We start from the raw sequence: 142735 nt of genomic DNA on the forward strand, positions 1-142735 counted from the left end.
CAGAGAAGGGATTTCAAAAGGGAGATCACTAACAGAGATAAATAACCTGCAAACAAAGACAAAACCCCACCCTGGAATCTGTAAAGTTTCTTAGGCAGAGTAAAAGCTGATTCATTTAAAAGCTGTTTGACCAAGTATAATTTCTTTCAGCATAGATGTTATTTGAAAAAATGTCAGGGTTTTTGAGAAATTCAGGGCAACTGAGGGGTGAAGAGGGAAAACAACCATGAAATCAACTGAGTTTGAACTGTAGGAAATGCAGTCCTCCATTTGTTTCTCCCCATTGGATGATAAAATAGAGATACAAAAGGCAGGATTGGTTTCCAGTTGGATTCATCACCTTTATAAAGAAGCTACAGGGAAACCAGCTGATCTTTAGGTTTCAAGCTATTACTACACAAGATCCTAAATGTAGGGGCTGTGCACTAACACACATTAGGAGGCATTAACACACAATATAAAGATACTTGAGGAATTTCCAGCTCTGCACCATCCCACATAACCTGGCAGGTCAAATGAAAGCTGCACATCTGCTTTGTACTGTACATACAAAATATTTAATGTGGCAAGGAAGACAATAGTGACATTTAAGCCTCCCTGCTTCAGATTCTCTGTCACTTGAGCATTTGGGGAGAGCATTGGGTTTGGGGTTTCCCCTAAAATGTAATGCCATGGAAGGTAAAACATGTATTCTTTCGTCCAGGTACAAAAGAGCGTTTTACTGCAGGCTTCCTGCACTTAGTCCTCAGGGAATGAGCTGTTTGTTTGCTCTGCCATCACCTGGAAATCTGAACAACTTCTCTGAACTCATGGTTTTGGGCAGAGTGTCCTCTAGCGGCCACCAACCCAACCCAGGCCAACCCTGCTCACAAAAACAGGTTGTAAAAACCCAAATTTTCATCTCCAGCCTTCACACAACAACTGGCAGCTGGAATCAGACTGCTCTGGTGAATAGGACAGATTTTAATTCCACAGGGGCATGACGTGCCTGAGCAGCACGTCCTCTGTGCATCGGGCAATGGATGTTACATGAAAATCTTCCTGACTGAAGCCCTGTGTCCTCCCAGCCTCAGTGCTCCCCTCAGCTTCTTCCAAAGCACATTGGGCTCTGCTAGCACAGGGTAGCACAGCTGGTAGGAGCTGTTCTGCAAAGCTGGGAGTACAAACAAAAACGCTCTCTCCAGACCTTGTGTCAGTTATTCTGGAGCCATCATTTCCCCTGGCACATCTGGACACTTGGCAAACACGAGGCTTTTGCTTTCTGCCTCTGTTCTGAGTTCTAAACCAACCCTCTGCAACAACAACACAATCCCTTTTTATTTGTATTGCAAAGAGGGGAGCTGGGCCAGGGCTCAGCCCCATCTCTGTGGGACGAGTTCTGTCTGTGGAATTGCATTTCAGTCTGGCTGTGCTGTGGGGGAGCAGCTCTGGGATGGAGTGAGGGTTTTACCCACTGCTTTGTAGGAATGGCATCTTCATTTAACAGAGCACAGGGAATCATTTCAGTGCAAGGCAAGCTCTGCAACCCACACATTTTCTGAGAAGCAGATCTTCACCACATCTCTCCTGCCTTGCTCATCTGCCCTTGTGATAAACGGGATATTGGTGAGGGTTAAGGAACACCAGCAATCCCAGGCCCCTTACACTCACATTAATTTGTCTTCTTTTCCATCAACATGACAAATTCTTTGAGTATCTCTGAGCAAGAACCAAAACTTATCTCCTGAACACCAGGAATGATGTCAACCCTTGTGTCCCATGCTCCAGCATTTCCAACCTCTGCTGCACAGGCTTTTCACACCTGTAGAAAGGAAGAAAGTTGGGGGGGGGTTCTCTCAGGTGGGTTTTTTATCCCCCTTCACCCTATGGGGTTTTTTTATTTTTAACTGTCCTTTCTGCCCCTTTTTCTTCAGCAGAAAGATTTCCCTCAGGGGACCTGCCCCCTCTCTACCCCAGGGAACTGTGATGTTCTATGTTTTACAATGAAGTGAACATAAACATCATCTGACAAATTTAATTTCCTCAATACCATTTGTATGACACATCCACGGGTTTCCAAAGCAGAACAGGATTTTCTTTCAGCACGCGTCACGCGAAGGAAAACATTAACGTTGAACTAATCTCCTGTTAGAGCTGGGAAAAGGACATTTATCATACACACAGATGACAGGAAGAAACACACAGACAGGCAATTATCCTATGGAATAAAGGTTAACAGATTCATTTAATTAGCAGCAGCTGTATTTGCTATTATGATCAGATTCCTAGCACAGCTGAAACCAAAATATTGTTCTCAACACCAGAGAAATGAAAGCCTTGAACACTTGCTCTTAAAACTCCAGTTAAAGGCTCAGCCAGAGCCCAGGGGACAAGAGGGGAGCTGCAGTTCAGAATGCACAGCACCAACTCCTGACACATTGGGTTTAGGCAACTCCTTGAAGCACAGGAATGGATGAAAACACCCTTTGATATCTGTTGTTTACAGGTCAAACAGCCAGGGAACTGAGCTCACTCTTTAGCCACTCTGACACATTAAATCTGGATCAGTCCTGTGTGTGCTGATCCCTAAATTCATCCTGCACATCTGCATTACTCCAAGGTTTGGAGCTCATCATCTGGGCAGGTCTGAGAGATCCCATTCTGAGGAGTTCATCTAAAACCATGCACCTGCACCATACTGTTAGGTACTTTTTATACTGGTTTTGTGTCTTGACTTCCAATTGTGGAAGTAAGTGCTCACCTACAAAGTATTCTAATCACAACATGATGCAAAGCCAATTAAAGAAGGCTAAAAAGTCTTTACCAAATTTATTGATACAGAAACACATATTAATAAAGTTTAAATTGCATAACACTTCTGCATGCCTTAGGCCAACTGAACTCTAGTTTCTATACATTTTTCAGCTTACACACTCATGACTAAAGCAGCTTCAAGTTCAGTTCTTTTTGCAAATTTGCTGCAGGAAACTTAAAAAGAGTCACAATACAAAAAAAAGTGGCAGCTATGAGAACACAAAAGGAAACAAAGCAGGTACAATTCCTGGACAGCTCACAGATCCACACAAATGCAGCTCTGCCTCAATCCCTGTCCTAGAAATGCCTAAAAAACTACAGTGCAAGTGCTTGTGCACAGGGAAAATGTATTTACAATTCCCCTTTATTTACAGGCTATAAGCAATACTATTTCACAGTTATAGTATACATAATATTTCTCCTATCTGTTTAGATCTGTGGGGGGTTTTTTTTGGACAAGGGGACAATTTGACAACCTGGAACATAAATCTCCTATATATATATATTTATTTATTTATTCAACCTTAGGCAGGAAAAAATAGCAGTATTTATGCATCTTATAGAAAGCTACAAAAATCTAGCAAATGTAATAAAAAAAGGCAAATCTGGTGAAAAATCTGATAAAATACCTCTTATAACTGGAGCTGGGATGGGGATAAAAACCAAACAAGGGATAAATGCAAGATAATCCTCCCTCAACTGGTCAGCTTTAGCACAGCCTCTGCAAGGCTTACTAACAGGGACTTGAAGTTTAATGTCATTTTTAAGGGAACTTCTGTAAAAGTGCTGTGATTAAACTGAAGGATGACCTGGTAGCCAAAAGCAGGAGGCACCCTGGACTACGGAGGGGTGTGGAAATTGTGCCACATTCCAGAAAGGCACATACCTAGCATGACACCCATTAAGCAGAATTTTCCAGTAGTAGGGCACAGGCTATAGGGAAGCACTGAGAATAATTACACACAGATTCTATTAACCCTCTATTTCCCATCACATTCAGGACTTGCATTTGTAGAAAGAAATTCACGGGAGTTGCCAGAATCCAGTGATGGGGATGTGCACCTTTACAGGAAACCATCAGCTCAGTGGCCACAGAACTGCCCCACTGCAAACAAAGAAATCAAAATCCAAGGGAGTAAGATAACTTGGGGTACCACTGAGACCAGAAGTGGAGACAGAAAACCAGAGCCTATGACTGTGTTACCTGCTGGCAGCCACATTATACAGGATTATCAAACAATATTCCCATAGAGACACAAAAATCCTGTCAAGCAAGGAAAAGTTCTCCACTTCAGGCTTAGACATACAAGTTATTCATTTATTTTCAAAGCCACACAGAACTTTGAAACTATTTTTCATGAAGCAAGTTGTGCAACTCAGGACCATTTGGCAATACAGTCTTCACTCATTCCTCCTCAGAAAATGAGGAGACAGCACACATTAAAAAAAACAAAAGATATCAAAGTGATACCAACTTAAGTGCTTCTGATGGGGCAATGCCTTAACACAGCTTCATCACCTGCTGAGAGAGAGCTTTTCATGCTCCCCAGCTTCAGGGCCATTTCACATCAACACAAACTCCAGGGTTTTTTCCAGCCTTTCCCAGTTTAAGTACATTTTCCAAACAGGCTGAACCTAAACCTCTTCTAAACACATTATTTTATCGTCCACACACATTGTGGACTCCCCATTCCTGGCTCAAGGCCAGGCTGGATGGGGCTGGGAGGAACCTGGCCTAGGGGAAGGTGCCCCTGTACAAGGCAGGGGGTTAGAACAAGGTGATCTTTAAGGCCCCTTCCAACCCAAACCATTCTGTGACCCTATAATTCCATGGCATCTCCTTCCATCAGCATGACAGAGAGATTTGGGAACAAAAATTACAGCTCAATCCACAGAACTGCAGAGTGACAAGTCCTTCCATTAGAACCTGTCAGAATTTCTACTTCATTGCTGCAGGAATAAAATCACCTACCAAGCTGAGCAGCTTCACTCCACTGTGGAGCACTTGTGAACAAGTTGTGTTCTGGCCACCTTGACACAGCAGGGGCACACACACAGGAACACCTGAGCACTGCATCAACTTGGCTCTCTAGACTGCTCTCAGGCTCTGCAGACCCTCCACAAAATTCTGTTTGGCTGATTTACTGCTCAGGCTGGTGCTCTGCACCTCACTCTGCTCAGCCCAGAAGATCTGAGTTACCTCACATGACAGCAAACCCATGGATACTGCTTTCAGCTTGCACAAACTCACTGCTCTGCAGCTCTTCTCTACTCTCTTCCCCACCCAGAATTACTCTGTAAACATTTCCAGAGACAACAGTCCCAACCCTGACTACCCTTGCATCCTGTCAAACAGCTTTGCAATTCCTCACTTGCCTCCATTGCTTCAAAAGAACCACAAAAAACAAACAACTCGTTCTCTAGGACTGATGTTTTCCATTAAAAAAACCCAGTATTTGGTAAAACACATTTTACTGAAAAATTATATATAATTTACAGACCAATAAAGGGGAGCTGATGCTTTCCTTCTCACTCAAAACCTGGATGCCACAAGGGTAGTGCCAAAAATTCTTTCCTTTCTGTAAAAGTTGTGCTTTCAGATTACTGGAAGAGACATGATTTGCCAGGTCAGGTTTTAACTAATAATCTTCATCCTCCATTAAACACACACCATGGCAAATACATAGCAGGTTTAGTGGGAGAGAGCACAGACAGGAAAGCTCTTTGGGGAACTGCTTAGGAGTTTTTCCCAACTGATATTCAGTAGAGCAGCCATGAGATTTTTAGGAGTATCTCTGCAGTTAGTTCCAAGGGAATTAAACCCTCCTTTCCATAAGCAGCTGAGCACTTCACCAACTTGCTTCCTAAGGAATCCCTGCTGTAGGATAAAACTATAGCACACAACTGAGAAGAAAGAAGGAACTCAAAAAAGCTATAATGTCAAAGTTTACAGCAGCCACATTCCCCAGCCAGCCTACTGCCTCGGGTGTCACATTCGCAGGCAAGCAAGTGGGACACATGTGTCAAGCCCTAAGGAATACTTTATTCTCTGCCTACTTCCCACTTCCTAGGAGAAGGAAAACTACTTTTCCCTGTAATAAAGCAAGTAATACTTCAAGGGATCGGGCAGCGGCAGGCTCAAGACCTTTTCTCTCAAAAAGTTTACAGGAGGGTCTGGCTTTAGTTCAGAGGCTTTGGTTTCCTCCTCGTCCGGCCTCTCCTCGTCCATGTCCTCGCTGTTGTTGTTGTCGTCCGAGGGGCTGGAGATGCGGCTGGCGAACACCTCCTTGTCCAGGAACACGATGGTTTCCATGCGCCGGCGCCGCACGCGCCGCCGCTTGAACCTGGCCGGGTTCTTCAGCCCGTTGCCCGCCTTGCTCAGGGCCTCCTGGTGGATGATTTTCTTGATGGTGCCTCGGATGGCGATGCGAGCCAGGTCCTGCAGGCTGCGGACGGCCACGGGGGCTGCAACCAAAGAAACCCGTGAGCAGAGATGGAGAAACCGCCCCACGAGTACTCCCAGGAAAAGTTCTGTTTGCTCAGACTGAACCAGGCCACTGCAATTCCCTGCTGGGATTACACAAACAGCTCTATTCAGCTCCTGTCAACTCGGATAAACCGGGTTGCAACTTTCCAAACAAAATTTAATTGTGGGTTTCTCTCATTAAAAGATCTCCTGCCTTGATTTCAAGTTCTCAGTTGTTCTAAGATGCACATCTTGAAGATGGTATGAATGCAGACTTAGTGATGGGAGCCGTGACTGTTTAATGGCTTAAAATAAGGTATTTTCCTGGGGTAGATAACTAGACCTGAAGTCTGTTTCATTCTTCCATAAAATGATTTTTCTATTGTACAGCTCCTTCAGCTTTGCCAAGATCTGCACTTATAAAACACAAGTACTATTTATGCTCTTCAAAAACTGCTTCAGACTTAGTGGGTGAAGACAGGCTGGAAACCATTTTGTGGAAGTAATTATAGAAACATTACAGTATTAAAATGCCTCCTACATTAAGGCTTGGAAGACTATTCTGTCTTCTGCACTTATTTGCTGCCAGCCTAGAAATGCAGCAAAAATTTAAAAAAATTTATAGATGCACATATATCCATGAACTAAAATGAATTACAACTGACACAAAAACTCTCTGTCCTCTGCCAACAAGTGAGAACAATGAAAGAAGCAGAAAATAATACATGTAATTTATGTGCATCATTTTTGTGCATCTCACTACAAAGTGAAAACATGCTGAAATATGCACTTATTGGAGCTTCCAGCATGCTGTGGACTGTTTCCTGAGCTCTTCTTTGCCATGCAGACACCTTTCCAGGTTAAGAGCAAAGCCTGTCTAATCTCTTTATGAAAGTACCTCTGTCTTCATGTGTTCTTAAAAGGCCTCTTGACATTGAAGTCTTAATCTAAAGATTGGGGCCACTGAGACAAGCTGCATTTTAAACAGCTAACCAAGAACTGCACAACTTGTACCCCTCAAGCATTCCAGGTTCAGGATCATTCTGGATTGCTGGGGTGAGAGTCTTTGAGTAGATACAACATTTGTTCACAGGTACTGCTTGTGTGTTTTCCTCTCCTTGTGGCACAGTGCCTGAGAACCACGAGAGGATTCAATCATTCAGGACTGGAACAGAATGTGCAAAAACAAGGATAAAACACCCTGCAAAGTTCAGGTACAACTTCACAAGAAATGCTTTGTGTTTACAATGATGGCCCAGTGGAAGGTGTCCCTGTCCACAGCAGGAATATTGGAATTAGATGATGTTTAAGGTCCCTTCCAACCCAGGCCATTCTGTGAGTCTGATTTAGAACCTATTTCATTCAACTCTGATGCTTGCACAAGACAGACAACTGTTCAGAAAAAGGAATTTTCCTTGAAATGATTCCCAGGGATGTTACAGCTCACAGGCAAGGAACAGGAATGTGCTCAGGAATGTCTGTACTCACGCAAGTGAACGAGCCTTGATTTTCCTGAATCTGAGTGGTTTGGCTGAATCAAAGGGGCAAAAGAAACAGCAAGAATCTTCTTCGTCTCCCAGGCAGAAGGACCAACCCGAGTTATCTTAGTCAACTGAAGCAAAACAAGGAGATTATTGTCCATTGTGGGTGCTACAGTGGGATTTTTGAACAAGAAAATGAACAAATGACTTTTCTGCCTGGATAAGTTGAAGTACTGGGAGCTACAGCAGTAAGAGGTGATAAGGAGAAACATAGTTGGTTTTCTGAAAATTGTGTACTCCTTACAGGATAGCCTCAGGTAAATTAATCTATTGGAACAGAGCATGGGCACTGGTAATTTGGGTCACTGTGCTTGCCAGGCTGGACCAGAGCAGCTGTCTGACCTCTGGGAAAACTCCTGAGTCACCACACTCCTGTAAAGGTCTGCAGATCAAATCTCCTACCCCAGCCCACTGCACAGCCTCTTACTGGGAAGAAACCCTGCACCCTGCTCCTCTCACGTTTCCTGACAGAGGTAAAAGGTCAGGCACTTAACCCACTTTTTATAAAAAGAATCCACTGACACTAATAAGTAGAGACATCTTGCATGCTCTTCAAGAGCCAGTGAGGGTGCAAAAAGTTGTGTTTGCCATTAAGCACAACACTAATTTATAGAATTAAACAAGGCTTTGTTCACATTTTCTGCAGTGTGGAAGTAAAATTGCAATTAACACCAGATTGGAATACATGGAAGACTGCAGAACTACAAATTTCTTAAATATCAGGAATGTGCAATTCAGTTTTCAGTCATAGCCTGCTGCAAGGGCAAGATAAAGGAACAGCTACTGACTAAACCAAGATTAGAATTAAGTATAACTTAAATGTAAGTAAAAAGGCACTCAACCTTCTCTTCTAGAGGCATGACAAGAATTCCCCCAACTTTCAACAGGCTCTTCATGTAGTCCTCGTGCTCCTTCTGGACTCCTGCACCACAGTAGACACGGTCATACTGAGTGCAGTCTGGAGAAATCTCTAAACAATTGCCAGTGACAAAGGATGGCTCACAGAATTCAAACCTGAAAATGAAAAAGACTTGTATTAGACAAGAATACGTGGACAAGAATACAACAATTTATCAAAATTAATTATTTTCACAATTCTGGAAAAATTGAACCATGAAAAACACTTGAAAAAAACCCCAGTTTTACAGGATTTCTCCTCCAAAGCCCATCTATTCCAGACTTTATTGTAACAGACCACAGCTAGAAGTCTCAAAACCCCAGAATAATGAGGTCAGAATTCATGGATTAAAATCTCCAAAGGATAAGTATGCATAATTTCATATTTGAGCTGCAGATAACTTCAGAAGCTATTTTTAGTCACCTGATGCTGACTCAGTTGTGATACACAAATATAAATATTAGACCTGCGCTTCCAAATGTCAAGGTCTTTTAAGGACTGCATCTGGGTTTATTTTTGCATTTTCCAAAGCTTTTAACAGGTTTTCAGATGTGGGGAATTACCACCTGATGACACAAAAGCAAATGGAAGTTTTGCCATCAGTTTCAAAAGAATTGTGATTTCACCCTTCATAAAAAGACTCTGCCTACAGCATTTCTGACTTGCTTTAAAAGAAAAATTAGTGATTCTCTGATGCCTCTGGTTTTCTTAAAAGCTCCAAAACTCCCTAAATTTTAAGGCTGATTTTGGTAGCAGTTGCTCAACACATCCATTCTTTTACTGGTATCTTGAGTGGCAGCTCAGCACAGCACCTATTTATTCCTAAATGCTTCCTGGAGCTTTCTGGGTTTGCAAAGAGTGCTGGGCATTCAGAGCAGCCAGAGAACAGTTCCTGCACACACTGTTCCAGCAGCACAACCCAGCAGACATCACTCAGCAATGCCAATTTTCCAGGCATGTTGATTTCTGAATTCAGCTCACTTTTGCTCCATAGCTATATTTGTCTAGACAGAGAAGAAAGTCTTCCTTAAAACATCTCCTCAAACAATAGCAACGTGACTGAGAAAAACCCTGCTGAGCACCACCCATGCCAGAAACTTTCAGTCTTCTGCAGAAAATACAACCCCCTCCTTAGCAACTTCCCAGGGCAGCAGGAACAGCAAAAGGCTGAGTAGCCTAAAATTCTGCATGTCATGATTTTAATTTTCTTCCTCCCAGGAGAGGAGGATATCAGGCATTCACAGATGCTTTGCTTTCCCATTTGAACAAACTGTGAAACGGATCCAAAAATGTGACAGCCACAACTTTTATTGCTGAGGTTACTATTGGCAATGGTTATCAAGCTGGGAAGTTATTACTTGTGACAGCAGCAGAATGGAGGGTCTAAGGAAGAACATAAATCAAATCCCAGGCAGTTTTAGTACCAACTTAATCATCATAAAACTACCTTCATATTTTAAAATGCCATTTTTCCTTCTTCTCAGATAAAACATATTAGGCCAGCACAAAAAAAACAGTTCATAATCTCATCACCATGCAGATCACAAGCACAACCAAGTATTGTTATTTGCAAGTTTTAAGCTGTTCTGCAAGTGCATTGAAAAATAAACAAACTTCCTCAGCTCCCTCTAAGCCCTGCAACATCAGCACTGCTATTAAAAACACTGCAAACATTTCTGAAATTCCCCCGTGACACACACAAGCTTCGAAGGTCACACACTGCAGCTCAGCAAGCCTAAGGAGCCTGAATCCTCAGATTACCCTGAATCCAGAGGGGCCACATGGGAGAGAGAACTGCCCTGAGTAAAGCCAAAAGCACAAAATTAATCCCAACAGGCATTTTGCATTCTTACCTGTCAAAGCTGTCGCTTGTTTTAATGAAAAAGTCCAATTTCTGCTTCGCGTACTCGATCACGTCAGAGTGAAGCTCCACACCGTGGTTAACCCCAAAAGGACCTGCAAGTGCAGAACACCAGGGAATGGCAACAGCAGCAACACAAATCCAGCAGGATTAGTCCCCTTTGGGTTCCCTCCTCCAGCAGATTGTTCCATGAGTGTCAGAGGCGGTGTTTGTGTAGGGTCAGCTCTCTCACTGCTACAATGGGATTTGCAACTCTATACCTGCAGTTTCTGGCAGCAAATGAGCCTCTTGTGCACAATTGATTCTGAATCATTTGCTTTTAACTATGCAGGAAACTTCTCTATAGGAGGGAAACACTGATGCTATTGCTGTGAAAGTGGCCCTCTGGAAAATATCCCAATGGCCTGCATGTTATTAGCACATCCATGTTATTTTTATATCCCCTCGCTGATATACTAAAAATCTCAACAGTTAATCAGGAACAGCCATCCTACACTACCTCAATTAACAGCAAAAACAAACTGGAAAATACAGAAGTTGCTCAGAATTCATGCTTTTTATTCAGAACTGACAGGGTTAACTTTTGCAATAAGAATGTAAAAGGCCTGGAGTTACGTATTGGTATTCTAAGTAATGTCAACAAACCTAGGAGAAAATCACAAATGGGAAATGAGGTTTCACCCTGAGAATAAACATCCCAGCAGTTAAAATATTGCACATTACCCCAAAATTTAAGGAAGTAGCCTATAGCCACTTGCTATCCATCCTGGCAGCACAACTCTGACTGAAACACTGCAGGGGGAATTTTAATTGTCCAATTACATTTGTATGATTTGCTTTGTGCCACTGTACATGTGGTCCCAAATCAGTTCTGCTGCACTGAAGTGTTTTCCAGAGAATACTTCCATTTGTGTGTTGGGGAGTTAAGAGTCAAAAGGAGCTCTCAAACATGTCTCACTCCAGCCAGGACTGTGAACACAAACCAGGCACAGAGCAGGTATAGTCACAGCCCCAGTTTCAACCCTGCACTCCTGATTCTGATCTGGGGTCTTGCTTAAGAGCAAACAAACCCAGGTTTGTGCCCAGACCTGCAGGAATCCATCACAGCCATCTCTGGAACTACATTGCTGCCTGTTCTGATCTGCCACAGAAATCTGGATCCCATCCAGCTCCAGAGAGAAGGTTGTGATAAATTGCCAAGCTGGATTAATGCATTCTTTACTTTCCCAGCTCCATTTTTAGCTCCATTAGTGGAGGAATGCCTCATCCCCAATTTCAAAACCTGTTTTTAAAGCTCTAACAAAACAGTTAACGTGACTGAAGAGGTATTTACCCAGGATGAGCCCAACCATGGAACTCAGATAACCAGTGCCACTGCCAAGGTTCAGAAACGACAGCCCTGGTTGCAGGTCCAAAGCTTCCATCACCTCTGAGTAAATGCACGGTGCTGAGAGATGAATGTTTCCATGCTTCCATGCCAAGTCCTTGTAGGCATTGTCTTTGAACTCTTCCAGGTAGTAATCTGCTCGATCAATGGCTCGGAATGCCTGTTCCACCAGCTCTGTCCTGATGTACTGGGCCTCCTTCAGGTTATCAATTAATTCATCGTTATCTTCTCCCGCGCTCACCGCGCCTCCCATCTTCAGCAGCCTCCTATAAACACTGAAAGTGAAATAACAACAAAGCAAGGTGAGCTACAGAACGTGCACTCCAACACTAAATTATGCTGCTGTACATGGAGTACTTTGAGAGAGGCACTCCAAGGGCCACAAGCTCCAGAAAAACCTCACCCCAGACAATGGAAAACAAAATGCTGCAGATCTGGCGTCCAGTACCTGACACCAGTGGAGAAAAAAAATCACAATAAGCAATTTCAGTGTGCAAGGCCTGTCTTCAAAGCCTCCCACCGTTTTACCAGCACATCAGCTTTTCCACTGAACCCTTTTATATAAAGGATTATTCCAGCTCCTGTGCTTAGGGGTCGTTTTTCACTGCAAGCCCAAACAACAGGGCAAATTTGGGCTGTCTGTCAGAGCTCCTGCCACACACAAACTCACCTCTAACAGCATCAATGCCAACTGAAGAGACTACAACACAGGCAGAAAATCCAGAAAAATCTCAAACTGCATTTCCTCTGAATGTGCATCAGGATGTTGATGGCACAGAGGTTCAAAACACCCAACAAAACTCTGACCTGTTAACCTTGCTTACTTTGGCAAATGCACTTTAGCAAATGCACTTTCACACAGCTCATCTCCAGAGCCCCAGCCACACCATTAGTAAAGCACTTAATGACACAGACAGCAGCTCCAGAGAGAATTCCCACTGCAGCCTCCAGGTTTTAAAGGAAAACATACAGGGGAACAAAAACACTCCAGATTAACCTGATTTCTTCTCCCTTTCTCATATCTTGAGGGGAAAAAAAATCCTTTCCAGAAAGCACAAAAAAAGTGTTTATTTACAATGTCTTTCCCTGCTCACAGTAATAACCATGAAGCAGCAGTTTTGGAGTTCGTTCCTAGGATCAGAAGATCTGCCTACAGCGAAATTGTTGGGGTTTATTTGTTACATTCAGCCTGAGCAAATTACACACTTTCATTTTCTGAGGAAACAAAGCAAAGCTACAGGACTCCAAGGAGATTTCACAGTTGTTCAAATAACACACCGTTCTGATTACCTGTAGAGGCACACAAAACAGGATATACTTAGGCAGGGAACTCGAGCCAGTTCTTAATCCATTCACGTCTCAAAGACATCAATCCACTTCAACACCATTAATAACACTTGAAATAAATCGTCACCCTCCTCTTTCCACAGTTACTCCTTCATTTTCTCTAAAAAAAATTACTCTGTTTAATTACTTCACACTGGAAACGCATCAGGTTGAAGGCTCAGGTGGGTTAATCTACCAATTATTTTTCCCCCCTCCTCTTACATACAAAAACCTCATTGCATTTGCAACACAGAGCTGCCTGTACCTTTGGTCTTTTATTTAACATTCCACATTAAAATATTCTTTGATTCCCTTGACTTTCTTTTATATATTTTTGTTCTTAGGCTTGTTCTTTCACCCTTTTTGCTATTTAATATTTTTTTTAAACCTACATTTTTAGATTTAAAGCATGAATAGGAAATTGTGCCTTTAACAGTGCTCCACTTTGGATCCCCAACAAATTCCTGCTGATGTACGCAAGCCCCACTGGGACAACTGGTCTGACCTGGTTTTAGCTCAGCTCCATGGCCAACAAGTGACCTCCCATGCTCTACACCATGGAAAACAACAACAACCACAGCTGGTGAGACATTCTCATAGTGGGATCAAGGAATATCTGCAGTGTGACAGCTGTCAGTCACTGCTGAGACCATCACCTTCGCTGGGTATTCACTGCCAGTAAAATGCGTGTTTTACAGGCAGAGCTTAAAGCTCTGACATTCAAACTCCTCTCTTCATGTGAGTCCACACCTTCGCTTAACTTGGGAACCAAGCAGGGCTTATTTTTATTAAACTTTTCAAAACAAAACTCTCCCTTCGCAGCAAACCCCGGGTGCATTTCCCTCACTCCTAAGGCAAAACTGAGATTTCCCCAAACCCGAGCAGGCACAAAGTCCACACCCTGCCCAGAGCGGACACATCAGAGGCGGCTCTGCGTGTTGAAACATCTCCTCGTGGCCATGTTCCCCTCTGAGACAAACAAACCCGGGCACAAACTGGGCACAAACTGGGCACAAACTGGGCACAAACCCGGGCACAAACCCGGCACAAACCCGGGCACAGACCCGGCACAAACCCGGGCACAGACCCGGCACAAACCCGGGCACAGACCCGGCACAAACCCGGGCACAGACCCGTGCACAAACCCGGGCACAAACCCGGCACAAACCCGGGCACAAACCCGGGCACAGACCCGGCACAAACCCGGGCACAAACCCGGGCACAGACCCGGGCACAGACCCGGGCACAGACCCGGGCACAGACCCGGGCACAGACCCGGTACAAACCCGGGCACAAACCCGGGCACAAACCCGGGCACAAACCTGGTACAAACCCCGCACAAACCCGGGCACAAACCCGGGCACAAACCCGGCACAGACCCGGCACAGACCCGGGCACAAACCCGGGCACAACCCCGGCACAAACCCCGGCACAAACCCCGGCACAAACCCCGGCACAAACCCCGGCACAAACCCCGGCACAAACCCGGGCACAAACCCGGGCACAAACCCGGGCACAGACCCGGCACAAACCCGGGTACAAACCCGGCACAAACCCGGGCACAAATCCGGTACAAACCCCGGGGCTGGAGCGGCTCCTGCCCCTCACAGCCCGAGGCTCGGGGCAGGCTCAGGACTGTGCACAGGGCACAGAAAGGCGGCTGCTCACCCTCAGAGGATCTCCGGGGCGATGCCTGCCCGGGCACAGCGCTGAAGGGGAGCTTATTGCGGGGTTTAGGACAAAAGCGGTACCTCAACGGATGGCTCGGCTCCGTTCGGCTGGGCTCCGTTACGGTCGGCTCGGCTCCGTTAAGCTCGGCCCGTTTCGGTTCGTCTCGTCTCAGTTCGGTTAGGCTTAGTTCGGCTCGGCTCAGCCCAGGCCGGCGCGCTCGGGCTGTAAACACTGCCCAGCTGAGCGCCGATCGCGGCACTGCGCATGCGCGGAGCGTACCACCGCTGCGGGCGGGGGGGGAAGGGAGCGCCCCACTGCTGCCCGGCTGGGCCGTACCACGCAGAGCCGGCGCGGGGGGCAGGACTGTACCACGGCTGGTTCCGGGAGGGGAGTCCCTGGGATGGAGCCGGCTGGAATTGGCTCCATCAGATCCGGGGAAAACTTCCAGAAACCATCCCGCTACCAAAACCCTGCCATGCACACTCAGCAGGGCCAGACTCGGGCTGTGACTCTCGTTTGTCCCATCACACAGCTCCTGGGCACATGTCCCCATCCCAGAGTGGATGCCTTTTTCCTCTGCAAGCATAAATGCCAGATGTGAATTTACTGAGGAATAAACGAGATGCAAATTCATATGATTCTAGGGGCTGGGGCTTGAAGGAAACATGGAATATTGTGAAACTTCACAATATCTGACTTGCCATTCTTGTCATGAAGGATCCCTGTCCCATAAATGAGTGTTAAGCCACGAATTTTAATTTTACACTCCCGTGTGGGCTCCTTCAGTGACCTGGGGAAAAGGTGTCTCCTGTCACCTGTCCAAGACTGAGAGAAATTATCCTCTGAGAGTTCATGTTTGTTTTTGTGTGTAAGTGACCCACCCAGCATCAGCTAATGCTGCAGATGAAATAAAATTGTCTGGCCCGGCCTTGGATCTACGACTTCATATGGCTGAAAAATGAGAAGGAATAACTGCAACAAGACAAGAGGCCTCTTAATTCAAGTTCTCTGGAGATGAATTGTGGAAAAAAAGCTGTCTTGGCAGACACAACAAGCCTGCAGCGGAAAAAAAATAAGAATTACCCTGGTAAATGAGACTCAAATAGGAGAAAGTGAATCAGCATCCGAGATTTATTTATGCTTTAAGGTGATTATCTCAGCTCCCTTCATTAACGTGATAACAGCAGACTCTGCAAACAGGCGCAGGGTAATACTGTAGATGTCTGCACTTTCATTCTGCAGAAGACAGCTGCCTGGGAGAATGGGATTATTTGTGGAGAGCCAGCTCTGAAACTCCTCCTTGCTGATTGAACCGAAACAGGCCGTGGTGATTGCATCCCCGCATCTTTCACACGCAGAATGCTCGGGGATAATGGCAACGCACTGCAAACTGCAAACGCAGGACACACAAACTCCTTGCACGTGTGATTCCATTCAGCATCTGCTCCCTTTGCTGCTGGAGTCACTCAAAAACAGCAGTTGGGTTTGGTTTTTTTGGTGGTTTTTTTTTTTTTTTTTTTTTTGGGCGGGGGAGGTTTGCGCAAAAATTGTTAAAATACAAGCTGGGTTAAAAAAAAAAAAAATATTTCAGTTGTTGCTGAAGCAGCTGTGCTGCCAGCAGAGAGCTCTCAGGGCAGAGGAGAGCACTGCTTCTGCCTCTTTTTGGCAGCAATGAGTGCTCAGGAAGCCCAGTGAGAACCTGAGGAGTGCTTTAGGGATTCCCAAACACTCTGCCCCTCCTGGGTGTATTCATGACTCCTAGCAGCCTTTAGCTGCCAAGATCAGTGCAGCTTGCAGCTTCTGTTTCCAGCCAGAGGATTACAGGGATTAGCCAGGAGAAACACACAGGGAGGAGGATATTTCCCCACTGCCTGCACCCCAAACCTGTCAGGAGCACAGCTGAAAGGACACCTCAGCCCCAAGGGACAGGTTAAATCCCTGGTGCCACGCTGTGCCCACACAGCCACACTGTCACTGCTCCATGGGCTCATCTCCAGCTGCCCACTGCTTCTCCTCCCCTGGCAGCCTTTTCCCATCTCTTTTCTTTGAGAATGTGGCTGGAAACACCTCCATGGGTGTCAGAGCACGGGGATACCAAAAATTGCCTGATAATATTGCAAAAAATCCCCACGTTTAGAAAAAAATAAAAGAACAGTTGGGTGTTTCATCATTCTGCAGGGCTCCAGCTGCTGATTCTCTGTGTTTCTTCTTTCCCTGCTCTTTTCAAAGTCCTTCCTTCCCCCTGACAGCTGCCTGGGGCTCTGTGAGCCAGGAGTTCGGTCAGCAATAGCTCAGTGATGCTCTCCTGGCTGCAGACACTGTGGGCAGCTGCCCCTGGCTCGGAGAGCCCCAGCACGCCCTGGGAGTGGAGAAAGCAGAGCAGGATTAGGAGAGCAGGGCCTGGTGGCACTTGAATCACAGCGTTTGTGTCCCAGCCGTGCACCACAAGGTGTCCCCAGCAGTCCAGGCATTGCTGCAGGGTTCAGAGGTGGCACCTCAGCATCTTCTCCCAGGCTGGGTCCCGCACAGGCACAAATCCCTGCTCTCAGCATCCACTGTCTTACCGGGGAGAATCAGTCTCCATCCTTCATTAGCTGAGATAATTGCTGAGAGCGAGCAATTTTCACAAGGCTAAGCTGAAGCCAAGATTTTCCTCCCTTTTACTTCTCCGGATTTTACAGTTTCCACCTTCATTTTTTAAAAACCAATTTATTTAATAAATATTTTCAAAACAACAGTCAGCATGAATTAACTTCTGAAATACTAGTGATGATGAGTTAAAATGAGATGATTTCATTTATTTGGAAGACCAAACAGTAGAAATGCATTTTAGCCCCCAAACCAGGGCCCAGCAGACTGAGCTGACCTGCAGCCTGGTGATACAGATGGTTGGTTAAGTCAACAGGGTAATTAGTGAGTGACAGGAGGACTCACACAAATTAAGAGCTGAGGGAGCATTAAATCATAGGGGCATATTTTCACCATTTTTTTTGATTTTGTAAAATATGCTGTGTTGCCTTTTCTGTGGTCAGTTTGGCTCTATACCACTTTCAAATGCAAATGTTCTATATATGCATATGCACACACATGAATATATGCAAATACATGCAGAGATATCCATTTACATGGAATTAATATTACCACACTGACAGCAAATCGCTTGAGATCCTCCTGCCCATGCAAAGGATTTATATATACATATGTGTGTGTGTGTGTGTTCTCTTGCTTCACTTCATCTCAGGGCTCTGTGAGAAATTGCTGAAGCAAGAGGAAGAACATATGTCTTGATTTCCACTGGATTGCACCGCACATAACCAGTGCCACGTGGAAAAAGGACTCCTAAAGCCCTGGATTCATCTCACTTAAGTGTGTCATGGAAGGAAGGCAGCCAGGAGATGCTGCAGCCTGGCTGAGAGTGGGAGAAGGTGTCACCAGACATCCCTGACAGTGGGGACACGCAGTAGAGAGGTGTTTAATCTCTTCTTGGTACTGCCAGGAGCAGCAGTGCGCCCAGCTCTCTGTCCTGTCCCTCTGCTGCCTTGTTGTGGCCCATTGCCATCATTTAGGAGGCAGCTCCCAAACAAAAATCTCTGAAATCAAGCTTTTCATATGGATGGAGGAATAAAACCATTCTCAGATCATTCAAATTATCCATGGATTGAATAAAATTAATGGGTTTTATGGATTTATAAATAATAAAAATGCCATCAGATGGCAGCCATATCACAATTCCCTCCTTTGCCTTTGGCAGTCCTACATGTCCCACCTGCAGACTCACTGCTTGGCTAAGCCAGCCACATTTGTTCCCTCAAAGACCATGGGGGCTCATCCATCCTGCTTAGAAAGCCCTTCCTCCTCCAGCAACAGGAAAACATCTTCAGATTTCCAGTGGCAATTTATTCCTGGCCAAGATGTGCTTTATTTGATCTCCCACCCGCATTATCCTCTAACATAAATCATTCCCCTTCCTCCCACCCTGAATGTATTTATGAAAAGTAATCATATCCCCTCTTAACCTTTGTTTTTCTAGGCTAAACAAGCCAAGCTCTTTTAATCTCCTCTCCTAAGATAGGATCTCAGTTCTGCTAATCACTCTGCCAGTCCTTCTCCACACCTGTTCAAGGATAAATTAATCTTTTCTTTTTCCAAAGAGAGACCCCAGAACTACACACAACATCCCACACGAGGTCGTACCAATGCTGACATTTCTCTGAGTCTGCCAAATAAATGGTTTGTTGCATGAGACTTTCTGCAGAACAAATGGGAAATAGATGCAAATCCATAAATTAATAACCATAACACAACCTTAAACATAGCAGAACCTTACTCAAGGAGATCACTGTGTTACTTGCACTTGCATTCTGCTCCTTTGCATTTGTGGGTGCAAGTCCTTAACAGCCCTTAATCAGTGGGTTCCCAAATTTCATTTCCCCTGGATGAGCACCAGGACCTTGTATTAAAGGAGGCACTGAGGAAAGTCTTGTCTGTGTTTCCCTCAGCCTTTGCTGTGGCAAAACACCCTTTGAAATCACTGCTGAGGGTTTGAACTGCAGAGATGCAGAGTCAAATGATGAAAAACATTTTGCATTCGTCTCTTCTCTTTTCAAAATGATTTTCCAGTTTTACTCGGGGTTTAATTAAATTTCTGTGACCCAGGGAGGGAGTTCAGCCTTTCTTGATTAATACTCTTTTAGGTGGCTCTGCTGACAAGAATTTAGCATCAACAATTGAGCTAACAAGCCCCAGTGAAACAGTTTATAGCAGGAGACTAATTCTATTAACACTTTGCAATGTCAGGACTCCACTTTGAGCTCAGAGCTGAGAGGAGAGATGGGGGAGAGGGAGCAAATGTAAAATTTGGCAACTAAATCACCAAGATTCAGCTTCTTCGTGGGCAGAGCTCATCTAGAAACTATTTTAGCTGACAAAATCAGAATTTCACCTGTTCTTTTTTTTTTTTTCTCCTTCCTGACAGATGTTCTGCACTTTTTTGGCTCGTTGTGATAAGGGCTGGGAATAAGAAGTGGAACTGAATGGCAGCATTGATAAGAGAAATGGAAGGGTAATGTGATGACATGATACTGGAGTGGGGCCTCTGCAGTTAGCCCTGCCTGTGCTGGATGTGTGCTGCAGTACAGGATGGTCAGGACAAAGATGCTTTGCTGATGGTTTCAAATTAGTCTGCTGGGAGAGAAAAATTGAGGTGAATGCTCTGCAGAAACCTTTCTGTTACTTTTTGGGCGACAGTAGAAATATCATGTGATGTGTTGTGATTCACAAGAATTTTTTTTCTTTCTCTCTTTCCTTCTCTTCCCTCCCCTGCTAAAAGTACCCCTAAAACCTCAGTCTGTTTGTGTACAAAGTCTTGGCCAAGATATTGCAGTCAATCCATATGTCCGTCCATCCATCCATCCATCCATCCATCCATCCATCCATCCATCCATCCATCCATCCACCCATCCATCCATCCATCCATCCAGAGCTTCTCCTCTCTGGTACCTGGACACCCAGGTTTGGACTTGTCTGTTTTGAGGTGCCCACAAACCTCATGCAAGGATCTCCTTTGTGGGAGCCTCAGAAAGCAGAGCATTATTTTACAGCTGTTTTCCATTCTTGCCTGGGTAGCACAAATGCCTTTCTCTATCCATCCCATCTCTCCTGTTGACCTTTCTTACTTCCTCAAGGCACCACTTAGGATTCCCACTCATCCCTGCTCTGCCTGGGATCAGTCCTGTGGCTCTGGAGGAGGATCAGGGATGCCCATGGACAGTGGGAATCCTGGCTGAGCTCTGTCACAACAAGCCCCCAGCACCCTGAGCTGGTTCCCTGCCCCTCTCAGGAGCAGGGGTGGACACTGAGTGCTGCTGGAGTTGATCCCTGCCAAGGAGTCAGCAATTCAGCACTCACAGACCAGGCAGGGCTGGGCAGCTGCACCCCTGTGTTCATCCATGCTGGTGGGTTTTAGTTTATTTATTTTATGAAACAGGCTAATGATTCAGTTCACTTATTCAGGGGATTTGATTACCTTTGCTGTGGGTGCAGTCAGCAGGGAGGACTGGCAGTGTTCCAGCCCCTCATCAGCAGTGAAGTCCCACATCACACACTGCTCTGCTCAAACCCCACTCCCTGAGCTGGCACCTCTTTGCTGTCCCTGCATGAAACCAATGACAAAACATGCCAAGGGAGCACAGCCCTCCCTCCCTCTCCCCCCAGGACTTTTGCTGCAGCACCACTGCACACTGTAGCTGTCAGCAGGGGAGCAGGCTCATCGTGGGACTCCAGCCATAATCACTGCAAAGATTGCATGTGGATCTAAGTCCTGGATGCTCCCCAATATCAAATCACAGCAGGGACCCAACTAATACCCTTGTTCCCTCTCCTGAAAACGTGAAGGACCACTGAGAAATCCTTGATGAGGGAGGCTCAGACAGCACTCCCCACCTCTCAGGACAAGAGGCAGCCAAAGCTCTGGTCCCCAGAGGCACCTGCACTGCTGCTGCTGCCAGGGCTGTGCTCACCATGTCGTGGTCAAAGATCCCCCTGCCTTCATCTCTACAGCTGTTGGAAGTGGTCTGGTGCACAAAGGGCAGTGTCCTCATTAAATCCTGCGGAGGGTTGCCATGTGGCCAGCAGAAATTTTGTTTTGTTTTATTTTGGGAAGCAGCACAGTAATGTATTCACCACCTCCAAACGTAATGGGGTGACAGATGGGAGCTGAGCCCTGGCTTTCATGGGAAAGGCTCCACTCAGCAGGGAAGCAGTAAGTTTCCCACCTAATATTCTGCAACCTTCAGACTCCTAACAACTGTAAGAAGCAAAGCAATGGGTAGTTATTAAATTAATGACTTCATCCCCAAGCTGGTAATAAATATTTTATAGTTTTATCTCTCCACCCGGTAGACTGCTCTAGACAGACCAGACTGTTTATTAATCTGGATTTATGTTATTTAATTGCTAAACAGCCTCAGCATGGTTGGGCTGGATTATTAAATGTTGGAGCCTGAGAAGGAGTCCTCTAACAAATAGCAAAACCTGAGCAGCTTGATCTTGGACTTGGCTTATCAAAACCAACTTGCCTGCAGTGCTAAAGCCAGGTTAGCCCCTGTTTGAGTCCAAACCATTCAACCATTGCCTCACGCTCAGTGTAGGTGGACATTGGGACTTGTTGTTCCAAAAGAAGAGGCACATCCTTGTTTCAGTAAGGATGTGCTGGTGTTAACCTGTGCTGGGCAGGATGCTGAGAGGGCATCTTAGCATGGACAGGTCCTTCTGGGGGAGCTCAGGCAGAGCGTGTGTCCTTGTTCTACCCCTTCATGGCTCATGCTTCTTTGGGTCATCACTGATAGCCCCTGTTGTTTATACAAAAGAGCACTGCAGTCACAGATATGAAGGCAGGCTTGAGAGGTTCTTATACTTCCTTGTTGACAGGACTGAAAATGTCTTTAAAACAGATACTACAATTTTTACAACAGTTGCTGGTTTATTCATCCCACTGAGAGACAGGGTTGAAGGCAGCTGGAATAACAAGAGCTATTTGTCTGAAGAATGCATCATCCTCATGCTTTCCAAAGCCTCAATCCCACGAGCCTTTCTATACAAAGCAGGAGGTCGTTTCAGGATATATCTTCTCATAAAAGTGTAGGAGAAGTGAGTGTGCTAACAAGTGCAGGTCAGAGCCTTTGAATCCACCCAAGCTGGGCTGGAGCAATTTCCAGCTCGGGGCTGCTCTGTTGGCTGCAGTGTCATCTCCAGCCCATCCCATTGCCCCCCAGCCTCAGCATTGTCTTTCTGAGGCACAGGGGGAAGGGATTTGATGCTGAATGGCATCTCTGAAGAGTGAAGTTGCTTTCTCTCCCCAGTAGCCTGGTGGGAACACGGCAACCCCTTCCTGAGCAGCCAGCTGTGTGTTTTTCAGGACCCCTTAGTTGTGGGAGCAGAGTGAGGGGGTTCAAGCCTTCGCTCAGAGGAGCTGTGGGGCAAGGGGAACAAAAATCAGAAAAATGCAGAGGCTGGGAAGGACCCCCCCTTTCTGCTTACAGCTGAAAGCCATGGCTGGAACGCTCTGGGAGAGATTAGGCCAGTGCTGACAAGTGGAAGGTACCACTGCAGGGTCATTAGCAGCTTCTAACAATTAACAGCGGCATCAGTGAGGCCAAATGACTCTCGTTGGTCAATGGTTTATCGATGTGTTAGAGACAACCAAATGCTGAGGGTCTCTTTTCCATGGCACCCGTGAAGCCAAAGGCTCACTCTGCTCTGACACTCTGCTCTCACCCTGTGCCCTGTTGGAGGAGGCTTGAGAGCTCTCCCAAGCACACCTATAAACTGACAGTGTGCCATCTCAAACCGATTCAATTCCCTTCCCTGCGATAAAGGACGCCAGTTGTGAGGAGATAACATCTCCCAGTGATGGCTCCCCGAGCTGTGATTTAGCACAAATCTGAGCGCTCCATTTTCCAGCTCAGCCAATTCGTTAGGGAAGGACAGGTGAGCACGTCCATTAGCTCCATCATCATAATCAAATATTGGCACAAGGAGCTGCTCAGCGCTGCAAAGTCGAGCAAAACCCCCATAAAACAATTATGTGCCCTTCAGGAAAACAGCATGCCAGCCTGTGAGGTGAACATGAGCCTGAGTTTTTCCTCCTGTGAGGAAAGGACAAAATCCCATCAACTCCAAGTTCAGTCCAGCAAAGCCTCGAAGAGACTTTCTTCTTGGGGCTCCTGGGCAAGGTGGGCTCCTTCTCCAGCAGTCCTCGTTGCTGGACAGTTTAATCTCAGGGATCCTAAGCCTATCCTAAGCTTCTGCCAGTTGTCCTGCAGCAGGACACCTTGCAGACAGTAAATGAAGGCAGAAAAATCTTCCAGTGAACACCCATGGCCATGCACATGCTCAAGGAAAGGCTTTAGGAAATCTTCCTTCTACCCAGACTTTTCTCTACATTTTTCTGACTACAGTTCTTACCTTTTTTGGCTGTGTTTTACTCTGTCCCTTCATTTTCATGCCTGTGGATGGGCGACCTCATTCTGCTGTAAGCCAGCAGTGCTCGTGCTCCCGTGCAGGGACAGACAGAGAAGTTCAGTTCAGTTAATCAGACAATTGAATTTCTTGGTGGTGAACCTGTCTGAAATTCCCATTAGATCCAATTCATGCAGCTCCAAATGGCTTTAACATGATTTACCTTATTTCACCTCTGCTACAACAGAGGAAAACTGAATTTTGGCAAAATTCAGAAATTATGCCTCCAACACAGAGACCAGTGAAAAATTCTGCTCATTGCCACAGCTTCAAAACATAAAGTCTTACCAGAGAAAAGGCTCCGTTCTTCCAGGAGGGCAATCTGTGAGCATCAGAGTCAGGTTGATGCAACTGAGGCAATCTTGTTGACAAAAATCACTTTTTGAAGTTTATTTTGGAAATCCAGGAGGGAAAAGTGTCCATCTCTATGTTGCATCCCAGGGCTGGCAACTCCTGTAGCAGTTCTGATGGCATCTCCTCTGCTCACACACCACCTGTGGGAGCACAAAACCACGAGACCATGAAATCCTAGGATGGTTTGGGTTGGAAGGGACCTTAAAGATTATCTCATTCCAATCCCCTGCCATGGGCAGGGACACCTTCCACTTTCCCGGGGTGCTCCAAGCCCGGTCCAAGCTGGCCATGGACACTTCCAGGGATCCAAGGGCAGCCACAGCTTCTGTGGGCACCCTGTGCCAGGGCCTCAGCATCCTCACAGGGAACAATTCCTTCCCAATATCCCATCTAGCCCTGCCCTCTGGCAGTGTGAATCCAATCCCCCTTATCCTGTCCCTCCACAGCCTTGCCCCAGGTCCCTCTCTATCTCAGAAGTTCTTCAAACACTGGAAGAGACTCCTCTCCTCTCCTCTCCTCTCCTCTCCTCTCCTCTCCTCTCCTCTCCTCTCCTCTCCTCTCCTCTCCTCTCCTCTCCTCTCCTCTCCTCTCCTCTCCTCTCCTCTCCTCTCCTCTCCTCTCCTCTCCTCTCCTCTCCTCTCCTCTCCTCTCCTCTCCTCTCCTCTCCTCTCCTCTCCTCTCCTCTCCTCTCCTCTCCTCTCCTCTCCTCTCCTCTCCTCTCCTCTCCTCTCCTCTCCTCTCCTCTCCTCTCCTCTCCTCTCCTCTCCTCTCCTCTCCTCGATGGTGGCAGCTCCTTCTTCCCCAAAGCCTTCAGAGATACCAAACCTAAATTCCCCTGAAATCCCCCAGGTTAAGAGGTGGGAAGAGCCAGGTGGGATGTGCACAGTCCCTGGCTAGAACTTCAGGTCAGCAGGGACACACTGACCACCCCCAAGCCACGGGGCAGGACAAGGACAAAGCCCAGTGGGGACACATTGGCAGCAGCTCGAAGAAAGACCATAGGAACTAAAGTCACAAACAGAACTGGGTTTTATTATGAAATAACCCTGCCAGTACATAAGGAAGTTCTGTCTGCAAAATACATTTCCTGAGGAAAGTAGATCACAGTATTCGTTTTCACAGAATAACATGTAGCCTGCTATAACTTTCAATGTGACTCTTTATTATTTAAATATTAACAGTATTCCTTCACATAAACAAGTACTCAGTCATCACATAACCAACACACAAACGACAAAATAAATATACAACAAGAGCACAGTTCATTTTTTTTCCCGACTTAAATATTAAATAAATAATAAATACAGAATTTTCATTTCCTATTATCAGTGCCTGAAACAATATGAATGAAAAAGAAAAGAAAAACTGAAAAAGTCTCTCTTCCCCCCAGTGCCCCTGCCCCCACAAAAAAACAAACCAAAAAATTATCAAAATGTCTCAGTTATAAAATATCTTTAAAAAAATTCCCATCATTAAAAGAATAAATAACAAAATATATAAAAAATAACTTGGTTGCATCAAAATTACAAGTAGGAGTTGTAGATAGGGGTTTTTTCTTTTTTTTTCTATTTTTTTTGGAATATCATTTTTTTATGGTCAAAAGTTTTAATTTTTAACTTTTTTTTGCTTCTTTTATCTTCATTTCTATGGTGCAGTGTCCAGTTTAAAATAAGTATAAAATTAATAAATAAAAAAGTTAAATAAATAGCAAAAAGTTAACATAAGGTGTTGTAAATATAAATTACATACATCTTGCCAAAATTAAATAATTTACAGGATAATTAAACTAACTACTTTTTTTTTTTTCTTCTCTTTCTTCCAGTAAGTGCAATTTCTCTACTTTTAAATACTAACTGAATTGCAGTCACAATCAATTTGGACTCTATTTACATGTTAAGAACATTGTGTTTTTAACACCTCAAATTTTATACTTTCTTTTTCCCTTTTTTTTTCATATTTTTGCACTTGGAATGGGTTCTAAAATAAGTGAACTCGTGGAGTCTGATCCTGCAAACACTTAAGTATGGGAGCAAACCCACCCAGGCCAACTGCCCCATGGAACTTAACACAGGGAACAACTCCAATCAAGTTTCATTTATGGGCTTCCAGGCCAGATCCAGTGGCCATGGTAGTCACTGGGACTTTCCACTGTCTTCTCCAAATTGGGAATTTTACCCTAAATATCTGCAGGATTGGCTCCAAATGACACCACACTTTTTGTTGGGGTCAACAAGATCCTCCCCAGCTCTGCCTGCCCCACGCCCAGGAGTGGTGCAGGATGTGGGATGTGGGATGCCCCCACGTTGGGGCCTCTCAGGGGGTTTTGCCCCACTGAAGTGTTTGGAGAAGGAAGCGAGTTCTGGATGGGAGCAAACCCGGGGAGCAGTCCTGTGGGGTGACAGTCAGCCCTGGCCATGGAGCGGTGCTTCAGAGCAGCACTTAGACAAACAGACATTCATAGAAATGCTCTCTAAGTGCACAGAGGGCTGCATGTACCCAGCTGCTTACAACTGCTTCTTTGGAAAAATTCCCAGTACCTGAATCCTCTCTTTTTTTTTCCCTTTTTTCCTTTTTTTTTTTGTTGCAGAATGGCGCTCGCGCTGTGGTTTCGCGCAAATCCTAGAACGCCAAACCGTCCTCATTGCCCTGTGGATACGTGTAAGAAATCAACTCCTGGTTCACAGTATGTAAGCACTTTTCTGGCCATCAATTAACATCTCTCCTTTTGTTGGTTTTTGCTTCTTTTTTATTTGATTTGATTTGATTTGTTTTGTTCATCGCAATCTCAACCGTTCTCTGGCATTGATGTATGATCTCTGGACTGGCAGTACTGCGCCACTGTAGGGATGATCACAATAATGAAAAGAACCAGAACTGTCATCAAACAGATTTCCAAAAAATCATATACACCGGACCATGACACATTAAAGAAATTCTTCTGTTTGAAATATCTGGAATTGGCCTATTCATAATAGCTACTCTCATATTTAAGACAGACAAAGGAATACTGTAGTTGCAAACTCCAAAAGCTTCCCTGAGAACCTTTTTTCCATTGCGCTTTCCACTGGAGATCCAGAACTGCTCTTCAGATTTCTTTCAGAAAATAAAAATAAGCTACTTTATAATACTTCAGAGTTCCCATGCCCAGTGGATATCTGAACACTTCGGGGTTGGGAGGCCCAGCACAGGTTCAGATTTACAGGTAGCTTGCAGCTCCAGCACTTGTAGCAACACAGAACATAACTCATGTGTGAGTAGGTGATCTGGACATACGACCATAGACAACATGAGGGTTTAAGCCAGTCATACACTAGTCTTGGATCAGACAAGACCCTGTTCTTGTAACGTTTTAACCCTTGGATCAATTCTGCAAGAGCATGCAACTCATGGAAGATGCCTGCTCTTCACCTGCTACCAAGCCCCACAGCCTACTGGAGAATTTAACCTTCCATCCTGATCTACCTCGTGGTCCAGGTAGAAAAAAAATCCCACTTTTCTCAAGAAGGTCCAAAGTTAAGTAAACGAGAACATTGAGTTTGATCAGTTCCATGTCTCAGAAATGGCCTCTTGGTTACATTTTGGTCCTTTTTTTTTTTTCTTTTTTTTCATTCATTAAACTAGTTTTCTAACTTGTAAACCTGAATACTTGGAGGGGAAGTTCCATCTTACAGTCTGTTTGCTTGCTGCTCTCCATCCCACAGCACTACACCTGGATGCCCTTGACGGCTTGCTTGATGCTCTCCAGCAGGTCCTTGTTCTCTGGGTTCTGGTAGCACTCCTGGTTGGTGTACATGTCTGTCAGCGTGTTCACATAGGCATCAAAGTTCTGCTCACTAATTGGCTCCTGCAGACAAAAAAAAAAAATACAAATAAAAGCGTTAGTAGGAGAGCAGAAAGGGGATGAGAGTCTTTGCAATACATCATCTGCATATTTTAGTGCCCAGAGAAGTTATGGATTCCTGAAAGTGCTCAAGACCAGGCTTGGTCTAGTGGAAGATGTCCTTACCCATGGCACAGGGCTGGAACAATGTGAGTTTAAAGGTCCCTCTGACCCAAACCATTCCTTGATTCTCTGCATGCACAGACAGCCAAAGGTCCCCACATCAAAGCCTTTTTGTGTGCAGTGCTGCATCCACAGGACTCTCACCATCCCATCATCCCCTAATCCTGCCAGGGATTACCAGGTCCTTAATTTTATGCACTGGCCTTGTGAAGCTATTAACAGCATCAGGTTAAGTGTGTGCAGGCAGCCTGGCAGGCTGGAGGCTGAATTAAGGCAGGGAAATGAAGGGCTGGAGGACGACAGGACTGCTGAAACATCACGGAGGGAACCAAAGGCAAAGTTGGGTCACCTTGGGCTCACAGCTACCCAGCCCAGCTCTCTGCTGCAGCACAGCTTCTGCTTTTGAGGGGCATTGCAAGTATCTAACTTGGGCTTAATGGGGGAGAAAAGAGAGGGAGAAGGAAGAAAAAGAACGGGAATAAAATGAGCATAAAAGTCTCATGGGCATCATTTAATTAGAGTTGCTTGAAACCTTGAAAAAATATTTGCTGAACAGTTTATTTGACCTTTATGTATCAAATACTTTACAAAAAAGCTCTCAGCAAGTGGTTTTCTGCCAGTTAGGCAGCTGGGTGAATACTATCCAAAACTGCTCTGCTGGAGGATGGCTTCTCTCCAACCAGCCTGAATTTAAATACAAACCCCAATGAAAAGGATTCCCAAAAAAAAAATTAAAAAAGGAAAAAAAAAAAAGGATGGAAGAAAAAAAATAAATCAAAAGCTCATTCCTCTGATCATTGCAATGGTCTTTATGAGTTGTAAGAGGACAGTCCCTCAACAACACAAGCCCCACCTCCACACACCTGGTTTTGACAACAGTAATTACATTCCTGGGAATAGAGAGGAGGTAATTAATAGCCTTTTGTGGTTTTACTATTTTAATGCAGTCTTTTCATTTCTCAGTAACTCTATGGTAACATGCTGTGGGCTGTTAGACCTTGTTAAATTAAACAAAATACACTCTCTTTAAGAATGCTATTCTTTAGCTGCCAGCTATTCAAAACTGAATTGAAACTACCTGCATTATAATAGGAGCTCTAAGATCTTTCTGACGTTGAAATCCAATCCCTCCTGATCTCTGCTTGTGCTGTCTTAGCCTAAAAGGCACTGGGTGCCCTTGATAAAGTTTCCTATTTTGTGATAGTGCTCCCAGATGTAATGAGACAGAACAATAGATAAAAAGGGAGATCAGCAGAAAATGACAACAAAAGGGAGATATAATGCAAGCTTCAGAGATAAGGGAAAAGAACTGATCTTATAAAGGACACATAGGTGTATGGAAAGAAATTCTCCCCTCTCTAATTGTGAAAAATCCTCATCATGAATTGGGTTTGCACAGCTCCCTCGATGATGCCAGCTTGGGCTGAGCACTGGCGAAGGTTCTTACCATGTGCGGAAGGCGGATATTGGCAAGACTTTGGATGAGAGCCTGGCTCAACCCTGAGAGCTCCAGGAACAGGGCTTCGTTTTGCTCCTCGATGATTTTGTTTTCCTCCTCAATGTTCTTCAGGTTCTTCTCCATGGTGGAGATCTGTGGGGCAAGGAGCACGGCAGGGTTACCAACCCTCTCCGGTGCCTCCCACCAACACCCTGCACCCCTGGGCTTGAATGCACGGCCAAGGACACAAACCTGGGACTGGAGTTTCACCATGGCTGCTTCCATCTCCGAGTTGGACTCGTTCAGCTCACTGATCTCCTTGTTCAGCTGCTTGATCTCCTCATCGTTCTCCAGAACTGCAGGAGAGAAGGTCACAGGCAGTCAACAAACGCTCTTGGGGAAATAAAAAGTGTTGAGTTTTCTGCTGAGTCCATCCTGCTGCACCGTCCTTACCTTGGCTTTTACAGGACGTACCTCTCACCTGCCTTTTTCTTTCTATTTTGTTTATGATTAATATTTTTATCATCACGGTTCAATGATACTTGAACAGGTCAGTATGTAAATGCAAAAGCAAAGGACAGCAGAGCAGTTGGAGTCCAACACATCCCCACACACAAGGTTGATTGTCCTGGACAATCAGGTCACTCTCTCCAATCCTGAGTTTGGAAAGATGCCATTTAAAAAACTAATGCATGTCTTGATGAGGAATTACAAGGTCCATAAAATACAGTAGTATTTCTGGAAGAGTGCAGGTATTTATAGGTTCCAAACTATCTAAGTATTCAAGTTCAATGCTTGAACCTTGTCAAATACCACAGAAAGCTCAGTAATGGCACTAGAAATGCAAAGTGCCATCACTAACAAAATTCCAGATCCAGAAATATCTCAGTATTAAAAGCCCTGAATAGGTGAAAATTGCTGAAAGACTGCAAGGGATTTGTAAAAATGCCAGTGAATATATGGGGGGAAAAAAATCTGAAAATCAGCATTACTTCTTTTGCCTTCTTTATTTTTGCTCCCTTAAAGTGTGTCACTCAAGGAGTGGGATCGGTACCGTGCCACCAAAAACACCCAAAAACCCCAAGGAATGGGAATTCAAAGTACACAATGCCCTTGAAATGTGTGCCCAGATTTCAGCTAAAACTTCCCAGTCTGAAAAGTAAAAAATCCATGAGTTCAATACCCTGACACACCTGCAAGGCAAAGGAGCGACAAAACTTACCATCGCTGGTCTTGAACTTTGTGTTGAGAATTTCATCCCCTGAGAGTTTTCCTTTCTTCCCAGCAAAAGTAGCTCTTGGACACCCTGACAAACTGAAAAACAAGTAAAAATGGGTTTCATACACTCTCAGTATTTATAGGTGCTTATGTTCCCAACATAAGAGCATGTGCCATTTGGTGGAATTCAAGCTGCGAGACAGTTCTTCTAAAAGCTTTTTATGGCACAGAGGAAATTGCTTTATGAATAATGCCACAAAATGCCCCATTTATAAAGTGAGAGCAATTTTCTTTAAGCAAAGATTAAGAACACATTGCTTCCTAAAAGAGGAGGTGTGCCAGGTGAGGAGAGTGACATGCGTCTGGTTGTCTTGGCTGCTGCAGCATGCAAATAGAGATTTAGATTAGAGGTTGGGAAAAAATTCTTCCCTGTGAGGGTCATGAGGGCAGAGTTGCCCAGAGAAGATGTGGTTGGCCCATTTCTAGAAGTGTCCAAGGCCAGGTTGGATGGTTTTTGGAGCAACCTGGTCTAGTGGAAGGTGTCCCTGCCTGTGGCAGGGGGTTGGAATGAGATGAGCTTCAAGGTCCCTTCCAACCCAAACCATTCTGTGATTCTGTGAATATTAAAACAACCACGCATTTTCTCCATCCTACAAACTTCAACCTGGACTCAGCACCAAAAGCACAAGTTCTAGAGACCGAATGAGGAGCTGAAATGCTGCTCAAGCAGCATCTTGGGGCAGGCAGGTTTGTCCACAGTGAAACCAGACGGATTTACCTTCTGTGAGTGAGGAAGCTCCCGTTGGCATGGCCAGAACCATCACAGCCTGGGGTGGGGCAGGTGGGGCCTTCGTTCTTCAAGGACTTCCAGGAAAAGGAGGATCCGTTGAGCGACCCTTCCTTCTGCCTGCGGGCGGCCAGGGGGCAGCCGGAGGCGCTCCGGTGGGACGCGTACTTGCCGCTGATGTGTCCCAGCCCGACGCAGCCCGGAACAGGACACCTGGGCACGGGGAAGCACCCACAGTTACATCAGGCAGTCAACAGCAAGGGACAGAAGGAAGGAATAAAGGTGTAAGGGAATTGTTGATGAGCAGGAGTGAGGAAGCCTGGGAAGAGAGCATTTGCATTTGGGTCTCGTCTGGAGTTTACAGGGGAGGTACTTGGTTGATGGAAGTAGCAGATGGGAAATTAAGAGCTACGGCTGCTCCTTCAAAAGAGCCAAAGAGAATCAAGGAGAATTCTGCAGGAGGGAAGCCTGTGGAGGTCACATCACATGCACCAGAAGTAGGTCCCAGTGGTGTCAGAAACCAGGTATTTGGTGCCTCAACTGGGGACAAAAATGGCAGGGCTGCCTGACGTGGGGTCCTGGTGTACCCCAAGGTTGGCACTCCCACTGAACCATCACACACGTACTGCTGGCTCTGCTGATGGACCCAGGCTCATCTCTTATCACCCTGCACCAGCACAGCCAACACAGCACAGGAGCACTGTCTGTACCCTTGGGGGCACAGCTTGAGCCAGGACCAGTCCCTGGGCCAGGGGCTGTTCAGGCTGTGCTGCACCCCATCAGCCAGGAAAATCACTGAGCCATCACCCACCCTGCAGCCACAGCATGGCCTCACTTGCCTCCTCCTCCTCACATCCTGCCTCTCTGGGGGGATCAACCCACGCTCTCAAGGGGATAAAGTGGGAATTATCATCAAGGCAGCACATGAGCCCTGCCCTTAGCAGACTTCTGCCTTTTTATGGCCAGTTGAAACACCCAGGAGCTGTGAGGAGCCTTGAGGAAGCACCAATACAGCTTGTGCTGCTGCCAAGCACAAGAGTGGCTCTCTAAAAGGCACCTCTTCCCTCCCTCCTCACCTAATGGCACTCTCCCTAAATCCAGCCATCCTACAAGCCCAGTGTATCTATCAAGGTTTCTGCTGTGGTTTGCATTTGTTTTAAAAATGCTTGTCAATTATAAACACAGTTAAAAGTTTATTACTCAAGGGAGGTTATGCAAAAATAGAGGAGGTGGAAGGAGGTAAGAAATGACAGAAATAACCCTCATGTCCTCAGTTTGGAAGCAATTAGGGACTTTGAGGCTCTCCAGCAAAAGCATTCGTGGAGCTGCTCCTGAAAATCACAAGCTGCGTTTCACCGCAGAAATTATTGCCCTGATTGTTTACATTCCACACAAAAGGGAGATGACAGCAAAAGGGGGGGCCCTACACCCAGCCTTTTCCCAAGATAATTTGAAAAATGCTGATCTCGATTTTAATCAGCTGCAAATGCAGCACAATTCACTTATAATATCCCTGCCAGCAGGATCCTCAGTAAATTCATAACATCATTGCTTTTATATGATCACGAGCAAATTACTGAATCCTCAGGAGGAAAAGGAGAAGGGGGAGAGGGGGGAAGAGCAAGAGAGAAAGAGACAAACCCCAGCATTTTGTATGCAGCCATTACAGCCCAACCATTACATATTTTACACCGTTAATTTAACTTTTATTACATTTTCATTGTTAAAAAATAAACCAGAGCCTTATTGTGCAAAACAGCTGCCTCAGACATATTTTAAAGTATTTTTTATATTATTATTATTTAATGGGAGCACCAGTAGTGTTTGATCAATTAGACACCTGTGGATGCTCCCACTCTGTGGGCTGGGCTGAAGGTTGAGGTGATCTGTTCAATCATGTCTGCAGCAAATTACTTGAGGGATGAGCAGCACAAACAACAGGGACTAAATGACTTTCTCCTCGGTGACGACGTGCAAATCTCGGCCGGGTTCCAAGCTTAGCTCGGGGCAGACAGAGGAAGGATTTAGAGCCAAAGCTCCTTAGCATAAACCCACACCAGGCACACCTTGCTGTGGGTGGTGGGACAAACACTTCCATGGGGAAGGCACCAGGAACACGTTGTTCTGCAGCTTCTGCTCCTCCTGGCTGTACTGGAAGAGGGGGGGTGGCTGTCTGGGCCGTGGGATGTTAGGGAATGCATTCACCTCCTTCTGCAGAGACCCTCACAGCCCACCCCACATTTCCTGTACCCGTGTCCATGGTTCTACCATGTCTGGGGGTGGATGGCTCCAGATTTCTAGGAGTCAGAAAATGCAGCTCTGGTGATGCTCCAACCCTATTTAGAGACCTAGAGAATCTATGGATGCCCCACCCCTGGAAGTGTCCAAGGCCAGACTGGGTGGGTTTTTGAGAAATCTGATCTAGTGGAAGGTGTCTCACCCCATGGCAGAGGATGGAATTAGGTGAGATTTAAGATCCCTTCCAACCCAAATAATTATATTATTTCTTGCAACTTTATCTTCCCAGTGTTTGCACCTTTAGGGTGGAATAGGTGAAGTCCAGCCCCTGGGATGCTGGTGGGGACCCTCACTCTGCTGTGGGTGTCCTGCCTGCCCACCCCATGCTCCCCATAACAAAACAGCCACAGAAAAACTCCTTTCTCCTTGCACTGGGAAGTGATTTCTGTGCAGAGAAACCACACTGTGGAACTGCTTGCACATTCCCTGTCCTGCCCTGAATGGGGAAGGCACAAATGAGCAAAACCACAGCTTTCCCTGGGGAAGCCATGGAGAGGGGTCAGCTCCCAAATGGGGGCTCCAACCATGAGTAAAGCTGCAACAGCCAGCAGCTGCACATCACCAGTTTGCTGCCAGCCTTTCCTTCCCTGTTTCACTGGTTAATGGCACAGCATTACAACACCACCAGCAATTCAGTGTATTTGAGCCAAAAGAGGCTTTTTTCCTGCAGATTCTTGAGTAGGTTGCTTAATTTTTAATAAACTCTGCAAACTCCTGCTAATTATCACACGGCTCATTTAACTGGGAGGCTTTCCTTCCTGTAGACTGAGGAGGAAGAACGGAGCAGATGGCTCAAATATCATCTTTTTCTGAACGGTCCTTCCCCCCCAGCAGGCACATCCCAGCTTGCACAGCCCCTGCAGGGCTCTTCCACCCCCACTGGGTCCTGTTTTGGCTCAGCCTCTGCTCCAGCCCAAAACCTGGGCACGTGGAGAGATCCACCTCTGCTCCTCTGGGAGGGCAAGACCTGCCCTGGGAGTGAAATATTTTAAAAAGATCCATTTGGAGACAGTCTGCTGAGCCAAAGGGCTTTGGACAGATATGCCAGTATTCATGGGCACCCAGAAACTCTTGGAAGTGGTTGATAAATTTTCCATGTTTCCTTTTATCCCCTTCTACCTGCACTTGCTGGCTGAGTGTACAGACTTCAGAAAGGCTGGAGATGCTCTGAGGTAGAAAAAAAAAAAAAAAAAAAAAAAAAAAAGGGCCCTGTTGTCAGTGCTGCCTTTCATGTCCTGTAAGCTGTGTAAGGAGATACAGATCCCAGACCCCACATGCTGAGCCTGTGATGCTCAAACTTGCTAAAAGTCAGGACAAATGGATTTCACAGCTCGTGAAAACTCCTGAGGTGGACAAAGCAATTTCAAATCTCTATTCCCCACAGGGATAAACCCCCTGGGATGTGTTGGAAACTTCAGCCTGAGGCAGAAGAGAGAGGTTTTTGCAGTGCACTTTGAATATTCTGTCCTGGAAAGGACTCTACAAAATACAGTTTATTCAGGGTTCCCAGATCCTGACCCAACTCAGGGCTGGGTAGTTTCTACTTCTGCTCTACTCCTGGCAGTTAAGCCAGTCCATCAGCCCTTGCCTGCCCTCTGCTTCCCAAAAATCTGCAATGTTTGGCTTGACTGTGGGGTTTTACCCTCATTTACAGCACTGGTGTGGTTTTCCTGGAATTATATAAAATACAGGTAGCAGAGAAACTGTTTGTGCTCTACCAGCCTACCTTTCACATCTGCAAGAAAACAACACCATTACCTCCCCACCACCCAGTTTTTCCATCAAATGTCAAAACTGCAACACCAAAACACACAAAGAGCTCTGGCAGAGGATGCTCAAAGCAGAGAGAGGGGGGATGAGGGGTGGGTGCTGATCCCCCACGTAAATCTGTGTGAGGCCCAGTGGATGGAGTGACAAGCTGTGTTCAGGAGTTATTTCCAGACTTACTTCATCAGCTCTGGGTCTTCTTTATCATCCTTTGTCGGGGTGATCTTGATCCCACTTTTCTTGGCACGAGGGCAGCCTGACAGACTGTGGTTAAAAAGAGAAGAAAGGCCTGTCTCACTGGCAGAATCTCTGCATTTGCTATTCCCCCGCTTCAGTCATCTTTCCCTTGAATTTGGCACAGTGTTTTTGATCTCTCTCGTTTTGCAGCTTCACATCACGAGGAGAAGTCAGAAGGAAAAAAAATAGTAAAAAATTGAGGGAGATGGACAGTAATTAATGGTGTCTAGATAAGAAGATCTCTGCTAACAGCCTGCAATGTTTAATGGAATTGTTGAAACAGAAGGCTCAGATCTCTGCTATTAATGTTCTAAAGTGATAATAGAAGTCATAAATAGGTAGCAATATTAACAGGAACATTGCATCAGCTAAAATCTGACCCTTTGTCTTTTATTCTGTTGAAAGGAGCTTCTAATCAGATGCTGGAAACATCAGAAAAAAAAAAAGAAGTCAGATTAAAGAGATGAAAATAGGCTTCAGTTGTCAGTAACATTAATGTTTTATTCAGAACTTTACAACTCTGCCCACTGCAGGGGAAAAAAAAAAAAAAAAGAAAAAAAAAAAGAAAGCAACACAGAAAGAGGCTGGAGAGAAAATAATTTAAGGGAGATCTTACCTTCTATGTGATGCATAATTTCCTGTTATGTGACCAGAGCCATCACAACCAGGAGTAGGGCACCTGCGGAGGCAAGGGAGGCTGGGATTAGCCGGGGGATGTGAGCAGGGGATCAACACTCTGTGACAGCTCTTCTCAAAGAGAAATCTGGGCACTGTCAACACAGGAGCAGGTTATTCATTCCTGCCCCTTCCCCCTCTGCAAGGACAAGATTTGGCCTGGGATATCCGTGGTACTGAGGTCAATGCATCCCTGCAGGATGTGACACTGAGAGGAGCATCTGAGGGGTGTTGGGAGCACAGTGAGGAGCTGCTCTCCCTTGAGGGACACAGGTCCCACCCTCGTGGAGGGGACAGCTCAGGAGCTGATAACGAGCTAAAATACCCCTTTGGGACAGTGTTTGTCATCTGGAGGAAGGCATGAGGAGACAGCAGGGACCATCCAGGGCCAGCAGGGCCGACCCAAGCAGAGACAAGAAAACAGAAAGCAGCTCTGGACAGCAGGGCCACCATGGCCACCACGGCCACCATCAAGAGAAGTTTTGGCTTGGGTCTGGGTGACTTGTTGAGCATGATCTCAGTGAGGGAAAATGGGCAGCCCATGGCTGGAGGGTCTGCAGAGTGCAAAACTGGCCAATGCTTCTGATGGAAAAGGATGGAGAAACAGAAGGAAACAGCCAGGTTAGCCCTGGGTCCCCTCCAACAGCACGGGCAGGGCGTGGGGACAGCAGGGGGACAGCCTGTGAGGGGCTGGGGACACGGGTGTGACCCGCCACTGGGTCACCTCTGCATTGCAGTGAGCTGTGCAGGGGCAGCCCCAGCGCCCAGGGGACATCTCCAGCCAAGGCTGGGATCGCTGCTGTCACCCACAGAGGTGAGGGGGCTGCGAGCCCACCCGAGACAATGGCCCGAGTTAAACACATCATTAAGGGCTGGGAGCGAGGGGATGCAAAGCACAAAGATCTGCTCCCGGTGCTGCAGGTGACGCCAGGGACATAAAAGTTGTCATGGGGACAGGGAAGAGAGGCGAGGAGTGTTTGCAGGGGATGTGCACGCCAGCCTGCCAATTAGCCAGGGCTTTTTGAGTCGAGTGATGAGGGCTGGGCAGGGGGTGTGGGGAGGAAACCCACGGACCAGGGAGATGCTCAGGGCACATCCCGGGGCTTGCAGCCCGTTCTCCTCGGGGAAGGGTTTTTGGTGTCCCCGGGGAAGGGTTTTTGGTGTCCCCACTTTCTCCATCCCTGTTTCGAAAGCCTGATTTGGGTGAGGGGCTGGTGCCTGCAGCAGGGCAGGGGTTGGTGTCTCCAGGCTGTGCCATGAAATGATGGGGACGTGGTGATGCCTGAGAAAGGAAAGGTGCTTAGCCCGTAGGACAGGCGAGATGCTTTCCCTGAAGCTGGACAGGGCTCTGAGTAGCCTGATGGAGCTGAACATGTCCCTGAAGATGTCCCTTCTCACTGCAGGGGTTTGGCCTTTAAGGTCCCTTCCAGCCCAAACTATTCTGTGATTCTACACTGGTGCTGTGCCTCCGGAGTGGAGCAATGGTTCCCATGGGTGACTTTAGTTGGCAGCTTGGGAAACAGCCTTTTTAAAAATCTTCTCCTTTTTTTGTTCAGAAAATATAAAAATTTTCCTCTTTGCAGCAGCTCTGAGGAAGACTTTGGCATTTGCAGGTCACTGAATAATCTCAATTGGCACCTCACCTCGGGTAGGAGAGCAGGGACATGTCCTGGTCCTAGAGGGGAGGCTCAGAGCCAGGAAAACATAAGTGCACATAGGTCTGGTGCAGTAAGAACAGGACACATCCACTAGGACCTCAATGAGGGTGCAAATTCTTCAATTCATTTAGAAATTACAGGTTTGGCAGGTGACTGTGAAATCTCCCAGCTCTACTGTTACAGTAGAAAGCGAAACTATTTCTCTGCTGTTCTTGCTTCAGGGTGGGAGTAAATTATGAAAACCCTAACACCAAACTCTTTCTTGCTTTCAGGATTTTTAAGGAGGAGGGAGAAGTAATTTGATTTTTATTTTTAATTATCTGGAGACAAATCATACCAACAGAGACCTTTTATTGCATGTTCCAGCCTGGAGCTATTTTTTTATATCAGGGATATTAACCCCTGAAATAGAATTTATAATAGAAACACTGACATGGTCTTATCTGGAGTTCTGAAAAGCTATGTCTGTACAATCTATAATATCTCAAAATCCCTTCCTCCCTCCTCTACTCCCATCCTCACCAGAACATAAGAAAAAGAAGTGGTATTTGAGGAATTAACAAGCTTTTTTGGGGGGGGGCAGAAGTCTCTTTTTTCACACAGCACTTTGATAAAAAGCACTGACATTGGATGCCAGAGGGGAACACAGGATGCTGGACATGATGCTCAGTCTCAGGGATTTGCTTTTTGCCTGGCCCTTTCTAGGAATGGCCACTGCTCCTGAGAGCTTTTAATATCTTTAACACCAATTGTCTGATCACTTGGCGATTCTTTCAAACTGTTGGAGAAACACCAGTTGAGGAAAGCTCTTTGAAGAGCTCCTTTCAAAACGTGGCAGGGCTGTAGTGCGTGATTAAGTGTACTTAGCACTAATCACAGCAGCCCTTGCCATCCACCAGCAAATTCTATTAATATCAGCTAATCCTGCCACTTTGTCACCTCTGTGATAAGGAGCAGGTGGTTAACTAACACTTTTCCTGGCACCAGTCCCACACTGGCTGTGGGGCACAGAGAAGTTCAGGAGCCATCACAGAGGGATTTGGGACTTTTCCAGTGACCTCAGTGACCAGTGGGGCTGCCACTGTGGCTCCAGAAACCCCTGACTGCACACAGGGCAAAGCACTTCTGTTTTTTTCATGACCCTGTGCAGTGTGAAGCCCTTCATGAGGCTTTACTCTCAGTGGAGGCTCCTCAGTTGTAGTTATGAATAACTCAGTGTCTGAATGATCCAAAAACTGGATTCAGCAAAGCTGGGAACTCAGAGGAAACTCAGCCTGCAAGGTTAGGCTGGGCCCATGAAAGAGATGATGAAAAACAATTCACAATGGGCTTTACCCCAGAGACGCAGATGGGGTGGAGAGGGTTGGGGTCTCCCCAGTGTTCCCAACCAGATACAATTTCACCTTTCTTTAAGGAAGGTGACCTAAGGAACGTTTGGGAAACCCACCTGTGAAGAATAAGCTCGTACTGCAAAGGAGGAGTTTAGAGAAGACAGCAGCAAAACTGAATATGGGATTCAGAGGATCATACCTGAATGAAAATGTCAAAACCAGGTTCCTCCTTCCAGAAACAGCAATGGGAATGGGGAAGTTTGGATTTCTGTGAACCCTTGACCACTGGCACAGGATCTGGCCTCACCAACATTTGTTCACTCTCTCTTGCATTCCCTCACAAATCATGGAAATGAAGAGGAACCTCTCTCACTACATCCCAAACAACTCCCTCAAAGCAGTCCAAAAATAGCACCCCAGGTTCTCCAAAAGAGTTGGCTTTGCTGTGTGCTGGTGATGAGTTCCCAGCTGTGTCTCTACCCAAAAATAAATCCAGGCTTTGGATTATTTGAGATGGACAAAAATGCTAAATGAAAAGGGTTATGGCCCACACTGGGCAACAAGAGCTTGGGAAAAGATGCCAAGTGAAAAAGAAAATAGCATGTCTACGGTGCCCAGAGGAAACCTGCCAGGTGTCCAGGTTATTTCCAGTCATTGTCATCAGCCCCCTCCCCAAAATTGTCCTTCCTCCATGCCATGGTCTCTTCAGCGCAGCAGCTGGAAGCTGGACTCCACCAGAGCTCCTTGCAGGCAGGTTTTGATCAGCTCTTTGAAAGGAGAAGGGAGGGGATGGAAAAGCAAAAGCAGAGCAAGAGGCGTGGGGGCAGGAAGGGAGAAAAGAGAAAAAAAGGGTGGAAATAAAGAAAAAAAAGGAGTTCCAAGTTGAGCGCAAACATACTTGAGGTCAGCAGAGTGGGCAGCCATGAGGTTTCTGAGGCTCTTGTCAGCAAGAGGACAACCAGAAAGGCTGAAAGAGAAGAGATGGAATATCTGGATAAGCAAAAAAAAAAAAAAAAAAGAAAAAAAAAAGAAAAAGGAAAAAGAAAAAGGGCTGGGGCATGGGGAGGGAGAGGGGCAACAGAAGGGGGGAGGAAACAGAACCAAACTACCACATGATCACAAACTATACCAAAAGAAAAAAAAGTTGTTTTTCAAGTTCAAGCTATGGAAAAAATCTCAACCCACCTGCGGTGAGAGGCATAGTTCCCCGTTATGTGTCCACTGCCATCACAGCCTGGGGTTGGGCAACTGGGCAACAACAACAACAACAACAAAGAGCATAAGTGTGGGAAAGGAACGGATTCCCCGAGACCCACGGGTGGGCAAAGGCAGCAGAGCCCCCTCAGGGTCTGTCTGGGGCATCTCAGTCCAGCCCTGCTGCCAGACAGACCCCTGACACCAGCCCCATCCATCAGATCCTGGGGTGTGTTTCTGTGTTTGCATGGATATAAACCAGCTGTTTCCCTTTCAGCTCCCCTCCCTCCCTTTTTACTACTAAAACATCATAAGGATCCTAAAAACACAATTATGAAAAAAAAAATGAGAAAAAACTGTGGCAAAGGCAAAAAAAGTGTTTGAAACCCTTAGTTGATGGGAGGGCTTGGTGGCAGGGGGGGACTGGCAGCAGCCTGACAGATGTGGCCACCCCTGGCTGCTGCTGCCAGGTTGGAGGATTCCTGCCAGGTTGGAGGATTCCTGCCAGGTTGGAGGATTCCTGCCACACTGAAGCTCTGGCTGCAGGAATCTTGTTCACATTTCAGATCTGAATAAGGTGCTTCAGCTTTCTGAAATCATTCTTTTTCCTCCCATCCCTCACAGCTGTATAGAAAAGCTTGCAAGCAGTTTGCTGCTGAAAGGGAATGACAGTAACCTCTGGCTGTGCCTGGGGGTGATGGGACGATACAGGTGAGTGGCACCTGCCTGGGAGGAGCACAAGAACTGCACCCAGACACAGAGCATCAGGCACAGCAGGCAAGTCTGCTCCTGAGTTAACTACAGCAAATTCATTACAGCCCTTGGGCCAGAGAGGAAGAAGGATATTAAATGGAGAGGGAAGGCTCAGGGCTGCCCATGACACCATTTATTTATTCCAGGCTGTTTCCATTTAGGAAATTTCTCTACCATCACAATAAAATTAAAGCATAAGAGGACTTCAGGGCTCTAGCTCAGAAATTGCTGTTCACATCACTGGTGGGTTTTTAAAAGCCCTTTAAAAAACCCTAGGGCAGCTGGTCTGAGCTTTGCTCATTTAGGGAAGATGCTGCTGCTGCTGCTGCTCTGCCCCCACAGCTCTCCTCCCTGCCTGGCTGCTCCCTCAGCCTCCTCCTGCAGATAATGAGTGAGTTGGATGAGATCAGCAAAACGGTGCCCACCAACTCCCTGTGTGATGTGTGGGAGGGTCAGATGCCCAGGAAAGAAGCAGGAGCAGCTGGGACGCCTGGGAGGGGAAACCTCCCCATCACAACCTCCAGGCTGATCCCTGTGTGTCGTCAGACCAGAGCCAGTTCCAGGCTGCCACGTTTGATTCAAACTCTTAAACATTAACCATTCATGTGGGAATCAGTGTGGATGGAGCCATACTCCATCCAGTAGGGCAGATCTGGGTCTGGGCTTCCACCCACATGATGGACACAGACTGAGCTGGGTCGAGGTCTCTCTCCAATGCAAAATGCAGCACAAGAGCAAACTTGCTGCAGCCTCAGGTCACATTTTGTGCTCCTGCAGTATGACAATGCTGGGACCTGTTGCTCTAATCCAACAAATCCTGTCTTCTCAATGAGGCATCTTGTGTTCAACACCCCCTTCAAGAAGGTTCTGAGATCTTTTGGGTGCTCTTGGCTCCGCAATATCAGCCAGTGTCCCAAGAACCCAGGGGATTAGGACACTGGGTAGGTGTCATCACCATACCAGAAACACTCTTGCAGAAAATACCAGGCAAAAACTGGCCCTGAAAGGAGTTTCCCACAACCCTGTCTATAAATCCTGAGAGCACAAAGCTCTCAGGTTCCCTTCATCACTGCAGAGTAATGTAGGAACATACCATGCCTCATTGATCAGCAGTTGTAGGAGGATGAGTAAGGTCAATCACAGTAAGAAAGGGAGCTACAGTTTTTATTTTTAAAATGTATTTACTAATTTTGTTTCCAACCATGCTGGCTAAGTACATATTAATAGATTTTGGAGGAAGAGACAAGAAGGCAGGACTTACGTGAGGAGCTCTTTCTTGATGTCCTTGGAGAGGAATTTCAGCTTGAAGTTGGTTAAAGTAACTTCACCTGGATATTTTCTCTCTTCAAAGTTCTCCTCTGACACTTCCTGCTCATCAGCTTCCGAGGAGGCGAAAGAGTGAGCAGCAGGCTCTGACTGCAAGGAAAGGGGAAGAGTTGTGGCGTGGTCATTGCTGCTGAGCTGTACAGGGAAAGAATCCCAAATCCATCACAGCTAAGGGTTAGTGCAGCATTGCCAACACTCCTGAGCCCCTGCAAGCACCTCACAGCACCCAGCCCAGAGATCCAACAGCCTGTCACTTCCTAGGTTTTCAGAAGAAATGTGTAAACCACGTCTGTAAAGGGATCTACACGTGCTTTCCCAGGATCTTGAAGGGATGAAGATCAGTGCAATCCCCTCACACTCTTCCTCAGGAGCAGAGAGGCAGGTGATGCTCTCAGAACCCTCACCCCAGCTGGGGGTCATGGCTGGATTCCCTCCCTGCAGGATTAATGTCTGTGCCATGCAGGGCTGTAGCTGCTAATGGCAGATATAAATCACCCTGAAAAACATCACCAGAAGCAGCACTGCTGCAAGGGAGCTGACAGGATTTACAGTGAGGAAAACACTGCAGACCCAGGACAAGCAAAGTGGTGGGTTCTCCCTTTGCAGGGGCATCCCAGCAGATCCAAGAGCAGTCTCTTCCTGCCTGGTTTTCCCTGGCTGATAGCTGATAGCACTGACAAAGCCAGGAATATTTCTTTGCTTGGCTCTAAGGACAAACTTTGGAGAAAACAGGACAACTGTGCAGGCAATCATGGCATTGAATGTCCCTGAACTGTTATTCAAGCACCAAGAGGCAGCGCTCACCTCCTCCGGCTCCTCTTCCCGCTGGCGGTTTGGTTTGGTGTAGTCAATGGGCCCATCCCACTCATCCTGGCGGGAGGTCTGGCTGGACTGGGGGGAGGTCATGGTGCTGCTCGTGGCACTGGTGCTGTTTTGGCGCTGGGACACATCTGGGGACTTCATGCTGGGACTGCTGCTGCAGCTGCTGCTGCTGGGGAAGGTGCTCTCCCGTTTGCGGTGTTTGTTCATACTCAAGTCCAGAGTCCCATTTTCATCCACCTCAATGTCCATGGACTGAAAGGTTGGAGACACAACCAATGTTAGCAGCTGCCAGGAAGTCCCCATGGGGATCTTGCTCCCGTTTATCTTTTGCAGTGCAGTGGGCAGGTATTCGTGTCCCATCCTCTCCACAGTCAGGTAGCAGGAACTAAATGAAAAGGGTTGCTCTTCCCTAAATATTTCAGGAATGTGTCATGCAAAGGCAGTCCTCTACTACCAGCAGGGTGGTATTTTGACTCATTTGATTGAACACAGGATTCTAATGGTATCCAAAACATTTGCCCATTGCTGGGAGTGCTCCATGGGACTTTGGGAAAACCCATGTTCCTCTGAAAAGCAGCTGGAGATCAGACTGGACAGAATTGGGGAACTTCAAATGGCATCAGATATAGATCAGGGAGCAACTGAAACCAGCTCTAGGAATCATGGAATTGTTTGGGTTGGAAAAGCCCTCTGAGACCATCAAGTCCAAACATTCCCCCAGCACTGCCAAGCTCACCATAAACCACGTCCCCAAGTGCCACATCCACATGCCTTTTAAATCCCTCCAGGGATGGTGACTCCAACACTGCCCTGGACAGCCAGTTCCAGGGCTTGGCCATAAATATAAATTATAAATGTTTCCTAATATCCAGTCTCAGCCCAAGACTTGGCTTGGGATTGATGCTCATCTCACATGGGTAATTTGAACCACGAGGCACCTCCCCATCACTCCAAGAGCCAAGATTCCCTCCTCCATCCCCAAAGGGGGGAGCCAATTTGAATGAGTGTCTGCATTCCCTTTATATTTTAAAAGCCAAAATGAAAGGAAAGGCAAACCAAGGTGCTCCTCCCATCCCAAATTTCAAGTTTGGTTCCTGGCCACATTCACCCACCTTGCTAGGGGCCTCTTGCTGCTTGGTGCTGAGATTCTCGGGCATCTCCCAGCAGCGGGTGGAGAGGTTGAGGATGGCGGTGGCCGCCATGTGCGCAGCCTCCGCGTCGTGGGAGTAGTCGAAGCCTGTGGAGGAAGATGAAGTGCTCTTCACGTAACTGCTGGAGGGGCTGTGGCTGGGGGAAGAGGCTTTTGGAAAAGGTTTGGCTGGAATAAAAAGAGAAGGAACAACACAAGGCTAATGTATAAGTGGCATGAGCAGCAGGGAAAGGTTAAGTCAGTGTGACATGGGTAATGTATGCGCAGTTCCTGGGGTTATTCCCAATCCAGGGGATGGTTTGTTGCCTGGGATGTGCAACAGGAGCAGTGCTGGCTGCAGCTTGTGCTTGGTGTGAAAGGTTAATTCATTAACTGACTCTGCCATCAATACCCAAAACACAAGTGCTTTTCTTCGTTAGAGCTGCTCCTTGGCAAAGCAGTTAAAGGAGGAAGCTTAGAGAAGCTTCCTGGCTCTTTTTTTATTGTTCTCTCTCTCTGTCCATAACTTATCTGCAGGGCAGCCTTACAGGGAGATTTCTAGTAGCATGTTTGAAAACTTGAAATTTATAAAATTCCATTAATAGAAAATACATGGCCATAAAGTATGAGCTTCCAAGGATGACACTGGTGAAATACGGATTTTCTGACAGCTGACATATCATTTAAATATGCCAGAGTAACAGGATTTACTGCACAGCTGCACATAGCCACGCTGCTACTCTGCTCTTGTATGTCTCAGCAGCAGCAAAGCCAGCCTGGTGATGCAATTTCTCTTCAGACCCTGTGAAATTAAAGTATTTCTCAGGGTGGACACACAATAAAACTTTCCCAAATAATGACTAAAAATTCCCTATTAATAAAACTTGAAGCTTATCCCATTTAGGAGCCCTCAGCAGTTCCAGTGGGTGCAAACAGGAAATCATCTGATTTAAAACAGTCACAGGATTGTATTCTGAATCAATTATTAAAATCTTCAAATTCTTAATTCATTCCACCATGCTCCTTCTGGGGGAAACCATCACCCCTTAAAAGGGAGACTCACCCAGGGAAGACTCATAAGCTTTGGCCTGATCATGGAAAAACAAAGCCAACCTCAGATGATGCAGCCACGGAGCAAAGTGATTTCATTACTCCCATTACAAACTCGTAATATAAGACACTATAAAATACTAATCTTCCCCAGCCCTGCTTTCTTCCTTGTTGTGTGCGTATATAATGCATATTGACATTAATGGGAGTTATGCACACGCATGTGGGGGAATATAAATCCCTCTGGATGAAGATCTCTTTAAAATAAGTTCTCAGTGAAAGGAGCAGATTTCCCTGCTATGATTGGCAATCATATTCATCCTGTCGCTTTGATTAACTCATTGGAGGTTTGCCCACATGGTTATTCTTGTGTCTGGCTGCTTGTTTTCCTGTCCAGTTTAATCCATGTCTTCGAGGCGGGGTGCGAGGATCCGCCAACCCAACCTGACAATATCCAGGATCGGGAGATGCCAATTTCAATTTCACACCGTAGGCTCAGCGATGCTTTTCCATTTCATAAGTATTTCTACCGCTAATAGACTCGCAATCAGCAAATTAGTGAAATAAGTGATGAGAAAAAATAGAAAGGATTATCCTAGTGGGTCTGCTGGAATTATTTTTGTCAGTACAATTACCCTGAAAATTCTTTGCTAATATTGCAAATAACACAATCTATTCAGCGAGAGAATCACTTGTACTGGGAAACAAATTACTTTTCCATCAGCCCTAACCCAGGATGACAGTGGCAGTTGTGCTCTCTGGCCTCCATCCAATTTCATTGTCTGATCCTGTACAGATTTAGTACTGTAATAAAGGGCACTCCCATTGTAGTGCAACAACCAGGATGCTTTCAAGTACGAGCACTTTTTTAGAGAGCAGCTGCATCAGGATTAAGCAGGATTGTGGAAGTGGGATTAGCCAGACAGAAAGCCCTCTTGAGGCTGCTGACTTCTACAAACTGGGCTCCTAATTTTTTTTTTTTTCCCCCTCAAGAAAATGTCTTGAGGTGCGCAAAAAAACATTTGCAAGGGTTGTGTCCCCATGCAGTGTCCCTCTTGCCCTTGCAGCCTAGCCCCTCAGGGTTTATTCAGCCATTTCATTTTCACCCAGAGTTATAACCAGTGCAAGGTCCTCAGAGCAGAGCAGAGGTGGGTGGCTATGATAGGAAAGAGCTGGAAGATAGGAGTGGGTGATCGATAGGTAGAGCTGGAGAGCAGAGCACAGCAGGGAAGACAAATGGGGGGAGTGGGTCATATATAAGATGGAAGAGAAGAAAACTGTAATCCATTTAGCTAGATGAGGAAAGCCAGATCAATAGATATGAGCTGCAAAGCAATGGGGACCAACTGAGGACAACTGTGTAACTTATCCCATCTCAAGACATCTCTCAGATTAATGTTCCCACCACAGTTCATCCCACAGCCAAAGAAACTCTCTTACAAAGAAACTTTTCCAGCAACCATGGACTCCTCTCACCATCAAAGGAACCCACCTTGGGAACCACCTCACCCTCCCCATCCCAGGAGGGTCCAGCAGCTCAGCCCCAAGAGTCTCCCATCACCCCAAAGCCACAGCCCCAAGAGCCTCACAACATGCTGAGAAAGGCAGAAAATACAGAAATCGAGTCCATCCCTGCTCCCAACTTACATTTAAAGGCTTTAGGTGAGGTTTCGCTAGTCTGAATCTTTGGGGCAAGCATGCGTTTGCCAAAAACCTGAGCATCAAAACTTGCATAATCGAAGGTGACCTTGGAGTACTTCTCCAGCTCCTTGGCCAAGTTGGCCCGGGGGGTTGCTGGGACCATGTTGGGCCGGTAGCTTCCATACTGAGGGATCTCCAGTTGCTTCACAAAGCACATAGGCCTGCGGATGAAACAATGAACAGCAATTATTTCTCTTTTCCTTGATGAGGCGACTGTTGAGAGGGGACCAGACACAATGAGGGCACAGCTGCACCTTGTTCCTAAAGGCTTACTGGGGATGAGGAGGCAGTGACAGCCTTTTTGCTATCCCTCAGCAAGTCTGTGTCTGATTTGGATCTCTCAGACTCCTGTTTTATTTTTTCTATCCTTTTTTACCTTCTTTTTTCCCCCCTTTTTTTAAGAAAAAACATTGAGGGGTCAACCTCATCCAGCACTATGTTCTTGCAGGCTGTTATGGTGTGGCAGCACTTCCCAGAAGAGAACAAACTTGGGTAGTAACTCCCTCGTGGGACCCTCATGACACAGGGGGCACACAAAGGAGTGAGGACCCCAGTTCAGCTCGGTTCCCTGCTGCAGGTTCATTGCAGAGGCACCAGAGCCTCTCCCCTGCCTCAGCCCCTCCTGGAGACCCGCTGCTACGGGGCTGCCTATCATGAATCAATTTGTCTTGCATATAAATTGTGTATAAATGGCCTATTGTTATTCTCCTTCCCGTGACCTCTTTCCACCAGAGAGTCCTCGGAGCGGGAGCTCCTTGGAGCATGGACCGTCCTCGTGATGCGCTCAGAGCGCTCAGCGCGGGCTCCGTTGCAAATAAATAAGTAATCGCCCTAAATGGCCTTTCCAAAGTAGCAAGAGCTGGAGCACCAGGGTGCTCAGCAGTCCTGGGGAGCAGATAAATAAATGAATCAGAGCTCGATGCCTTTGTGGGAGGGCTGCTCGGGGCTCGCACCGCGGTTTTTATCCCGCTCTCGTTGCAAAATAACCAACCATATTCCAATCCATCTGTAGCCTCGTGAATCACATCAGCTACGGAAGCCAGCATCTATCAGGGACATCCTTAATGGGAGACAGCCCTTTCTCCCAGGAAGAGAGAGACGGGCAAAGTATCAAAATTAATGTGACTGGTTTGGAAACGAGCGGCAGGTTCCTCTCCTCTGAAACATGCAGGCTAAGGAAGAAAAGCAGGTGGACTTTAATGCACAACTGCCATGGAGTGATTTGTGTGTAGCCTAAATCTCCTCCTCCTCCCCCTCCCCAAGCCCACCCTACTTATAATGCTGATATAATAACCAGCCCTCGCTGGCAGTTTGTGCTGCGGAGCAATCGGCACAAGTGCCTTCTGCTGCACTGCTAAAACCCTTTGGCCTGTAGCCTCAGCATTAATTGATGCTACAGAAGCAATTCATTGTCCTCAATGCTCTCCCTGGGATCATCAATTAAATATCTCCCCACCTTGGCGAGACCTATGATCATAATAACAGGACTCAGCAGTATCAAGATACAGCTGGAGGGAGCTGTGGTGGCTGTTCCTGGGAGTGTGGCGGGGTGCAGAGGGCTGGGGCAGTGTGGGGACGTGGAGCTGAGCCTTCCTGCCCCCCTTACCTGAGTATCCGGTCAGAATTGGAGCTGCTCTTTGCAGGATCACCAGACTGGGTTTGTTGCTTTTCATGTGATTTGGCTAATTTTTCAGCAGCAGCAATGGGGCACCCAGATAAACTGTGGAAGTTGGTTGGGTTTTTTTTTTTTGTAGGAGAAGAAAAAGAGAGAAGGAAACCAGGCATGAGGAATCAAAAACCTTCATTTCATAGACCCAGAGCTGCACTGAGCCTGTGAGAAAAGTGTTTGCTTCCTCCACACTGAACAAGCAATAGGGCAAATTCACCTTGCACCTCATCAACACAGAATCATGGAATCTTGGATTATAGAATGGATTAGGTTGGAGAAGACCCTAAAGCTCAACTCATACCAACCCCCCTGCCATGAACAGGAACACCTTCCACTCTCCCAGGTTGCTCCAAGCCCATCCAACCCAGCCTTGAACACTTCCAGGGATGGAGCAACCTGTGCCAGGGCCTCACCACTCTCACAGGGAAGAATTCGTTCCAATCTAACCCTGTCCTCTGCCATTTGGAAGCCATTCCCCCATGGTGTCACCCCGTGCCTGTGTAAGAACCAAAGCTGGTACCTCCTGTGCGTGTTGCGGTTGCTGTTGACGTGACCCTGTCCTGTGCACCCGGGCGTGGGGCATTTCAGCACGTTCTCGTGCATCGCCAGGACTTCGGAGCCAGAAGGGGAAGGGGAGAAGGGAAGGGAAAGAAAAACAACTTAATAAAAATCAGAGAGGAAAAAAGAAAAAAAAAAAAGAAAAAATCATCAAGCCTTGTACGCTGGTTTCCTAGAAATCAGGGAATGTGAAATGCTGTAATTAGAGTTTGCAGAGGGAAAAAGTAAAGATTTATAAGGCTGCAGTGTCCAGGTCAGCATTAGATTAGCATCTCTGCACACAGCCTGGGCTTTCTCCTCAATTTCTGTTTGCAATCCAGTTTCCCCATCCATCCCCTCCTCCCCACCTCTGTTTTGGAACTGGGTCTCCAGTTTCCGGTAGTTTTTAGTGATTGAAGTCATAGTTCTGCTTTTATCCTTAGGACTAGTCTTTGTTTGATTTTTTTTTTTTTTAATCTTCAGGATTATTGCTTCCTGCAGCATTGACCTTAAAAGTAAAGAAAATAATTTGATCTGCAAGCTTTTGTAAAGCCCACAGCTCGTGTTAGTTATTTATTAATATTTTTGCTTGCATTCCAGCCTGCGAAGATAACTGTACTTTCTCCTTGTTTCTTCCAGTTCTGTGTTTATGTCAGGCCTGCAACCTTTGAAATTACTGATAAGGAAGGGCTCCTCTTTCTTTTGGTCTATTATGCCATTATCATAAACATACAACATTGATTTTTTATGTATCTATACAGGGAAAGCTCTTTAGGATGCTGGTAGAGAGGTGGAAATACAATCTCTCTCTGTGCATATGTATATACAAAAATATGTTATGAGGAAGATAATTTTCTATAGCATAGGTGAATCTTGGTATAGCACTTTGGGAATTTTGCAGTGACTAGGGAACAGGAGACTCAGCAATCCTGCACATCCTGAATCGCTCCTTTCCTACATGGCAACACATTTGGACAGTAAGGAAGAATAATATCCCTTTTTTCCCAACATGATGTCCCAAAGCAGGGAAAAATATGTGACTTCCAGTGTAAAGATGGGCACTGCTTAACAGACCTCTGGAGGTGGGCAGGTGTTTTTAAAGCCCCTCTTTGATTTTCAGAGAAGGGATCTCATTCTCCACAGGATGGTGCTAAAAATCCTTTAAGAAGGACAAGACTTCCAAGTAAATCCCCACCATGTTTCCTGTGATTAGCGATAACACTTTGGTGGATAACAGCATCCAGATCACCTTGGAAAAGCATCATCCCATGCCAAACACTCTTGTTACGCTGCAAGGAATAACATCAGACTTGTTCTAGGGACTCAGTCATAAAATTCAAATTATTTGAGGAATTCCCCCACGAAAGTTAGGCTCCAGACTAATAGAAGCAGCCCTTGGTGTCCCAGCATGTACTCACTCTCGGGGGGGATCCTGTCTTTGTGCGGACAGCCCGAGAGGCTGCGGTGGTGAGGGTAAAGCCCCGTGACGTGCCCAGTCCCATCGCAGCCAGGAGTTGGACATTTGATTTCTCGCTTCTCAGGTCTTGAAGGATCTAAGGATTGTGGGGAAAGGGCAGAGGGAAGCACATTAGTGGATTTGGAGGGGAAGAAGTGGAAAGAGGTGCTGAGGATGCTTCTCTCCACCATTCCAGTCAAGCAGAGGGAAACCTTTGGATTTGAGGGTTATTTCCTGGAGTCGGAAGCGCAACACAGGAAATTTCAAAAATTGAAATCGGCAAAGTGATTTGAGGAACTAACAGAGCTTGGAGCATGGAGACACTCACAGCAGCTGAGCAGGCAGCCTGGCTCAGGGCCAGGGGATGCTGAGGTCTCTGCCCTCGTGTTTCTGTGGCCAGACTCCTACCACTACTTTAAAACCCACCTGGATTTTAACCAGCCCTTCTGCTCAGGCTGAGATTTTTAAGGTTAACTGACAATTCAGCCAATTCCTCTGCTCAGAGGGAGGAACCCTCGTGATGACGTAGAGGACACCACCATTTTATGCATTCATTGTTGACATCAAGGATGTCCCCATCTCTCTGGACATTGAGGATTTGTGATTGAATTCCCCCTGTGGGCTATGAACTCCCCCCACATCAGCCTAGTAGTCTGTGCTGAGCAGACAAGTTCAGCTCTTCCACCAGGGCTGGGAAGGAGGGAGATACACAAAGGTTTGTCCCGTACCTTTGCCGTAGTAGCTCTTCCGGATGCTGTCCAGCGGTTTGTTCTGTTTGTCCTCCACCTGGAAGTGCTTCACGTGCTCTCCTGGCAGCCGGCTGGGCTCCCGCACGATCTTCACCTGCTCGGCTTTCAGGGCAATGGCTTGTTCCAGCAGCCCCAGGTTCCCCCTGGTCATCATGTCGTACATCTCCGACTCGTCGGTCACGGCTGATTTCTGGGAGCGCGCATCGTCGTCCTTGTCGTCATCCGACCGCACCTCCACGATGACCGAGTACTCGGGCTTGGGGCTGAACTGCCCTTCACAGTGGCTTTTCTGGGGGTCCTGAGAAGTGTGAGGAGCTTCCTCGCAGATCACTTCAGGAGCCATCTCCTCCTCCTCTTCCTCCTCCTCTTCTTCCTCTTCCTCCTCCTCCTCCTCATCCTCTTCCTCCTCTTCCTCCTCCTCGTCATCCTCATCATCATCCTCCTCCTCATCCTCTTCTTCTGCTTCAGCCTTTTCCAGCTTGCAGGACTCCTCTCCGTTCGCGTCGTCCCGGGGCTCCGGACACAACTCGCTGCTGCGCTCGCTGGTGACCTCGATGACCTCCTCCGCGTCCTCCGTCTGGATGATGATCTCCTTGTCACACTCCTCCTCCACCAACTCCTCTCCCGCATCCTCATGGACCAAATGCACCACGTTGGACGCCGGCTTGGAGCCCTGCAGCTCCGCTTCGGGCAGCTGCCCTTCGATGGCGAGCGTTTCCTCTGCTATTTGGCCTAAGTTCAGGAGGGAGTTGGCAATTATTTCTTGGTAGCTGCTGTAGTTGGCCTTGCTGGGCCCAGATGTACTTGTTGCTGTGTTTTGTCCATAGTGAGTTGATTTTGCCGGGCTTCTCTCTGAAGGGGGAAAGAAGGAATAGAAAGAAGGGAAAAAGAAAGAAAAGATGGAAAAGATGAAAAAAAAATGGTGAGGAAATGAGAAAAGGAGGAAAAGAAGACAGGAGTAAAAGAGAAAAGAAGAGGGAAGAGAAAAGACGAGGGAATAAAAAAGGGGGCAAAGAAAGTAATTATACAAACTCATAAAATACAACTTTGTTGTACTTAAACTCTAATTGAAACCAGAGTCTGGCAGTTCCACCCCTAGAGCAGCCTAATTTATTGAATTTGGGGATGGCAGGTAGAAAGAGGATTTCCATACAGAACTCAGATGCATCATCTTCCCACTGCCACCCCTGCTGCCTGTGCTCCCCAGGCCAGGGCTCCAAACCAGAGAGCAAGGCGGTGTCAGGACCCCAACTGAAAATCCATGTCCTTTTCCATGTTCTTTTCCTGCCACTCCTCTGCTCTTGGATAGTGCCCAGACCTGTCCAGGGAGGAGGATCCTGCTGAGCCCCTCATGGCACCTGTAAGGGACCCTGGCTGCCTTCCCCACCCCACAGCAAGCTCCTCTGTGCCTTCCATGGGTCTTTCTCTAGGGAGCATCCCTGATGGAAAAGCTCTCATTTTTGGATGCACTGTGCCTTCTCAGCTTAACCAGAGCATTGCCATTACTCTTCTACCCAACAATCGGTCCCCCCAACAACTGAGGACCCATCCTGTACATCATCCAGAGGAGCTCTAACTCCTGGCTGTTAACCCTTCCTGCCCTTTCTTCATCAACAGAGCACAGCTCTGCAATCAATAATGATAAAGCACCTTCAGCTGCCTCAGGGCTGTGGGTCTCCTCCTGCTCCATCACCTCTGCCTCGTCCTCCTCCAGCATCCCCTCGGACTCATCGGAGCCAGACTCCTCCTTGGCCTCGGCCTCCTCGCTGCCGTCGCTGTCGACGTTGTAGCCTTCATCCAAGGCCAGTTTGAGCGGGTGGGATTTCCTCTTCGACACCAGATGTTCGGCCTCAGCATCCTGAAGTTTCCTCTTCTTGGCTAGAGGGCAGCTTTGTAAACTGCAGATGGGATCAAGGAGCAGAGAGGAGGCATTGCTGGGTGAAAAAGGCCTGGTTACCTCATCCCAACCAGTTAGGCAAAAGTAAGTGGGACAAATACATGAATACTACCAAACAAATTATCCAGCACCCCAGATGTTTATCTGGTTTAACCCTCTGTGGCCAGATTTGCTCTTAGACCTTTTCTTTGTGCAACTACATCAACTTTTTTCTAGAAATCAGCACACAAATGCTGGGCTGTGGCATCCCAGGACTAATGTTGGTGATGGGCACCATGAAACCAGGCATGGAATACAGAACCAGCCCCTGGGACACATCTACCAACTGCTCCAATTTCAGAATTCATGGGGTGAGGAAAACCCTCAGTTAAGGCTTGCATAGCCTCCAAGGCAGCCAATGTGTTCTCATTTGCCTTTCTCATCCATAGAGGCACCAGGCAGACCAAAATCTCTGCCCATCAGCAGCTCCCACCAACCCCAGCCAGCTGAGTCAGGCACTTCTGGCCAAGTTTGGGGTCTGTAGGAAGGCTGCTGTGGGTCTGGAGAAGCAGATCCCCCCCAGGATCCCATAAGGACTGATGGAGAGCCAGAAACAGGAAGATTTGGAGCAGACAAGCTGGGTTGCTGCTCTGAAGCAGACTTTCTCCAGTGAATGCCTGTCTTTGGGTCTGCTGCTCACATTTTTCACCACCTCACCTTCTGTGTCTCGCGTACTTCCCACGGATGTGTCCTGAGCCATTACAGCCTGGGGTTGGACAGCTTGGGAGGGAAACAAACAGCCATCAGGAACAGCAAGAGGACCAGGAGAATTGATTAGGATGGTATAAACTGCACTCAGTTAAACAGGTCCTGTGCCCAAGGAACAAGCTAACTGCAAACAGGAAGGTAATTTCCTTCAAATGGTTCCGTTTGTCCCTTTGAAATCCAAGGGAGGAGGACAGGAGAGATGCCTTGCAGTTTGCTAAAAATTAATGGAATTACTCACCCCATTTAATTAGATGAAGAGTTCGCTATAGTTTATGAGTATGTTTAATTAAAGATTTGCATGTGTGAGAGCAAGCTTTTAAAGGCAGACAGCCACAGCTCTCTGCCTCCCTGCTGCTGCACTCCAGTTTTCTTTTCCTCAGGAGGAAAACATGGGATTTTCCCTTATCTGGTGGCTTGTCAGGGAACTGGGGCCACTTAGAGTAAGCAATGTGTGTGTTTTGGGGAAGAGCAGACTGGGACTTTATCAAGGAGGTTTTAACCCGACACATTGGATGGAAATCCCCAGGACTAAAACCCTCAAAACCTCACTTTTGGGGGAATGGTTGGGATTTAGGTGAGCAGATCTCCCAAAACCTTGCAATTTTTTTCTGCTGTTCTGCAGAAAAGGATGAGTTAAAGGCTTGCAGGGAGCTCTGAGCCCGCTCACAGCCACTGCTGCCTTCACTTGAGCATCCCTCGCACGGGACCGTGCCTCCCCTGCAGGGGTAATTAGTCCCAGCTTCAGGAGCTGTAAGGGCTCCAGATAAGAAGCATTAAAGCAAACATTTTCTGGCAAAACCAGATTATGGCATTGATTATAGGATGCCCAAGTGACTTGCCTGATGTCTGAGGAATTCTGGAGTCGTGTAGGATTAATAACCTCATTTAGCACTGTATCACCCTCAGCCTGGGAAGCTGGAAGCGCTAATGAAATCTCTTGATGGCAGCGCAAAGGAAGAAAGCATCACCAGCCCAGAGGGGATCTGGCCAGACTGTTATTCTCCGAGTAAAAGACATGGGACAACATTAAATAGTACCAAGTGCCAAGTCAGGCTTTAGAGGCTCAGAATTTCTGCTCTCAGCAGAGCTCAGCCCTTGCAGAAAGCTGAGGACACGGAGGGTCTGGCTGCATTAATGGGTGCAGCAGCTCTGGGAGCACCTGGGTTATTAATGGTTCAACTCCCGAAAAAACAAGTCAGATCTTTGTGTTTGAAAACTATAATTCAACCCAAAACTGGGGCAGGACTGCTGCTGAGCAGTCAGGAGGGTAGGAATCCTCCCTTCAGGGAGACCGACTGGCTTTAGGCTGGTAAGCAATGCTGAGAGGGCAAACGGTGGCACCACATCCCCTAAGGGGACACAGTGCCCTGGGGAGGGGGAAGCTGCACCTCCTGGTCCTCCAGGTAAGTCCCCCCTTCCTGCTGCCCCCTGTGCTTGTGACCTGGTGTGAGCCCGTGGTGCTGCTCATCTCCAGTGCCACCTCCTGTGGGATGGCTCCCAGCTCTCCTGGCACCCACACATGGCCCCAGTCCCTGCAGCCATCACACTTTTCCAACCTTGTTGGTTCCTCACTTCCAGCCACCTTTGTCACTTGTCACAGCTCCAGCCATAAAAATGAACCAAAAAAATAGAGAGGCTGCTCTGTAACCATCACACCTGGGCTCTGGCCTGGCAGCACAGTGTCCCTTCTCCAGCAGGACACTCGAGCTCATAGGGAACAAGATCTCATCCCACCAACATGTGCAATTGGAAGAGGGAGCTTCCCTCTTAACTGCTTATGATCTAAAAGTCTATTTAATTGTAATTGTCCTTAGGACTGACTGAGGCTGCTCTGTCCCAAGCAGCCCCAGCCCCACTTTCAGTGACTGCACACCAAAAGAGAGCAGTGTTCATGTCACTAGTGACTTGCCTGAAAAAAACCTTATTCAATGGCAAACAAGAGCAGCTCTGATGAAGATGTTACAGGCTTTTATAAGTTTCCCTGTATCAATTAAAGTGAATTACCCATCACTCCATTTTTAATGTGGTTAAATGAAGCCTGCAATAAAAAGGATGTAGGAAAGAGACAAGTGGTTCAGCAATCGAGGTTTGCCGAAGCAGGTGTCGATTTGGGATGTTTCTGGCTTCACTTTGTTGATTTAATGCCTTTAAAAAGCACCAGCACAAAGGTGATGCTCTACATGCTCCGGGCCAGGCTTTCCCTCCCCACTCTCCGCTGGGGAGTTTTCGTGTATTTTGGCAGGAGTCCCGAAAGGGGAAACGGGCTTCGAGGTCTATTAAAGCTGCTTTCCATCCCTCAAGAGCCACCACACCGATCAGCTCTCCCCCTCTCCGCAGCCTTCATCTGCTTGACAAAAGGGCTTCTTATTGTTATGCAGACGATGCCCTGCTTCCAATTAGTCGATTAATCGTCCAGTTATTCAGGCAATTAGGTGACAGCTGCAGAGATGGCTTTGTGGAGCACTCTGTCCTGCCCCTTAGATATGTCACCTGCTCCAATTACCACCTCCACTCAAGTGTTCAGCAATAAAAGTTGGAGAAGGGGCATGCCCAGCGCTGGCTCCTCCCGGCTCTCCAGAGTAATGGGAGAGTGGAGGAGCGAAATGCTCTGAAATTGGGTTGGTTTAGGTCCAATTACTCTTTGACACACGCGGGAGGCTGCAAGGAGAGGCAGCCCCTGCTCTAGTGCCTGTCCAGGTTAAAGGCTCCTTCCTCTGGCATGAGCCCTGTGCAGGGTTTAGGGGGGCTTACAGCTGGGGGAGGCTCTCACACCCAATGACAAGCTCTGCAGGGCTGCACAGGCTCTGCTCCTGCTCTTTTGGCTGCTGCTGCTGGCATCCCAGCACTGCCGAATGAACAGGGGTGGCTGAACAGAGGTCAGGGGGGCTGAAGAAGCATGCAGCACCAGAAGAGATGAGACAAACACATGGAAAAAAACCTCTGGTTAGTAGGATAGTGACCCCAGTGATCCTGAAACACCAATCGTGGGCATCAGGTTTGACTGGGGTTTAGATCTGGGGTGGGACACCAGTCTAATGTGATTCATCCAGAGTTTCAGGTTATTTCTTTAACTCTGATTCCTCTGATGGTTGGACACAACCACCAGGAGAAGCCCCCCAGCAAGACCCCATTACTGCTGCAGGTTTGCTCCCCTCACCCGGCTTTCCCAGCTGAATGACTTCTGTCAATCCAGTCCCACCCCGTTCCCCCCATCCCTCCCACGGGCAGGGAGGAGCAGGGTCCTTACCTCACCTCCTGGCCGATGAGCTCCGTGGGCACTGGGGAAGGGCAGGAGGCAGCAATGGAAACAAACAGCAGGTCAGAAACAAGCAGAGGTGCCCAGCCCACCCAAGACTGAAACTCTCCTGCCACCAGCTGGGTTTCTGTTTCCTCCCCAGACACTCCATTTGGAAAGGAAAGGGCCAATGTATCCTGTTTTCCTTTTTTGCATGCCAGTCTGTAGTAAATGATAATCCTGCCTTGTAAACCCTCATACCTGTGCTATTTTCAAGCAGGTGAGAGCACATTGGCAGCATCAGGGATTGCCTCTTTTTGAATCCACATTTACTTTGAAGACAGGGGAACTATTCTGAGATGCATGCACGTAACTCAAACACTTCTAAATAAACACTGTGTTTTCTCATGCCTTCATCTCCCTTTTTTTGCCCCTTAAATCTGCTCATCAATTTCTTCTTTCACAGCTCACAACTGTTTTCCTGCAATGGCTGCATTCACCTCTATAACAACGGCATTTTTCTCCTCTCCTTGTCCCTTCAGACTGGTGCGGGAGTCCCTGCCAATCCTCAGACATATGGTGGGGATTTGTTACTTGGGGTATAGGGTAAACAAGAGTTTGTAGGATTTTTTGGGATTATTCCCTGCTTGTGAATAAGAGGGCTTCTCACTGCTCACAACAAGAGCACACAACAACTTCACATCGCAGCTGAAACCTTACATCCAGCTAGCAATCCAAATAATCAAGAAGGAAAAAAAAATCCCTCAGCACAAGTCTAAATTTGCCCAGGCTAAAAACCATAACACGTTTGCTCAATTTGTTTGAGCTAATTGGGTTTCCTGGGATCCAGCTCCCAGTGGGATGACTCACAAGCTTCAACAAACTGGAGGCAGTGACGAGTCCCAGGGTGCAGGCAATAAATTACCTTTTCACATTGAGAAACCCAGATTCAAGTGTGGGGAAGGCAGGGTGTGAGAAAATAAATAGAATCAGGGCGTTCTAATTTGCAACCTGAACGAGCACCTTTGTGTATGTGCAACAAAGCAGTGAAATCCAAATATTCCAGCTCAGTTCAACACAGCTGGTAACATCTGGGTTTGGTTTTGTTTTTAAAAGGTGCAGATGCCGTGAAGAGCAGGGAGGAAGGAAGGTGAGGACAAAAGGAAGGTGGCCCAGCCCAGCTGCAGGATGAAGCTGCAGTCCCTGCAGCCATCACACTTTTCCAACCTTGTTGGCTCCTCACTTCCAGCCACCTTTGTCACTTGTCACAGCTACAGCCATAAAAATGAAGCAAAAATTAGAGAGGTTGGTCTGTAACCATCACACTTGGCAATGGGACTGCTTGAGGTGACACCCTGGGCTTTGTCAGAGCCTCTCACCTTCTCCCAGAGAGAAAGCATGCAAAGAATTTCAGCTCTGTTTTTATTTGAAACAGGAAATAAATTGCAATCAATCTTTGCATTAAACAGTTGTTTGTCCTCCCATCCCTGCCGGGGATGGCCCATTTGCTTCTCCAGCATGAGCTACTTCTGCCAGGCACTCTCAGATGAGTGACTTCAAAGCTGCTGGCAGAGTGAGCCTGATGAAAGCCCTGGGAGCTGATCTGAAGCTCCAGTGATTGCCATCCCCTACAGCAAAGCAGGCACGGGGGCTCTGTTTCCTTATTTGCTTGTTATTTTCCTTCAGCTGCGTGTAGAGGAACAGCATTAAATATCATAACGACCTATAAAATTTGTGGTTGGGACATTTGTGGGTTTTTTAGACTGATTTCAGTGGGCTCAGGGCAGGGGTAGTGAGCATAACTTGAAGAGTTAAGCCTGGACTTGTAAAACCAAAGCCTGTTTGGAACAAGGGAAGTGCAAGAGCTGAGTGTGCACAGCCCAGCGCTGCCACTCACCTCGGACAGACTTGGATCGAGTGCGTGCTCTCTTATCCTCATTTTCTAAACTCATCTGCAACAGAAAGAAAAAAATCATTACTGAAAGACAACCAGAAAATCATCATTAAGGACAGGCTTGTATGTGGTTGTGGCTTGGTGTAAATACTTGGGTGGCTGGGAAAGATTTCCTGTGTTTTTTGAGATGGAGGCTTCTTACCTTAATGCTATTGTTCAACCCACAGTGCACAGGTTTAGCAATTTTAAATTAATTTCTGCATCCTGGGGCACAGGAAGGACTTTGTTTGTTGAGTAGCACAAACACCCAGATGTGTTGGCTGTGCCTGAGCTAGCCCTTGTTAAGGGCAGAACTGATTTCTCTGGATTTACAGCACAGAACTGCTGTGAGCACCGGGATGGAATGCCAACAGAGAATCAGAAATCTTTGAATGTGTGTCTGAGCTGATCTCCTGCCTGAAAAGGGCAATTTTTCACAAGTGCCCTGAAGAACAACCTCTCCTCTCTGCTTAAATTTGCCACAAAGAGGACTGCATCTAAATAACTCACAACGTGGACATCAAACACGAGGTCTGCAGGGAACACGGCCATGAATAAGTAACATCAGGGACTTCAAAGTTCTGGGCATTAATTAAACATCACCACATGCCACAAGGTAGCAGGAGTCTGAAGTGCAGCCACCTCTGGGGTACAGCACCTTTGAAAGCAGGCAGTGCCGGAGGTGGGAGCAGGAAAGCAGGGACCTCCATGGCACGGCACAAAGATGTGGCTGGAATAATATAAATGGGATTTCATTAAAGTTGTCAGAGGAGCTGCTGAAGCGGTCAAAGAGCTGTTTTACGTCTCGCTCTTGACACAGATGCTCTCTCTGCAGGCAGGAGTGCTTGGCAGTGAATGTCAGGGGGGAATGGCAAGATCAGGGCAGGGGATCAGAGCCTGCTAGGTTGGGAAGACAATTTGGGTTTTAGTGCAGCGTTACCATGTGGGACATTCCCTCCAGAGACTACAAGGAGAGAGAAAAGGAGGTGAAAGAACCATTTACAAGTGGGATTTGACATAATAAAAACAAACTCTCTTTGGAATACCCTCTACAAGACCAGCTAGAGAGAGAACAAATGAGCTCCTGTGTCATTGCTGAATGAGGAGGTTCCATGGCTCCAGCAGCCCTGACAGAGCAGGGACACCATCTCTGCTCTCCTGGGACCCCATCTCTGCTCTCCTGGGACCCCATCTCTGCTCTCCTGGGACCCCATCTCTGCTCTCCTGGGACCCCATCTCCGCTCTCCTGGGACCCCATCTCCGCTCTCCTGGGACCCCATCTCCGCTCTCCTGGGACCCCATCTCTGCTCTCCTGGGACCCCATCCCTGCTCTCCCTGGGCCAGGGGCAGGAAGGGACATGCTCATGGGATGTGTGCTGCTCCACTGGCAGTGGGGATGGTGCAGGTAGGGAATGTGCTGCTGAATCCCTACATGCACCCTAAAAACATCTCGATGAATGCTACTCCCAGTGCCCAGAAGGGCTCCTCACCTCAAAGGAGGCACTGCTCAGTGCTTTCCCTGAGGTTTGGGAGCAGCACAGAGAGAGGGAGGCTGTTGGGGCAGGCAGGGAGAGGGGACCAAGGTTCCCAACCCTTGGGGTATCACAGCAAAAATCCTTCAGAGGAAGGATGAAGTTTTCCCCAAGCACCTCTCTCCTTCACGCTGCCACCTTTCAGAAATTCAATGTTAGCATGCAATGATTTGTTAGACGAGCATGTTGGAGAGGAAAGAAGAAAAAAAAAAAGAGGGGGGTGAGGGGAATCAAAACCTGGAGCAATTTATGCATCCTGTCAGCATTCAGCTCATGGCACGGCAGTGTTGCGCTCCACGTTTATTACAATCTTCCCAATAACACAGCAGACAATTACTATAATTTGTATTTTTAAAGCCCTGGTTCCCTGTGGACCAATGGCTCCCGTTTAAAGTGTGGAGAGGAGCAGGTGTCACAGGGACTTCATTACATTTATGAGCCTGAGCTCACTCCCTAATGCTGCCACACACCACAGCACCTCGGATTGCTGGGAGCCTCCAACCAACAGGAATTTCAGAGAGATTCTTTCATTTTTCTCCCTCTTTTTTTGACAATTCTCTTAGGGGTGGTGACCTGGCAGTATGGGTTTCCTGCTAAGTGGCAGAGGAGGTCAGGCTGTGGGAAGGGCAGTGGGCAGTGCCTGTGAGGGGCCAGCTCTGACCAAAAAAGAGGGACTGGGATCCACATGGACAGGAAAAGCAAAGCAAAATTTCATTTTCCTTAGCCAGGCAGGTGGGATGGGCTGAAGCTGCTCATCTATAAATAGGGGAGATCCCATTTCAGGTCACATTTGTCTTCAGGAGTTAAATATTGTGTGAGCTGGCATCCAGGCTCCTCACTACACCACAACATCTCAGAGCAATTCCTGCCATTGCCTCCCACTCCTCTTTCAAGCCAGGATCAAACACCCTGGCATGACAGGAGCAGATTCAGCCACCACATGGGCAAAGGGGACAGGAGCCACCTCAGGCAGGGACAGACCCATAGAATCACAGAATTATCAGGGTTGGAAGGGACGTCTGGTCACCCAACCTTGCTAGGGACCAAAGAATGGAAAAGCCAAATAGGCTGCCTTGCTGGCCTATTATTTAAAAAAAAACCAAAAACCAAAATAAAATCAAAAACAAAAAACACCCCAACACCAAACTTCTAAATTATTGGGAGTTTGCCCACTACTTGTTTAGAGAACCTGACACAGCCTCACTGCTGTGTATTTATAATGTTTATTTACATCACTGTCAGGATGGGGAGGGCTCTGTGCTCACAGATCCTGTTTTCTACCATCAAGCTCCTTTTTTCCAGCTTAAAATCAACATTAGGATCATCCTCAAAAACCTTAATTTCCCTCCAAAGTGCAGAAACACCAGGTATAAGATCCATTTCGGAGCTCAGCCCCTGCTCCTCCCAGGCAACTTAAACAACAGGCAGAGCCCTGGCTGCGCTTCTGGAGCCTCTGAGATATCAGGCTCAGATGCAGGAAGGTTACATGAAACCATTGTCCTTTATTGCTGCCTTCTCAGCCAGAAGCCCTCTAGACAGATCGTTTTAATGCGAAATTTCAGGTCACACAGTGCATGTTTGCAGTCCTGGAGACCGACAGGCTATTTTCATTAGGTCTCTCTCTTGTTCACATAACAGCCAGGCTGAGGAGCTGTCTGGATTTCAGTCTTATTGTTTTAACTCTGGATGAAAACAAAGCAGCCCAAAAGGAAACCTGCAAATAAATTATTGCTGCCAGATGCCAGTCACAAACACATTAGTCTGGCTGGAAAAAACAGAGGTTCATTCTACACCTCCTCATCTTATCTACTGATTATCTCTAAGATTAAATCAAAATCAACATCTAGCAAGTTTCCTACCCAACACTACAGCAAAGGACCCTGTGCTGGGTCTCAGGGTTAAGATCAGTGCTCTGCCTGTGCTAGTCAGGGTAACCTTGGGAGCATCACTTCATCTCTGTGTGCCCCTTTCCCCCCTCTTCTCTCTAAAAGGAAGAAATGGCCCCTATCCTATTTGCCCTGCACTAAGGAGCTCCCTGACACTAGCAGAATAAAAGTTATAATGATGATTTGTCAATGCTGCAGACTTAAATCAATGCTGTTCAGACAGATAAACTTTAAAAAGAGTTTAACCCGAGCACAGTGTGAATTTTAACAGCCAGATTCTATAGTCAAGCTCTTGTTCTGCTGCCAAGACAGCAATACAGCACGGATGTGAAGTTTCATTTTATGGAGTACCTACAGGGTTGACATTTTCTTCTTCCTTCTTGTCTTAATACACATTCCCTTTCCAATGGAAGCCAGAGGAACATAACAGAGCACAAACCCACTGGGAGCCCAGCACGTGCTGATGCCCAGGTGTGCTTGGGCTTCGACAACTCTATGCAAATCTGCCATTAAAGGCCCTGCTGAAATTCCCCCAGGTCAGCAGTAATACTTTATATGTATTCAAGAGCACCACGGAGCTCAGAGAAAATAAACACGCTGAAAAACCCTTCAGCTGGACAAAGGGAGGTGAGGATTCAGCAGGAATATTTATTTTACACTGAAAGCAGCAGAGCTTCCATCAGTGCTTATTTGTAGATGTAGCGAAATGCCAATTGCAAGAAGCTGCATCTGAGCTTTAGAGGGACAGACAGACACACTGTGTCTCTATTTTTAGCTTTTAAAATTCCCCCAACTTATATTTTACTGTCAGCAGAAGGAAAAGGCCAGAAGAAATGACATTTTTTCCTATAGAATTGTTGAGCAGGGGTTTTCTGCTTGGTCCTTTTCCTCTTGAAGATCCAAGGAGTCCCCTCATTAGCTCCTCAAGGGAAAACGCAGCAAGACTGCTTCTCAGTGAGGATGGGCTTGAAGGGCCTATCCTGATTTTATCTTCCTTTTGTTTCTTATGAGGAATTCCTCCCTGGCTGTTGCAGGCTGAACAGAGGTGGAGAGACCTGGATCTGGGCCTCCAAATTTCTCCCCTTTCCTCTCTATGAAGTGCCATGGCATCTTTGTTCATTGCAGAAAATGAGGAGGAATTTGTCCTGCTGGACCTTCTCCAGCTGTGAATTTTTTAAATAAATAAATAAGGGATGATGGAGGAAGAAATACTCTTGATCAACAGTGTGCCTCTACTTTTTAAAAAAAGGCTCAACAGTAGCTCCCAGCTGCTATTTTATAACCACACTCTGAGATTAGGAGGACTTTTTTTCCCTCTGCTTCCTTTAGGGTCTTCCTAGCTGTTTGATTTAAATCCTCCTGACGTTCCACCTATTGTGAGTCCTGTTCTCGGCTGAATAAGCTGCCGTCTGCCTTTTGCTGTGACTGCTTCCAGGAAAGGACACCCTGCACGGTGTTCCCGGGCTGCAGCCGGGGAGGGGGGAGGATTCTGCCTTGACATGTGGAGATGAGATGCAAACCCACAGCTTGTACCCACCTCGAATCCGACACTCCAGCTGTGTCACAAACATCCTCCTGAAGCCCTGCTGTCACTTTGCATTTGCAGAAAGGGTCCAGCCCCCCCAAAAGCACCCAGTGCAGCGAGGGAAGCGCTTCCCGAGCAGCACAGCCTCCACACTCGAGGGAAGCGGAGCAGAAAAGCTGCTCCTGAGCATCACGTCTGACACAGGCGCAGCTGCAGCGAGGCCTCCGCGGCGCTGACAGCCCAGCATTAGGCTGGGTGATTTCAGGGGCCGTGGTTGAGTTGACACACACCTTCCTCTCCGCTCTTGGGAAGCGCTGCAATCCCAGTGCCGGGGAGAGCAGAGCGCTCCGTACGTGCTGACAGCTCTCATGCCAGGAGAGGAGGGGCAGGGGATGAGGGGAAAAGAATTCTGCTTGTTCAATCTCATTGTTTTCCAGCCCTGTGATAAGCCAGCTGCCTTTTCCATTAGATTATCCTTGAGTGGCAAGATGTGAGGGGATGGCTGAGATGTGTCCCTGTGAAGGGGACAGCGGGGATGGGCTCTGGTGGCCCCACCATCATCCACCCTACCTGTCCTGACAGCAGTCAGCCCTCACCAGCAACCTGCCTGCTGTTCAGCTGCCTCCCAGCTAGATCCCAATGGCACAGGAAAAGAGAGATTTGGGAGACAAAGGTTAATTTTGCCACCAGACACCGTGGTCCAGGATGAGCCCTGGCAGCAGCACCCCAGCTCAGCTGGCTCCACACAGAGATCAGCTCTCCAGCACTGCAGAGATCTCATTTCAAACCTGCCATGGGAAATTTTATCCCATGCCTGGACTTCTTTAGAGGCGGAAATAAATAAGTAAACGTGCCCCACATCCCATTGTCCTTCACCGCTGCACATCCTGTGGATTACGAGCTGTGACTGGCATGAAAAACTGCATTTAAATACAATATATATTTATGAGCACACAGAGAAGTGCAAGCATGTGCACACAATGCAGATCCAAAGGTTAGAGAGCGATCAGGACCTCTCCCCCTGTGAGGCAGGAGAGCTGCACACTCACACAATATCCAGGCTTCCCCTCCCCATCCCCTCCTCTCACCCCTGAGCCAGGCACTCAGATAAAACACAGATGAGCAGAGCTGAGGGTTGCAAGAAATGGTTAATATTCGTGATGTGCTTGTTAGAGACAGCACCAGATGAGTGCCAGGTACTGGGAATGTTACCTTTTGTAATCATTACTTTATTAACATACGACAATCTTATTAAATCTAACCTAAGTGCTTATTTGGCAGGTTCAATAGAAAAGCCTTAATTGAGCTCATTTTAAATATAGCAACAACTGCTTACTCTGCTTTCTAAGAAGGTGTGAGCTTTCCTGGCGACACCTGCGTGCAGCTGACAGCTTGTTAGTGAAGAAGGATGTTTTTAAGTGTGGAATTTTTGCTGATTTGGGGTTTTCCCAGGGTTTGGTTTATCTAGGGATACAGGAACAGTTGGTAACATCAGTCACCTAAGGAAGCTTCCTCATCACCCAGGTGGGTCCATCCACTCACTGGAGACAGTGCCTGACTACTGAGAGGCCAAAATAGGACAGGAAGCACCATTTGTGCAGTGAACAGCCCAGTCCTCTGCTTAATTAAAGCTTCCTAAGCGGCTGGCAGTGAATCTGCCAGGAGGTTTGACAGCCTTGGCTGTACCTCTTTCATCAGCCCCAGCTGCAGCAGCAAAGGAGTGGCTGTGTGGAGCCCCAGGAGCTGTCCAGGGTCCCGGTGGGGATGAATGGCTCGCTTGTCCCCTCCAAAGGCACCACAGCTTCACCTGGTGTTCGAGGGGCTCCTTCCGACCAGCCGGCGCCTTGGAGAAAGGACCTCTTTTACCAGGGCTGGGAGTGACCTAAATACCCAGATCTGAGCCACCCTTGAAGGATGGCAGCGGAGAGGAAGGCAAGGATTTAAATATCTGCACTCCAAGCCAAACTTTGGCAGCTGGAAGCCCTCCCTGCCCGGATTCACTATAGGAGGTTTGGCTGCAGCAAGGACACAGAGATTTCCAAATCCTGCCACCACTGTGTGGGCACCGGAAAGGCTCCGTTCCCCAGGGAGCAGCTGCTCCAGAAGGAGCTGCAGCACATGTGGCCCTTGTCCCATGGCCAGCACGTGGGGCAGGGGTGTCACTGTCCCTGAATGTCCCTGCTGAGCGCTCACCTTGATGCGTGTGCCTTGCAGGCCGGCGGCTCCCTCGCAGCTGCTGATCTTCTCTCCGCACGTCCACCTCTGACTCAGCAGCTCACCCCGAAACTCATTTTCTGGGGAGGGAAAGAGGAACGTGGGGTCATGACCCAGAGTCAGCAGCACCAACCACAGGTAGAAATGCAGTGTTTATTCCTTGGGTGCTGTCTTTATTGGCTGTACAAATCCTGAGGGTCTCCATGCCCCATGCAGGACCCCAGGGTGCTGTTCCAAGGCCAAAAGCTCAAAACATGAAGAAATTTCCACCCTCAGCCTACCCCAAACATTGCAACTCTGCTCAGCTCAGTCCTCAGCTGGAAAGCACACTGTTAACAGATGAAAATTAACATTGAAAGTCTGGGATAATTCAATCTTAGGGTGATGCTCATCCAAGGTGGTTCCTAAGATAGGTGACTGTCAAAGTCACTTTTACGTATTTGTCCTAAAACAGTTGTTCTGAATCCAGGAGGGTAGCTGGGGGGACTTTTCTAGGAGAATCATTTGGGTTAGAGACTCCAAACCCTTTTTGAAGCACAGTGTTCTGGCCTGGACCTTCAAAAAAGGCTCAGAGCTTGCAGACAAAATCCAAGAGTTGCTGAAATATTATTCTGCTTCGGAGAAGCTCTGAGGAAAGGGAGTGGGGAGGCACAGATGGCCAAGCAGATGATGAAAAACAAGGAAAATGGGGGAAAGAAGCTAGAAATGAACAGAATAAAGGAGAACAGAGGAGGGAAATATCAAATAAGAAGAAATAAAGATGTTTCAGTAGCACATTCATAGGCCAACACTGCCTGCCTGATTATCTAAAGCATTTCCCTCAGCCCCTTTCTCCCAAAAGCATGTTTTAAAACAGGAACATCCTCTATGGGATACAGCAGGGGCAGGAGCAGAGAGAGGGTTAAACTGTGCAAACACTGGATCATGGATTACCTCAGAGATAGCTTAGAAGAGTTTGAAAGGATGAGATGTCATGAGATTCAAGCACAAGGAGGAAAAATTAGCAGGACTCATCCTCTCTGGGCCTGTTTTCTCATGTGAGCCCAAGCCACAGGCAAAGGGTGAAACCTGGAAGCTGCTGTGGCTAAATCTGGCTCAAAGTGTCCTGTTATCCTTGCCAGAGGCCCCATCCTGATGTCCCACACCTCCATCCCTTGAAGCAAGAGGCAGGAAAGGGCTGAGTGTTGGGGCAGGCAGCCTTGGCCTGGCTGAAGGTGTGCTGGCCACAGCAGCTCCAGCCTGCCAGCCTGCTCCAGTCCCCCTGCCCAGCCCAGCTGCAATGGCCAAGGCAGCTCTGTCAACACTGGAATCAGATTTCCTCTATTGCACACTGCTTAAATGCATCTGGTCTCTGGGGAGGATCAGCTTGCACTGCTGGCTCTGCCCTTTCCAGCTCCCTCCGGATCCTGCCTTCAGCAGAAACGAAGCTCCCTGGCTCTGTGAAGGACACATCTGTTAACCCCTGCCTGGGCCACCCACCAGGAGCTGTGGGATATTGCCTGAAACACAGATTTTAGCCCACGGGAAGCAGATCCCAGAGGAACAGCACGTCCTGGGGTCCCCTCCTGGCACTGAAGTGGGACAGTGACAGCTCAGAGCCTGCAGCACTTGCATCCACACCCCCTTGGAAAGTTACTTGGATGTTCAGCTGGCCTGATGGATCACATCCCAAAGGAAACCACCAGCTTTCCCCATCTCCCTCCTCAGTACCACACAGGCAGCACTGGAGCAAGCTCTGGAGTCTTAGGCTGCTTTTCCCCATCAACATTCATGACAAACCACTGCCATCCTGTTCTTTCTCAAACCTTGAATCTATCAGTCCCTTTCTGGGATATCTGCAGCTGTGAACCAAAGCATTGCAAATTGTATGGAATCCTGGTACGAAAGAACAAGTTCCTTGAAATGTTTGAGTCACCTCATTCAATCCCAAACAAGATGATGTGGAAACTTGGGAGGGAGACCACAGCAATTTGGAGTGTTAATCAGACTCATGTGCATTTTACTTCACATTTCCAAAGAGAGAAGAACACATTAAATTTACAGAAAAAAAAAATTATCCCTCCAAAGAATCACAGAAAAATAAACACAACAAACCTCATAGGAAGCTTTGGGGTGAGGAGGAATAGGAAATGAGGAGGGGGTGCCTGGTGGCAGTCAGCCCTCACACATGTCCTCACAGTGCCAGGGGAGCCCCAACTGCAGCCCCACCCTGTCCCCAAACCTCTGCAGAGGTTACACCTGCTATAGCAAAGGGATGGGGTGAGGGGAAGGTGCTGTAGGGAAAACATGGGGGTGAAGGCTTCCTTTCCTCATAAAATGCATCACTGCATATTTAAACTGAAAGACTAAAGGAAAAACATATCAATCTTCATTTGTTTCTCCAAGTGTAAGAAAAGAAAAAGGAAGGGAGGAAAATTTTTCTTCATTTTTGTTCAGGCACATTTTTCATGGGAAAGGTGAGTCCAGAGTTAACGAGGCAGCAGCATGCTGAGAGCAGCCTGGGTCCTTCAGCACCCCACCAGACCCTGTGGGCTCATTTCATTTCTCAGAGCACTGCAGCACTGTAAGGGATCAGAGGGAGCATTTTGGGGGCCCCAGCTTTCATGTGAATTTAAAAAACAAATCTCCAAACCAAATTTTACACCAGGAAGCCATTCCTGGGCTGCTGCACCCCTCAGCACTGCTGGCTGCCTGACACCTCTGCATTTTATAGAAAACAGGGAGAGCAACTTTCTGTATGGGTAATGGTGATGGGATAAGGAGAAAAAGCTTAAAAATAAACCAGAGATTTAGATTCACTGTTAGGAAGAAGTTCTTTGTCCAGAGGGTGGGCAGGCCCTGGCACAGGCTGCCCAGAGAAGCTTGGCTGCCCCATCCCTGGAAGTAGCCTGGACAGGGCTTGGAGCAATCTGCAGTCAAGGAAGGTGTCCCTGACTGGAGAGAGCTGGAACAAGATGATCTTTAAGGTCACAACCCAAACCATTCTGTGTTTCTGGGATTTTGCAGTTTATTGCCCACACACGCAGCTCTGTGGCCACTGCCTGGAGAACACCAATAACTGAATTTCCCAGAATTTCCTTCCCTGCATGGCCCCAAGCCCTCGGGGCAATGAGAGCTTTCCTGCTGGCAGGTAACAGGAGCCTTATCTTTGATTTAAGGCCTCAGTCTCAGCTCCAAACTGCAGCACTGAACGCCCTCACACAGCCCCAGGACTCAGCACAATTAATAGCCCCACGCTCCTGCCCAGTATTTTTCAAGTAAAGACCCCTCTGAGCTGGCACCCCACGCACCTCAACCTTCCCACCTGCAGGAACACAGCAGCTCTGCATCGGGGTGCTTTTTTCCAAAGGAAAGGAATTAAAACCTCCGTAGGAATCAAAACACACTGGAAAAGTAGAACCCAGCTTCTTCAGCAATTCTCCTCCATTCATCTCTGTTGGTTTAGCCCCCTCTCAGGGCACAGGAATGCTGCCTATTCCAGGCAATTATCTCTGTTTACTGCAGCAGGGCTGTGTTCAGTGCTGCAAATTTAGCTTCCCAAACACGCATTTAATTTAAGATCTAATACCGGATGTTAATTGTATATTGCACAGTAAACGACTGATCATTAAAACGTATTAATTGAGGTTTAACAGCTGTGTAATAGATATTACATCTCATACTTATCAGCAAATATGATTTAATAATTAGTTAAGATGGGATGTATGGATGAGAGATGTAGCTTGGCTGGCTGGGTTGTGGTTTTACTTTGTTCATTTGCTAAACTAAAGACAGTTTTCCTTGTCACATTTAGAGGGGATCTGGACAATCACCAGGGAGATCATCAAATGGTTTGAGTTGGAAAAGACAAAGCTCATCTCATTCCAACCCCCTGCCATGGGCAAGGACACCTTCCACTACCCCAGGTTGCTCCAAACCCCATCCAACACAGCCTAGAACAATTTCAGGGATGGGGATGTTGAGCTTTGATGTTCTCCCTGGAAGCAGTCCCAATGAGTTTGTAATCTCTATAAAAAGAAAAATTAAGGAGTCATGAGCAGTTTCCTCCAAAAAGCTGGGGCTGAGCTGTGGGGATCTCACCCCATGACTGTGTTTGCACAGCTCACAAAGTTTGCTCATCAGCTCCCTGCTCCTCATCCCCACCTCAATCCCAGCCGTGGCTCCTCTCACAGCAGCACAGAGCCAGGGGGTGCCTCACAGCACTGCAAGGCTGTCCAGAGACCCAACAACTCATTGCACCAGTGAAGTGCATTTGTGACTCCGCTGCCCCAACAAAACAGTGCTGCCTTAACCCACCCTGCTTCCAAACCACACACTGCGAGTCATGAAATCTGTGATGCCACTCTGACCTTTTATTTCCCCTCACCCAAAGGAAAGGAAGGGTTTGATTTCAGTAGGAACACGCCTTTCTAGTGCTTTCCCTGCCAAGCAGCCCCTGCAGCACAGCGTGCCTTGCTGACACACTGAGCCACTGGCTCAGCACCAGCACAGCTCCGAGGTGTGCAGTGCTGACAGCCAAGCACAGCCTGCTCAGCCCTGCGGGTCCGGGGGCACAGGGCACAGGAGGGGAGCACCAGACTGTGCCAAGGGGAGGAGGACAGGTCACTGCCAGCGCCGTGCTGCTGCTTCCCCATTTCCAGCCTCTAGGACCTGCCACTCTCCTCCCAGCCATTCCTGCAGCCCAGGGAACATCCCCTGCCTGGCTCCCTCCTCCAGCACTGCCTGGGGCACAGTGACTCACGTCCTCCTTCCCTGCCCCTGCCACCTCACTCTTGGCTCATCCTGCTTCTGATGCTGTCAGCTGCCACCCCTGCCCAGGCAGCTGTGTCAGCCCCTGAGGTCACCTCAGCCCTGCCAGCTCATGCTCTGTCCTGTCACACTGGCACCTTTGCAGGCTCTTGAACTCTTTGTCAGGTCCTTGGTGGGAACAGGGAATCACCCCTTCCCCATGCCTCTAGGACAGGACAGTGAGCAACCAATCAAATCATAAAAAGATTCAAATTCTCCAAGCACAAAAAACATGTTACAATGGGAAGAAGCAAGGAAAAGTTCTCCTTGGAGAGGGAGCAAAACCCTCAGTGGTGGGGCTCATTAACAAGCTCAAAATCCACCAGAGCAGGGCACAGACATCACCCAGCCACGGCACCTGACATCCCCAGCCCTGGTGACGGCTGTGCTGCCACCCTTCATCTGGGGTCCCCTTTCCACCCCTGCCCAGCACCTCTGCACACCAAACTGTGCCCTAGGGAAGAACCAACATTCCCTCCTGTTTCTCTGGATCACCCAGGGCTGCAGGAGCTGGAGCCCTGTGCACCTACAATGCAAGGGAAGCAAATGAGGCTGCGGTGTCTCCTCATTAGGAGCAATATTCATGCTCCAGTGTTCATGGCCAGTTAATAAGAGTTTTTATTAGAGCCTTTTTTTCTTTTCCTACCAAGTGGCAGCAGCACAGCACACAGCAGCAGGACACAGCAGAAGGTATAAAAGGAGATGTTTTTCACCTTCCATCCCTGTACCACTTGTGTACTCTTCAGAGAGGAACAAAAGCCGCGTGCCCACAGCACCGCTGCTGTCTGCACGGTGTTCTTAAGTATTGATCAAAAAGATTAAAGAGTGAACATTGTTCTGCATCCGATTTTCCCCCAGCTCCGTGGGGGAGCTGTCAAAGCACAAAGCTGCTCTGAGTGTGGCAAGCAAGGCCACCAACAAGAGGGGAAACAAAGCACTGGGGCCACCAGAGAGTGGTGTTCCAAGGCCCAGGGCAGCAGCAGGGTCTGCAAAATCTCTCAGCCAGTGTGGATCCCTTCAATGCAAGAGCAGGACCTGAGCTGTGGATCTCTCTGTCTTTGCCCTGCCAGCCACAAAGTGTGAATGTTCCTACTGCAATAAAGGAACTTCATTGAGATGGCTGATAATTCCTCTCCAAACATACCCGACCCTGAATGAAAAGAAAAAATAACAATACTTTAAAAAAACATGAAATGAAATTTAAAAACAACAAACAACAAGCAAGCCCCAGCATATATCACTTCCAAACGATGAGCACCATCATCCTGCTTTCTGCCAGGCTTACTCACAGCAGGGACCCCTCCTGCCACTGGCGTCATCCCCAGCATCCCTCCTTTGTGCATGAACGGGAGCCCTCTCAGCCACCCTCATCCACACATGCCATACGTGTGTGCAAGCAGGCCTGTGAGGTGTCAGGCGTGCAGGAGAGCATCTCTCAGAAACAGGATGTTGATTCTTTCTTCTTGCACATTTCCCTCATTATTTCGTTCTAATTTGCCTTTCCCGGTACCTTCCCTATTCAACAAAAGCCAAATGCAAACGGCGTCCCTTAATCTCCAGTACAGCAGCTCACTGCTGAGAAAATAATATAGATGTAACTTCCAGCATCACACACTTTCTTTTCCATTTATATGCAAATGCCGACCTTTCACCCAAGCTGTCTCAAAGAAGTATTTCCTTAAAAATGCAAATAGCATGTTGCAGGCAGTTACTCTGGCTGAGTCTTTCTTGTATTATTATTATTATTTCTTTTAACCTTACCAGCACTGTAAAACACAACAGCTAAACTGCACCCTGGCAATAATTACTTTTCTTACTAAATTGAAAGCCTCTGTGGAGCCGACATGTCGAAACACCAGCAGGAGAATTCAGATAAATTATTGGAGATGTTTTTGGACAAGCATGTCTTGGACCAGTGGGAAGGAAGCAGCCCCAAGACAGATGCTGCTGTAGGAAACCACCTGATGGCTCAGGGTGAGATAACAAGTCTTGTAAAACCCTTCCTGTGCTGCTGATGCCCAGGAGCCCTCAGGAGTGGGAAAACAACCAGTGCAAGCCAGGGTGAGAGCAGGAACAAAGAGTGTCCACTGGCAGTGCTGGTGTTGGGCAAGGATGTCCTTCCCCACTCGAGGAGGTCTGGGAAGACTTTCATGCTGTGTGTGTTCTTTGTGCTCTACAAAGGGGCTCCAGGGCAGCATGGGGGTTCTGGGCCTGAAGATGGACAGGGAGAAGGGTGGTGGAAGAAAGGGTTGTGAGGAAGGAGCCACAATGATTCAGAGGAACAAACAAGAGTCTGGGATTTGAGCTCCAAGGCTCCTCTAATTCACCGCTCTCTCCCAGCTGTTGGGACAGCTCTGGTGGAAAGCAGCTCCACCTCCACCACGACAGCAGCCACAGCACCTCTGTGCTGTGGGCATGGGGACAGTGTCCCCAAACTGGTAACACAAGCCCACCCCAACAAGTTGAGGGGTGGAAGAAGGCATCAGCAACTGCTGAAGCCAAAGTCCCCTTCCCCACAGCTGCTGCAAGCCTGCACAGGGAAGTTTTCCCAGCACAGATGGATGTCAAGCAAGTTGGAGATTTTGATCTGGCTCAAATGTCTGACACATTGCACCCAAACCACTCCATCACTAGTTTGGAAATTAAGGGAGAAGAGAAGAGAGAGCCCAAGCACGATTCTTGCACAGGGCTGAGCACTGAGGGGAAGCCAGATGTAAAAAGCCAACTACACACAAAACCTTCCTGGGATGAGGCAGCACAGGGTTCAGTACCTGCTTCTGAGCAACAAATAAAGATTTCTCCAGTGTGTAGGGAGAGAGTGGAAGAAACAGGGGAAATATGAACTGGTCTTTACCATTTTAGCCATGTAGCTGTCAATGATTCTTGGCTTTCTTCTGAGCTCCAAACCTCCGAGATGCCCCAGTGCTCACTCTCACAGCCCAAGTTATTTTGAACCTGCTGTGACACTTCACCCTCAGCCCTGTAGGTTCTGGGTAAAAAAAACTGCAAAACCCCAAAGGCTTGAACAAAACCCCACATTGCTTCTGCCTGAATTTGGTGCAAGCTGGGCACACAGATGTGTTTGTGGAACACAAACTGCCGTCCCTCCCAGCGCAGGACTCCATTAACAGTGTTTGCTCAGGGAGGTGTTTTCCTGACAGGGATTTCTACCACATGTGACACCAGGTCGGGCAGAGGAGGGAGAAGCTGCCTGGCAGAGCCAGGGAAGGGGCTGGCAGTGCCTCTGACGCAAAGTTAGATGACTAAATGGGCTCCTTCCCAGCTGCCAGCTTGTCTTTATGATATTAAGCCTTTTCTCTCTGCTGCCATATAAGAAGTGAAAAGTTGACACGTAAGCGTGTGTCATATGGAGTCAGGCAGACAGAAGCAATAAGGCATAAAAGGAGGCGAGATCATCGTGCAGCAACAACTCCCCAGGGTACCAGGCAGCTCTGCTCAGTGCCCGCCGGCTCTCAGCCCCCACCAGCATCCCCCTCCTGGGCTTGGCACACTCAGACCAAACCAATCCCTCACCAGAACCCCCAGACTGGGCCAGGCACGGGGTGCCACGCTGGCCACCACCAAATGAGGCAATTAGTGCCTTCTGAAGGGTCAGCTCATTAACAGGAGTCACCACTGCAGCATGAGTGTCACAGCCCCCCAGGATTATTGCTGCTGAATGGGGCTGCTGCTGTGCACCATTTGCCTGAAAAAAAAGGAGAATCATCAAATATGTTGAGTTTATAGCCCTGCTGGCACAGCTCTGAGCACTCCTGCAGGCTCTCTGTAATTGAAATTAAATAGAGGCGAGTGATACCTTTCTGTCCTTCCTGCAGCCTTCCCTTGCTTGGAAATGCAGTGCAGGGACAAGGAGGAGGGTGAGGCAGCAGCTGAATGCCCATGGGGATTGCTCTTGGAGCAGCTTTCATCCCCACTTCCAGCCTCTTTCATGGCTGAGCCCTCTGTGCTGCATCGGTTTTGTCCCAACACTGAGCCAGGAGCAGGGGAAGCTCACAGACCCCAGCAGTGCAGCCACCCCAGGCTCCACAAATCCTGAAAATTGTCCCATGTCCAAGACTGCACCCAAATCCTGGTTCAGCCCCGCCAGGCTCCACAACCAAGCACCAGCTCCTATCCTGCAAGCTGGAAGTTTCTCCTCTCTCCAAATAATTTTGTCCCAGTCCTCCCCTTTCTGGCAGGGTGTCCTTGCTCGGGTGAGTGCAGGAGGAGCCAACCTGCCAGAGCCACCAGCCTCCCTGGGAGCCAGGAAAGCTGCTCCACGATGAGAGGGAGTTGAAAGTTTCTAGGGAATGTGGGACAGGAGCTGACAACTCTGTGCTCTGCTGAGACACCGCGGGCAGAGTTAACTATTTCAAATGTCATTTTTTTTAAAGCAACAACATTGCTCCCAGGCACTGTTTTTTACTTTTTTTCCCCCTTTTTTATTAAATAAAAAATGGAGCAGCTCTCTCCAGAAGGCTATTAATCCTCTCCTGTCACTTGTGTTCTTGGAGAGCGCGTTTCTCTGGGCAAAAGCAGCGAGTTGCTCGCTGACTAATTACATCAAAATATTGAGGGCAACAAACAAACCTTTAACTCCACTTGCCAGAAGCTCACTAGATGCAAAGCTTCAGAATTATTGAAGAGAAACATACACAAAAGCAGGAGAAGCTGGAGCTCCAGATGTGCTCCTCAGTTTTTAGAGGGATGAACCCTTTCCTCTCTGCAGAGCCACTCAAGTCAGGCCAAGTTCACCCAACAGAACTTCACCCTGAATCTCACCCACCTAAAGATCTTGATTTACTACAAATAAATATTTTTTTCCCTTTGCCATGGAAGTGAATTCATTTATTTTCCTCTCACTCCCACACAGACACTTGTGCTTTGTGCAGAGCAAGGACTGGGCACATGTCCCTCAGAAAGACTCAGCTGAGCTTCGAGCCCCACTTGAAGGCAGTTTTAGGCTGAAATCAGGCAACTTCTCCCAAAGCCCACCTGACACCTTCACTTATCCCAGCAGCTCACCAGAGCAGCCTTTCTTTGGGACACAGTATTGCAGATTTGACCCTTCCCTGCTGTAAAACTTTTGCCAGACATTCAGCCAGCAGCATTTTGGCATTGACTTAATTCCCATCCCATCACCTTGCATTGCCCACACAGCCACAATGGGGAGAGACAGTGCTTAAAGGAAAGCGTAATTCTGTATTTAGGTGCTAAACCTGATGTGCTTCCAGAGGGTTTGGATGTCCAAGAGCTGAAACAGGCAATTCAAATGCAAGCTTTGGTACCAAACCCATGGCTGCCAGAGAGCCACCCCTCAGACCTGGAGGAACAGCAGGATCTGGGAAGGGCTCCAGCTCTGAGGTGTGGGTTAACCAAAGGCAGCTGCTGGGGAGGTTTCTCTGCACTCTGTAGGTGTTCAGGCAATGGGGTGCTCACCAGGAACCTTAACCAGCCACACTCAGGGAGCCCAGTGACAAGCACAAGTTGTTCAATGCCAAATTGTTGGTTTCAAGGGATTGTTTAAAAAAAGAGAGAAGAATTTCAAAAGTCCTCAGACTGTCACCTATAGATTTTGCCAGCAGTAACTTGCTTTTTAAATACTGTGTGCATGAAAGCTCCCCTGAGCCATCTCTTGTACCTTGTAATAACATTCACCAGGGGATCCTCCTAATGCTGGGTTTGAATCCTTTGCTGCTCAATACACCCGACCCCAGACTTGCAGAGAGGGCTCAGATAAACATGCTGGGAGCTGCTGCTCAGAGAGACGATTACAGCCCTCGGCATTGATCAGAGAGGCTCTGATTGCACCCACAAGGAGCAGGAGGCTTCCCCAAAACTGGCACCAACCTCGCCTGCAGATGCTGTCCTAGGGAGAGCCACACGCTTGCCAAACAATTTCAAGCAGAGGAACGAAAAAGCCGAGCCCCCACTGCAGTTTATATTTAATTAGAGGGAAGGCAGCTTACGCAGCACTTTTGGAAACATATTGTCTTACAGCATATTGGATATTTGTATCTTAACAGCTCGACATCGATTTCTTTTATGTAAAGGAAGAGGGGGGAAGAGCACGGCGTGCCCTAAGTTGTGTAAGCTCTAAAGAGACTCCTGCACCACTTGGACTAATGTTTGGAGTAATCAAAGGCGTGAACTCATGTATTATGGATGGGAACGAGAGTTTTCAGGCTTCTGCAAAAAGGAATCTCCAGCGTTTGGTATTTTGTTAGCAGCCTGGCACCATATGGCTCTCCCCTGCTGATATTCTTTCACACCAGAACTTTATGTTCAGATGCTTTAGTTAATATTTTACCCAGCAAGCATAAACAAGATGCAAAGATTGCAGTCGACAGCAACCTTCTCTTAAACCGTACATGCACGTTAATACTGAAGGCTTCCTTCAGCAACTACTTTACCCAACACATGCCTGGCTTTATTTTTTCCTTAGGGGTCCAAGCTGGGCCATTTACTTTAACTGCCTTCCCATCAGGCAAAAAACAAGCAGCAAGCCCGTGGAGGAAGGACATTTTCACCCCCTCTCTACTCTGCTTCCTGGCTGGTCCCAAGCAGCCCAGGATGAGTGCATGTGACACATGCATGCTCGCTGTGTTTGTGTAAAATTTAAGACTGTATCTCTGCTTCTGCACCATTTCAGCCTAAATTTTATCTTGGGAAGGCAGAGTTTCCCCTTCTGTCTCCCTAAACAGGGATGGAGCCCCAGGCAAAGCCCCCAGCCCGAAGGGAAGCCACTCACAAGAAGCAACAACCTAAACTGACCATGAACAACAACACAGAGCATCCAACTCCTCATCCAAGATTTGTATTTCCCTCTATCCTGCACCAAGTTAGACCCAAAATCACTTTGGAAAACTGTAGCTCTGAGATTTGGCTCTAAATATTAAACTTCGACTTCCCCCCCACACCCCCACCCTCCAATATTCTTATTAGCCTTTAATATTCTTAAAACAAACAGGACCTAACAGATGTCTTTTCAGCCTGCACTCTTATTAATGAGAATATTGTAAGAATGGAAATCAGGTCACAAATGTTTAATACTTTGTTTAAAAAGTCTGCAGCTTCTTTAAAGAGTTCCACTAATCCCAACATGACAGATGTACAAGGCAGTTTTGCTTGGGGCAGATTAAAATTCTCGCTCTGATTTGCTCTTTCATTTGGTCTGATTAAAATAACATTGCGATTTTTTTTTTTAACGTGCTGACTTCAAAATAAAAAAGGAAAGAATAAAAGTGACCAGTAAAGGCCAGCATGATCACAATAAAAGCAAAGTTATTGTTGTTAAGATTAAAAAAAAAAGGGGGAGGGAAAAGGAATGGGGGAACAGCCAACTCATAGTCAGGTTAGCATTAAAGCTCTGTGTTAAAGATGAAAGGGGAACCTTTCCAAACTATGTTTTTCCATTTGAAAGTGTTTATTAATCTATTCTCTCTGAAGCAAAAAGTTCAATGAAAGACAAAGATCAAAAGTATTTTAATTTAGGTGAAAATTATTTTTTTTCCCTAAACCAAACCAAACTGAAAATCAGAGGATTGCAGAGTGTGGCACTTGAGCATTCTGCACTAAGACATTTGCTGGGAACAGCCCAGCTGGCAGAACAAGGTGATCCCAGCCATCTTTTCCTCAACCAAACTATGCCTGGAAATTCCTTTTTTCCTTTTCCTGACATCCTTTCACACCACACCAACCTTCCCTGAGCAAACTTTCCCAGCTAATTCATTTCCTTGCTGCTACAAAACACGCCTGGCATCCGAGTCACGCGTGGATGTGTGTGTGGCAGTGGGTGCTCCAGGGTGCTCTGATGGAGCAGCAGAGGAGCAGAGCAGTGGGATGGAGCCCCAGCCACACTCCCAGCCCACATCCTCTCCCTGCACTCATCCCCAAACAAACCACAGCCACATCTGCCTTTTTCCTCTTGGGTCTGCCCAAAACCAGCCACAGCTCCCAGTGCTGGGTCCCTCCAGGGCACTGCTGCACCAGTTTCCTACAGGCATTGCCCCCCCAAAGGCTGCTGTAGCATGGTGGGGTGCATGGTTTTAAAAAGCACCCAGAGCTACTCAAAATACAGCCTCTCAAAGGGCAAACTCCTGTTTCAAGAGAACAACTTTTCATAAAAAATGGTTAGCATGCTTATCTGGACCTCTCCAGCCCAGAAATCTTCTCTGTCTCTGCACCAGGTCCTGCAAACCCACAGCAAGCACTGCAGGGATGGATAACCTCAGCAATGAAAACCACTCATTTTGGGTATATTCATGTATATTTGCAATTATCCTTAAAACTCCAACTTGTGCCTTCTATGAAAAAGTCCTTAGAAAATCCACAGTGTTTAAAGTTTTTGAGGATCTGCTCCACTCTGGTGACTTTTAATGTTTACAGGCTTTAAACATAATTGTTCAATTGCTCATGCCCCGAGATGTCTTCACCTCAGTGCCCAACTTCAGCTATTCCCAAGGCAGAAACAACCTCCCTTCCCCTTCCAGGCAGTTACTGTGGGAAAGCAGCTCAGGGAAGCCAAGGGATGCTCCTGTGCTGCTGCTCCCTGCTTGGGGAGGAGATGCTTGGAAAGTGCTCTTCACCTTCTGAGTGTCAGCCCTGTCCCAAAGGGCAGAGCCAGCCCAGCAGCTCCTGAGCTCTGCAAGGGCAAACACTGCACTTCCAGAAATCCCCTTTGACAGAGCCTGCCAAGAGGGGACACTCCAAACAGAAACCCACAGAGTCCTTTTCTCCTTGGTGGAAATACTTGTGGGGAGTGGGAGGGGGCAGATTCCGCTCCCATCTCTGAAGGGAGCAGAAGGGATGTCCCAGCCCTGCTCTCTGCCATCACTCAAGACCTGGCTCCCAGATCCCAGAGAAGAAACTCTCACATAAATTCATTTCATTCTAGAAACAAGGTATTTTGGGGCCTTTCTCCACTCCAGAAACGTTTCAGAGCCTGTGCTTATCACTCCACTTCTCTGTTCACACCATGATTCTCCTCTCTAAGGCCTGGGCTATGGATTAGACTTCTACTTTTCAAAGGTAAACAGCATCAGAAGTGATAAAAAATATTTTAAGATGGGAAGTTTCATACAATCCAACCTTAAGGGTGCCAGAGACAGCAGTGGACTCTGACCACACACCCAGGAAGAACAGCATGGCCACATAAGTGGATTATTCTTCATAGAAAACAGTAAAACACAAGAGAAAGAAGGAAGAGGCAGAAAAAAAGGTGGAAAGAGTTTCTTGACAGCAACTTCTACCCTGTCAAAACTCCAGAAATACCTGGGAACTGAGAGGCTGTGTGGTCCTTAACCCCAGGCTGCTAATCTTTTGCTGTAGGAGAGTAAAGCCAAATAAACCTGGAGTGTGGGCACCTCAGCCTCCCTCCTTGTCCACACAGCCAGGGAGCAAACAGCCTCTGCACAATAAATAACCCAAAAGGGGATTTGCTGGGGACAGAAGAGTAACACACAGTGCTGTGCTCCCAGCTCTGGAACTCTGAACCTGGATCCTCCATGCTCAGCTCCCGTGGATGAGAAAGAGGGACAGCTACGAAGTGAGGACAGGAGATGCAGGAAAGGGCTCTAACAACTCAGCCACAGAGTTTACAGCTGGAAAAATAAGCCCTTCTATTTACAAACTCACACAAACTCACAAAACAAAGGAAAGAGTGGGTCCTGTACCCCACTTTGCCATTAAAGTTCCAGATCTGATTTCCCCGTGCAAGGCGATGCTTCCCCGCCTCTCCCTCCCCTCCACACGCATCATTTCATGTCTTCTGGGAAGCCCAGCCCAGCCCTGGCTCCAGCCTTTCCTGTAAATCCTCCGCTTCCCCTGCCTCGCTCTGCTCTCGGGGGGCAGAGGGTCCCGGTCCCCGCAGCCTGTGAGAGGGGGGCGGCAGCATCCCCTGCAAAATAAACCCCCGAGGCTGCAAAAGGAGGGCTCTGATCCTCCCTGGACAGGGGGGAGAGACCATTTTACATTACAGACTGATTTTGTGGGTCCAGGAGTGTAACCTCTCCTGTCCTCCTCTCCTTTGCCCTGATGCAAAACTGCGGTGGGATTTCAGGAAGGGAGAAGAGTTTCTATTGCTGAGCTCTAAGGCTGTGTCATTCAGCCTCTCCTGAGAGTATTGTTGATTTAAGGTGCACTGCTCCCCCCAGAGCCCCAGAAGAGCAGCGTGTCCCATCCAGAACCCAAGTTTGGAGGCAGCACCCCAAAGCCGAGCCTGCCGGGGGGTGGAGGGGGGGTTTAGTACCGAATGCTAAAATGGCAGCTGCTCTGACGCCGAGCTGCGTCTTGCGAAGTCAGCCCTGCCCTCATCATCATCATCATCATCATCATCATCTGACTGCCGGGAACTGCTCCGGCTCCCGGGGCTCTGCGAGACGGGGCGGGGGAGGCGCAGAACCGAGACTTGGCCTGCCCCTGGCCACCCGCAGCCCCCATTTGTGACTCCGGGGTGCTGGGGACAGTCCCGGCCCCGCTGGGCATTCCCCGGACAGAAGGCACCTGTGCCCCCTTCTCTCCCAGCCCAGCCCGGGCCACTCACGGGTGTGGTCTGGCTCTCCAAAGCAAGAACCGGGAAATGCAGGGGTGGCAGGGGCTGCTGTCCCCTGCTTCGTGTTCCCCCTGCCTTGGGGACGAGGATGATTCTGGGGGTAAAGGGCCCGAGCAGCTCAGACAGACAGGGAGTGGAGGTGGTGAGGTGAGGGGAGAGTGAGGGAGGTTTGGGGTCTCCAGGATAGGGGGTCCTCGCCCACGTCCAGCCCAGGATTTGCCGAAAGGAGAGCGAGCACCCCGGTCCCAAAGTCACCAACGCCACCCTTGGCAGTGACCTTACGCACCATTCCCAGCGGGACCCCGTCCAGCCGGGCCGAGCCCCAGGACCCCCGGGAGGAGAGAGGGGGCCCAATCTGTGTGTTTGGGACAGCACGAGGTGTCCCCGCTGCCCCCTCGCTCCCCCAGAGCCGCCACGGGACAGCGCCGATGCGGGGAAGGGGATCCCGCTCCTCTCCTGGCACCGAGCAGGGCACAAGCGGCGCTGCCAGCCCAGACCCCTCCTGGACGGGACCCCCGGGAAATCACCAACCCCGACCGCGGCCACCCAGCCCGGGGGAGCCGGGACTGCTCGGTACCAGCACCCGGGACAGAGCCGGAGCCGCGCTCCGGACCCAGCTCCAGCGGACACAAGGGACAGCTCCCGTCTGCTCTCTGGGAAGAGAAAACCCCAACTTCGCAGAGCTCTCCTACTCTTTGTGCGGCGGGGATCTCACAGACACACAACATCACTTGGAGGAAAGAAAAAAAAAAACAGAAAATAAAGAAAAATAACAAAAAAAAAGAAAAACAAAAATTAAACCAAGGGAAAAAAAGAAAGACAGAGGAAGAAAAAAGGAAAACCAAGTTCTCCTTGTTCTTCCGAAGGCAGGTGAAGGAGGGGAGAGAAGGGGGGAGGGCAGGCAGGTTTGAAAGAGCCGAAGGGGACAAGTTGTGCCCGGGTTTCCCGGCGGTAGCAGCCGGCGCTGGTTTGTGCTTTGCAACACGCGCCTGCTCCAATCTGCGCCGCTCGGGAACAATAAACAGGATCATACAAAGAAGTGGAAAGGCGGCATCTTTGCTTCTGGTTTCTATGACAGCATCAGAGAGAGACAAACCAACTATAAACTCTAATTCCTAGATTCCTCCTCCCCCCACTCCCAAACTCCCTTTTGTCTGCCATTAATTAAAGTGGCCATATGGAAAAGGCTGATAATAACAGCAGATGAGCCAACGAGAGAGAGGGAAAGGGAAAGAAAGAAAAAAAAAAAAGAATAACTAAAAGTAGCGGCAGGGCGATGGCGAGGGTTTAGCCGGGGCTTTTCGCACTTGTTCTCAGCGGCTGCTGGAAGCGAGGGGGTTCAATAATAGCGGGAGGAGAGCGGCTCCCTCGCACTGCCGGACCGAGGGGGGCAGTGGGCAGCCTGCCCCCTTCCCCTGCCCAGCTCCGGGAGCCTGGCATGCCCCAAACCTCCTGTCCCGAGAGCGCTGATCCCCAGGAGCTGCCCCTTTGTGTGGGAGAGCTCCGAGGGTGCCGAGCCCCCTTTGGGGCCGAGGAGGGTCGGTCGTACCCGCCGGCAAACTGCACCCCAAACTCAGCCCAACCGGCCGGGGTCGATGGCAGCGCAAGCACATCCTCAGGATCCAGTCCCCTGCCCCTCACTCCCTCTCCAAATAACCCACGGAACAACCACCACAACAAACTTTGCTAAAATTGATAAAGAGATTAGCCAAGCAAAGCCTCTTCCGAGCAAGCTAAAAATAAGAGCACGCAGATTTCTGTCGTGGTCAACACATAGAGAGAAATCCACCAACATGGCACACTTCCCTTGTGCCTCGCTGCTATAAATAGAGAACTCTAAAGTAGGCAATAATCGGAAAGAAGAGGGAGGGAAAGGGAAAAAAAAGGAGAAAAAAGAAAAGTCTGGCAGTGGCAGGAGGGAGCAGCCGCCAGCCCTCCGCACCCGCGTCCCCGGCCGAGGGGCCCGCGGAGCTCCCAGCGCCCCAGGAGTGCGGAGCTGCGGACTTGGGCTGGAGTTTTGGCAGGAAGGGGCCTGGGGTGAGGGGAGCGCGGAGCCCGGTCCCGCCCGTCAGCACCTCCGAGAGCTCCGCGGCCGCGGGGCCGCCGCCGCCGGCGCAAACTCCTCCCGGCGCCCGGGAGCGTCTTCTGCTAACACCTCCCTCCGGATAAACATCCACCGATCTCGCGGTTCACAAACCCGGCAAGCATCCTCTTCCAGAGATATTCAGAAAGTTTCCCGGTTGAATGCGACGTTGTGCTTTTTGTTTGTTTGTTTGTTTTTTTGTTTTTAATAAATCTCCTCCTTTCTCATCTTATCCAACCTCTTTTCAGTCAGAAGCATAACATGTCCACTAGCGTCTCGCAGCCGGCGAGAGAGCGAGAGAGCAAAGATGGACCTAGGAGCATGATGATCATCATAAAAATCCCCTCGGTTCTCCAGTGCAATTTTCAAAACAACAACCCAGCCTTCGTGCTGTAAAGGCGAAACGCCTGCGTCTGTTTACATCAACTGTGTGCTCCGAAAGCCTTTCCCCTCTGTCTCAATCCAAGGGAGGGGAGGGGAGGGAAGGAGGAAAAAAAAAAAAAAAAAAAAAAAAAAAAGAAGTGGAAAAAAAAATAAAAAAAAAAAAAGAAAAAAAAGCCAGCATTATGTGCCTTTGTCAGCGAAAGAACATAATATTGACTTACCTTTCCCCACAGCTATTGTCTGCCCCTTTACAAAATGACATCACGGAAACCAATCATGAAATTTGCATGGGGGAGGTTGTGGGGGGAGAGTTCTTGGAGGGCAGCCCACTTCCCTACACCAGTAACACGCGTGTAAGACGGGTTGTTGGTTTCAATTAAATATCTGATACTCCTTAGTGTGTGAACTCTTAAGCCTGCTAAAGGCAATGTCTCATTTACTTAATGACCGCTCTCATTAATGGAAATGGCACAGAGGGGGCTTGCTGCGCCTTCCCTTTGTAAATACACTACCCATGAACCCTTGGGGTTGCAATATATCTGTTTACTCTCTGAGGTGAAATAAATTTACAGTATAGCATCAAAGAGAGCGAGCGAGAGAGATGGAGCGGCTGCCTTGAGTGCACCGAGAGTTGGGGCTCTCCAGCCCCGCCGGCCCCTCTCTGCCGGCGCTCCCCCCTCCCCAAGACCCAGCAGAAGGTGAATGATTTTACCCGAGCTGATTCATAATTAATATGCACGAGGCTCGGGGCTCCTCTGACAGCAGCAACACAAAAGGACGGCGAGCGCGGCGAGCGCCGTTCCGTGTCCCCCCCGCGCATCCCGGCGCGTGGTACGGCCCAATAATTCCTAATAGCAGCAAGCAGCGAGTGACAGATGCCCTGGGTTAGCACAGCTCCAGCGAAAGTACTTTACAATATTTATTGGTGGTTAGGAAGATGACCTATCACCATAAAGAACAGACTGGGAAATTTATCGCCTCTATGAACCTGGAAGTATTGCATATTAGCTGATATACATATTCAAAAGGCGGTGGTTAAAAGGTGTATAAATATTTTAATTTTTTTTCCTCCCCTAAAAGAGAGAGAAAAAAAAACCCACAAAAACAAACAAACAAACAAAAAACCCACAATGTATCGGGGAAGGTGGTTTACATTTTACATTATGGATGTTGGGATGGGTAGAACAATATAAGGAAAAGTCCTAAAAGAAAACGCTTTAGGGGGTGGTTGATAAAAGTGTACATTCTTGCGTTATGCATTTTTCTTCCCAGAAAGAATCATACTTTCCAGGAGTTAACATCATCTTTCCTTGCAAACGCTTGTTTCGGGGAGATCCGACCACCCCGGGAGGAGAAAGCCCTGGCCGAGCTGGAGGGAGGGAGGCTCTGGGGAGAGAGCCCGGCAGGAAGGGCATTAACACATCCCCTCGCTGCCCGCTGCCAGACGGGAGCATTAGCACTTGCATTGCAACTTTTCGGAAACAGCGAGGGAAAACACAGCCAGGCTGCAGCCCCACGGGCTGGGGAGAGCAGAGGAGAGGGGGGAGCGACACTTTTCTACCCAGCGCTTTTCCCTGCACCCTCGTGCCATCCCCAGCACCACCGAGACAATTAAGACTTCCCTGTCATCTTAATGAAGATTTCCAAAAAGATGCGGGAGCTCACAAATGGACAGAAACCCCAGGAGTCCTCGGAGAGCTGAGGCAGAGCCTGGCAGGGAAAGCTGAATCCTGCTGAGGATGCACTCTCCTATGGGAAACTCCAGCTCCAGAACTGCGGGGCCCCAGGCTCCTCTCCAGCTCACCCCCACCCTGCAGGGTTAGGTGCAGGCAGGAGTGGGACAAGCCTCTCACACTTCCCAAAACCTGGCAAATTGGGCTTGGGTGGGTGCTCCGGCAGCTCCATGTCACTCACAGACCATTACGGGGCACATGGCAGGAAGGAGGGATTCGATTTCCCGTCTCGGAAATTTTATTGATGAGAGGGTGGCAGAAATACTAATTTTAAACTGTTGAGGCCGCTTTGGAGGTTGTTAGGATGCCCATTTCCATGGCTTGCCAGCCTGGTGTGCTCCTAAACCATTAACATAAAGGAGATATTCAGCAGAGAGTACTCCTGAAAAGCTGTTTTCTATCTCCTTTGGACACACCACGAAGACAGGGATATTTTACATCCTAAACCTTTGGCATTCAGAAATTCTATTAAACTCTTATCTGCAGGCAGCAGGCCTGGTGCTACACTGCATCTCCATTGTTCTGCACCCGCGATAGAATCAAAGGGAGGGCTGGGTGGACTCGGCTCCCCTCCGCTCACAATGCTGCCTGCTCCTCTCCACCGCTGTTTCATTTAGAGCCCTAATGCTAAAACTTGAGAAACAAAAGCACAATAGATTCGGCTGGGAGGCAGCAGGGAAGTGTGTTTACTTGCGTGTGCTCCCCCATAAATTGGAGCACACGCAGCCTGCATGGATATGAGCACACACATGTGCCTCTCCGAGCGTTAAGAGAGGGATTTTATTACTGCTGCTGTTGCATTTATTAACACGCGACGCACCTACGAGCCCTAAGGCAGCTGACAGCTCTGATACCATCCGGCTGAGCTCTGGGCTGCCAGAGGGTGCTTGGCTTTTCTTTGTTCCCAAACTCGCCAGGCTTCCCTCTGCTCCCCTCCCAAAATGTTTCAAAGAAGCGGCGCTCTCCCCGGAGTTTCTCACTGCTACCAAACTTCAGCAGCAGCAGGAATTCCCATCTCGCAGCCTCCAAATTCTTTCCTACCCCTAGAAAATTTCCGTCTCGGATCAAAAGCCCCACGGCCCAGGCTGGAGGAGCCCGCGGGGGAACGCGAGGCCACGCGTGGGCTGCAGGCGGCGGCGGGTCAGCACCACGGACAGCTCCGCCTGCCCCTCCTCAGCCGCTCCGACCTTTCAAAGTGTTTTTCAGCTTTTTTAAAATAGTGTTTTTCCCACACACACGCCCTAAACCTCTCAAGAGTCACTCCACAGCTGTTTCAGCGAGAGATAATTATCGTGCGTTTCCAGGTCTCAAAGAGCCGTCGCTTCCCTAAAGGGAGCCGTGCAGCTGAGAAGTCTAAAATAAATGTTCACGTATTTTCATCTTCAGGGGGTTTAAGACGGGGGGTCCGAGAGTCCTTGCCTGCAGGGCGGCTGCAGAGCTGAACCCAGAGAGGATTTTTAAAAGCAGATTCCCTTCACGCCCCTCCCCTGCTTGCCATGCCATTTTTTTCCCCTCGTGTTTTCAGTTCAAGCTCTTCAAGTTTGAAATTATTTAAAATAAAACTCCATTTGCTTGTGTAAACACAGCCACAAACCCACCGCACTGTGTTCCACTGCCTTCTTTGAGTCTGTTTCAAAGAAAATTAGATCTCAAACTTTACGCATTCGTAATTGGCACCAACTTCTCCGGTTACCAGCTGGGGGTGAAAGATTTTTTTTTTCCTTGTTTCTTTCTGAAAGCTTCTATGCAGATGGGCTGGCTGCCTTAATGCCTCAGACTACAATTAGTGCTGTTGTATGCCGAATAGAAATGGCCAGCATTAATATTGTATATGGAACAGCTGAAGGGTTGCGAAGAAACCTGCCCACTACAGGCCCCTGGCAGATGGAACAACATGCACAGGCACAAAAAAACTTTTAATAACCCTTTGCTCACTCTCCAGCGCGCCCCTTCGCTCCGATTTGGGCGGGTCCTTCCCGAAGAGTCAATGCCTTTGTCTAAGCCAAATCTAGAGTTCTTTTCTCCCTCAAGAACAACAATTGGAGCAATCACCATCTTTTGCAAAAGGCACCTCGCATTATCCCAAAACTTCCTCCTTTGTGCCTCGGCTAATGCAGGCTCTGAAACACTCACCCAGCTGAACGAGCACGAACTAACTTTTTATTTAATAACATCTCCCTCACCCCTTTATTATCCAGCAATGTGCAAGAGGCGTGGAAAAAGAGCCCATAAAGCCAAACCAAACCAATGACCACCACCCCCTTGCCCAGCAGAACTGCCACCAGAAGCTGCAGAAAACAGGATTTTCTTCTCTTCCCCCTCCCCTCCGCTCCTCGTCCTTTGTGATTAGGTGAGACCCGCGGCAGCGGGGACAAAGCCCCGCCGGTGCCTCGGAGCAGCAGCACCGGGGGCCGCGCACCCCCCGCACCTGAGCCCGGAGCGCAGCGAGGAGGGGCGGGGGTGACACGGGAGACCTGCGCCCCGAAATATTCTCGGGAACCCCTTTCTTCCGCCTAACTGGGAGAAATACTATAGCACAAGGAGGGATAGTTTGCGGATCCGTATTCCCCCGCCCTCGGCCACCGAGCTCCTTTGCCAAGGCGTGACTTAGGCAGGATTGAGAAACTCAAGTGTTTCAGAGGAGAAACGAGGGACACGTTAAGGAATATCCTCCCTCCGCTCCCACCGCACCCCCCGCATCCGCCGGCACACGGCTACGAACCGAGGAAAGTCCCGCAGAGCTTCATCCTTGCCGGGTGGCGGTGGCTGCCTGGCCCGGGGTGGCGGGGGGAGCGGGCGCGGAGCCGCCCGGGGTTACTCCATCATCCCTGGGAAAAGTTCCCGTCCGGAGCAAAAACTTATGGGAGGCGGTGGCCAATGGGGCCGCGCCGCAAAATCCTCGCAGCGCACTCGGCGGCCAATCGGGTCCCCCCCGCCCCGGGGATGCGCACCCCCCTCCCGGCCCCCCCTCCGGGCTGCCGGGGGGAGCAGGGGAGCGGGACCCGTCCTCCCCAGCGGGCGGGGGCTCCGCGCATCCCTCCTGCCGGGAATTAGGGGACAGAAGTGACCACGGGCACATCGCGGAGCAGGGGGTGGTGGGGCAGGCACACAACCCCAGGCGAAGCATCCCCAGAGAACCCAGTCGTGGAATGGTTTGGTTTTTACAGATAAACTCATTCCAACCCCCTGCCACAGGCAAGGACACCTCCCACTATCCCAGGGTGATCCAAGCCGTGTCCTACCTGACCTTGGACACTTCCAGGGATGGGACAGCCACAGATGCTCTGGACAACCTGTGCACACCCGAGTCCCAGCTGACCCTGTGGGCAGGGACAGAGGCCACTGCTCTGAGGGCAGCCCACGGGCTGGCAGGGCTCTGGACAGCCAACAGTCCAGTCACTGGCCTCCCACATGCCCAAATCAATTTGGAAATGCACGAGTCTAATGATGGTCACATACAGCCTGTTGGATGCTTTGGTCAAGTCTAGGGTGTACTGGGGAAGGGAAAGGGAGAATTGGTTCTGGGAGAGATCCAAAATGGAAGAGGATGTCCCCCTGCCTCAAAGGACAGATGGCAACATTGGACTGAACTGATCCCAGCTGGAGAAAACTGGATACAGGCCAGCAAGCAATGCTCTCATTGGCCTCCCAGATGGAAAAGCAGAGAAATAGTTACCAGGAAATAATAATAATAATAATAATAATAATAATAATAATAATAATAATAATAATAATAAAACTAACCAAGGTTAGCACTGAACTTCGATATCCCATTGGCTTAGAGGGCAAAGTGCTGTCTCTAAGTTGTGGACCCAGCTCTTCCACGGGTCAGCCCCAGCCTGAAGAGAGGAAAAGTGTCATTTCTGAAAATGAGAGAGAGAAGGGATTTCCTGGCAAAAATTGATTGTCAGTGTAAAAACTCAGCACCTTCACCTGGAATGGCAAATAAGGGCATTTACAAAAAGGGAGTAAAACTGGCCCAGTCCCAGCTCCAGTAATTTGGGAAAGGAGGAAAACCTGAGCTTGGAGGGAGAGTTAGCACCAGTAATAATGAAGATGGGAGAAAGTTGATGCTAACCAAAGGAGAATTGAAAGCAATTCATCTCAGCAGGACATGTCTGCATATTTGGATATTTTTTTATTTTATCAACATAGTGGAGGATGCAGTTTGAATAAAGGTTGACAAAGTGTGCAGAAAAAGAGGATAATTCACTCCTTGAGGCATGACCATGGGCCAAACTCTTTGTTGAATATATCTAATTCCTTAATTCAGATTTCTTTGCAGGAAAAAGGCTGAAAGAGAGAGCAGGGAGGGACAACTTTGCTGGTTTGGGGCAGGGGGGTGTGAATATCAAAGTGCACCTTTTCTTCTACACATCCCTCATGGTCTTCTGCTGGGCTCAGGGAGGTCTGAGAAAATAATGATCACAATAATCATTAATATTGCCATTGGACTGAAAATCAGGAGTTTGAGTCAAATTTAAAATCTAACTGTTGAATAGGGAGATTTCTTTGGAGGTCCCCACTCTTAAAAGGGCCTGGATCCTGCAGCTGGATGCTGCACCAATGTTTGGGAAAGGAGCAGGAGCTGGGCCCCTTGTGCAGCTACATCTGCCTGCACAGCTCTCCAGCAGAGAGGGGTGTGACACAGCCAGTCTGGGGACTGGCACCTCTTCCCTCTTTGAATTAGCAGCTCTGCCTTTGCAGAATATTCTGTGCTTTATTGTCCCTTCAATCCCCACCTTGGAAGATGAGAGGTGACATTGCGGAGAGCTCTGCGCTTGGAAAATGACTTTCAAAATTACGTCCTGGCAATTTGAAACTTCCGCTCTCTCATCTTCAGCCTCTTGGGGCTTTAATGGGAGACAGCAAAGTGCCTCTTCCTCCTCCCCTCTTTTCTTTTCCTCCCCTGTTCTCTGGCAGCTGCAGCGGCCGGGATTCAGCAAGGTCACTCAACTCCATTGCTTCCTGCATGCAGGAGATCTCAAATTAAGGGGTGTTGGGAGCAGCCTGTTGAGATGAAACAGCCTTCATTCAGCTCCAGCAAGCAAGGAAACAAAACCCCTTCACAGTGGCTCCAGACTGGCTCACCTTCCCTGAGCATTAGCTGGAGGAAAAGGTAAAGGCATGGAGGAGCAAAAAGCAGGATAAAAAGCGTCCTTCTTGAGCTGCAAAGCTGCTGCCTTTTGTCTAGCAGAGCAAGCCCCAAAATTCTATTAGAGGCATTGTGGCTGCAGCTGCCTCGTCCACTCCTATGTGTTTCCATCAGCATCTCACCCTGGTTCTTTTTTATTTCCAAAATTCCTGCTGCTGCCTCCTGTTTCCCCAGTTCAGCAGTGAGGCAGAGCTGGTCCCATCCATCCCCCAGTCCTGGAGCACAGTGCAGAGATGGGAGCTCATCCCTGTGAGCTCTGAGCTTGCCAGCAGTGTGATCCTCTTCCCAGGGGCCACTGGCCTTAGTCCTGTGCAGGCATTAAGGGGAGCAGAAGAGAACACAAATGGGAATGGAGAAGAATCACAGAAACTCCACTAATATCTGGGTGGTTCCCTGCTGAGGGGCCTGGGAAGCCATGTGGCTCACACAGAAAAAGACCAAAGGAAATACCGTCCCTTTGTAGTCTGATTTCTGTTGATGCACTGCCAGACTGGGAGGGGGTTATTGTTCCATGTGTGCAGTTTTGCATCTGAAATAAATAAAATCACCAGATACTTCTCCATGTACCCCAGCACCATCTCACCAACAGCCTAAATATCTCCTCTGGCCAATGGCAGCCCCAGCTTTTCCACAAAGGAGGGGATAGCTCCAATTATGTGTTGAGTGTTTTATTCTGTCTTAAATCCCTTTCATGGCTGCGTGAGGGGAAGCTGGAGAAGCCGTATGCAGATATTGTCAAGCTCAACTTGATAGGTACTGTCAAAACTGCCAGAGTGTGGTGACAATAAACATTTTAGCTGGCTAACAATTTGCTGCAAAAAGGGTTGACCCTGAAATCAAGTTCTGCTGTAATGAACACTTTGTCTCTAAATATTTGCATTTTTGCTGACAAGGTTCACTCTCCAGGAGATTTCCTCCGCCCGTGAACAATCTGCCTTCACACGAGATGCAGGATGGATGCAGTTTCCTGAGCCAGTTCCTTATCTGGCGTGAAGGAAGGATGAGCACATTCCCAAAATCAGCAGAGCCACCGTGGATGAGGGATGCCCAACCAGGGGAGCTGCTCAGCTCCAGGGTGCTGATCCCCCTCCCTGAGGAAGCCCTTTTCTGTCAGGTTCTGCACGGCAGTGCAACGCTGACAGCCCAGTGCTGGAATCAAGGCTTAGCCCTGCTTGACAGATGGGGAAATTGAGGCACGTGGTGATTCTGGATCGCATTTGGATTGTCTTTGCTGAGCTGGAGAGAGAGCAGCCAAAAAGGAGGTGGCCAATGCAGACTGTCTGTTATCCATGGCTGCCCCAGACCTGCCACGGAGGAGGAAGAGGAGGAGGATGAAGCCGTGCTGGCACCCTCAGTAACTCCAGTTTGGTGCCCACCTGCTCCATTCCTTCAAGCACACAGAAAACTGGGGCTGTCCACCCTCAGGAGCTGCTGCACTGAATCTTCCTCCCTCCTCTTCAAGGTGATTTGACCAAAGTTACATTGAGAGTTACATGAAGTGCCAAGAATCATCTTCCTTAGCCCCAAGGCCAAAAGCCAGGCTGGCTCCATCGTGTAAGAGATGAGTTCCCTTGCTGCAATGGTTTATATGTTTGAGGGTTGGATTTCTCACCCTGGTGGCCACAGTTTTTATCTGCCCCCATTAATGAAGTCCAAAGAACTCTGCCTGATTCCCCAGGCACAAGGTGTCCAGTTTGGATGGGGAGGGGATTTACCTGCTCAGGGCATCTCTGTGGGATAAATGTCCTCCAGGGCTTACCTGCCCGAGTCAAGAACCTTCTGTGCTCTGGACCAGCACAAGGAAAAGCTGCAGAGTTTGATACCACAACCTCCAAGATGCTGCATGTGCAAAGAATTGGGTCAGAGCATGGCCTCAAGTGTCCCAGGTGACATCTGTCCCAAAGTCGAGCATGGGACAGAGAAATAGCCAGGGCAGGTTGTTGGTTTCTTGCAGGACTGTAGTATCCCAGCTCCATTTCTAAAATTAATCCTTAATATTGGGGAAAAAGTCCTCCATTGGGCAGGTTTTCACATGGAGGGAGATATAAATTTCATTTCTACTCCTGGCAGTGATTTTTGGGGGGTGGTTGTGGGAAAGTGTCTTCATCCATTTTCCCTCCAACACCTGGTTTCTCTAGTTCATAATAAATAAAAGGTGCTCAGAGCATATCCTGCCTCTTACTACAACTATTAGCTGTGCTCTCCAGGCTGGGTCTCTGATTTGCTTGAGACCCCTAAATTCCAAAATAAGTACCCAATAAATTATAATAAAATTTCTCACTGTTGCAGGAAACTGTGGTGGGGGGAAAAGACAGAAAGAATCCTTATAGGTTTACAAAAGAAGATATAAAGGGGAGGAAAGCACAGCTTATTTCATTTTTATCTCCCTTTCCCCTCCCTGCTGCAAGGAAATGCAATTTTCACTAGCACAGTGTTGTCATTTTGCCGAAGAAAAATTCACAGTTTTGGCCAGAGAGGAGTATTTTCTTTTATTTTTTTTTCCCCTCTGTTGATGTCAGAGAGCTGTTGCATTCCTGGCAGTGGCAGAGCTCTGTGCCTTGGAAGGCAGCCGGGCTCCCAGCTCGCTGCTCTCTGGCTCTGCCATCCCACATGGTGCCTCCTCGCTGGGCTCAGCATGGCCTCACCTCCCAGGGCACGTCCCTTTGGCCAGGGCAGCACCGGAATAATGAACATTTCAGAGATCAGCCCTAACTGGGGGATTTTGGCACCAAAATACAGCAAAGTATTGCAGAATTGCTGTGCTGGTGTGAGCGGACAGAGTTAAACACTGAGTTTTTCATTTTAAATGTTCAGTGAAATGCAAGGTCCTAAATGAGTAAACCAGGTAATTAATACCAGGGAGAGAACCAATGCCTGCTCTGCTCACATGAGCCCTGTGAGGAAACATGAGTGATCCCCCAGAAACAAAACTTGCTGCAGTTCCACCTCTTAAACACCCACAGAGGGAGAGGTGTACTCATATCCTTGAAATATTCTCTTTATGTTCCCTTTCAAGAGCTTTATTCTGATTTTTTTTTCTTCTCATGCTTCTTGTTACAGGAGAGTAGCTCAGCACTGGGATCATCCTCACAGCCTTCCTGGGTTCTCCCTGTCCTGGTGGACAATCTAAAGTCACTCCTATTTTTCTTCTCCATTATAAACTCTGCGATCCACGGGGAAGAAAGCGCCCTGATTAAAGGCTGCAGGCTGAGTTCTTCTATTCCACATTGACTGCAAAGACACAATTTTCTCCTTTTCCTCTTCTTCGTGGTCTCATTTCCTGCTCTCAGGCACAGGAAAATTGCCACAGCTCCAAGACACACACCATGAGCCCCTTGCCTTGCCAGCTGAGCTGTTTCACCCTGTCCTCGGCACAACCCGTGCTGGGAGACCCAGAAAGCACAGGGGAGGGATAATTACCAGTCCCAGCACTGCAATGTTAATTAATACCCTGCTAAAAGGAGCGCTTGTCAGGTCAGGGAGCAGAGGGAGGGGTGGGAAAACAAACAGGAAAAAAATCAAACCTGAGCAAGGGTTTGCCATGAGGAAGGGGCAGAAGGGGCTGCGGGGTGCAGAGGTCCAGGGTGATGGGGATGGTGCCTGGAGAGCAGAGCAGGTGTTTCACCCCATCAGTGACTGTCAGGGAGCTCTCCCATGTCACTGCACCCTCCCATCCTCCCTTCATCACTAATGGGCTGAGAGCCAGGAAAAGCCTGCAGCCAGCAGCACTCCAAGCCATCCTGCAGCAGAGCACACTCATCCCTCTGGGGAGGTGGGGAGGCCAGGGGGAAGATTCCCCCGAATTTTGCTGGTTCAGTCCCACAGGGAGGCTGAGCCTCCATTCTTGGGGCTCCCTGCCAGCTCCTGGTGCGGTTCTCTGAATTTTAGACTTCACCATTTGGGGATGTCAGAGTCCACCTTTTAATTGAGGTTGTAGAAGGAAATATCAAAGAAATAGAAATAACTCCATGAGAGCAACGGGAGATCTTGAAACCTAAACTTCATAAATCTAAACTCAGTAAATCTGAGAAAGGAGGACACCAGCCAGAGAAATGTGAGCTTGGAGATCTCCTGCAGGAGATGCTTCTGGACAGCTTTGGGCAAACAGGTTTGTTCTTTTTTCCCTCGGTTCCATCACCTGAATGATCAATAAAATTCCTCTGCACATGCAGTGCTCTGGCCCTCTTGCAACAACTGAGTTAAACCAAAAGGCAACCCAGAACCATGGCAAGGGGTGAGAGAAAGAGAGAAGTGCTGGCAAGGGAGAACAATATGTTTCCAGACAAGATTTAAAAAGAAATGTTATGTTAATACGAGTTTGGCGTCACACTGTCATAACACCATCAAAATGACATGCTGCCACCACTAATACGACTGTTTAGGGAATATGCAACATGAACAAAAAAGCAATTCGCTCAGAAACAAACTGGGATGAGTCTACACTGTAAGAAAACAGAGAAATGCTGCAATCCAAGGGAGGACCAGACAAATGCTCTGTGATTTCTGGTGGCTGTGGCACCGGCAGGGACCAGAATTTCTGAACAGAACTTGCTCCTTGTTTTCCACAGCCTCTCAGCCTTTGCTGGATAATCTGCCCACGAGAGAGGAACAGTTTAAGGACAGCTGTTCTGGTATTAATTAAAGCGCTCTACAGTTCTTTCCTAATAAAATCACTTTTCTTCTAAGGTCTTCTTGCCCAATTTGTTTTAATACCTGTCCCTAATTAAGTCCAGTGAGAGGAATTCACTACTTCAAATGAGTTAAAAACGGATGTTCTCAAGGCACCTGCATCTGAAGAAACTTATTTTTGAAGTCCATGAATTAAATTAAGAGGGGACATTTTCAAGCTGATCACTCTCTTTTGATTAGCACAAACGAGCTGCTCCACCAGCGCTGTGTTAAAAATTGTCGCACTTGCTTTTCCGGCTAATTTGGAAAGAGTTCAGCTGTTAGGGTGCTAAATAGTCACATTAAGCACTACAGACCTGCAGTTTAGGCTGAGTCTTTTAAAAAAGGAGATTGAGTATCCCATCACCTGAGGCTGCCCTCTCCCAGCTATGGAAACACGCTGCCCAACAGCGCTGACAGTGACTTGTTGACCAACAAAATCCTGGCACAAGCCCCGTGTATCAGCCATGGCAACCGGGCTGGGAGCGTGGCAATGGCAGCTGCTACGCACAGAACAGCGCTCTTAAAAATATCACGGCTGAAACCCATTAAAGAAAACAAAAATAGAAAATATGCAAGAAACCCAGGCTGTGTGTGAAACAGATACCGGGGAGGAAGCTCGGTACATTTATAGCTGTAGCCTGCCCCAAATTTTCCTGACTTTTAACCCAATGCTTTGAGCAACCCAAATGTTATTTCTTTTAATCAGAAAATGCCAAACTTTCATCCTTTTTTTTTTTTATGTCTTGCTAATGTGATCAAATTTGAGAGCTGAACTAAAAGCAGAACACTGATATCTGCTGATCTCCCAGGCTTCTCCAGAGCTGGTTCACAGCACAGCTCTCCCTCTGTGTCATCCCTTTATCCCAGCCAGCTCCATGGGCTGCATGAGGACAGGGTGTGAAGGGAGAAGCTCATTGCCTTACTCCTCCTAACAGTGCAAATTTGATAGAAAATGGCTCAGAGCTTTCTCAGAGCCCTAAAGAGGGGCATCTTTAATGATAATTTAAAGAGTCTGCAGTGTAAGTGCTCAGTCAGTGAGGGGTGATACGCTGGGACAGAGCCTAAACCCTTGAAAGCCACCCCACCTCCATCTGAGCCTGGGGAGAGCCAAATCCACTGCTGGTGTCAGCCCAGCCAAGCTCAGCTCTGCAGGGAAGGTTTGGGCTCTGCTGGCTCCTTACGTCAGGCCCACGCTCCGGGAGCTGCAGGGATTGCAACCAAGAATTTACTCACGGAAGAATGACAAACTGCCCTGTTCCATCTCTTCCTTCCCACCTGCTGGGCTTTATCTCTTAAAACCTGAAAAATAAAGCAGAAAGATTGGCTCTGAGAGCTTTGACCCATGAGTTGGGTTTCTTGTTATTCTAAAAGCTGAGCATTCAAAAAAATAAAAAAGAAAGCAGTCCAGCCTTTGCCATCCAGAATGAATTCCCTGTGTTCCAGCAGATCTGCACGGTGGTAGGCTGGTTCCTGCTGGAGCTGGGTGTCTGCCATGCTTTCCTAGAAAAGCTCTTGCCACTCTCCCTGCAACATTAATTCTGAACAACAGAGATGGAATGAAATGTAGGTTTGAAAGCAAGCCATGAGGTAAGGAGTAATATTTAGATTTCCTCTCCCAGAGGTCTCACCTGTATTGGCAGTGGTTTAAAGGTGTTTGTGTGGGATTAAGGGGCTAAATCAGATATTTTATTAGTTACAGGAGCCCGTTTTCCTTGTTAAATAATTGAATGCATGCACTTAAGGCAAAGGTCTGGGCTGGCTGGTGACTCCAGGCCAAGCTCTCACAGGGGATCAGCTGGAGTTGGCAGGACATCTCTCTCTGAAGATATCTGCATTTCCTTTTATCTGGAGTAGACAGTGCTTGTTACTGTATACTTCAATTCCTGGAACATTTCTGACAAGGATTTACATGAGGAGATAAAAAGGTTCAAAATTCCTTCAAATGAAATAATGTTTCTTCTAAATAAGAGCTAAACAAGAGCTGAAGTTGTGTCTTCATAAGGGCTTTGTTTGCTTTCCAAATCTTTGTCCAGGATGAGAACTCAAAGGCCTGATTAGGTTCAGGTCTTTATGAGGCATTGGCCAGTCCAGGGAAATAAAAAGCTGAGATATTTGCAGCAAAACCATTTTTATTAATTTTTCAGCTATTCTGCAGATTTAATAAATTAAAATACCTCTGCAAATACTTTGAAGCTTTTTCATCTCTGATAACATTTGGTACCTTATCATTTCTAACTGCACTACAGAGAAAAACACATTATTATGGATTTTGTGGTAGATCCTCCAATTTATCAACCTAAAAAGATTTCCAAGCAATAGAGGCTTTCTGTGTGAGTTAATGTGTCACAGGCCATCTATCACCCACAGTTTGCTGAGTGTGCATTCCTAATCAATGACTTGACACTTTGAGTTAGTGAACACTTAAAGGTTATATCCGTGCTAAGTGATGTGACCAAAGCACTTCAGCCTCCAGCAGGGGACACCGGGCTCCTCGATCCTTCTGGGTGTCCTGCACTGTGTGCATCATGATTTCCTCACCTGAGCAAGCCCTGATCTCCACTCAAGGGGACACTGAAATACCCCAGGACTCAATTGATGGGGAAAGCCTCCAATTTCCAGGCTAAACAATTCCATTCTGCCCCCTTCCCCTCTCCCAGGGTCTGGGGCAGAGATGCCTGTCCGTGCAGGCATCCATCACATCCCGCCTGGCGGTGCTGTGCTGGCTTCCTGGCCATCTGCCACGCTCTGGGTGAGTGATGACGGCAGATACGGGGTGTTACGGGCTCTGGGAGGCTTCACATCACTAAATAAATGTAATGAATATATATGATTTCATTTCCCCCCCCTCTCTGCTAGATGCATTTCTATGCTTTGGTCTCGTTGATGCACTGCAGTTTCATTCTGTGTAATCCATGTGAGCTCCATGGGCCACGGAGTGGAGAGATCTGTGAGGTCAGAGCTTCAGGTGAGAGAGACCTTGGCAGCACACAGGCATGGGTATGAGCTGGAAATGTCATATAGCCCACTGCATGCCTGGCCTGAAGGTTACAGGGGATGCAGCTCCCATCCCATCCCATCCCATCCCATCCCATCCCATCCCATCCCATTGATCCCATCCCATCCCATCCCATCCCATCCCATCCCATCCCATCCCATCCCATCCCATCCCATTGATCCCATCCCATCCCATCCCATTGATCCCATCCCATCCCATCCCATCCCATCCCATCCCATCCCATCCCATCCCATCCCATTGATCCCATCCCATCCCATCCCATCCCATCCCATCCCATTATCCCATCCCATCCCATCCCATCCCATCCCATCCCACCCACCACCTGAGCACCTCAGAGTGCATGAGCTCGTGCTGTGTGCTGTATTTTGTCCTGCAGACCTGGAAACACGGGAGCAGGGCGAGTGTTTGCAGACACCTGGCAGACTCTGGGGAGGGACAGGGTGCTGGTGGGCAGGCTCTGCCTCCACCTCTGCAGAGGGATGTGTCTTTCAGCCCCTGACAGATTTACTCCTGTGACCCAGCGAGCAGAGGTCAGAAGGCCCTGACAGCAAACAAATGAGAAATGGCATCTTTCAGAAATTCCTGCAGTAGTTTCTTTCCCCTCTGGCTGCTGCATTTCTCCCACTGTGCACATCCATGGGGGACAGGCCAGGTAAAGACACCCTTTCCAGGATGTCTCCTCAGGGCTTTTCTTGGTCATATCCTCCCTGTGCAGCCTGAAATTCTCTTCAAACTTTACACACTGTTGGGGCAATGATTTGTAGAGCCACCTGCCAGCATCCCCATTGCTCCTTACAGCTCCTGCAGCCTCCATGCCTGTGTCTGAAATAAGCAAGATCCATTAAAAAAAACTTTGTCCAGAAGCAGAGACACGGTGAAACTTTGCACACTCTTGTTCGTCTCCCTCTGTCCAAGCCCTGTCCCTTGAGGCCATTTATCTCAGGGAGTTGTTCCACATCCCTGTCCCAAAGTTTGGCTTGGGAGCCTTAGCATGAGGCAGCACGTGCATGGGTTCAAATCCTTGCCACAGGGAAAGGACTGAATCCTTTTCCCCCTAACCCCTCCCATTTCCTTGCTAAAGTGCACCAGTTATGAGGGGTGAATACATTTAAGTAATTTATTTCATCCACTTATGACAGTGAACCGTCAGTCAGAAAACACAGAAGGAGATGAATTAACTGAGCGAGTTTTCTTTACTGCTTAATTGTTCCAGAGAGGCAGAGTTCTGGGGAGGACGATGAATCATTGTTTAGGAAATATTTCTTCCAAGAAGACAATTTGAAAAAATACATTTATAATTTATTGCAACCTCTTGCTTTGTCAGGGAGCAGCAGCCAAAGGCAGAAAGTTCCTCCCTCCCCCGTTCTGCTTCCCTCAGTTCATTATCACTATAATCTTATCTCCTGTACCCTCTCCTCACCCTTTGAATATTACATCTCCTCCCGCCTGTGTGCGGAGGTGTAGCCTGTGTGGGGAGCGGGGGAAGCCGGCAGGGAGGGAGGGGGAGACTGGCAAAAATCGTCACATATTTCAGGCTGGCTCTATTTAAATGAGTTTGGGATTGTGCTTCTCTGGAGCAGATGGCCCTGGAGATAATGATGCCTGAGCAGCGGAGGCTGGAGCCCCTCTCTCCTGTTGCCATGGTAGGCCACGGGGCTGAAATGGATTCTGCTTATTAAATTTGCGAGCTCTTGTGTACTCAGGATGAATGGCGTTCAGTCATAAAGAGGCCCATCCTCCTAATGTGGCTGGATAGTTTTATCTTGGAAAGCCAGGCACTCTAACTCCGCCAGACGAGGGGCTCATTAACCTATTAACAGCAGCGTGGAGGAGTTCAGCCCACAGGGGCTCGGGGAGGGTTTTCCAGGAACGTGCCCAACGCTGGCTGCTGGAACCCAGAAGCCTGGGAGTTCTGAACTTTCTGTGCTTTCTGACACTGACCCCAAGGGAGCACTGCTTTTGACTTGAGGCCTTGGAGAAGGCTTCCAAATTTGAGTGGTAAAGTCATGGGTGTGGAGCTGAACAGAGGTGTGGGGTCACATGGTGAAAGGTTTGGAATTTGGGGTTTTTAGAGCATAGTAGCAGGTGTGGGACAAGATGGACGTTCTTGGGAACTCTTTCTGTCTTCCTCTTTCTTCTTCTTCCTGCTTTTAATTAGTAGTTTTTGGTTGGATAGAAAATCCTGCAGTGCAGATCACAGGTGTTTGGTTACCAGGTCAAAAGTAGAAATAAATAAATAAATAAATAAATAAATAAATAAATAAATAAATAAATAAATAAATAAATACTAACATAAAGCTCTTAGTTCTTTATTGGACTGTTCAGCTTTTAAAAGACCTTGTAACTAGCTAGATTCTTCTCCATCTTGCTCTCTTTTAGCTGGTAGCTGGAAGTGTTGCAGAACTCTCTGTACTTTAGATAAGATTTAATAAACAACCAAGTCCGAATGAGAAATCCATCTCCTTCGTGTTTCAATCCTGACTCTGAGTGGAGGCAGAAGAAAATGAAGACAAGCCACTGGTTAGGTGGTGCAGCTAACCGTTAACAGCCAGCATCCTTGTGGCATCAAATCTGGCTCAGGACATCAATTATCAACTCAAAAACGGCAGATTTTCACTCTGCACCATTTCCAGAGGGGTTTGTGTGGGATCTAACACCACAGAGCCCATCAGAGCTCCAGTGCAGCCCTTAGCTCCTGTAGGAATAGCAACAGGAGGTTGGGATTGCACGGGGTTGCTGCTCAGCCTCTGATTAACAACACAACCTCTGCTTTCCAAATCAAGATTATACAGAAATATGTTCAATGCCACAGCAAACACTTGGTAGGACAGAGATCACACTTAGTGATAGAAATTGAAGGAGAAAATGGGAGGATATGTGATTTAGAGGACAAGTTTCTTAAAAAAAAAAAAAAAAGATAAAGAAACAAAAAATCAAAGAAAGGATTGGTGCTTTCTTCTCTGACTTTCCTGTAGGACCAGCCTTGGCTAATGCTCAAAGTGATAACACTCCTCTGAGAGACTCAAAACACTGCAGATTAAATAGAGCAAGCTGAAAGGCTTTACCTGAAAACATTCTTTCTTTCTACAGAAAACTGTGGGTTTGATTCAAGCAAATATTTATCTGTCTGCTCCAGCCAGGAGAGACAAACCTGGCTATTTCCACAGCACTGGAAACAGGTATTTCCTTCCACAAAATCCTTTCTCACAGGTTTGCTTCAGATCACATGGTGAGACTTAAAGAATTACAACTTTTTTTAAACAGTGTAAAAGCAAGTTCAGTCATGATTTGAAGTATAGTGTCACTGGGATTTTGTTTTCCACTGCACTCTTTATGTAGAGCCACACCAAAGGTTTGGGAGAATGGAAAATTTGATATGCAGTGAGACAACGTCTGTTACATTATAATGCTGTTAACTTTGATTAACCTGAGGTTGGTAAGATAGCACTGCACTATATTTAGTTTCATGGCACATTTTTTTACATGTTATTATGCAAATTTTCACATGAGCTTTATTTCAAATGCAACCCATCTCTGTTTTCTTCCCTTGCAATCCTGCACGGCCGACAAAAGCCACCTGCCTGAGCTGTGCTGGGTGCTTCCCTTGCTCTGGCAGCATCCACCAACCTTGTGATACGAAATAATCACATCAAAGGTTGTCAGCATTGGACTTTTTACTCCAGGACTAACACAGAGGTGAGGACTTTGCTTTGGTGCAAGAGAAGGGGTCAGAGACCAAACACCTGCAAATTGTTCCCTGACCTGGTGATGGGCTTGGTGTGGAGTTGTGAAGTTGCTGGAAGATTTTCCAAGGGAATAATTTTCCCTCTCAGCACTGGATCATGTAGGTTGGAAAGAGAAGAATCCATGAAACAGAAATTTGAGTTGTAGCTTTTCCTTCTTCCACAAAAGAAGGTAAACAGGAAGCTTGCCCTCTTTGAATCTAAGAGCAACTTGGCAGGTAACTCCAGAGTCACAAAGAAGGGGATGGAAATGGTTAGAAAAATCCTCCTCAGCTTCCAAACCCTCAATACAACTGTGCAAAAGTGTCATTGCACATGGCTGGGGCAAATAATCACCCACAGTGTGGGAAGATCATTTTGGCCTCTGCAAATGAAGCACAGAGGTCAAACCCAGTCAAATTTCTTGGCATTCAATTCTCCTCCTTTCAGGACAGATCTTGAGGTTAATTCTCTTAATGAAATAGCAGCAAAAGGGATGTTCACAAGAGTTGTGTTTGCTTGGCAAAGGCAGCTGAACATTTAGATTTAACACTCCATTTCTGGGAGTGCTGAGAGCTGCATCCTGCAGCTGACTTTGAGCATGATGTCTCGCCCTGGACATTCCCCATCAGCTGCTGGCTAGGGCAGCTTCTGCAGCGTGAGCTGAGGTGATATGAAATACAACACCCACTTGGTATCAGCTCTTTAGAAGGCTCTGCAGATCAGAGGAGCACAAACCTGCCCAGATTTCCACAGAGCTCTCAAAACAACCCCAGCAACACCGAGCAGAGGCAATTCAAGCTGTAACAGGCTGGTTGGAAGTGCTGCTAAGGTGTTTATGTATTTATTCCTGTCCAGCAGTGTCCCCCAGCAGGTCTCCTGGCCAGGGCTGGCCACCAGAGCCAGGGCTGGGCTGGGGGCCAGGCTCAGGGATGGATCGGGTGTCCGCATGCGTAAGCCTGCCCTGGTGCCCGGTAGGTGCAGCCTGCAGGATTTATCCAGGGTCACCTTGAGCGGCTGTGTGCGAGCAGACACTGCAGCCAGGTCCCTGCATGCCAGCTCCGTGCTCCCACCCTGACCCACGGCCCTCTTTGTTCTGAAATCCCCTCCAACAGCCAGGGTGGAGAGAGGAGAGGATGGCAAAACGCTCCTGGGGCAGCTGCCTACGAGTGCAGACCATAGAAAAGGGATTAGCTCCGTCTTCAAAATGCAAATCCCCTCGACACACGCCAAGCTCAGGCACTCCTGGAGCCGTTTGCCCAGTCCTGACTTACAGCTTTTAACAGACACGAGCTTGCCAACTTAATGTCGGAGGTACGGACACCGGTGAATTAAAACGGAGCCTACAAATGAAAAGCCGATTAGCAGATATTAGCAGGATATTGAGATGGAGGGGCCACAGCGGTGGAGAAAGGCTCCTGGCCCTCACTTTGGTTTGTAGCACAACCTCCTTCCTGACTTCTGCAGCTCCTTTGCCATGTCTTAATCCCCTTGCACGGGGATTAAATGACCCCAGAGGAAAGAGGGGTTTCTACTGACTGTCCATGTCAAAATCCAGCCCCCAAATCATGGAGAAGAAATGAGCCACAGCAGGATCCCTGCTCCTCAGTCACCACCTTAGGCAAGGTGACAGGACCAGGTGGGCTTTAAGGTCCCTTGCAACCCAAACTATTCTGATTCTATAACAAGGTGACTGTGCAGCAAAACGGTTCTCTATTGGCACTAGGGAAAATTTCCAAGCATTTATGGAGAGCTGTGACTGAGGGGATTTCCCCTCTGCTGGACATGCAGGAACTGTCAAGCAGAGCACCTGGAAAGTTTGCTCAAGCAGTCAGAAAAGCTTCATTTTAGCCCTGGACTTTATATTCTTATCCTACAAGATTTACAGCATTTACACACATTTCCCTGAACTGGTCACTCGTTAAACTGGGACACTTGGATTGCCAAACCATTGCTCCTCAGGACCTCACTGCCCCAAACAGACTAAGCTGCTGCAAAGAGCTGGCAGGAGTCAGGGTCATCACTCAAGAGCCCCCCAAAAGCTGTAGCAGTCCCAGCAGTGGACACAAAGACAAACAAGAGAAGAAAATCCCCTTTTCTGCTCCAACAGAACTTCAAATGGGCCAAAAAGACAATTGGGAAGAGAAAGTCTTGGTGATTTCTCACCAACATTATTTATTCCAGTTCTGTCTCCATCATGTCTTGAAAAAACCTGGCTCAGGAGAGGCTGCCACGAGCTGGGCACAGGAATCCTCATCCACGTGGGCTGGTGGCAGCACAGGGAGCAGCAGGAACAGCAGGAGATGCTGAAAGAGGTGATCAAAGATCCCTGTGGATATCCTGACAGGCAGTTTTACGCCTCAGGATTTTTGCAGTAAACAGGGAAAAGCCACTTTAGAAACGCTGGCAAAGGCAAGTTTAAAACACAGGATGGAGATTGGTCTTTTCCCTTCACCACCAACCAACCGATTTGGAACCTGAGATTTTCTTGCTTGTGAATGCTTCTTGTGTCTTCCCAAAGTGGGACATACCCACAAGCAATTTTATAAATTGAAGACAAACACTTCAGTCACGAAGCCAGCTTAACTTCACAAGCAAAACAAGAACAGCATTAACCCAGCATTCTTGAAGTAACATTTTAGATTTTCTGTTAAAAAATAAATTACTGACTGCGGGAGGAAGAAAGGAATCATTTTGCTGTGATAATTGCAAAGCACACAAAAAAGGTAATTTTTTTCCTGACTTACATTCAGAAATGTCTCAGCTTTTACCAAACAGTCTTGGTTACCAACAGAAAGAAAGCACTGAAATATGCAAATATTTAAAAACTAGCAAGCAAATCCCTGGAGAAGAAGGAACAAAAAAGAAGTGGGGGAAGGGGTGCCAGTGAATACAGAGATGTCACAGGCTGGGAGCTGCTTTTCTGAAGCCTTTGGAAGTTCTCACCAGGGACAGCCCAGGAAAGCAATGGCATGAGGACATTCTCGAGGTCCAGCTCTCAAGCACACTTGAACCTCAAAAGCAAATCGTGGCTGTGCAGGCTGTGATGTTTGCAGCAGCCTCAGCCTGCCCTCGCATGCACTCAGAGCAGGATATTTAAATGTTCTTTAGGCTCCCTTAGTGGCACTACAAAGGGACAGCTCTTTCCCAGCCTGGATGAAGACCAGCTATTCCAGCTCGTTTTCACACCTGGCAGATACTAAAGGTTATGCTGCAAATCATGAGACCTAGAGATTTCACCTTCTAAATCAAATGAAGACCTATATTGCAGATCTTTCACCCCATAACTTTGCCTGCCCTCGGTGAGAGGGTGTGTGCCAGGTGACATGGCCTGGGACAGGGCAGCAGCTGGGTGGGGTTTTTTCCCACTTCCTTGCAATTGCCAGTAGTCTCAATAAACACATGCTGCCAGTTACACCAAAGAGTTCCCATTTCTGACATGCTTTATAGGCACTTAAGATTTTATTCTGTTCGGTAGTGACTTGCATTGGAAACAGCCATTAAATGGGACATATTTGGGCTTAAAAAGTAGCAAACCTGAGCAGGCTGCAAGTTCAAAAGCAGCAGAAGGAAAGATTCCTTTGTGAGTTATTTGTAGAGCTGGGACAGAAGCTCCTTGCTTGAGACCCCAGAAAACAGCTACAGAAATTCACGGAACACAATCCCCCTCCAAACCAACTTGGAGCCGGGTGCAGGAATTTCTGGAGACGCGAATCTCTGCGTTTGGGTGAAGGATTTCCCACTGCTGTTGGGGCGGTCCCTCCAGGGAGCAGGGACAGGATCTGCCATCCCGGGAGCACCTCTCGCTCCGTGCCCTGCTGTCCCCTGGGTGTCGGTGACACCGGGGAGCCCCGGTGGGTGGCACAGGCGGCTCCGTGCGCACCCCAGGCGCTGGGTACATTTTCTTCCCTCCGCGCTGACACGGCTCCGCTTTTGTCTCCTGAGTAAATAGAAAAGCCACGGTGGCAGGAAGGAGAAAAGCAAGGCAGGGCTCGGCAAGCAGCGCCTGTTTACAATGACAAAGGGCTCTGCCACACTTAGGGGAGGAAATTTTCCTTCCAGACTTCAGGGCTCATTAAGTGAGTGGGCATAGCTAATAGGCTTTGTGTGCGAACGGCCCGAGCCTTGCAAGGTCCAGCTGTCACTGGGGCGAATGTCAAAAATAACAGCGGGCTCAGCCATTCTCCACCCCGCTCGAGCTTTAAAATTTATCTTTGAAAGGGGGAGGAGCAGGCAATGAAAAGTAGCAAGCAATTAATGGGAAACAAAAGCAAATGGACCCGCCGGGGCTGATTGAGGGAGGGGGGAACGTCCCCCGGAGCTGGGCTGGAGGGGAAGAAACAGAAAAGCTGAAGAACCCTCCTGTCAAGCAGAAACTCGTTGCGGTGACAAACGCTGGGCAGGGCTGGGAGATGCTCAGGAATTGAGGGTCCCGCAGGTTCCTCTCGGGGCTGGGCAGATGCTGCCGTCTCCCTGCCACGCGTCTTCGCTCCCCGAAATCTCCCTCGCAGATGGTGACTCTGGAACAGCGAGCACATGTCTTCCCTCGGATAATCCCGGGGTCAGGCTCCTCCGAAGTTTAGTCTCTCACTGCCAGCAGAAAGCTGATAAAATTATGCAGAAATAAATATGCTTCCATGTTTAACTTTTCTCTTTCACCCCATCCAATCTCAGCCTGCCCTGAGATAATATTTGCATGCGTTTGGTTTATCCCCCTGTCAGCTCCGTCTGGAGGGAGACGCACAAATGGCTCGTTTGAGGGTATTTTGTGATTCATGTGATGCATCAATGGGGAAAAAAGGGATTTAAAATCTCCAGAACTTTTAATAGCTTACAGTCTTGGCACCCACAGTCCCACGGAACGTGCCCACTGTATTTTTAGCTAACCTCGAGCTGACTTTGATTTCAGGCAGCAACATCCCACACTCCAGAGCTTTTCTTTGTTTTAAATCAAGTCACAGACGTTTTTTAAGCACAAGGGTACAACCCTTCACTTTTCCTGCTGAAAACTGTTTTTCCATGGATCTTGCAGCAATGGTCCCCACACCAAGGTAAGATTGTGCTTGATCAGCCTGAACTCCTGACATTTACACAGTGCTTTGCTACTTCTGGGTAGGAGACATGAGCTGTGAGCAGTGGGTTGTGTGTATCAGACAATTTAGGGGTCAAACTATGGCTTTCAGACCAGGAAGTGTGAAACTCCTCTTGATCCCATGTGTGGAAAATGGACTTCCCGAAACAAAGGCACATGCAAGAATTAGCACAAGAGTTTAATCAAATGGTTTAACATCACTTCTCTTTTTGGCAATCAGAAATTCAACCCACAGCTCTCCCAGCACTGCAGAAGCACAGGCTGGGCCTTTCCTACCTCCAGTCCAGGAAGAGCTCTGGGTGGCTGGGAAGGGCTGGGATAACCTGACACTGCTGTGAGGTCAAGGCAAAGCATGCCTGTGAGGAAACATCCCCAGAGGAATTCAGGGCACCTACTCCAGAGCCAGACAGCCTTGCAGAGGAGATGCTGACACATCTGATTACATTCTGACCTTAAACGACTGTAGCACGCCTTTCCCATTCCCCATTGCATTCCCTGTTTTCTCATGTGCAGATACACGGTGATAAAAGACAAAGAAAACTCTTAGGAAGTTGTGGGTGAGTTTGAGACTCAAAATATCACCAGAGAAGAGGTGAATCATGCCTGGAAATCTTTGAGGGTGCCTGAGAACAGCACAGAAATTTTGCCTGCATGAGTCACACTGGGGAGAGCTGGAGCTCTCAAAAGACGCAACAATACACCTTGATGGGAAGGAAGCGAGGAGAGGGAGCCTACTCCAAACACATCTGCTCAGATCCAGGGTTCAGCTTGTTGCACTTGTATGGGGAAATCTGTGCAAACAAACAGTTATTGAATGGGTCAACTGAGCAGAGCGGCTGAAGGAGCGGAACAATGGGGCGGTTTATTCACTTAATGTATGCCAAGGCCATTCACCAGGCAAGCACCTCTCGAGGAGCCACGTGACAGACAGACTCAATTTGCTGTTTGCCGAGGTCATGAGTTTGGGGTGCCTCGGACACAATTTGTTAATGGCAGTGACAAGGACGAAGAGGGAGCGGCCTCGTTTCCAGCACCTCGCGGTGTTGGGGTTTTGTTCGCTTTGATTGCGCGTTGGGAGGAGAGGGGTTTTCTGAGCGCTTCACTGGGATGTGATGCTTGTATCTTCATTTTTTACCTCCCTGAGCCCCTTTGGAAAGCTTGAGAAGCCAATGTGGGCTGCTGCACAATGCCATGTGTCCCTCTGTCACCAGTGTCAGGTCAGGTGGGATTTGGAGTCCAGCAGCAAACGCAGCACGGAGCCATCGGCATCTGGGGAAGAGAACACAAAAAGCAGGGAATGAATTCGGGGTTTCATTCATAGTCAGCCTCGGCCTTCTGGATGCTGCAAAACACTCAGAGATTCAGCTGTACAAACAGTGGGTTTGACAAATTCATCCTCCCCTTCTGCCCAAGGACCCTTCATGGCCACTCACAGCTTCTCTGCATTTATTTGCTATTTGAACAGATTTGATGGATAACTTTTCTTTAAAGTAAAGTGAGTTGATGGACCATGGCAGTCTCCAGTTGGAGTCTCTCTGCTGAGGAGGGGTGAAGGGATCACAGGCTGCAGTTGATCCTTTCTTGTTGATGGAGGGTTTGTCCAACTCTCCTTAACTTGCAAAATCCACTTCAGATGGTGAATGAACACCTTCCACACAGGATGGGACTCAAGGAGCAAGGGTGGTGGGACAGGGTTTGGCACCATTTGCTCAGTCAGGTGGGGGTTTGCTCTGGGTGAGACAGTGCAGGTCACCCAGAGCAGTCAGACAGCTGGTGAGCAGATCTAAACACCTCTTTGAGTATTACCCCAGATTTTCAGCATTAAACAACAGCAGGGGCATACAGGAGAACAGGTTGATGAAGGAGGGAAGAGGATGAAGAAGAGAAGTGCCAGGAAAGGGAGGAAGAACAAACAGACAGGCAGGACAGGACTGCACTGGGAGAACATCCCACACCCCAGGCTCGCTGGGCTGGAGGCTGGGCCAGGAGCTCTGGGGGCACACATTGTGTAGCCTCACCTCTCTTCCCGCACCCAAGGTCCCCTTCCCCCTCGGGCCGGGGCTGAGAGGATTTCCTACGCATCTGTATGCAAATCGCAGGCTGACGCACCGGGAGAGGCACTTTGTTCCGAGCATCCCGGCACAGCTGCTCCGCTTCCCGGGGCCGGGCGGGCCAGGCTCACCGCGGGGCTCGGGACACGGCCACGCCGACCAAAGCAGGGCACAAACTCAGGCAAAGTCCCCAGTTCCACAGGCAGGGTCTGCCATGAAGCGCTGAAGGGTCTTGGACAGGGACAGGGAAAAATCAGGCTGCCTTTATAAAGTTTCAGGGTAGGTCTTGGGGAAAGCAGCCGGCAAAGAAGGGCAGTGCTTTGTTAGAAGACCAAACTGGAGTATTTTTTGTATTGATGTGGGCTCTCGTGTCCAGCTCAGTGCCTGGCTGGGGAACAGTCTGCTCCCAGGCTGGAAGACAATTTCTTTCTTGAGACTTGGTGACAGAGCTTCAGTTCCCTCCAGCCCCAGAAACACAAAGCACAGCCCCCCAAACATGGTACCTTTGGATTTCTTCAGTGTCTCAGCCAAACCACTCTTCCTTCTACCTTCTCTTTGGGTTTGATTGTTTTGTTGTTGGGTTTTTTTTTTCGGTTAGAAACCTATCACATTCTGGAGGGGGGGAAAAAACCCCAACAGTGCCTATTGTCTCAAAAACCTGTTTATTTTCAGCAAGAAGTGTTTACAGGGCCCTGCTGAGTTCCCAGCCATCTCTGCAACAGAGAAACCTGAAACACCCTGGGAGGTGATTTTACAATCGACCAAGACAGGAGCACAAGAGATCTCTGCTGATGCTAAAACGAGCCATTGCTCCCCCAAACATAGACCAAGGTTTGAGCTGCTGGCCCTGAGGTGCTGTGGGGTGACTGATGGGATGGGGAAACCCGGACAGCCCCCACCTCCCTTCCTCACCACTGCAAATTACAGCAAACATTGGGGGAGAAATGGGAAACACCCCGTTAAGGTGCGTGGTGCTTATGGGATATGCAAAAAAAAAAACCCAAAAAGTGGCTTTTTACCAGCGTCAGGTTTAGGGTTTGGCTGCATCTGTGGCCAGGGTGACCAACCTGTGTGCAAACCCCTCGTGCCTCTCTGGTGCATCTTCCACCCCAGTTGTCATTTGCAACTCAAACAGCCGGTGCCTCGGGGGATCTGTTTATTTTCTCCTTTTTGCTGGACGAGATTCTCTGGCTCAACACTTTATAAAAGCAGATTTTATTTTTCCCTTCATCCCATGCGACACAGATGCAAATGGGGAACAGTAGGATGCCAGCTTATCTTTTATTTGTGCTTTTAGGTTATAATTGCAGTCTGAATCACTGACTTTTAAGTTACGCTACATTCTGCCTCAGCAGAGAAAGGGAGAGGAGCGGAAACAGGGAATGATCCCTTGAAGTTCAGTAACACCAAGCAGTTTTGCTTTCAGACAAAAAGGCATTTGCAAGCGTTCCTCCCATTCGTTAAAGGCACAAACTATTGCCATGATGAAATAATAAAGAGAGTTAATTGAGATGGGGGGTGGGGGATGGAGTAGAAAGGCTGCTTCGGTTCCTATGTGATCACTGTGCTCACGGTGGTGGTGTCCATTTCCTAGCTCTGATTTTGGGGAGTTCAGAGTGTTTTACCTCACCCCAAAAATCAGCATTTCGGCGGGCTGCAAGGCTGAGCTCTGCAGGCACACGGAGCGCAGCCCTGGTGAGGGAATGTCACTGTGCCTGTCTGCTGTCACATCCATCCCGGTCCCGCCGGGGCTGGCCAGTCCAGCCGTGCCCTGACCTGCATTAACACTTCCCGCAGGAGCGGGGCTGCCGCAGACGGGGAGGCAATAAAGCAATCCCAGCCCTGCCGGCTGCTCCGGCAGCGGCCCAGACACCTGGAGAGCCCGGCTCCGCTCCCTCCTCCTCCTCGCCCTCCGCAGGGATGGAGAGTGTGGAGTTATAAATCCCCGAACAACACGGGCTTAGCCACGGAGAGGGTATTTGCACTCAATGCTGAGTCCTAATTTCCTTTTGAAGGCTCTACATGTTTGATTAGCCAACTTCAGCAGCCCCATAGCATCAGGTCAGGGTAATTAGAGACCTTGTGTTAATGAGTAAACAATGACTCGAAAGCCTAATTGACACTTCCAAGCCCATGCACGTTGCTAATTGTCAGAGGCAGCCCCACATCCCCCGTGCTAACCCGTGTTAAACCCTCCCTATGAATGAGTTATCCCCTCTATTGGCAGCGCCGGCAAATCTCCAGCAGCGGGACGGGGCAGGGAAGGCTGGGATGAGCGCTGCGGCACGGAAAGTGCTGGAATGGGCTGTCTGTGCCTTCCTCCCCGCCAAAGGTCCGTCCGAGGCTCCCGGGCTGACGATGTGCCCCCGGCAGTGACCCCAGGACCACCCTCCTCGGAGGGGAGAGGCTCCGCTGCCCTCTCCATCTTCCCCAGACAAAGCCTGTCCAGGGCAGCGGGTCCTGGGGAGGGGGCCGGGGCTGGGCTGGCTGGTGGGAAGTGTCAAGGCTGGGTCGCACGGCAGAGAGCCCTGGAGGAGCAGGGGGAGAGCAGGGGTGAAAGGGCAGCGCTCCCGTCCCACCAGCCGCCCTCCTTCACCTCGGCTCGCTCCTCCTGCCCTTTGCTCCTCTGCCTCGCTGCTCCCCCAGCCTGGCCGGGAACGGGGAAATCCCAGCACTGTTCATGGAGCATTTCTGTCCCAGATAATTTACGGACACAGCATCTGCTGGACATGGGGTGGACACTGGACTTAAACTCAGCTTTCACTCGCCCTAGCCTTGTTCACAGTAGGTTTGGGTGTTATTGAGGCAGTTGGACTAGATGATCATTGCAAGTCCATTTCAACTGAAATATTCTAAATATTCTATTCTATTCTATTCTGTTTTATTCTATTCTATTCTATTCTATGCTATGCTATTCTATACTAGTCCCTTTTTCTTTTTCTTTTTTTTTTTTTTTTTTTCCTAAATATAACCCCCAAAAGAACTAAAAGTGCCTCTCTGTCTGATCCCAGCTGTAGCTCCAGTGTAGTTCATCCAGGCAAGCTGCACTGACAAACTCAGCTCAAGGATCATGCCTCATCCCATGGGAGCTCAGCCTCGTCTAGGGTGTGATGGAAACACCAAATCAACCTTCATTTCTTTCCTCTGCGCACAGCAGGGGCTGAAACCTGTCTCATCAAGTAAAGCCTCCCTTAAATTAGGTTGATATTATGGACTTAAGAAGCTCCTGGTGACAGGATCGACACAGACAGGCTAAAACAAACACCTGAGCTGAAAGCAGAGGTGCAGGCGAAAGACAGCGAGTCACAAGAGCTTTGAAATGCCCCCCAGCTCACAGCTTGGGTGTCCTGGTGAGAGACATCCCTGTGGCTCTGCCTTTGCACGAAGGACAGTCAGAGACTGGAAGTGGAAAACGGGAGTTCCCTTCATGTCAAAAAGAGACAAAACCCCCCTCACCACACACCACCACTCCCCACAGCCAAAATCTGCCCCTCCCCAGCTGATTTCCCATCCACACGTCCATCCCTAATCACGAAAATTAATCGTGAAAATTAATTTTGAGGCATGCTGGTATTGACACATCCTGATGGCTGGGCGAGGGCAGCACCGCTCTGGGCTGCACGCCCGGGTCGCAGCCCTTGTCCCTGCAAGCAGAGCTGTCCCCAACCCCACGGGTCCCCACCCCAGGCTCCAGAGTCCCCAGGCAGTGTCCGGGTGTGAGGGAGCACCGGGCACAGACCAGATGCATACTTCTGTATGAGACTCACTAATGGCCTTTCAGGTACAACATTATTATTTTCCTCTAATGGCTGCTTTTCTCTTTCTTCCTCGCTGGCTCATAAAAGGCACATCATAACTACAGAGGGAGGGGGGAAAAAAAAAAAGGCGAAAGCTTTGCAAATTACAGCAATCAGAGAGCCTGGACCATTAGCAGCATCTGGGACTGCATTTTACATAACAGTGGACACTTTCTTTGAAACAATTACAGCTAATAATGAATTAGGATTGACTGGGCTGTAAACGTTTCAAATTGCAATTCAGAGACTGTCACTCCTCACCATCCCCTTCTCGCTGGAAAAAGCCCTCTTAATACTCGCTACTCCGCGAGGATCTTGGGAGGAGATGAGATTCTCCGTGGCCACGAGTGCAAAGTCCTGTGCTGTGGCCTCATCCTCAGCTCTGATGGATTTGGGATCTTTCCTCCAAATGCAGATGCTTCGGGGAAGAGTTTACAGTGTAAATTGATGTATCAGGGTGGATTGTCCTGGTCTTTTTTAACTAATCCAAATTTAAGGATGGATCAGCAGGCTGTCCTTTTCTGCAAAGGAGCAGCTTTCCAGAGGGATGAGGGGATAGCTCCTCCCTAAGCCACACCGAGGAGTTGCTGTGGCCCATGGGGTGTCCTGCCCACAGCCCCCTGAGCCCAGTGCTTCCCTGACTCTGCAGCTCAGTCTGTTCTGAATTTCTGTCCCATACTGTGGGGTCAGGGGCTCTGTCCTCACTCATACCACAGCTGAGACTGTACCCTGGGGGCAGCTCAAAATCCATCACAGGCTGGGCCTTTTTCTGCCTTATCTGGGGCAACGAGACCCTCCAGTTGCTGGGAATTTAAAAAGTGTGTGAGTTTAACATAAACCAGAGAAGTTATTTGAGAATATGGTTCTTCTCCACTTGTTTCAGGGGATTACACTGCGATGCTTGGGAACACGCCAGGACAGGAGCCACTCCTGGGCCAAGAGGGGCCAAGAGGTCCCTGTGTCCCCCAGACAGAGCAAGGACAGAGCTGGGGGGTCACTGGGGCTCAGCCCCCACCACAGCCAGCACCAGCCCCTCCAGCTGGGCTCTGTGCCTGCCTGCTCCACCTCTCACTGCAGCTGCCTCAGCAACACAGGTACCCGAAGAGAAAGTTAAGAAAAAAGGCTTCAATCCCTTCCCTTTTGCTGGAATAAAACCCTGCCTTGAAAAGGAATAAATATAGAGGGGGAGATTGAGAGGAGGGAACACTCAGGGTGTGTGTGGGAGCGCAGATGTGCTGTAAATGGGGTGCTCTCAAAGCCCCCTTCTCTCCCGAGCTGGCAGGTCCTAAAAGGCCACTTGTTCTGCAAGTTGGCTGCTGTTTCACCCATCGTGTCACCTCAGGTCTCGGAGATCATTCCCACAGGCTGATGCTCATCCCTGTTCCCATGGGGATCACCAGGCGCACACTGAAGCAGAGTGGACACGAAGAGACAACGAGGACCCCAAATCTCCCCCAGCCCCAGCCCTTCCAGGGAAAAAGCAGCAGATTCAAAGATTAAAGGAGGCAAAATCAACCTTTCACAAAAGAAACCTCATGTTCCTGTGTCTGATACACCCTGAGGAACAGTTTCGTGTCTATTCCTTGATGCCATTTGAGTTTTGAAATGCTCATCAAGATGCTCCAGTGCCAGCAAGACACAGACCACGGCTGCCACCTCTTGCACCGCGGGCACACCTCCCCTTCCACCTGAACCTGCCAGCTTTCATTAACAGCATCTCTTTCCCGTTTTTGGGAATCCTGAAGCCTAGCACTAAGCACGCCTGGCAAATGGCTGCCAGTTTTACAGAGATGGCTCACACCAGCCTTAAAACTCTAATTATAGAAGAATAACAAGGCTCTAAAGCTCAGAAGCACTTAGATATTATTTCAAGCCAACCAACGAGGAAGTTACAGCTGCTGTAATTAAACATGACACGGAGAAGTCAAGCATTAAACGCAGGTTCATTAAGAAAGCGCAGGGACTCGGTGATCCATAAAGGCAGGACCTTGTAGTTGTGGGCCAGCTGGGGAGAAATTCAGAGAGAAGTCTCACCCATCTACCTCGGAAAGGCAGCAGCAAAGCTGCTAATTGTGTTTGCATGATGATAACGAGGCACTGGCAGGACTCAGTGGAGGGCAGCTCAGTTGCTGGCTGTGGTTGGGTTCCCAGAGCCTCACCCCGTGCTGGGACACCAGCCAGGCACTGGGTAGGGTCAGCCCCCGTCCCCACAGCACCCAGAGCTTCCCTGGCACCTCTGTGAATGAGCTCTTGCAGCCACATGTGAAAAGAGAGTGGAGAAATTGGGATCCTGCCTTCTTCTTTCTGGTTCTCTCCCGGCTTCCATCCCCTCGAGGTGTCATCTCCAGGTACCCACCCAGAGCCCTCAATCTCTCTCAGGAGCCTGCAAAAGAACCTGCACTAATTAAGCAGCTCTCTGAGCTGGTTCCTCAAGTCCTGCAGAAACTGGAGTGAAGCATCCCAGGCAGGGATCATCTCAGGGAGCTTCAGGGAGCAGAGATGGGAAATTCTGTGATTCCAGCTGTCAGATGCCACTTTTGGTGTTTCCAATTTACAGATCCAGCAGCAAAAAATCCTAAACCCAAGAAAAGGTTCTGGTTATTTAGGTGCTGCTCCTCCTGCAGATTTCTCGTGCTGCCCAAGCTGCTCTCGCTGGGTGCAGGGCAGGATGGGGCTGAGCCAGGCGGTTTGGAGGTGCTGGCATGGCCAGGACTGCTCACTCTGAATTTAGCTAAGCCCAAGGCCCTTTCCACATGGGAATGGCACTGGGATAGGGAGGCAGCCAGGCACACTGGGACCCCACAACTCCCCATGCAGCACCTTGGGGACAGGAGCCACAACCACAGAAGCAGAACCACAACCTATCACCCCACCGAGACCCCTGAAGGGAGAAAAACCCACCACAAAAAACCAGACACTAATCCTCAACCACCCCCAGAGCTGAAAATAAATTAATAAACAAATAACTGAACCCCATCAGGATGCAGAAGAGGGGACGGAGAATAGAAGAAAGGAGGATGAACAGCACGACCCCCCCTGACCCGGAGCGTGCAGCCCCGGCTTTGTGCGAGCCCCTTCCCCCCTGCGCCCGCCCTACAATCAGGGCAGCTGCCTGGAACGGGGCCGGCTGCCGTGGAGGAGAGGGCAAGGGGGCAGAGAGTAATTTATTTACTCCTCACAATGTGCTGTTTGAACAGACTCCCAAAGAAAACGGAGGAGGAAGCAACACTCTGCCAGGCGGGAGGAGGGGGGGGGATGCGGGGCTGGGGGAGATGGTCCTAAATGGATTAAAAATTTACCCTGCAACTGTGGGGCTTTAATTGATACAGGGGGAGGGGGGGAGCGGTAAAATTTCCCTCTAATTGTATTAAAGATACACTAATTAGGTTGATTAAAAACAGAGAGGCTGTTTCTTTCTTTCCCCAGAAGGCCTAAGGGATGGTGATGGGGAGGGGGGAGAAGTGCAAACAGATTGGAGTTTAAAAAAAAGAATACAAGAGAGAGAAAAGTGCTCAGCCCCTGTGAGAGGTACAGACCCATCAGCTGCCCGGGGCACCATGAGAGCAGGAGCAGTCTCCCAGGAACGGTAGGATGGCCAAAGCTTCACCTTCTCCCCAGAAACGAGGTGCCAAGGTGGCAGAGTCACTCCCAGCTGCTCCAGTACCCCAAAATCCAGGGCTCTGTTCAGCTGCAATGCCCAAAAATCGGGGGTTGCATTAGTTTTGGCCCTGTTTTGTGGACTTTGAATCATCCTTATCTACATCCTTATCTACACAAATGTCTGTAAATCCTGTGGGTAAACAGATGTGCACATATATAAACTTTAAAATACAAGCTGTACTTCTGCCCCAAAAAGAGCAAACCTAACGCAGTGGTTTAACTGCTTAGTCCCGACCCAGGTGATCCCAACCATCAAAGAATGAACACACTGAAAGGGAGAGGATGAGCAAGTTCATCTCCATCACTGAACCCTCCCATTGCAGGTGCTCTGCTCCTCTTTCCACTTTCTGATCTCATTTCTCGCTCACTGATGCCAACCCTCAGCCCAGAGCCCACTGGGGGGGTGTGACAGCCCCTCTAAAGCCCTCAGTGATCTTCTTACCTGGGAATTCCTGGTTTGAGAAGACACCTGACCTTTCCTCTTTCTTAAGAAGAACAGAAAAGTACTTTTCATCCTGGGGAAAAGTTTCCCTCTGAAAGGTTTTATTGCTTGTGTACAAGGCAGTTGCTAATTGATCTGTCAAATGGCCAAGCTGTAAAACAGGAATGGCAAATAAAGAGCTGTGACTTTAAGGGAGATAAACAATATTGTGCTGGCTTTTTTTTTTCCTTCCTTCCTCTTCCAAATGACCATTTTATCCTTAGTCTGAAACCACGGGATGAAGGGCAAACTCAAATTGAGGAAGGAAGCTTGATGATTTCTGATGCTTCCATTACTGCATAATCAAGGACTAAAACTGCAATCAACAGAACCGCCTTTGCAACCCAGCAGCTTTCAAAAAACTCAAGTGAAAGGGAGATAATTTTCTTTGTGGGACTTTATGTTCCTGAACCACCACCTCCCTTCCGCCTTATTTTTTTAATGTTTGTTTAGGAAAGAGAAGTGGAGGGCTCCAAGGAGACAGGCGGGCTTGGATGAGCGCAGTAAAGCGTGGTTTGGGTTGGAGGGGACCTTTGAAGGTCATTTGTGCAGAGGTCGAGTGCAGAGAGATGCAGGACAAAGGTAGCCCTGAGAAGGTCACCAAAGAAATCCTGGAATGGTTTGGCTTGGAAGGGACCTTAAAGGTGACCTCGGGCCAGGCCCCCGCCAGGAGCAGGGACACTTTCCACCAGAGCAGGTGCTTTGTGTTCGAGCAGCCAAAGTGCCAAATTCCATCACCCCCAGCTAGAACTTGGTGTGAGCCCCTCCTGTGGCAGCAGCTGGGGTGGGGACTCTGGTTTGACTGGCAGCAGGTTCCTGCCAGGTGCTGTGACAGAGGATCAGGGCTGAACCTCACCCAGTGACACCAGCCAAGCCAGCACCGGCTGTGCCCATCAACAGCCCAACTCCTGCAGCCAGGGCTTTGACACCAAATCTAAAACCTTTTCTTCCACCTTCCCCTTTAATTTAGGTGGTGGCAAGGAAAGGGTGTGCAATTGCTGGGGCTGCAGCAAGAAGCAATGCAGCAGAGCCTGGATCCTTTCATCTCCGAGTGACGGGGTGCACAGCGCGCGCTCCTCTTGAAAGCATCTCTTGGCTTCAGAGGCTTCCCCAGCCCCTTTGACAAACACCTCAAGCCTTTGTAGGTGACTATCACACTCTGCCACAAGTGACAGCAGCTCTTCCCTCCCCTGCACGAAAAGCATCACTTGAAAGGCAGCTTTTGATGGCGTTTGACTCGGCCCGTTTGTGAGCAGCCTCGGAGCAGCAGCAGCGCTTGGCTCAGGCTGGAGGGGCCCCCTGCATGCCCAGGGTGTGCCAGGGGGTTGGAAGGGTGGTGCTGGCTGCTGTCAGGTGGGAAACACCCAGAAACAGCCCACCCTGTTGTACTGCAGGGCTGCCTGTCCCCCTGCACCTCCACACACTGCCCTGGATGAAGCCCCAGGGCGATTCCCTGTGGTCATTTTGGTGTTTCAAGGTGAGCACCCCTTGAACCAGTGGTGCCACGAGGGAGAAGGAGGAAGGCAAAGGGACATCAGCGTCATCACCCAGCTCCCAACCTGCTCCAGCCTCACCCTCCACCACCAAGTCTCCTTCTGCATGTGAGGCATTCCTGCACCAAGTCTCCTTTTGCACATGAGGCATTCCTGCACCAAGTCTCCTTCTGCATGTCAGGTATTCCAACCACCCTGACTCTCAAGGAATCAAAAGGGAACAAAGCTCTCACTGCACAATCCCATGATTACACAATGCTTTTACACCACAGAAATGACAGCTGAGGTTGCAGGTGGTGGCAACCTCAGCCTGGCTGCCCAGGTTGCCCACTGCTCACAGGTTTCAGTACACACAAAGCTGCACTTTATTTTTTCAGTGCTGCTATGTTTGCTGGGAAATTAAGTTTTAGAAGGACTAAAAATATTAACAAATTTAGGCTGAGAAAATGGGAGGAGGAGGAGGAGGAGAGCGGATTTTAAAAATGTCAAAACACTCAGATGCAGCATTTTTAATGAAATGTTTCACTTCAGAAATGCCAAAACATTTTGTTTTGACATTTTCAAAGTGAAACTTAATGATTTTTTTTTCCTTAGTAACATCATGGATTGCTTTGTAATAACCTGAGTTAAAGAAAAAGGAATGAGGAGAAAACTTTTCGCCATCCTTCCAGCAACACATTGACATAGAAAGAGCATTTTCTTCCCTCTTCCTGCCATTTTGCCAACAAATTTAGGCATTTTCTGTTTTACTTCACATTGCACTAATGAGTTTCCCTCCCTTCCTGCACTGAAAACAGGCTGTCATCCTCTGGAGGATCTCCTGCCCACTGCTGCTCTCCTAGCCCAAAGAGGTTTCAACACAAGCAGCTTCCTTGGAACATCAGCTTCCTCCTCTGCTGTCCAGGGGCTGAGCATCCTGCAGAATGAAACCTCTCTGTGCTGTCACCCAAGCCAGCAATCACCCTTTTCCTTTGGCTCAGCCACACTTTGGATCTTCCTGGGTCCCAGGCTGGAGGAACTGGTGCATGATCCAAAGGAGACCTGGAGTGCTGTGTCCATCATGGGAACTCCCAGCATAAGAAAGATGTGGATCTGTTGGAGAGAGTCCAGGGGAGGGCATGAAGATGCTACAGGAGCTGGAGCCAGGCTGGAAGAGCTGGGGGTGCTCAGCCTGGAGAAGAGAAGAATCTGGGGAGACCTTAGAGCCCCTTCCAGTGCCTAAGAGGGCTCCAAGAGAGATCAGAAGAGGTTTTGGACAAAGACGTGGCCAGGACGAGGAGGAATGGCTTCACACAGCATTAGATTGGATATTAGGAAGAAATTCTTCCCTGTGAGGGTGGAGAAGCTCTGGCACAGATTGCCCAGAGATGCTGTGGCTGTCCCACTCCTGGAGGTGCTCCAGGCCAGGTTGGATGGGGCTTGGAGTAACCTGAGATGGTGGAAGGTGTCCCTGCCCATGGCAGGGGGATGGATTGATACGATATTTTAAGGTCCCTTTGAACCCAAACCATTCTGGGATTCATGATTTGCCATCCCACCCAAACCTCTCACAGGACAGAGGGGGGAGGGCTGGTCCACAGGCAGCAGCATCCTGAGCCCTCCTCCTCTGCACACACAGCCATAAAATGGACCATGAAAGTTTATCAGCCATGAACCAAATGACTGTTTACATGTGTTTATTATGCACTTATTTGTGGTGTGCAACCCTTCTAATGCCTGCTCATAGCAGTCACTGTCCTGTGCTGAGACCCTGCAGCCCAGCACTGACCAGTGCAGCCCTGGGGACTGGGAAGGTGTTTCTGGAATGGTGTTTTCCTGTATAGAAAGGACAGAAAACTGAGTAACACTGGAGCCCATGGGACCATGAGGTACCAGGCATCCTCCACCTGATTGAGGCACTGGGTGAGGACTCCTCAGCCTGGCAAGAGGAGCTCATCACATGGCATAAATCCAGGCCAAAGGGCCCCTCTGGATAAAAATAACCCTTGCAAAGGCAGAAACACAAACAGAGGGAGTTGCAAGCTGTGAAAAGAGTAAGTAGAATCTCAAACCCCCAAAATGAACTGGGGACCTTTGCAGCCCCCTTGGGTGAGGTCCCAGCCCAGGCATGAGCAGCTGCAGCTGGGGAGCTCCAGAGCTGGAGCAGTAGGAAAGGCTCCTAGGAAAGGAGAATGGGTGTTTCCTCCCTCACCATTCTTGCAGGGAATGGCAAGAGCTGATGCAGTAGTGGACAAATACATAAATCCAAAATATGTCAAAAAAGAGTAAACCTGTATGAGGAAACAAATGCAGACTTTTGTCACTTCTTGCTGGAAAATACACACCCAAGGAGGCGGTGAGGACAGCTGGTGGCATCACTCCAGGGGAAGCCAAACCCAGCACACCCTGGCAGATTTTCACTGGGGGAAGGGGATAGAGACCCAGATAACCCTGGCCTGCCACTGACCTGTGCTGGGCCAGGCTGGAGCAAGCTCAAACCTCAGGAGAAGGTGATCCAAGCCCTGAGCAGCCTTTTCTTTTCCAGGCTCAGCCACAGGTTCCACTGTGGGACATTCTCTTTGCTCAGTGCAGAAGAGATCAAAAATAATGAACTGCTTGCACTCTCCCTGCATATGCAGACCCGTATTTACATATGGAAATTTAATCCTTGGGTAGGCAAAGCCAAGCACATCCAATGGATTTACATCAGGCTCCTCACTGAGGCTTGCTTGGAAGTGTCTCCACAGTGCCAGGGCTCACAGGCTGAGCCACAGAGTGTCTCAAGTGGCTGATGGCAGGGGACAGGGAGGTGTTTGAGGATGCTCTTGACCACAGTGGCACTGTGGTTATCCCTGCAGCTCTGTGCTCCTCAGTGGGGACCCAAACCCCTCCATTTGCTAACAAGAGTTCTGCGTCCTGTTTAAAGGACAGTGCTGCCTATTAAGCAATTTACTCATTTCTAATTAAAATTATTCAGTATAGCAGGTTTTGCTCTTGCAGCTGAGTGCTTGCAACTGGCCATGGGCTCAGCAGGAGGAAAAGAGCTTCAAACACCCATCCTCTGCAAGGAGAGGCGTTTTGTGGCAGCAAAAACTACAGGGAGAAAGCAACAGCCCCCAAAATGTGAACTGTCCCTTTAATTTCTGTCAAGGCTAAAGCCCACAGACTACAAAAACAACATTTTAATTTAAATTCCGATTCCACATTCATTCATGGGAGCTGGCTCCGAGCGGGGATTTCATTAAAGGCTTTAATAGATTTTATAGGACTTGTCAGATCCGGAAAGGTTATGGAGCAAATGCATTTTCTCTGCTTCCAGAATTTCAACAACGGCTCGGTAAACAAATTTACCATGAAAATGCAAAGAGTCCAACCTTGTACAGACAAGGAGAGATGAACTTCATCTGAGTGACTTAAAGGCATCAAGATTCACTCTCTGTCCCTTCCCTCCACTCTTTTCCCTTGGCATGCTGTGCAATTAGAACATGTTTCTTTTTTGGTGGAAAACCAGAAAGGGAGAAACATCTTTTTCCATTATCATACTTGGATTCAGAGCTATTAATAAATAATGGCAGCTTTGGCAGCAGTGCAGGGATGAGGGGCTTAGAGGGGCTGCTAGGGAGCTCTCATCCAAGATCAGCTCAGACTTGAACAACTGATTGACTCAGGACAGGGGTTTGTGCAATGAGATCTTGTTTTTCCAGAAATCTCTGGTGTTTGAGTACAGATGTGCTTCAGGGGGTGAAGGTGGTGTGGGTGGGAGAGTGAGCAGACAGCAGAGTTTACAACAGCCACACCTTTGCTCCTGACCCAGCAAGGGCTGGGATTTCTTGACGAGCCCTTCCATTCAGCCAGAGAATGAACCTGATTTGGGCTGAACAGCCACGAATGCACAAGTTCTGACAAAATATTTTTCCAGAGTCTTTTCCAGCTTCATTTTAGCTCTTAACAAATCAGGCTGGAAGGTAGGTCCTGATGTCAGGCCCAGGAAGGAGCCCAGCAAGGCTGGGCAGTGCAGGCACATGTCCCACCTTGGGGACACGGTGGGGGTGGCTGCACTCACCAGTCAGTGACTGGGAAGTGTCAGGCATCACTGGTGAGAGCCAAACTGCAGGAATTAAAGGCTGATGCCTTGGCAACCGAGTCGTGGCAATGCTGAATAAAATGAAGAAAAGGCCTCTTGTTTTTGGATGAGCTCTGTAAACAGAGATGAATGTCAGAGGAGATTTCGCCTGAGCATCGTTTAGAGGCTGTATAGTGGCATCACAGAGAGAAATCAGCTTGGAGAAAATTATAGCTAATGCAAACCTCCAACCAAAACCTTTTTTCTGTTAGAGGGTAAGACAAGTTGATGACTTTATTATTATTATTATTACGATGATTATTTTCCCTCCTTATGACTTTGCAATTTGAGATTGACAGGTCCTAGCACAGCTGCTCTGGATGCTTTCCCAGCCCCACAAAGAGGGAGGCAGAGTGAAAAGCAGCCGGGCGGTTCAAGAGCCGCTGGCGGGGCGGGAGTGGGACTCAGCAGCTCCAGCACAGAGACCCCATAGATGTGGGACCCTGTGCAGAGAGGTGTCAAACATCTGGGAGCCCCTTTCATGGGAACAGGCACTGCAGGTGGCTGGGATGTGGTTGGTAGCTATGCTGTAATTATAGGAAGCTGGGGAGAGAAGCAGATTTAAATCAAATGACTACTGAGTTAAAGCATGAGAATTCCTGTGTAATTTATGGTGCATTAAATAGCCTAAATATTCTCTCCTCATGAGTTGCTCTAATAGCTAATAGTGCTCATTTCAAAGCAGCGTTTTCCATGATTCACCTTAATCTAGATTTTTCTTCCTAGCTGGCAAGTACCACAGTAAAATCTCCTCCTCCAATGAGTGGCATTTTCTTCAAATGACACAAGTTCCTTAGGACATCGGTTTGCTAAACTCTGGTTACATTGACCAAGAGCGAAACTTTAAATAAATTCACCAAATAGAGTCTCCAAAGCACCTCAGGAAGGTTTATGGCTGTACCTGGGAGACATGGATGGATGATGGATAGATGGATGGATGATGGATGGATGGATGGATGGATGGATGATGGATGGATGGATGGATGATGGATGGATGGATGGATGGATGGATGGATGGATGGATGATGGATGGATGGATGGATGGATGGATGGATGGATGATGATGGATGGATGGATGGATGGATGGGTGGATGATGGATGGATGGATGGATGGATGATGGATGGATGGATGGATGGATGGATGGGTGGATGGATGGATGGATGGATGGATGGATGGATGATGGATGGATGATGGATGGATGGATGGATGGATGGATGATGGATGGATGGATGGATGGATGGATGAGGGATGGATGGATGGATGGATGGATGGATGGATGATGGATGGATTCATGGATGCATAGAAGGATGGATGGATGGATGGATGGATGGATGAGGGATGGATGGATGGATGGATGGATGGATGATGAATGGATGATGGATGGATGGATGGATGATGAATGGATGATGGATGGATGGATGGATGGATGGATGGATGATGGATGGATGAGGGATGGATGGATGGATGGATGATGGATGGATTCATGGATGCATAGAAGGATGGATGGATGGATGGATGGATGAGGGATGGATGGATGGATGGATGGATGGATGATGGATGGATGGATGGATGATGGATGGATGGATGGATGGATGGATGGATGGATGATGGATGATGGGTGGGTGGATGGATGGATGGATGGATGGATGGATGGATGATGGATGGATGATGGATGGATGGATGGATGATGAATGGATGATGGATGGATGGATGGATGGATGGATGGATGGATGAGGGATGGATGGATGGATGGATGGATGGATGATGGATGGATGGATGGATGGATGGATGGATGATGGATGGATGGATGGATGGATGGATGGATGGATGATGGATGGATGATGGATGGATAGATGGATGGATGGATGGATGGATGGATGGATGGATGGATGGATGGATGGATGTGGCCTCAGAGTCCTACAGACACACCTAGGACACACTGACTGTTATTTGTGAGCCTGGATGAAGTTTCAGAAGACTCCATCAACACTCCAATACTCACAGATGATGCAATCACATACAAGGCAGTGAAAACCATGCTACATTAGCCCAGCTGAGTGTGATCAGCACAGCAGAGCAGAAAGTCAGAGAGGAGACCAACAAGAAAACCTCTGGATATCCCTGACCCAACCTCCTTTCTGACCAGAGCTTGAAGTAAACTCAGGGTGTTGGAGCCTTGCCCAGTAAGGCTTTGAAAACCTTTAAGGATGGAGATGGCAAAATCTCTCTGCCTGCACAACTCTTGCTTAAACCTTGCCTCCTTTACCAGGGGCCACTTTACCCTCTTGGCTGTGAGGCACCAGTCTGTACCACAACTTTTGGGCTGCTGTGATGTGTGGTTTGCTGAGAGTATCTGCCCTCACATCCCCATGGGCACTGCAGGTGTTTCCCATGCAGATTGATGGAAGCAGGAGCAAGCACAGAAAATTCTCTCAACCCACTCATCGAAGCCCTCAAGGTGACCTAAGTCCAGCCAGGGCTCTGAGCTGACCCAAAAACCCAGAGCCAGCAGCAGGAAAATACTGCCCAGAGCAGAAGTCACAAAGAAATAGGAAAATCTTTCTTCCTGCTGCCATCTACAGTTGGGAGTGTGGCAGGAGGCTGGGCTGAAGGGGAAGGCAGGGAAGGGAAAGGCTGAACTCCAGTTCTACCACAGCTCTCCCAGCCAAGGCTCCTCCACCAGCTCTGGGAAGCTGCTGCCATCTACTGATGTGAGGGCAGCTGGCACAGGGATCGACAGGCAGCGAGGAAATAACTTCATGGCACACGAGAGCTGGAATGCGAGATTGAGCCCCCCCTCTAAAAATTTGCTCCCTCAGAAGAGATCCAAAGTCAGCCTCAAGCTCTATATGCTGCCAGAGTGTCCTGCTCAGAGGCTGGAACAACCTCAGGCACCTCCTGGGCCTCTTTGAGTTGGGTTTTCCAGCTAATTTGTCACTGCAGAAAGTCCTTCCCCAGTGACTCTGGTCCCCATCACCACACTGTACCACTCGAAAGGGATTTTTAGTGTCCCTTGGGATTTTCTCCAAGTCCTGGTGGAATAGAGCTCTGCCATGACAAAACACTGGGAACAAGACTTGCACAGCCAGGGCTGGCTGTCCACAAAGACACCTGCCCTTCCCCTTTCCTCCCCAAACTCACCCAGAACTAAAATCCCTTACAGGTGTTTTTGAAGCAGGTTGGTCTTCACCTCCCCTGCCCTGGTCTCCTGCTCAGATGCAATGACATGAGGGAACTATGTCCTCTCACTGCCATCCCCCTCAACTCTGAAAACTGCTCTGCACACTCCAGATGGGATTTCAGTCCTGTTCCTCCTCCAGGAGCACTGACATTTTTAGTCTCCTGCATATCTTCTCCCAGAAGTAGCTGATGGCAAATGGAAGAGTCCTACATCTGCGTCTCCCTGGGCACCGTGCAGGGCTTTACAGGAGGAAAGGAGAATGGCTGAGTAACTTCCTGGCTTAGAGACAAAAAATCTCATTCTGTATCATCTTTGGCTTCCTCTGCATGACTAAGTTGCACATTCATCCTCCTCCAGGCAGCTCTTGGATCTGCTGTTCCTCCTTCCCTCTCGTACTTGGGTGATGGGTCAGATGGAGAAGGTTCCCTCTCCAGTCAAGAGAGGGGAGAGAGGAAATCAAACCACACCAAAAGGCCAGGGCAGAGCTGCTCCAGCCAAGCAGCAATGACAAGGGGACACACAGACCTCCAGGATTTGCAGCAGGAGCCACAGCAGGCAGTGGCTTCCCAAAGGAGCTGTCATAAAACTGGCAACAGGGTTCATGCTGAGAGCTCAAAGGGATCCAATCTAAAGCAAGGAGGGGTTGAAAAGAGCAGCAATAAATGACTCTGAAGTTAACTTTGAGGTGGTTTGGCTTGGGGATGCCCAAGGAAGGAGAGCAGGAGGCCCCACCCAGGAAAGATGCGTGGGGATCTGTTCAAACAAATGGGGGAGTGACAGAACTGTGGGATTAATAAAGCACAGGGAATACACAGGGATCTGTGCTCCAGGGGAAATGAGGTCAGGCTCTGTCAATGCATCCCTCAGCAAGCACAGACAACTCCAAAGCGCCTCAGACTCACTCAGGAAGGTTTCCAAGGACTAAAAGGACCCTCTCAGTTCATCCCCCTCCGTCAATGCAGGCTTTGTGGTGCTGCCACTTCCAGGACAGGCAATATTCCTTCCTGCTCTGTCTTCCTCCAGCCTCAGGGCTGCAACAGAGCCAGGTTTGTTTGGCTGGCACAAAGGGAGCACAGAGCATCTCCCCCAGATGTGTGGCTGGGCACATCCCTCCTCCAGCTGCCCCTCCCTCAGCCCTGTTCTGCCTCTCCTCACTTCTGCATAAAACACCAACTGCACAGCCCCAGCCTGAACATCAGCTCAGTTTAGCCTGGCAGGCAGCACCCCCAGATCTGTGCTCATCCTTTGTGCTTCACAGGCACTGTGCCACCCCAGTGTCACACTGTGTCCCCCCGAGGGGCAGGACAGGGAATGAGGGAGCAGAGGGGTGTGAGCCCTCATTTCCAGCAGTGCCAGAAGGATTTTGCAGAGTGAAATCATGAAACAGCAAAACAGGCACCAGGACAGCATGGCTTTTCCAAGGAGTAACAATTTCAAAAGCCTCGTTTGGAGAGGAAGCTCAGTGGTGCAGAGCCTCAGCAGGCTGCAAAGCATTCCCAGCATCATCCCAGCAGCAAACTAAATTATCACATCTGACATTTCCCCTGCCCCCCCAAAGGCCAAAATAATTCCTTTGCTCTGGATACAGATCAGTTGGCAAACAAGCTTTCAGACACAATTATTTTGCCCTGAGAGGATTCTGCAGCTGCTCCTCTTTTTCTTGAGATCAATACCTAAAGGATAATCCTGCAGATTATCCTACAGTTTGGTGCTGTTAGCTCAAGCTCCCTTGTTTGCTTTATTTCCTTGAAGAATTACAACTCCTTCTGGGTGGGGGAGGGAAGTGTTTTTCTATTCTCTATTTCCACAAATAAGACCTGACATCATAAATTGTCTATAGTTGCTTGGAGATGAATTTTGTTGACTTTTTAGTTAAATTGAAACCTTTTCTGAGCACACACTGATTTCAGGTGGTGAGTCATTCCTTCCCAAAAGAGCAGGGCAAACAATAGCAACCACTTAAACAAAAACAGAGCAGATTTACTTCCAAATCTAGCACCTATATTCTTTTAAAGTAAATCAAATCTGTGGGAGTTTATTCTCCTGCAAAGTCCCACAGGCCTAAGGCAGCAGAGATCAGAAATCTGTTCTGTGCTTTGGAGGGTTATTTTTATTTGTTTTGAACAGTTCTGAACATCCAGAATAGCAACTCTTGACTATTTGTGGTAGAAAAGTTTCCCAGGTGTAAACTTGAAGAGATGGGAGAGTATCTCTGCTATTCCTGGGACAGATGTTCCTAAAATAAAGTTTTACCTCAAAACAACTTTTTTAGAGTATTTGTTTTCTGTCCAACGTATCAGATTCATAAATACATCCTCAAAAGCATCCTACCTGTGGGATCTGAAGGAATCTCCAATATCTGAGAGACTTTTGAGGGATTTCTGGAACTGTAGCGACAGGACAAAGGGCAATAGCTTCAAACTGAAAGAGATTTAAATTCGACGTTAGGAGGGAATTGTTCCCTGTGAGGGTGGTGAGCTCCTGGCACAGGGTGCCCAGAGGAGCTGTGGCTGCCCCTGGATCCCTGGAAGTGTCCAAGGCCAGGTTGGACCGGGCTTGGAGCAGCCTGGGACAGTGGAAGGTGTCCCTGCCTTGGCAGGGGTGGAATGAGATGAGTTTAAGCTCCCTTCCAACCCAAACCATTCCATGATTCAATTAATTTGAGGACTTCAAAAATCCCCCTGTGACTGAGGTGGACACAGGGAGCTCCAGGTCACCCTCCCAGGCAGAGGAAGGTGACACTGTGTGTGCAGGGGTCAGCACACAGCATCCCCAGATGGCACAGTACCACAGCAGGCACCTCCCAAAAACAGCAAACCAGGCACCACAAACCCCTGGAGCACCAAAAAGCCACCAGGCAGAGCCCTGGAGTCGATGCAAATGTCACATTTCTTCCAGGATCTTGCACTGTGACTTCAGCACCAGCTTTGACCTTCGCCGCACAAACGATTTCCAGCCGTGTTTTCCAATATCCCACAAATGTATTTTGGGAGCTCCCCGTAAGGTATAAAGTAAGAAAAGGGATTTTGGGGTGTGAAACCTGCCAGGTAAATGAGGCCACACGGCGACAAGCCCACAAGGTGGCAGAGCTCCATCGCTCATCACTCATCGCTCATCGTGGGGATGCAGCAAACGCTGCGGGCTCCGGGATGCTCCACACCACCAGGTCTTGGGGTTTGGGCACGGGTGAACAGAACAAAAACCCCTCCCTTTTTCTTTCTTTTTCTCTTTTTTTTTTCTTTTTCTTTTTTTTTTTCTTGTCTGCACTAAGGTTTCTAAGAGAATTAATTAATTTTTGCTGGGAGATGTTAGGAAGTTCTTAACGCACTCGAAGGAATTGTAAACTGAGAAAGAAAGAAAATGCAGACTCTCAAGCAGGGAAATGTTGCTTTTATGAATTATAACAGAAGTGAATGGGGGAATAATTGGGATTTCTGAGCAGTTCAGAAATGGAAAAATTCTTCCTGTCTTCTCTGTACCCCCTGCAGTCCAGCTCAGTGAAACAACTGGCAATAAACTGGTAATAAATACATTTCAGCAGGAGACTAACAAAGTTTCTAAGCTTCAGAACACTTATATATTAAAAAAAATATATATATAAAAAAAGGAAAGGTGAAAGAACCAGCAAGAAAAAAAGTAATTTTGTCATAGTTCTTGATCAGTTGGGGAAGAACAATAAAATAATCACAATTTTCAGCCCTGCTGTCACCATCATTCCAGGCTGGCAGAGGCAAATTTGGTTCAATTTGGGGGAAGCAGCACCCTCCTGTGCTTTTCAGGAATGTCTCTGGACTTCAGGGCACCCTCAAGACTCTCCTCCCTGCTATCCATTTATTTTCTATAGGTCTTGAGTCTCCCTTTTCACAGCTGGGTTTGGAGCTGACTCTGGTTTGGAATAACCACCAGGACACAGCCTTGGAGATTGGTGTGCAGAGGAGAGGAGTGAATCACAGCCAGGGCAGCAAATGGACAAATGGAAGGTTTCATGGTCTGGGTGGAAATCAGAGATGTGATCTTTAAAAGGAATGCTCTCTGAAGTGAGGGGAAGCTTCAGGAGGAATTTTTCACCAGAGGAAATCTCTTTCAAAGAAAAGAGATGATTTGCTAAAGCAAAATTAAACTTTCTGTCACTCAAATCAGCAGCCTGACAAAACAGTTATTGCAGCAACAGGTGGGAAAAATGCCACAGAAATCTCAGATATTCCCCTGTCCCTCACTAAATTAAGGAAGAAACAGTTCCCAGTTACACTGAGCATCACACAGATGTGCAGTGGCTCAGCCACTGAGGGCTGGGGTTTGTGCTGGGATGCTGCAGAGCCAGGACAGAGCTCAGTTTGTTATTGCAAACCCTTCCTCTCCATCAGCCTGATCAAAGCTGGGAAACCCTGATGGATTTGTGGAGAGCTCTCTTTCCTAGGGGATGGAGGAAACCTCTGAGGAAGATGCAGTCTGAGTTTCTCCAGGAAAGGGAAAGAAAAAAGTTTCCAAAAAGTCAAATTTATGCTAGACAGATTTGGCCCATGTGCATTTGACCCCTGTGCAGTGCATTTCCAAGGAGTTGGAAGTGGAATTCCAGCAGGATTGATCAGACCTTGAGCTGTGCTGTCAGGTGCAAAGCAGCCAAAATCAAACGTGCTCCAAGAGCCATGAACCTCAGCTTGCCTGGGCTGCCAGTGCCAGGGCTCCTCTCAGACCTGCCCTTTAGTTTCATTGGGAGAGAACACACACAAAAATCCCAATTTTTACAGCCATGGCACACAGTGGCCCGATTCAGTTGAGAGCTGCCTTTCCTTTAATTAATTCTTGAATCACGTGCAATAATTGTATTTCTGCTGGAGAAGAACCATCAGTGTGGGGGTGTCTCGTACCTGAGGAGGCTGCAGCTGCCAGGACAAGCATGAGGGGCTCTGCAGGGCACAAACTCTGCAGTGCCCTGTGGGAATATTGAGGGGGATGGCAGGCTGGATGGTTGGGACAGAGAGATCTCTATAGGCAGGTCTTGAAGTTTGGAGTTTATTGCACAGGGCGTGGGGAAAGAGGGCCCTGCTTGGAGCTGCCAGCTCAGAGCAGGGCACGAGGAGAGTGTGGGTGGTAGGAGTTGTAAATAAGAGGACAAGGTAAGAGAGATAAGAGCTAAGAGTTAAGAGATTAAGAGAGTTCAGAGAAAGAATAAAGAGCTAAGAGAGAGAATAAAGAGAGAGAGTTTCATGTTACAATACAACAAATCGTCTTCTATATTGAATATTCTGATTTCCACTAACCAATCTAATACAAGATACAAATTCTCTAACATTTGCATGCAGCCTATAGAAATCACTATATTGCCATGTTTTACTGCTTTCTTATCTCTAAACCTTATCTCAGACCCTTCCTGTTACACCTGGAGAGGTCTCTGCTGCTCTTTGGTATTTGCAGCATTATCTAAACAAAGGAAGGAGCCTTCAAGCACTCACATTGTTGCTCTCAGGCACACAGTGGAAAACTGCTATCATTTCTATCTTGCTTATGGTTTGCATATTCTCAAAATCCTTTGCTGGACAATCACATTTATAAGGTTTTCCTGATTCTTCCTCCCTAACAGTGCCCCCAGCACCACGAGGACTTTGCTCCTGCACCTCCTCCATCCTGAACATCACCCTGGAGCTGCAGATCCCAAAGGATGGGCTGCAGTAAGGGCATGTTTGCTGCTGGCCATGAAAACTGAAACAGAACAGCCTCTGCAAACATCACACCTCTCCACAGAGACCCCAGACAAACCAAACAGCGCTCTGCCTTTTCATAAAGGCACCTTTGGCCAGTTCAGGAGGTAATTACTGCTCCACAGATGCCTCTGCCATCCCATTTGTGGGTATTTTTATCTTGCCAAGGAGCCAGAACTTTCCTGTGAGCCCCATTCTGTGCTGTCTGCTCCAAAGGGCTCATCCATCCCTCACTTGCCTTGCTTCATATATTGCTTTTATGCCTTTTCCTTAACAAAGCAGCTTTTAATTCTGACTCTGGTGCTTCCAGTTCTCATAAACAGCACAAAAAGCACATTACAGTCCCCCCAGGTTTATTTAAACATGTCCTTTTTATTAACCTTCATCATGACTGTCTGAGCTGAAATGCTAACATTTGGCAAAAAGAGCAGTAGAAATGGTTTGGGCAGCTCTTTTAGGTAGGTCGGTGGTGAGGTGCTTCATTAAGGGAAGAGTTGTTTCATGGCTGAAAATATTCTCTTTGGTGACTTGTTTTCTTCTTCCAGGTCTTTCTGCTTGCTGCCTCTGTAATCCTATAGACCAGAGCCCCATCAGCCCCCATTAAACAGTGTTTCACTTCTCCCCTACTCTGCACCACTTTATGGAGTCATCAAAAAAAAAACAACCTCCCTCCAAAAAAATTTTGATTTTCTCTTTTTTTCCAAAACTATCACTTCCAGCCTGTGATTCCAGCTAATTTATTACACACCATTGCAAAACAACAGTGAATTATAGAGAAAGACCATGGGAAGCTTTGACACCATTAGTGTTTGGGGGAATTAATGGGAGCAGACTGTTAAATATGATTATTTTCCTCTGCCTTTCCTTAGGGTGCCGATCACTAGAGCACAAGTGCCACGTGCATTAATTAATTGAAACAACACATTTACATGATTAGGGATTAACTCCTGTGCTTCTCAATTGACTAATTAGTGTATCTATAGATCTATTTAGAAAGAAAATACCTTGGGGAAGGCAGGAGCCTTCAGAGTTTATTTCATACAAAGTGCCTGTCAAATTCAGGGATTAGAAAAATGTTCCCTTCTCCCTTCCCTCCCCTGGCACCTCATATTTGCTTCTTTTATTTCTCTTGACTCCCATGTGGCATCTGCCACAAGTTTTACCAAGAAATCACTGCTGAGGTTTTCTCCCCTCGTTTTGGTCCCCAGTTTCCTGTTGGTTGTCATCCTCAGGCTGCTCACGGGCTCCGACTGTCAACACACTCTGATGGAAAAGAATATTTGTCTGGGGATTTCAGCCTGATGGATTAATTAGCTTCCCTTCTCCTTCAGCTCTCCTTGCTCAGGGACTTTCACATTTGACCCCCAGGATGACCAGTCCCCATTTAATTTTCTTTTTCGTGTTGTAGGACACAGGATAAGGAATGAGGTAAAGCTGCCCAACTCAGGCGGCAGCACAGGGCTTGCAATAGTCTGTGGCTACAGCCTCTGAAATGCTCCATCCCTGGCAGGAAACTGCACAGAATACTGACTTTTAACATCAGCTAATCCTTTAAAACTTTACCTGATTGCTCAGTAACTTCCCACCACTGCTCAGAGAAGAGGTTTTGCTTTCCCTATTCTCCCAGAGAGGCTTTTAGGGACCTTCCTGATGGCTTAAAGGCAGCACTTCAAGGTACAAGAAGTAGTAAAAAACACAACACCTTTCTGTCCCTAGAGCCTCACTTGTATTCATTTAAATGAATCTTGGCCAAAACCTTGACAAAATAACCACTTTCACCAACACCTCAAGCCAGAAGCAGCTCTGCTCCTTTCCAGAGTGGCTGGGTTGGAGGCTGAGGAGGGGCAGGGAGAGGAGAGTGAAAGAATTCAATAATTACCTATACCTGATCAGAGCTGCTTTCTTTCCCCAGCTCCAGCAGTGGAGCTTCCTCTGCTCGTGGCAGGCTGAGGAAGAGGAGGCTGAGTCCCTCCTCCTGCTGAGCTCTGTGGCTGAACACAGCAAACTTTGGGAATAAATCTCCTCTCCTTCACCCCTTCATGGGTCTTTTGGTTTGAAGTGAAGGGAAATCCTTGCTGGGGTTTTCTCTGTAGCATGAATATACAACATATTCATATTATCTTCATTCTGCATATCCTCATTAGCACACAAAAAGAGCACTACACCCACATATTTTATTTATGCTGTGTAGCCATAAAACCTGTGTTCTGACATCTGGACACATGCAGATGTTACACCTTTGCTGCACAGATGGACCACAGAAAGGACCAGGACTGGTTTTCTGTATCCAGCCCCAGGATCCCACCCCGGTGGTCTGGTGAGCTAAACCACCTCCCATTGCTGAAACGTGTCCTCAGTGCAAAATTTAAACAGAAATCGAAGCAGCAGCCCTGTCTTTGGTCAAGATGAGGCTGTTGGAAACCTCCTGGAGGGGCTTCCAAGGGAAAGGCTGAGATGGTGCAGAGCTGACCCTGCAGCCACTCCCAGCACCAGGGAAATGTCATTGCACACAGCAGCACCAACCAGCGTGTGGCAGACCCCCAGAGCTGCTGCTGTGGATCAGATCCAAGATGCTCTGTGCCAGATCTAAGATGCTCTGTGCCAGGACCTCGTTCCAGCCCCCAGCAGCAGGGCTGAGCCTCGCTGTGTCTGCAGGCACAGCCTCAGGGGAAGGAGGCTCTGGGATTCTGAGCCCCTCGCAGCCTGGGAAGGAGCTCTGCCAGGGGGGCTCAGCAGCAAACATCATATTCCAGTGATCCACACGGCTTCCCTTATTGAAGGCTCATGAACTCGCTTTGGAAACCCGGGAAAAGCGCAGGAGTCACTACTGTGAGAAATGCTTTATTCCAAACTAAGAGAAATTCAGCAATTATCACAAAATGAAACCCCAAAGGAGCTTTTTCATTCGCTCCTGCTCAGTGACCCCTGCTTTCCACCTTCAGATGTCTGAATGTACTGAAGGTACTGACAACACCAGGTTTACAGCCCAATGCCCGGACCAAAGCTCTCACACTGCGAATTGCCTTCAAGAGAAGCAATATCTACTCCCATGGCTCTAGAGCTGCTATAAAGCAAGATATTTCTCCTTTTTTGTCATTTCTGTAATGTCTTGGGTGCCTTGAGTATCTGAAATAAAGAATTCCTGAAAAAATATATACTGTGCCTACATAAGTACATGTTGATTTTTAGGCTCAAATTCCAGCTTTCTGCTCTCCAGCACCACTCATAACCAAAAGTATTTTTCTATTTTATTCACACTAACTCCCACAAAGACAACACGAATTAAAACAAGCCAAATGGTTCTTTATCTTTTCTTACACTCATTTTGAATTTTAATCTCTGCTAAATAAGCTTTGATGGATGAAATAATTTAAACAATGCTTTGACTCAAAGAGACAAAGAAATCATACAATTGAACATCAAGATTATAATTCTTTCCTCTTGATTTTGACAGGTTTTTGAGCTAGTAACACATTATCTTACAATCAGGAGGTTCAAGAAGCTCACTCTATTTTTTTTTCCCCTGTATACAGAAAGGAATAGGAGGATAAAAAAAGCCACTTGGCACTCCATTAGCAGCCGGTCCTTCACTTAGTTTTAATGAGCAGAGCTGCTGGCTGCGGTGACGCACGCTGCTGAGAGTCTGTCCCTGCAAGCCCGAGCTGTTCGTGTGTTTACAGTGACACCACTAATGGAGCTGGAGCCACCCTCGGTCCTTGGGTGTGTGCAGAGGGCTCCCACACCGGCTAACAGGCAAGAAATAATATTGCCCCGTCTCAAAATCAGCGCTAACTCGTGGCACTAAAATGAGGCGGGTGCCGCATCTGGCCAAACAAAGCAGCGTCTCCAGGTGTGATTCGCTGCAAGAAATGGCACCTGGGATTTATTCTGGTGATGCTGGACACGGATGGAAGGTGGGCAAGTCACAGGTGAAGTTGGAACTAAATTGTGTTTGTGTCCCTTCCAACGCAAACACCCCCAGGACTGTGTCAGCAGGGGAGAAGCTCTGAGAAACTCAGCAGCCAAGGAGGTCCAGGCTGCTCTGCCAGGTCTGTGCTGCTCCTGCAGGCTGGGAAAACACTGAGCTGGAGAGATGGAGATGGATAAGCAGGAGAGGCAAAGCAGGAGGAGCTCCGAGCAGGCTGTGTCCCCCTGCAGCTCTCTCCTGATGCTGTTTCCTTCCCTGAGCCACGAGTGCTGCAGGTTCCAAGCTGGGAGCCCATTTGACCCATCTGCCCATTTTCATTAGCTCAAGGCTCTGTATAATTCACTAACTGCAGTCATTTGGGAGTTGTCTTCAAAGTGCTTGTATGGAGAAACATTTTTGTCAGGTTTCTTTGAGGCTTTTCTTCTTTTCTGAAAATTTAAAGAAAAGTGCAGCCATTCAAGGATTAAAAGAGACTCCATAATCCACAGTAAATGCTGCAGAGTCTCACAAAATTGGCCCACACATTTCTTAACCTAATCTAAAAGCTCAGCTCCCACTTGACAGACTTTGAAATATTTCATAACATTTGCAATGTTCTCAGCTTCAGCTTTGAAGCTCTCCCCAAAGACTGGGTTTTCCCATCTCTGCATGGATTTATCATCACCTGCCAACATCTGTGCAGATCCTGAACTGTTTGGGGAGTTTGGTGCCTTGAAGTGACAATACATCAGAGCCACAACACAATCAATGCTACCCCCACATCTCCCCCAGTCAAATATTGACTGGCCAGGAGCTCCCCTTCCCAGCTTGCTCTAATAACACCTTCATGCACACAGAGAAAGTTTTGTCTGCTCCCATTCCCTCCTGGGACTTGCTGGGATTAAGGATACTGCAAGAGTTATAAAATGCCATCTGCCCTTCTTGCTGGGTGTGATGCCCCATGGATTCTCCTGCCTGAATTTGTCTGACACAGAAAATGTTCTCTCATACAAAACAAAGCTGGCACTGCTGATAATTAACTTTCCTGAGCTAGGACAATGAGACTCCTTGGGAATCACCATCTTCCTCACCTGATTCCCAGACAGCAGCAGGTTTTCAGCACTGCCAGATTTTGGCACACAAAGCCTGAACTGAGGTTTGCTCTCACTTTTCCTCCCATAGGCAAACCCAGCCTGGGCTTTGCTCATTTTACCCCACCCAACCCCAGCTCTCACCTCAGGGACACTAAACCCTCCTTCCTCAACACAGAACTCTCCAGAACAGCCAAACTGCCAGGGCAGAGGGAGGGAATGACCCAAAGGGAAGCGCCTGCCCTTGTGCAGGACAGGTTTCCCAGCTGTTTGCTGCTGGATGCAGTCATGCACAGCAGCCAAGCAGCTGGAGAAAAGCACATCACAGCCAGGCTGGCACATGGAAACAGCAATTTTCCCAAGTGGAGCAGCTCTGAGTAGCCAGCAAATAATGAAGAGCAAAATTGGAGGCTGGAGCTAAATAGCCTGGGCTCTGTTAGTGGGAAGAGGAAGCAGGTGGCTCTGAGCAGTGGCAGGGCTGCAATTTAGGGCATTTCAAAACAAAGATTAAAGTGCTTCACTTCTTTGGTCAGTTCATGTTATCCTTGTGCTTTTCAGCAAGGACTTTGTGTCCATCGGGAGAGCATTGAATTTTATAGGAGCTTAGTTTGATTTACACACAGGTGGAGCAGTGTTTGCTTTTGCTGCTGTATTTTATGATGACTTAAAAAAAAGAATGATGTTTCTGTACCTCACAATGAAGGGCTTAGTGTTGTTTTCACTCTTAGTTGTATGAAAAGTTTAAAGTGGTGCTGGGTTTCAACAGTTGAAAGTAGAAGCTGGTGTGAAGATCTAAGCACAGAGCCACCCACTCCCCTTGGCTCTCCCCGGGCAGTGAAATATTAATTCTCAAATAAAGCATCATCATTACATGTTTTCCTACCTAGCAAGTACCATTTTACAAATGTACATAATATTTCCTGATGGATTTTAATGTCCCAATCCCTGATTTAATTGAACTGTCAGGACCATCCTCCCCCCTCATATTTTAACCAGACTTTTGGCTTTCCTTGTGAGTAAACATGAGTTGTGGACATGATGCTGAGCAGTTTCCAGCGCCAGCAGCTCAGCTGCAGAACAAATCTGGTAGAGAGCAAAGCTCTTGGGATTCTGGGGTGGGTTTGTGGCCAGCTTGGGGGTGAGCTGAGTCCACATCACACCTGAAAGTGTCTGTTCCTCTTACACATCCATGGGATGATATCCTACAATGTCTTGGCCTGGGAATGAGCTTGGGATGCACCATCCAGAAGCAAAGGTGAGGTGGTGATGTCCTGAGGTGCTGTCCTGAGGTGAGGTGGTGATGTCCTGCTCCATCACCACACCCTCTCCATGCCAGTCAGCTCTCACAGGGGCAGATGTGCAGTGAAATCAGCCCCTGTGTTACCCTGCTCTGATCCCAGTTGTCACCATGCAAATCCAGCCAGGGTTAGTGCACCACCAGTGCCCACTCGTTTGCTGTGTGCTAATTAACAATGCAGGGCCTGTGCCAGCATTTCTCTCCTTGGAAGGCTTGGACAAGCAGAGCTCAGCCTCTTGGGATTCAGCAAAGACAAAGCTCAGCAGAGCTGCTTGAGAGCAGCAGCTGGAGAGGGGCAGGGTGCCCGGGGAGGAAGAGGAGGATGAGCTGTGACAGTGTCCCAGGGGCACAGCTCCTTCCAGCAGCACTGATGGAGCCTGGCAGGGTTTTCCAGGGCCACCAGCAGCTCCCCTGTGATGGAAACCCCAGCCCTGAGCTCGAGCACACAAACCCAGGGAAGTCACCAGCAATGGATGTTCCTAATTCACCCTCACCTCGAGAGTCTGCTCCTCTAACCAAAAGGAGTTTGAAATGAAATAATGATGGTTTTTGTCAGCTTTTTGCTGTTGCCTGACACTGGTGCAGGGGCACTGCTGGTCTGCAGAGAGCTCCATGCTGGGCACAGCCCAAGAGCAGCTGTTTGCCCTGGCAGAAGAGAGGGACAGAGAAAATTAATGAGCTTCCTTTCAATTCAAACAATTGCTCTGACCAATTTTTACAAAGTATGGCTATAAATAACCAGTTCCCTTCCAAAAAGTCCATTCAAAATGATATTTTGCTCCCTAATACCACAATTAGATGTGATAGTAGAAAAATCTTTTCTTCTTTACAAAAACAATTTTGTTTGAGACAATCCTGCCTTGCAAAACAGTTGAATGGTGATAGAAAAGGCATTTTCATTAACAAGTTCAGCTGTTCCACCCCACTATCCTGACAAGCTCTTATCAAATGGCATTCACAAGCATTCCCTGGTAGGAATTGTTTGTAGAATCCTCTCCATGCATTTTCAAAGTCCTTGCAGCTGGATTTTTATCCTGGTTTCTAAAGGAGAAGAGGTTTCTGCATCTGTGCTGGTTGATCTGGCTGTTTCTCATGTTCAGTTCATTTCCAATGTTTAAAATCCCCACATTATGATGGGAAGGGTGGGTGGGAGAAAGGCAGGAAGGGTCTGAAATGGAACTTTTGTGAAAAGTATGGCCTGGGTAAAGTAAAAGAAGCAACCAAAAATTGTGTTTTCTGGTGGCAGTGTGCTCCTGGCTGCTCAGGCCACGCTGCTGGACCAGTCTGCATCCCTGCAGATGGAAGACATCCCTCCCTCTGCCCTGCCTTGTCTGGACAGGATGGCCAAGGGGCAGGATAGGGGATTCAGGATTACTGAAATCAAAGAGAACAGATATGAGATAAAGAGTACAAATCCATAGGACATAAAAACTCATTAGTTCTGCTGCTGTATGAGATGCTGCAGAACAAACCCTTGGAAAGCAGCGCTGGGTAATGGGAGCAGGATGCTGTAAAACATGAATCACAGCCTCCAAATGAGAGAGGGGAAGGCAGGACCACACTCTGCTAATATTCTTTACTGACAGCAGCAGGAATACTTAGGGGAAAGATTCAAGGAGCTCTTGTACTTGGAGCTCTGCAAAACACTACAGAGCTCTTCAGGGGCAATGTTAAACAAAATTGCAGCCATAAAGCAAGCCCAGAGTATAAGTACAGGAGTTCTGATTGGAACCAGGTCTGATTGCAGAGCATGGGAGTTTGGGAACAAGGGGAGAGGGGACAGGGGGTCCCTTTGGGGTGCATTTCCCAAGGGATCTTCCCCTGAACAGTCCTGGGCTCCTCCATGCTCTGTTCAAGCAGTGCTGTGCCACAGCTGAAAACAGGTGGGTTTAAAAATTTGGGGCTGATACATAAAAAGCCATCAGCTTGCCCAAAGATGTGTCTAATAAAATAAAAATATTCCACTTGGCCACTTCTCAAAAGACATGAAAGGTCATCTGTACCTTGAAACCTTGAACTCACTTCTGGAACTTTCCTAACCCATACCAGGTGGGGGTCAGGCTTGGGGAAAGCTTCCCCAGGGCACTGGGAAAAATTGTGTGGGGAAAGGTCTGCAAGTCTGTGAGATTTGTGTAAATAGGAATGGAAATGATAGATCAGATAAAGGTGGATGGAGGAGCACATTTCTGTGGCTTCCTGATGCCCTCTCCATACTCATTTTCTATGACTGGACCTGCCTTAATATGTAAGAGCGATAGGGGGATTTCAGGATAAAGTCCTGGCCCTGTTTTTGTTTTCAGGGTGTTTTGTCATTAATCCAAATGGCTTCATTTTGGTGACATTTTGCCAAGCTGTACTTAGATTTGTCAAGTGGGGCTTCATTTCAGGAGAGCCCCTGACAGCCAACATCCCCAGGGAGCACTGGGCTGTGCTAGGAAGAAAAGGCAGCAGGTTCTGATCCCATGGATTGATGTCTTCACCCAAGCAGTGCTCAGAGAGCCTGGAGTCTGGTTATTCTTTCTTTCATTGCCTGCTTGGGTTTGCTCATGTACTCCTACAGAGCCCCTTTTGTCACAAATTCCCTGCACTGCAGGAAACAAAGGGTAGAGCTGCTGCTCTCACTGTTTGGAGTCTTTCCTCCACTGCAACCTCAGTGTCAGGATCAGATAAAAGACAAAGGCAGAAGAATTTATGGGAGCATTATCAACTACCTTTGAAAATAAATCAAAGGATGGGACTGTGGAAATAACGTTTGATGATATGGAATTTTGGGAAGGGAGTTTTTTCAAGCCCAGTTGTTTGAATCCTCCATGAAATCCTCTAATGCATTGCTGTGCCTCAGAAATTGGTGGTAATTTAATTCCACTTACTCTTTCCCTCTCCTGCACTGTCATCTCCTCAGATCCCTTTCTTCCCTCTCAGTCCTGCTCTGGGACATAACCAAGGCTCTAAGGCTGAACAAACAAAACCTAAAATAGGACAGTGATTTAACAAAACCAAACACCCAAAGGCCACCTGCAGGCCCTGCTGGCTTCAACAAACAGCTGGCTACTGGCAGGCACAGCACCCAGGAACTCACACCTGAAGTAGAAAGGTGCTGGTTTCCTTGAGAACTTGCTCATGTCTGGGTGCTGCTGGGGGCAGTAAGTTCCTCAAGCTGTTCATGTACAAGAACAGCATCCAGAGCTGCACCTTCAACCCCCTGCTCTTAGCAAAGACAAACAGGAGCCAGTGGGGCTCCAATAGAGAGTGAACAGTCAGTGCAGATTCACCTGGAGACAAGGATGAGCCGTGGGCTCCCTTGACTGCTAAACAAAAAGCATTTACCCTAACTGGGAACTGCCATCTTCACCAGATTTTTTTAACCATCTTCAGCTCAGAAGGGTCCTTTTAGGCTCTCACTCAAGCAGCCCTGCCCTGACAGCCAGTCAGAGTTGTTGGCTCTACAGGACATGAAGTGTTTCCAGTCTGAGACATCAGCCTGTCCCTCCTGTGCATCCATCCCTGTGTCTCAGGGAGAGGAGACCCCAAAGCCATGCTGGGGCTGTATTCTGAAAGGAATCTCTGCAAGGAGCTGGCAGGGCTGGCTGCACATCAGCAGCACCTCAGCAGTGTTTGTTCAGGGATATTTGTGCTGAGGATGCTCTGGGGGTGCTCAGCACAGGAGCACAGCTCCCTCTCCCCCTCCGTAGTTTCC

The 142735-nt window shown here is 48.2% G+C and overlaps 2 protein-coding genes across 5 annotated transcripts; both read right to left on the minus strand.

Annotated features, from left to right (window-relative positions):
• Positions 1–2000: 2000 nt before the first annotated feature.
• PCMTD2 (protein-L-isoaspartate (D-aspartate) O-methyltransferase domain containing 2) lies at positions 2001–15149 on the minus strand. Its single transcript, XM_033075023.2, has 6 exons — positions 15024–15149; positions 11893–12221; positions 10552–10654; positions 8643–8814; positions 7748–7871; positions 2001–6258 (listed from the first exon to the last, which is right to left on the minus strand). The coding sequence occupies exons 2-6, from the start codon at positions 12197–12199 to the stop codon at positions 5876–5878; spliced, it is 1089 nt and encodes a 362-aa protein (XP_032930914.1). The 5' UTR covers positions 12200–12221; positions 15024–15149; the 3' UTR covers positions 2001–5875.
• A 10172-nt stretch (positions 15150–25321) lies between these two features.
• On the minus strand, positions 25322–89434 carry MYT1 (myelin transcription factor 1). 4 transcript variants are annotated; one of them, XM_033074925.2, is made up of 24 exons: positions 85602–85652; positions 84498–84957; positions 67062–67162; positions 59890–59944; positions 58010–58035; positions 54707–54769; positions 53764–54011; positions 52093–52965; positions 51327–51461; positions 49892–49982; positions 49309–49422; positions 47649–47863; positions 44935–45140; positions 43805–44074; positions 42936–43090; positions 40913–40975; positions 40626–40694; positions 36680–36742; positions 36007–36090; positions 31753–31974; positions 30979–31070; positions 30009–30112; positions 29766–29909; positions 25322–28159 (listed from the first exon to the last, which is right to left on the minus strand). In XM_033074925.2, the coding sequence occupies exons 4-24, from the start codon at positions 59929–59931 to the stop codon at positions 28019–28021; spliced, it is 3420 nt and encodes a 1139-aa protein (XP_032930816.1). In that variant the 5' UTR covers positions 59932–59944; positions 67062–67162; positions 84498–84957; positions 85602–85652; the 3' UTR covers positions 25322–28018. The 4 variants fall into 4 exon arrangements, with proteins under 4 accessions (XP_032930816.1, XP_032930815.1, XP_032930814.1 ...); XM_033074924.2 differs by lacking the exons at positions 84498–84957; positions 85602–85652 and adding an exon at positions 89345–89434 and having other exon boundaries at positions 44935–45059; positions 58005–58035; XM_033074923.2 differs by lacking the exons at positions 84498–84957; positions 85602–85652 and adding an exon at positions 89345–89434 and having other exon boundaries at positions 58005–58035.
• Between the last annotated feature and the right edge of the window lie 53301 nt (positions 89435–142735).

Source organism: Catharus ustulatus, chromosome 17, assembly GCF_009819885.2.
Source record: "Catharus ustulatus isolate bCatUst1 chromosome 17, bCatUst1.pri.v2, whole genome shotgun sequence".
NCBI classification, from domain to species: domain Eukaryota; kingdom Metazoa; phylum Chordata; class Aves; order Passeriformes; family Turdidae; genus Catharus; species Catharus ustulatus.

What these genes read in the sequence shown, in the direction of transcription:
- PCMTD2 (XM_033075023.2), bottom strand. Translation starts at nt 12,199, where the DNA reads ATGGGAGGCGCGGTGAGCGCGGGAGAAGATAACGATGAATTAATTGAT. An exon ending in CATGGTTGGGCTCATCCTGG is followed by an intron (nt 10,655 to 11,892) that starts GTAAATACCTCT and finishes CTGCACTTGCAG; the next exon opens with GTCCTTTTGGGGTTAACCAC. An exon ending in ACAAGCGACAGCTTTGACAG is followed by an intron (nt 8,815 to 10,551) that starts GTAAGAATGCAA and finishes TTTCATTTTCAG; the next exon opens with GTTTGAATTCTGTGAGCCAT.
- MYT1 (XM_033074923.2), bottom strand. Translation starts at nt 89,369, where the DNA reads ATGAAGCTCTGCGGGACTTTCCTCG. An exon ending in AACTATGCCTCTCACCGCAG is followed by an intron (nt 40,695 to 40,912) that starts GTGGGTTGAGAT and finishes CTTCTCTTTCAG; the next exon opens with CCTTTCTGGTTGTCCTCTTG. An exon ending in AATTATGCATCACATAGAAG is followed by an intron (nt 36,091 to 36,679) that starts GTAAGATCTCCC and finishes TTTTAACCACAG; the next exon opens with TCTGTCAGGCTGCCCTCGTG.